Raw genomic sequence first — 144,179 nt, forward strand, 5'->3', positions numbered from 1 at the left:
GTTAATTTAGTAATGGCAAGCAATCTATGAGAAGATTGAAATATCTGAGTGGGTGCGATGCAGATTCAGCGGAACACTTTGTGGGTTGGTTTGGTTTACGCTCAGAAGAGGGTGTTGGATTCCCCCTAAATGCCACTTTTTTACACCAATCAACCTCCGATAGTTTACAAAGGACGACACGATAGCACCTGTGCGGCTTACTGTCGAGATACTGTGAATGCCTCTTGTAAATCGAGCTACCATAACCTTAAGCTTCTTGTATGTATCATGTACAGTAAATTCTTCATAGTATAGATTATTTCTTTCTCTTACATAGTTTTACCATTAATATCAGCACCTACGCATTGCTATGGAATATTTTCGACACTGTCGGTTTGACGTATCAAGATTTAAAGCACTACTGAATTAGCCGTTAGATGTGTGTTTGTCAGATGAATATGCCCAGGACTGTTCACCGTGTTGTTATATTTTTTATTATAGTCACTGTAAATGACGTAAAGCGAAGTTTATCGTGTGAAAACAATTTTGTAACAGGACATGTATTTGTGTTAGATTCATGACAGCAAAAAATATATCCACTTTTGCTAAAATCCAAAAATAGTTTAGAACAAATGACCAACATCGAATATGATTATGCCATAAAATGGAAAAAATTCAGACCGATTCCTTTTTTAGAGCCTTGCATAAAACTGATTAATAAATCCAAAGTGGAAAATTAAATGATATGCGGTAATCAAGGCGGGAACAACACAATCCCCATATAGTAGCATCTATGCAACAGGTTTGCATGGTTAAAAAACCTATGAAAGTAGTTCCAAAGGAACTTGAGTTAATGGCGCTAATACTTTATGACTGAAAAAGGTAAAAGAAAACATGCTGCCTCTATATATTTCTCATTTATCACGGATCTGTTTAGTCAGCTATTTGGAAATAATGAGACATAAAGGTTGTAAATTATTTATAGACCTCTAAACAAAGACCCACGGTGCGGGAAGTCGGGGATGTTGGGATTAAGTTTAATAATGTGATGTTCCGTGTTTCTGCAATATATTGTATCTGAACTTATTTTTCAAACAGCTCATCAAATTAATTAGCGCAATCACATCAGTGATAATAGTATTGGGTTTGTATTATATCAAGAGTATACGATAGGCACACTTGCGCCCTCTATGATAACGTAACGGTATGATATCAGTATTCATTTACCAGCTTGATCCCTTATCCACGCTTAATTTCTATGTACATTGTATATTCAGTACTCTCATCAATCATCAATGTTCCGAGATATTCAGACCAAGGCTCCGACAGGAACTCGCTTTTGATAAGTTTTACTTTTATAAAAAGGAACACATGGAGGAAAGTCGGGACTAAGATCACAAATCTTTATGTGACACTGTATTTTAGGAATTGAAAGTGGTAAATAAACAAACGTACATTTGCTCCAGTGTGACCGTTTTAATGTCACACGCAAAATATATGTCGTAAAATCTCAGAGGAAAACCCCAATCATAATTAGAATATTATCATATTTAGCTAGTTGTCTCAAGGTCGACTAATAAGAGAATGTCATTAAAATGTAGAGCGTTTTGCATGCTTAATTTCGATCTATGCGTTGTTCTATTGTAAAGTTGAAGCCAAGATTCAGACGAGTGTGACATATCGGTTTACGACATTATTCCGATTTACGATTAGTTCTATGAATGTGTCCCCAATACTTCAGGACGCATGTTAGCAATTTTCATTTCTACGAAATTGAATGAAAAATGAGCAGTATTGATTATTTATTATCTAAACAATATCTCAGTATGAGAAATGATAAATGCCTCGTTATTAGAGGACGAAATCTCTTTCTAGTGACATCAAAGACGCGCCATCCCATTGGGTTTCCTGTGGTTGGTAGAGAACAATATCACTGTAGCAAACAATGTGTCTGAATGCGCAGTAATAGAGCATTCATTATCCATAGACAAAATACCAAGGTGACATTCCGGTTCATCTAACGAAGCATTCTCGTGTAATCCCTACAAATACATTTGTTTCATATAACACTATATGACTGTCAGTATTTTGTCCTTGTACAGTTCTCATACAGCCCTTAACAGTCCTTATGCAGTCCAGTAGTCCTTATACAGTCTTCATGCATTCCTTACACAGTTTTACACCGTCAGCATACTTCAAGTCAAACCTCGATTGAAATATAGAGCTCGCCGCTAGTTTTCCACATAACAGCGCTGTGTATGATACGATATGATGTAGGGACGGAAGATTCATTTCAAGAGAAGGAACCATATCAAATCGTTCATCGATATGGAAGGAAACGTCAGCGAGTTCTTGGTTTGATTCCCCAGTGGGTCAATGGACATTGCGATATACTAAACAGAATGTGTTTTAATTTTCTGTCGCCCGCATACTTTTTCCTGTAGTCAATCTGTATAGACAAAATCCTCCTGCAGAATTGTAACTCTCGGGGAAAAACAAGTTGGGGGAGGGGAGGGGACTAGAAAGCTACACCTGCAACCATTATCATCAAAGCACGGTCTTTTCTGCACGCAACTCGGGTAGCAGAACATCTATGTCTAGTTATGTTTACTAAACAAAAACAAATATTCAATCTATGAAAAACCCTAACAATTAACGATCACTGGAGTGTTAAAATAAGTATCGGTATGAAAGGAAATTATAAATTCTCAATATGATGGAACCTAGCCCTTTTTGTATCGAAGTTCGTTCGTATTTTCTGGCACCATCCACGTCCATACATTTTTAATTTGTATTCAAAGCAGAAGGAAAACAGATATTGCTTTTTGATATCCCGCTAAACTTTTTGCATCGGGTGTTCATTTCCTTTAAGTGTCACAAATAATCTAATTACAGTTTAGTGTAAATTACCATCATTTAAAGAATGACAGATCGTGCATTTTTAAAAGTAGAATGAGCGATGCGGCAGGCAGTGTTTTTTGTGCATATTATGTGTTTTGTGTGCACATTATATATTTCACATAGAATGAAAAGTACACTACATTTTACTTTCAACATCTGTAGATATAACAGCATAAGCTCTACCAGAGAATTGAAAGTAAACTATACTTTGTAGATATAAGATTGTACTTTACAGAGAATTAAAAGTAGATATAAAATTATACTTTACAGAGAATTAAAAGTATACTATACTTTGTAGATATAAGATTATACTTTACAGAGAATTAAAAGTACACTGTACTTTGTAAATATAAGATTATACTTTACAGAGAATTAAAAGTACACTGTACTTTGTAAATATAAGATTATACTTTACAGAGAATTGAAAGTACAAGTACATTTTACTTCTCACCTCTGTAAACATAACATTGAAAGATGAACGAATATGTATGTTATGCTGGGTTTCTTTTAATCTTTTGAATTTTGGCATATACTAGTACTCGTCAATGTCCTGTAAATATTTTCCCTTTCAGTATGTACATGTTTATACATAGTGTTTATATATATATATATATATATATATATATATATATATATATATATATATGTAATGCTTGACTTTCCATGTGTTGTTGATTATCATGTAAATTTTTTCTCACTCTTAATCTTACACATGTTGCGACAAATTAGTCGTACAAAATTGCAACACATTGTTATATCCGTGTTGAATTGCAGTCCGCATAGCTTATTTATTCCTTGATAATCTTTTGAATTCTAGTCGTGGTCGTATTACATTTATCTATGTATATACATCCAACACATGATCCGGTACCCTACACAATGCTTTTGTGGGTAAGTTCTCTTTGGATGCCACCAGTCTGATGTATCATCTTTCTGCTTCATCTTTACAGTTTTACTTGCTGTTGTTGATGTACATTAATAGTTTCTTTTAGGGCATTAGAGAATTGATGTTTTAGTTATGTTATCTTTAGAGAATTGATGTTTTAGTTATGTTATCATTAGAGAATTGATGTTTTAGTTATGTTATCTTTAGAGAATTGATGTTTTAGTTATGTTATCTTTAGAGAATTGATGTTTTAGTTATGTTATCATTAGAGAATTGATGTTTTAGTTATGTTATCATTAGAGAATTGATGTTTTAGTTATGTTATCTTTAGAGAATTGATGTTTTAGTTATGTTATCTTTAGAGAATTGATGTTTTAGTTATGTTATCTTTAGAGAATTGATGTTTTAGTTATGTTATCTTTAGAGAATTGATGTTTTAGTTATGTTATCTTTAGAGAATTGATGTTTTAGTTATGTTATCTTTAGAGAATTGATGTTTTAGTTATGTTATCTTTCAATACAGTCTGTATCATGTATTTACGTTGCGTGTTCTTTCATTCATTTATGATAAATGACAATTTCATCTCAGAAAGTGTTCAGTTTTATGTTGTCATCTGATTAAGCAAAAACTAGCATCGGCAAGCTTGCGAAGCATTTTAAGACATAATGTCAGGCGACGAATATCATCATCTCATTATCATTTTGTGAATCTTTAAAAAAAAAAAAAATAATAATACATTCACTTTCGCTATATTAGAAGACCTGATACCTTGTCTTTAAAAATCGAATGCGTAACAAAACATTCTGAACGTATCATACCTAAATCTGAGTGTTTGCTGGCTGATTCTACTAAGGGGTGTGTGTACTACACCTGTACTCTGTATTTAGTACTATCTAAAGCTACTATTGTCATCACCTCACTGTCATTTGTGTTTGTACTGACATTGTAATATCATATATTCATTATTATTTTTCTATGCCATTCTTTCTGACAAAGGTTTATGAAAATTAAGTATATCTATATATACGTACATACATACATACACACACACACACACACACGACACACGCGTGTGTGTGTGTGTTGTGACAGAGTAAATATGTACAAAACGTTTTCATTACACTTTACATTAACTGTATAGCGTCATGGCTGATATCAACCACTGTACATCCAAACATAAAACTCAAAGCCTCAATGAATTTCGTCTGTTTGCTTAGCAATGTTATGTTTCCATTCGAACTCTGTTGATAACGTAAGTATATATAGAAACCTTTAAAATGGAAATCATGAGGATTCGAATTTGATTGCCAACCTAACATGGCTACTTAAACACTCGAAATCCATAGAAGCTGCGAGTTTTCAGTTCTAGTAGGGCTTTGATAAATGTTTGAAGGTATTTCTCTCCTCAAGAGATGTAGGAATATTCTTGGGAATACTTTGCTATTAAATTCTGTAGACGGTAATGTAAAACATCCGCAATATGCGCAGGGAAAGTTGCGCCGTAAATGACAGGTTTTTGTGGTGGTTGGTCTGTACCTGTCTGGTTGGTCACATTCTTTTCTCCATAGATCTAGATTTCTGTAGCTAGTTGTAGTCACTCCTTTACAATAAAGCATCTTTAGGCGACACAACTAAACCGCTTTACCATATTGATGTGATGACTGAAAGTGCCGACTACAGATTTGCTGATTCAGCAAAAGAGATCGCGATTATATAAGTATACCCTCTTTCCAAGAAGATTACTTACAAGGCAGAAGTAAATGAACACTCCCAAGAATCCAGTAAATGAGAGGAAAGACTAATGCTTTAGATGTCGATCGCCATTTTTGTCCTTCTTAATTCGTGAATGGGCGGATAATGACAGGGGAGAAGGAACATATCAAAAATATAGAGGACAAAATACTGCTGAAGATGAAATTGTTTAGATAACTTGCACTTGTCTTCATCTCTAATTAAATTACGTTCATACTTTTCTAGAACATGATTTTGGAAAAGTTAAAAAAAAAAAAATAATTCATTGGCAAGCAAATAGAAAAATCACTCAGAGAATTTAAAGTACGAGATACCGTGGAGGATTATCTCCAAACACCAACCATCTATTGCTTGTCAGGTTCTCACTAATAACTGAATGTATTCCTTCAGCGGGTACGTACAATCGGGGTGGGGGTGGATGTTACCCCTCCATCTCTTGAACAACGTTCGATTTTCGTTATATTTACATTCAAAGTGATTTATTTTCAAGTGTAAAGTAAGATATACAAAAAAAAAAAAATGTACATGTAATGGGTGACTGCCCTAACCCCCACCTTATTTTTATAATAGAATTGAATGGTAAGAAAGTAAAACTGAATTTATAAACTGAACCCATGTACTGAAGGACGACCCCCCGCCCCCATCCCCACCCCCACAATTTAATATTTTACAGTTTTTACTTGTCAAGAGTTTTAGACGATGCTATCTTATCTTCCGATTGTCCATCCCCCTCTTTTGAAAAACGATGCGACGTGCCTGTCCAAGGAATTTCAGCAGAGTGCTACACTGTATATCATACGTACGATTATAATCCGGACGTGGGATAAAAATATTAACCGTGTCAAATATTACAGCAATATAGGAGTGAATTCGCTTACCAACATTGTGGAAATAGCGTACAAACGGAATACATTATCTCATAGCGCCTTTAAAAGCGTTAGAACATCATTAACATTGCACGGTTACATCTATAGATCGAAAAATCTCAAACATTGATTAACCACTTCTGTTTTATACATGTATCATCAGAGACGGAAAACTCTTATTTCAGACCCAAGCATGAGAAGAATTAGAGAGAATACTCCATTAGACTTAGATGAATGTGAATGAGATATGCTAGAAGTTTCTGTAGACCCTCTGTAAATTCATTGTACTACATTGTCTGTAGGGACCCGCTGCCCGATACCACAGCGCTTAATAAGTGTCGGGTGTCATGAGAAATTGACGACCAGACGCGACATGATTTAGGTTGGGTTTCCTCGGCCAGGAAGGCACAGATCTATAGGTTATCCAGAATTATCGATCCGAAATCACTTTACCTACATGTACAACCTGCAGTGTTCTACCACCAGTGGTTACCCATTCAATAATACACACTCAAACGCCAACAGCTAGCCATTCCGTATACACTCCAACACCATCGCACATTACTAAACTTTTTATTTTTTATAAAGCAAAATTAATTCTTTGCATGCCAAAAATGACTTTAGATGTGTTTAAACTAAATACGTTGCGTAGTTTTCGAGTTTGAAAGCGACGAAATTCAAACCTTGCAATATGTATATTTACTTTCGATATTTTACGCGCCATTATCTGTGACGTCATATGCGATCTCGAGCAAGAAGGTTTAAAACAGCTGTTCGCCATTTTATAAACGGATACAATTTAATCGACAAACGTGAAGGGCTTGTAGATAACACTGCATAAAGGTGATTTGTGTTGCTTACGGGTGTACTAGCTGTCAGAAAAAGGGATGTGGATAGGGTTTATCAAGGAAGGTGTGGGGAAAAGACTTCGGTAATTTTTTGTCGGCACAAGGACTTTGCCACCAAAAACAGTCGCTATTCCAAAAAAGGAGTTGGACAGAGGCCCAGTTAAACTGCGAAAAATGGTTATATAAAGTATAAACATAGGTACAGCATAATAAGCTGTTCTGGTTTTCATCATTTCACAAATTACACGTTCGCACCTTGGGAAAAACTGACCTTTTAACAACATATACTTGCGCTCGCAGTTCCTTCGAACTTGTAGATTTAAAAGAAATTATTAAGATCGAAAATAATTGAACTTGCTTCTATAAATAATGAAATAATGTAATTCCTAACTTTAAATTGAATTATAATGCTTTCAAAATTTAAAACATAAACTCACAACATCAAGTACAACACCGTGCTCCCACTTGCTAACGACGCGTTAAAGGGGCATGGACACGATTTTGAGCTGCAAATTCTCAAATTTTATTTTTCCATTTTTAATATTTAGAATGCTTAACTACGGTATTTCTAATGGTCAGCAAAAATTCGAATGGCAATTGTCGAGGTACATGAGAGATACAAATCTCACAATTCTTTGTTATGTAAATAAGGGTCGTGCCATTTTTGTTGTTGTTAACATAGGTTAAATATACTAGTAAAAGTTTCGTTTAAAGCAGATTTTATTTTTAATTTACAAGTTTTTCTTAACATAAATCAATAGTTTCTAGTGTTTGGCACATCTCCTTCTGTTTTAAACATGTTATTTTCTATTAAGCAATCTATATATAACCAAAAACATGGCACAAACTTTGTTAACATAACAAAGAATTCTGAGTGATGTACATATGTATCTCACTTGTAACTCAACAACTGATACTCAAATTTCGGTTGACCATGAGAAATACTTTAGTTAAGCATTGTAAACAATAAAAATGGAAAAATAGAAACTGATTTTTTAAGCTCAAATTGTGTCCATGCCCCTTTAATCATAATATTAAAAAAGAAAAAATAATATTGCTTGCATTAAAATAAAGTATAGTTATTTCTACTTTCGATCTGATTATTTTTATTTGTATTTATTTCTAAATGCATTCGTGACAATAAGCCTAGTTGTCAACGATGGACCATATATCTTAAGTTTTCAAATCCAAAAATAAATTACAATAACCTTACCAAGTAGTGTTTTGACAGCGATGCATGTAAACATTTATTCGCAATCCATATTCACTTTCCGTGCTACATTCTTAGGTATTTAATCGCTATTTGTATGTATTGGTGTAAATCAAAACAAATACGGACTCGGGTCAACGAAATCTTAATGTTGTTCATGGTGAAGAAAAGTTGAGTTTGTAAAGATACCTAACACTACTTTCACAATCAACTGATCGAAGAAGGTCGCATGTGACGTCTCTGTACCACGTGACTAACTAATTAATTAACAAGATTTATTTACAACCGGGGCTTAGATTTAAATCCGTATTGTGACTAATTACAGCAATACTTCGGCGAACTGTTACATGTAGATATATTTTTGTGTACTTTGGAAACATGCGAAATGCCCTTTATATACACTCAAACACTCACAGTTAATTATTCTGGATACACTCAAACACTAACAGTTAACCATTCTATATCAATCAAACACTAATAGCTAACCATTTTGTATACACTCAAATATTAACAGTCAACCATTCTATACACACTAAAACACTAAAATCTACTCATTTTGTCCACACTCAGCCACTAATAGTTAACCATTCTGTACACACCCAAACACTAACAGTTAACCATTCTATACACACCCAAACACTAACAGTTAACCATTCTGTACACATCCAAACACTAATAGCTAGCCATTTTGTATACACTCAAATATCAACAGTCAACCATTCTATACACACTCAAACACTTAAATCTACTCATTTTGAACACACTCAAACACTAATAGTTAACTATTCTGTCCATACTCAAACACTAATAATTAACCATTGTGTACACACCCAAACACTAACAGTTAACCATTCTGAACACACCCAGATACTAATAGTTAACCATTCTGAACACACTCAAACAACAATTAACCATTTTGAACACCCATAAACACTAAAATCCACCCATTCTGTACACACCCAAACACGTATAGTTAACCATTCTGTATATACCCAAACACTAATAGTTAACCATTCTGAACACACTCAAACACTAATAGTAAACCATTCTGAACACACCCAAACACTAACAGTTAACCATTCTGAACACACCCAAGCACTAATAGTTAACCATTCTGTACACACTCAAACAACAATTGACCATTTTGTACACCCACAAACACTAAAACCCACCCATTCTGTACACACCCAAGCACAAATAGTTAACCATTCTGAACACACCCCAACACTAATAGTTAACCATTCTGAACACACCCAAACACTAATAGCTAACCATTCTGAACACACATGAACAACAATTAACCTTTTTGTACACATTTAATCACTGTCCATACATAAGTATTCTTTCCGGCCTAAACACTAACTGCACCATTCTTTATAGCCTCCACCGATAGCAAAAACGGGAAAGAGAGGGTAATATAAAATTATAGAGTATGCGTCAAATCTCAATTAGTTTTTTTAATAAAATATTTTCAAATCAAGCAAAAGCAATACCCACTCTTAAGGACACTTAATTGATACCCCCCCTCCTCCCCCCCCCCCCCAAAGATGTATGGGTTGATATATATTTTCTGTTTCTGTATAGTTTATTTGTAATAAGTACAAATATGAAATTCCTAAAAAAAAAAAAATACGGGGTAAATTTCTATCATGTTCAAAAGTTGAAATATACCACCCTCCCCTACACAACTCTATAAATTGTTCCCACTGTTTTTGGACTTTAGAATAGAGAAGTCATGGGAATGAATCACATCCCATACAGTAAATTGTATTCATGTTACTTATAAAAACATAATTTTAGTTTTCCAATTCATCAGTTTTGAAGAAAAAAAGTTTGTTTGCAGCAAGTGTCGTTAATTTCAGCTTTAAACATTAGTGTCCTTCACAATAGGAAGTCATGTTCCGTAAAACAGAAGGTATGCACACACAGAACGTGGGGACTGCTACACGCTGCATTTGAGGGTTTATAATTAGTACACGTATCGCTAGTGCTTAAGGTTTACAAGTTAATATATACAGAGTTTGCCTGTCCACGGGTAGCCTCACTAAATGAATGGATATCGATTAGTCAAATATTTGACCATTAAGTCAGTCAATCTATATTTACCTATTTTTTTTCCAGATGTGTTCAATACACGTGTAATAAATATAATTTGTTAATTAATATATATATATATATATATATATATATATATATATATATATATATATAAAAGAAAAATAGTTTTAAAACATCAGATTTATGATCAGTTAAAATTCTTACCTTGTCTCATGGTGCGTAATCCGTAAATTTATAACTCGGGGTGCACAGAAATAAGATTTCAAATGTCAGGGAATTTAGGGGTCCAAAAAAAATCTCACAACTAGTCTTATTAATAAAAGCTCATGCACTTTTCTCCTCGCTCGTCAAAACTGGAAAATTGACAGAGAATACCACAGACAGGATTCAGCTAATGGATGTAAAGTAATTCCCATCACCGACTGTCAGCCGTGACGACGAGCTTCACGGATCAATGATAGCACGCGCGGACAGGCCCCGCCAACTTCACATACAACAGCATAAATACACACACGATGTGTATACACCAGACACAATGCACAGCCACACAAGACACAAACGATCATTATATAAGCCTATCAATTCTACATATCGATTCTATCATACGTGTTAAATCAACACTGGGAAAATGGATAGTTATTTCAGGTTTGTGGATCCTTGGCAAATAACTCTAATTTGAAAAAAAAAAAAGTCCGACACACACTTTTCAATCTTGCAGACACAACTATCATTATTATAATATCATTCTGTCAAACCTTGGAATTCCATTAAATGGTAAAGCATTGGATGTTTCTGCATTAATCTTTTAAAATCATTCATTGATTGTCCCTGGTCTGGCTTGGTTAACCGAAATCCTCCGGAGCCAAGTCCGCACTTCCTAGATCCTTATACAACGGTAAAACTTCAACTAAAACTAAATTGACAGGAGCATTTCCGATCTAACTGCCTACTTTTTTCTTGTCGAATCATTCGAAAACTTTCCAAAAGATAAATCTAAAAATGATTAGAATGTATATCCAAAGCTCTTTTCTGATACATAGTTAAAAGTAATTTGCCAAATCAATGATTTTTACTGTTCTTGTAAAGAAAAAATGTTCCCAGTTATCACCGATGTTAGTATATTAAAAATAAACGTACCCTATATATACCTTAACTAGATCTAGAGCAACAAGAATTCTGTTCATGAAATAAAATGTCAGGATTCATTTCAAATGGGACGAATTAGAGTATTCTGGATTAAAAATATCAGCTGTAACGCTCCACAAGTCATGGAAAATTAAAAGAAAATATCCGAAACACATAATGATATCAAAACTCGCGTGGTATTATTGCAATGTCTTCGCAGTGTAAATAGTTCTTACAACAGATGTTTAAATTATCAAACTTATGTGTTTGTTGCATGTCTCTGTACTAGTTCCGCGTAAACTATCGAAGAGATCGCACAACAATCTGTTATTTCGCTTCTGTTATTCAGCGATTTTAGACGCACCGCAATAAATGTGTCAGATTAATCGGAACATGATTGTTCAAACTTTTACCGAAATTAGATTGATGTATAATTCTTGCTATTCTTACAAAGTTCTAATCACGCCTATGGGCCTTACGAAGAGATTTGCTTTTCAAAAGACGTACATTGTAATTATCACCTGATGAAAAGTTGAAATTACCAAATAAAAAGTAGTTCTTAAAACTTTGTATTCTTGAATATATTAAGATATGATGTCGAAATTGTTAAAGTGATATCTATTTAAGGATTGATATTAAATACAAATATGCTTACAAACTGCGCCGAAGCGTATTACATGGGTTATAGCAACTTTTGGTTTAAAAAATACAGGCAAAATATGCCCCCCCCCCACCACCAAGAAAATAGGACAAAAATAGGATTTTAAAGAAAAATTAAAATAGGACCTTGGTAGGACAAATCTATTAACAAAAGTTTTTAAAAATTGACAGACTCCACCTCCTCTCCATAATTTGACAGACAAAATATCAATAAGAAAGAAACATTACAGCACATCGATAGGCCCCAATACAAATGGGCCAAACATACAGTCATCTTCTTCTCAGACCAGACAATTCGACTACCATAACCAACATAAACAAATGCTCATCCCGCAATAGTACTCTTATGAGTTGTTTGAGAAGCCTGTTTTAGCTCTCTGCAGTTTACAATATCCTAACTGGTGGTCCCAAATCATTTTATTCTTTACTCCACTGACACGCTCGTCTGCTGCATGGCCACCATAAATTCCAGAATGAACCTTATTCGCAGTAATATCCTGACATATCAACTACGCAGACATAGAAATCGTATATCAAGCCATACCTTGAGTTTTGTAATTCAGTAAACACACATTGTACAGTTTTGCATATTTGGCCCATAGAATGATTCTAGAAGGGGATGGAGATTTCTAAAAAAAAAATTCTTAAAGGGACTGGTTCACGTTTTTTGAAAGAAATATTTTTCATTTGTGATGTTAAAAATTAAAAATATAGCTCATTTAATGTTGTCAACGAAAATTTGGACTGTCTGAATGTAAGGATAAGAGCAATATTTTAGCTTTGTAAACAAAGACTCGAGTCTTATTATGTAAACAAACAAACCAGTGAAACGTTAATTTTGTTATTCAAAGCATCTGTATTTTGTACAATTACAATTTTTAACTTTTAAATGACACATTTTACCTAAAGCATACTTGAGATGTGATATATATGATAAACTTGGATCAATATCCATTTATTTTGAAAACTCGTAAACAATAATACACCTCAATATTTGTTTTCAAAACAAATAATAAACTCTCTATAATGAGCTTCTGTCATGATGAATGATATTTTTTTGTGAAACCTTCTACAACATATTAGACTGTAGATTTTGATTGTTTAAAGTGAAATACAAAATTTGGAGGAAAATCGTGAATCAAAGTTTTTAAAGGTTGGAAGGGGGTGGGGTGGGGGTGGGGGGGGGGGGGGGGGGGAGTAAGCACAAAGTACATATCCGAAGTTGAGTAAATACCATATCATGTGCAATCAATTAGTTTCAGATCCATAAATTTCAGAACGGAGGTTTACAGTCTCACAGGTCAGATGTTTGGGGAAACACACTAAACGAGAAGTGGGGTCGCCGGCGTTGGATCCGCCTTTGGGCATAAATACATGTTTCAGTATTTTTTGCTCTAAAGATAAATCTATGTATACATATGGATATTGTGTATTTGTATGTGATATATCAAACGGTGGATTCTGAATATGTCCTCCCGTTCTCTTTGTAATTTCTGCTTCCCATGTTCATAAGCCTTTTGATTTTACAAAATGCTGACCTCCTCCTGATATCGTTGCATAAAAAATTCCGTTTTCCGTCCCGTTTTCAATTCCCCGTCTTAGCAACACCCCAAATGTATAGAGTTATCTTTAGACTCACTAGATATCAATAATAATTTTTATATAATACATGTACAGTGTATATATATTCTACCGAATCGCATTCATATAATATGGTATACTATTCAATTTTTTTCCATTATTGAAAGTACTCGCACCTCAGCAATTAGAGATAAAATAAGAGGCCAAGAGCTCTTCCTGCTTCCAACTTTCTCAGACACCATTTTCTTCAAACAACGTATCTATGCCCAAAAGCGGATCAAACGCCGGCGACCCCACCCCTTGTTTAGCGTGTTTCCCCAAACCTCTGAGACTGTAACCCTTCGTTCTGAAATTTATGGATCCGAAACTAATTGCACATGGTATTTAATCAACTTCGGATATGTACTTTGTGCTTACTCACTCCCTTCCAACCTTTAAAACTTTGTATCAGTCAAGCCGAAAGCCTACATCAAAGGGGAGGCGAATTTTATTGATATGTGGTAACTTTCACAGGGGCCTAAGATACCAGTTTTAGCTCTTCTGAGCCGAAGGCTCAAAGAGCTTATCATATGGCCATATGTCTAGCGTGCGGTGTACGTCAACGTTTTGGAAAAAGGGCTATATCTCAAGAACTCATTGGCCAATTTTTGTCAAATTCGTCACAGGGTATCCTTGGCGCAAGGGCTTTCATTTTTACTAAAACTAGGGTTGTGACCCTTTCAGAAGGGGAGATAATTAGGAAAATGCAAACAAAAGTAGTGGTTGCTAAAAAATCTTCTCAAGAACCACTGGGCAAATTATCACCAAACTTATGCATAAGGATGAGGATAGGTTGTAGATAAAAAAAATTGTTCAAGGCATCATCCTGGGGAAAGAGTGTGGTCTCAAGGTCACTTCAAAGTTGACCTTAAATTTTGTTTTGTTAAAACTTTGATATTTTCCTTAGTATAAGGACTAGGATCATCAAATTTTGTCAGTTGATGCATCTTAGGACCTAATATCACGTTGTCTCAAAAGTAGGTCATGGTGACATACTTTTTGAATTTCGCAGGTAATTATTATTAAATGGATTTTGATGCATATCTTGGACACTTTTGAGCCTATGATCATCAAGAGTTGTCAGTTGATGGATCATGGGACCTTAAAGTGCGTCATGTGAAAAGTATGTCACCATGACCTACTTTCTGAATTTTATGGCTAATCATTTATGAATACATTTTAGGTTGTTATTTCATATACCGAGAGGTTTAAAATCATCAAACCTTGTAAGTTGATGCGTCTAGAGGCCTCGAAACATATCTATATAAAAACGTAGGTCACAGTGACCTATTTTTTGAATTTTGCAGACATTCAAATTTCACATTTTCAATTTTAGATGCATATTTTGGACACTATGAAAGCTAGGATCATCAAACTGTCAGTTGATGCATCTTGAGTCTTCACAGTTTGTTGATCAAAAAGTAGGTCACTGTGACCTACTTTTGGAATTTGACGGCTATATTTTAATATTTCAGATACTATTTGACTTACAATTATCAAACTTTGTCAGTTGATCCATGTTGAGTCTTCAGAGTGTGTTGACTAAAAAGTAGGTCATCGTGACCTATTTTTGGATTTTGACGGCTATATTTGAATATTTTAGATACTATTTGACTTACAATCATCAAACTTTGTCAGTTGATGGGTCTTGAGTCTTCAGAGTATGTCGACCAAAAAGTAGGTCACTGTGACCTACGTTTGGAATTTGACATTTATATCTGAATATTTCAGATACTATTGTCAGTTGATGCATCTTGAGTCTTTGGAGTGTGTCGACCAAAAAGTAGGTCACTGTGGCCTTCTTTTGGAATTTGACGGCTATATTTGAATACTATTTGACTTGTCAGTTGATGCATCTTGTGTCTTCAGTGTGTTGACCAAAAGTAGGTCACCGTGATCTACTTTTGGACAGTTACATTTAAATTTTTAGGTACTATTTGACTTAACATCATCAAACTTTGTTAATTGATGGATCTTGGTTAGTGAGAATTTTTGCCTGTTCTACAATGTATCAGAAGAGCGATTCTAGGCTCATGGGCCTCTTGTTAATTATTATAATTAAAAGAGATCGGTTATACAATCTGTTTCGTTTTGGTAGATTTCGTTTCGTTTCGGTGGGGTTCGTTTCGTTTCGGTAGATTTCGTTTCGGTGGATTTCGTTTCGGTAGATTTCGTTTCGTTTCGCACTTTACAGGTATCCGGGGATCAATTTGCATGACAACCCTCTTCTTCTATCAGTATGGGCCTGCAACTTGTGTTTATGTAATCGAACTAACACTGTTAAGTTGAATACAATACACCTACAATACTCCGGTAGGCGCCGCGTCGGTCGATGTAAACTTCCGTTGCTTTCGATATTGTTCGTGTTTGCTCGACTATCTATTTTCTGCATCATAAATTGATTTTAGCGAAGTTAAACGTCGACGTCTGTATGAGAGTTTACAAAGCATTTTACAAGAATTTGGAAATGTCGGCATTGACAGATGTGTTAGTGAGCAGCGACACTTATGGGTAGAGAATGGAAAGAACACACGTACTTTATATGAACCCCCCCCCCCCCCGTGGCAAAACGTCATTAACTCACATTTACATGTAAATTTACACATAATACAGTGTAAATGTGTACCTACAACAGGGAGTGTGATATGTATATAACAACGACAATTCGTGATCTTATTAAGTCAGCAAGTTAAACATCTTGTGTTTGATATATTATTTTTTAAGTAACAGAGACTTTGTGATTGCAGCACTCCAATCCTAAATAGGGAGGACTTTTAACAATTTATTTTTTAAACTAAATACTTCATCTTGTGTCTTAACATTTAGATTAATAATGAGATGACCTTTTAATTCCACTCAAGCATAAATTGTCTGTTAGTCTTTTAGCTATTTCATATCTGTTAATTTCTCATACTATAGGGTTGTAAACGTCACCCTAGTTTTCATTGGTTCTGTTTCAATCTTTCTTTCCCGCTGTATCTCTTCGGGTTCAACACTAATCCGCAGGATGTCAGTAAATATACGAACTTTCATATAAACTCATCCCATATCCTTTATACACACCGGAATAATTCGCTTAAAAATATAAAATACTTATGCACTAGTATGAAGTATATGAAACGGTGGATTCTGTGGATGACTTCCTACTCTCTGTGTAATTTCTGCTTCCCTTGTTCATGATAAACCTTTTATTTTGCAACATCCTGACCTCCTCATAACATCATTGCATACAATATTTTTCCGTTCCGTTCCGTCTTCCGTTTCATTTTCCGTTCCGCGTTTTAGGAACACCCCTTAAAAACAGAGGTCCCGTGTTGCGACAGGCGTTGGTACGGCCAAAAAAACCCCAAAAAAAAAACCCAAAAAAAAAAACAAAAAAAAAAACCCAACAACAAAAACCACGGCTACGTCTCTGAGCGCTTAGCATACATTGTAGGTCTAAATGTGTGGTACTTCACCTACAGCTGGTGACGTCTCAATATGAGTGAAAAATTGTCGACGAGACGTGAAACAAACAAACGTATTATGAGATAGTGAACCGGTAACAGTCGACCACGTCGTCATAACAATTACTGAATGAGGAATTAACAATTACTGAATGAGGAATTAACAATTACTGAATGAGGAATTAACCATTACTGAATGAGGAATTAACAATTACTGAATAAGGAATTGTTGGACAATCCCGCATTTGAATTAATATCTTGTGTTTAATTGGCAATATCAAGCGCATTAGAGGTAGGGTCAACTTCTCTAGGCATCGAATGAGGTGCGTTTACATTGCCTGAGACGGGAAGGGGCAACACATTTTTGTTTTCATTCAGCACACAGACGTGGGACTCAACAGTGATCACAGACTTCAGATCAGTGATTCGGTCTTTACAGTTTAGGAAGATATTAGAACTTTCTAATGCTTTCTATTGAAGAATAATATCGAAATTACAAAGGCTTATAATCATCGACAAAACTCTGGTCATTGTAAACATTGAGGTTTTGAAAGTTGTCCTTACGAGATGACCTGTCATTACGACTTCATTACTAAATTAAAATCTGCAATTAAGCAAGTCTGTGTATTTTACGACATGAAAACTCATTCCAATAAATTACTAATAAGAAATGGAGTAATTACATGTAGTTGCTATTTCAAGATAACAGTTTTCATTATCAAACGACTATAATTATTTACGACCATGCCATTAAGGCTATATTGTTCGATGATTGCATTGTTTTGAGTGATATTAGAGGGCGCTCCCATGCCTGCCTTTTGATCAGACTGTTCCTTCTTTCGATCCTTCGGGGTTAAGGGTAAAGATGCGAAGGAGCAAAACAGCGGGAGATATATAGTGAAAATGTGCGGCGGTGGAGCGAAATAAATATCGCCCTTTTGCACCCTCGCATTTGCAAATTCGCACTATTGCTCCGTCACCCTCACACTTTCGCCATCGGAGGTTGTCGGTACGCATGCATTAAATCACAAAACATGCCGATGGGAATGTAGTAGAAAATTTATTACAACAATAAGCAATTCCGTGTATCTATGTATGTATCTGCATATCTCAATTTTCAAATGCAACTCTTCCTTGAAGCCATCACTGGTTCACCTAGGGCAGACTTTGGTCACGCACGTGTGGTCAGATGAAAAACAAAAACTATATTAACATCCACTGAACAATTATTTCTAGTACAACAAAACTACTACCAGTAAATAGTGGTGGTTTTTCGGTACTAGAAATAATTGTTCAGAGTTCGTTTTATGATAATACGGCCGGTATACAATGTGACATCAAAATATTTTCAAAGGTATCAAATATTGTTTAACATCTATTCACTCCGGATTAAGTCAACGGGAAAAAACCGCCACACAAATATGACTGTGTTCCATTTTACTTTTGTTCCGATTAACTTTTGAATGGTAATAAATACACGTACTAGCTGTAGATCTCTGGGAAAATATTGGGACAGATCAGAGAGCTACAGATCCACACCCTTATTTTAAAAGAAAACCAAACCTGTAATTTATGGCGCAGCAAAAATGCGCACGGTTGAGACTTTATATCACTGTATTCTCGCATCGCTGTCTCAAAAAATTCCTAACATATTTTCCCATTACACTTCGAGTCCAAACGTACCTTCAAACATTCATTAATTTAAGCGACCCAAAAATTCACAGCTTCAAATGATTTCGTTTGTTAACGTAGCTATGTTAAGTAGCAATGATTTCGTTTGTTGACGTAGCTAATGTTAAGTAGCCAGTCAAATTGATCCCGGTTCATTTCCATGCTCTTTTTGAAACAACAATGCCTCATAATGCCTACATGAACTACTGTAATATCCCCACAACTATTTCAGCTATATATTTCGGATGAAACCATCCCGTTTAATTTTAATTATATTTATTGAAATGAACCGTGATCGATTTGACTGGTTAAGAGGTGGAAATTAACTCTTTGGTCTGTCCCAGTAGTTCCCCAGATTGCTACAGATCTGCATGCGGCTATATATATACATGTACTTTTCATGGACTGAAATTCATGAATAGTTGTTGAATTCACCATCGCCAGTGCGCATTGTACTGGGTTTTGTTTTGTTTTTATAAAGCCGGTCTATATAAATAGAAACGATATCGCTACAATTTTTTTCCATTGCCAATTTCTTTGTTCTATTTGTTACTTTCTACATTTTTTACATTGTAATCAACATATTTCCTTATACAATATAGTAGGATCTACTGTCTACTTTTTCTTCTTTCCAGTGCTCAAAAGCTGCACCCCGGAAGTCCATAACAAAACAGAACTCAATGTAAGTCTTAATTAGAATTCAGCCACGACTTTATTGGGAAATTAAGCGAATTTGGAACTGTCTCGAGGATCTGACACTGCAACCAACAACATCTAACTACACAGAGCCAGGCAGTAAATGGGAGATTGTGTGGAAGTCTCAAACGAAATGACCAATGAACTCTACTGATACTGATCCTAAGACTGTTAAGACACTTTCTGATCGAGTCAACCAGCATTCCAGACAAGGAACCCACAAGGTCACCTGAGCATTACGTTGTTCAATTTGACAAAAATGTTAATCTTGCTTAATTAACTGCATAATGTATTTCATACAATGATAGCTTGACTTAACATCGCAAATATTGTAAGAATAAAATAATAAACCGAGAGATTTAGAGATTTGTTATACGGCTTTATACGGCATTTCTTGTTTAAGGACGACGGACGGGGACCGATTGCAATAGGTTACGTAATGACTCAAGCAAACAATCACTGAAAGGAATGATTGACATAGCAACTTTTGATTCGCACCAGCACTGGTCTACTGAATTTGGTATGTACCACGTGGACGGGACCGATAGAATGGTTTTGCTATTGTCGCCATATTGAATTTTTACATATCTATTATATTTGAATCAATCGGATCACCTCGCTCTTTTTCTTCGCACGCTAAAAAAGGCTCGGAAGGAAGTACATGATACTACATGTACATGACATCTTGGAGCTGCTTTTGACCTATCTGACTTGAATTTCCTCTGCATCATATAAGATAAAACTCGGAATATGTCACTTTCCTATACCGTGTTGGTAGTACAACGACTGTATCCTTACACGTACGTTTTAACGTGTGTATCAACTCGCGGATCGTGCTCAAACACGATTATCTCGTATTTCTGTTTTCATATTTCAACTACAAATGTAATTTGTTTGTTGATGTGAATATGAATGCAATTATCATTTAAAAGGCAGAAGTTTTGGGAAATATTTGATATTACTTCATCATTTTTATAATACAATGTATATAGAATAAATCGCAATACATCCCATTTCTATATGGATTTATATTATGTCTCTTTACTTCGAAATATTTTGCTAAAATGCTTAATTCAATTCAAGTATAGATGTTATAAAAAACCAACTATACAGTGATCTTAAAAATACCTTGGAATGGATGGATAAAAACAAACTTACAATCAATCTAAGAAAACACAGCGCATGACAATTAGTACAAAGCAAAGATTAAGAAATTCTAGAAAACTACCGATAAAAGTGGACAATATTGCTATTGAAAATGTATCATGTGCAAAACTACTTCGTGTTTACATTAACGGATGTCTCACATGGTCTGGACATTTTGAAATTTTATAGAAAAAAAAACCCTTGCAAACAAAATAGGTGCGTTATCTAGATTACGTTCATTCTTGTCAACCGAATTATTACTGAAAATTTTTAATACAATTGTCTTCCCTCATTTTAACTACTATTGTACTGTTTAGGGCAATATGAAAAACAAGGACGTGAAGATAGCGTATGTACATGTATGTAACATACCTTCACATGTTAATTTATTTTGTATCTGTATAATACTGCTGTCTGTATATGAAAGGTGAAGATAACGAATAGTGATCAATCTCATAATTCCTATAAGCAATACAAAACAGAGAGTTGGGTAAACACGGACCCCTGGACACACCAGAGGTGGGATCAGGTGCCTAGAATGAGTAAGCATCCCCTGTCGTCCGGTCACACCCGCCGTGAGCCCCATATCCTGATCAAGTAAACGGATTTATCCGTAGTCAAAATCAGTGTGCCAAGAACGGCCTAACAATCGGTATGAAACACGTCAGATAGCATTCGACCCAATGATAGGTTGTATTGACGAACTAGATCGTTATAACGACCATAGAATTTGCTAAATGCCGACTTCAATCGAGACTGTTGAACCCGTGTACCATCACCTTGTTTGTCAGTAGCTTGCCTCGATTTAAAAACTGACTATACGTAGAACAAGCTCTAGCGTATCGAATCAGTTGAGAAATATAAACACCATATGCAGGTGATAATGGAATATTGCTACATAAATATGGGAAGTTGACGATGGAGAAGCTGAAATCATCCCGTTTGTCATAAAATTGAGTTGTCAGTTTGCCATTAATGTCTACTTTCAATATAGATAGATAGATAGATAGGTAGATATATATATATATATATATATATATATATATATATATATATATTCAGTACCCCAATATATTTATAAACTAGATTTTAAATTAATTGTGCTATCCTGTATAAATAAAGGATATCATTATTATCCAAGCAGCATTCATACGCTTACTTCTGAGTCGTTTTTCTAGGGTGAGGTGATTGATTGAATTCTGGATATCAAACATAAGTTTCAGATTTACAATGATTCTGACAAAAAACATGTACATATCATACCCGTGTAAACGAGAGGCATGGGAAAGAGAAATAAATAACCATAGTCTTCCATTCTTTTTTCTTTCTGAATGTCGTTGACGTAAATAATTGACACAGTATTGGCCACAAACGATTCCAAGATTTCACCCTGTACGGGCACTAATCAATAAGTACAAAATTAACTTGATTTCATTTTAGAAATACATTTTATTTTTCAACGTACATGAGGTTATGCCCTGCGACGCTTCACGCCAGCATACTTCATGTACATGTAATTTACACTCTACTTTCATTTCTGGAATTCTGAACCTTTAGAATAGACGTACTAAACTTATCTATATTCATACGCGCCTTGTTTATATCTGCAACATGTTCATGAAGAAATTGCCCATCATTACAATTTGTAGAAAAACATTGAAAGATTGGAAAATTTCACGCTGTAAGGGAAGTAATCCAGACCTGTCAACTTCTCCATTTAAATAGATGGTCAGTGAGTTCCTCTACGATAGCTAGGGCCCGTAATGACCACGCTGGTTTTGTGATGGGTTCATATTGACCACTATGGCTATAATCTGAGAGAGTAATTGGTAAGGTAATACATTGTGATGATACAAGTGGGTCCTTAATCCCGGGCTAAGACGTAACATAATTGTGGGGGGCCATCAGTAATCGATGCCGACTTCTCTGTTGTTGATTTTGAAGAATTCAGCGCACACCGCGCCGTGTAAGTCTGCCCTAACCATTCATATGATTCCCTTCTGTATGGGGTAAAACTGATTGTCCTTGATTCTCGACCTTAGAAAATCCACATGTGAGGAATTCACATAGCCTCTAAACCTCAGTCCTTCATACAGTCTCAGGAACGATTTCAATACTGGTCATTGGCAAATTCAATTTGAAAAGATGACTGTTAATCAATTTCTTTGATGTGTCCATTAAAAGCATTAATGACAGAGAGCGAGATTGCCACGTGAACACAAAAGTTTGTGCTTTGGGGCGTTTTCTCTAAATGCCCTTGTTTGAAAGATGGAAGAAGTAATCCGAAATACCATTATGCGACTATCATTTTCACCTTTAACATTGGGTAGGGTGTACTCTGGTACCTGTTCAAAACTGTGCCAACGGCATTGATCACTACTCAAATACGCTTGCATAACGCACGTATTTTTGTATCTCTCCAAGAAAGCGGACTTCCATTGAATCTGCCTTAGTGAATCGCCGGTCTAAACTTTATTGAATAATTCTTGAGCAATGGAAAGATCCCTAGGATGATTTATTGAAAAATAAATAAATCGTGTCTGAATTGAAAATAATAAAATGTGTCAGAAAATTTATTAAAAACGATGAACTGAAAACTGTAATCCACGACGTAAGAAATAGGACATAACTTGAATAGTTATTGGAAGAAAACAAACAAGAGTTATTGGGAGAAAAAATAACAAACTAGTGGAAATTATTGAAGCCCAAAATGAGAAATAGAAAACTTGAAAATAAAAGTTGATGAAATATCGGCGGAAAATGACGCTCTGTGGAAATTGACATAGTCGGCTATGAGCAAGACGAATTTGAACAAACAGTGCTCACGGAAAAACATTACGGGCGACTTCGGTGCGTACTGGGAGTACGAACTCGGTCTACCAGAGTTGCAATAGAACGGAAAGAGTTTCAACTCTTATATGACGTATTGGGGCATGTGAACTCTTACCCAACTAACCATGCCTTCTCTTCTTCGAGGGCCAGTGTGTTAGAAATATGCCGGTCTTGTAATGGCATTGCGCATGTGTCAGTTTTCAAACAATGAATGTGATTGGTTAGAGAACCATTCAAGGGAGTAAGAAAGAACATTGGAGTATTTTATATACTAACTCAGGTACCCCCATTCTCCTAAACATACTTCATGTAAAATGTATGCAATGGTAGTTATCAAGAAGAAAAAAAAAGTTCAATTGTTAATCAATCTAATTAAAATTAGATCTTCCATCCGCTCCCCAGTTTTCGATACGTCGCGCGGTCCACGCGACGTATCGAAAACTGGGGAGCGGATGGAAGATCTAATTTTAATTAGATTGAATTGTTAATGTACGACGAACGACAGGCGACGACGGACGCTGACGAATTGCAATAGGTCACCTGCGTTTACTTTGGTGATTTAAAACTGTTCAACGACTAATAATTGATAATATGAGTTTGACCCATCCAGTTGATATTATTTTAAGTCACGAACTACCAGAGAGGAAAGGCTACTAGGGACCCATATTGATGAAGTTAAAGCAAATTAGGTGAAATCTCATATCGTAAAACATCGGCTGATTTGAAAAATAAATCGAGGAACGCTTCTCGATTCATACGCGACGGTTCCGACATTTTTCTAAAATATTTTTTCATCACCACGAATAGCAATTCAATTTTAGTGGCAGAAGGTGACTTCCAGAATTTTTTTTTTTTACTTTACTATGTTTGCCTAAACCTCTTTTGTCTGTATGGAAAGTGAGATTGTGCTTTGTCACTACATAACAATACATTTACTTGTCTCTTCTATAAACTATAATTTCTCTCATCCTTCCTTTCATGTTTTCTCTTGATTTTCTTTTCCAAACGAGACTTGGTTCCAGTGGGTATAATATATGGGATTTTATATACTTTTTATACGTCGGTCTTTTGACTGGCCGTATTATGGTATAAGTTCGTCCGGCCGTTCATCCATGTGTTAGCCTTTTCGTGTTCGGGTAACATTTTTCACACTATGAGACTCAGGACCATCAAAATTGGTCTGCATATACATCTTGAGTGGGTCATAAATAGGTCATATTTTCTCAAATCAACAACATCAAAACGTGTGACTTTTCAACACTTTAGACGACCATAAATTAAAGACTAGACTTTTAGACATCATCGAGAGGTGCTTATTTTAAAAAATAGACGAAGGAAATATTCATATCTAGTGATCAGTAATTAAAAAAAAAATCACTTTGTTAAACACCACTCTGATTATACTCACAAATACTCTGAAGTTGATATAAAAAATCTGCTAGGATTCCTCATTGACAATGCAATCGTAGTCTTTGGTGATCAGGTCTTCCAACAGTTTGCCATGGGCACGAATTGTGCCCCTTTGTTAGCTGACCTTGTTTTATATTCTTATGAGGTAGAATTTATTCAAAAGCTTCTACATGAGAAGAAAAATAGATATATCGACGACGTTTTCTCTATTCACAATAATCATTTGCATTTATATGTCGATTCGATATATCCCAGTGAACTCGAAATAAAAGACACTTCAAAGTTTTCCAAATCTGTTTCGTACTTATATATTTTATTGAGCATAGATGCTAACGACAAACTAACAACTCATTTTTATGACAAATGAGATGACTTCAGCTTCTCCATCGTCAACTTCCCATCTGCGTATGATCAGTTTTTAAATCGAGGCATGTTGCTGACAAACAAGGTGATGTTACAGGGGTTTCACCAGTTTCGTTTAAAGTCAGAATCTCGCGAATTCTATGGTCGTTATAACGATCTAGTTTGCCAATAGAACCTGTCATTGGGTCAAATGTTGTCTAACGCGTTTTATACCAATTGGTAGACCATTCTTTACATACTAATTTTGACTACGGATTACTCCATTTATCTGGCCATGATATGGGGCTCATGGCGGGTGTTATTGGTCGACCGGGGATGCTTACCCCTCCTAGGCACCCGATCCCACCTCTGGTACGAGTATCAAGGGATCAATGTATGCCAAACTCTTAATTTTGTATTGCTTATAGGAGTTATGAAATTGGTCATTGTTCGTTATTCTCACCTTTTTACTATAGCCTCCTTCTGGAATTTCATAGTTCTACATACTCTAATCGTGTCCGGATTATATCTGTTTACTCAGTGAAGCGTAGGATAATGCTACTTGGTCAGTGTATCTTGCGGAGAAGTGAATTGTTAATTAAAAGTATGTTACGGTGTCCTCTTTTTGGAATTTTTTAGCTGTAGATATACGAATCGTGTACGGATCATATCTTTCATATTGTGAAGCGTAGAACTATCAAACCTGACCAGCTAAAGGCAATTTGGGGGCAAGGTGTGCTATGACCCATATATGGTCACTGTGGTCTTCTTTTTGAATTTTATGGCTCTACATATTCAAATCGTGTCGTCTGGATCAGAATGTGAGCATTGTTAGACCATAGATCATCAACCTTAGCCAGTTGATCCATATTTAGGGGAGGTGTATTGAGATCAAAAGTAGGTCACTATCTCATGTTGGAATTGCAACTGACAGCATCACAGCTGTTGACTTCGAGCATGCAAACAGATGTGATAATGAACCTCTGGGGATTTCAATTTTATTTTAGCTCAATTTCGTCAAATTCAAGAGAATTGCTGTCCTTATAAACAATAATTTTGATTCCAATGTTCTTACTGGTAAGGTGATGTAGATAGAAACTGCTTATTACCTAAGTTATTTGTAGACAAAAACTCTGACCCTAGAATCCCATTGAACTACAGAGGTATTAGTTTGCAATGTGTAGCATCAAAGATTTTTAGCTCGATTTTAAACAACAGGCTCATGACATATTTAGAAGAAAATGAACGTTTAGTAGATGAACAAAATGGTTTTCGGCAGAATAGATCATGCTTGGATCATATATTTACTTTAAATAGCGTTATCCAGAATTACAACTCGACCTTTGTCACGTTCATTGACCTACAGAAAGCGTTTGATACCGTTGATAGAGAATTACTTCATTACTGTCTACTGAACAATGGAATTGATGGCAACTTCTACAACAATATTAAGTCAATTTACACAGATACAGTCATGTGTTCGGTTGAATGGCGGGTACACAGATTGGTTTCGATGTAACACTGGAGTTCGACAAGGTGATAATTTATCTCCTACATTGTTTGCCCTTTTTATTAACGATCTAGCAGTAAAACTGAAATCTTTAAACAAAGGAGTTCAGATCAACGATTATAACTTAAGTCTACTTCTATACGCTGACGACATTGCCTTAATCTCCCACTCTGATTAAATGATATGCAATACATGCTAAACGCCGTCAACGATTGGTGTAGGAAATGGCGACTACGAATCAACACGCAAAAATCCAAAGTAGTACACTTCAGGAAAAACAGATCAAAACGTAGCAACTTTAATTTTCATATCGGGGAAACTTTTCTTGAATATGAGACGTCATACAAATATCTAGGAGTAATCTTCGACGAAAAACGTGATTTTAAAAAGAATGCAGAAAACTTAGCTAAAACTTAGCTAAATCTGGAGGCCGGGCTCTCGGATTAGTCATCTCGAAAATTAAAATCTATTGAATTCTTAACGTTCGAAAAATTATTCAACAATTGTGTCGTTCCTGTCCTAGATTAAAGCAGCGGAGTTTGGGGATACAAGAAACATCACTGCATTGAGATGGTTCAAAACCGGGCACTAAGATACTTCCTCGGAGTTCATCGTTTTACCCCGTTGTTAGCAGTCCAAGGGAAATGTGGATGGAATATGTCATTCTGTCGTCACGAAATAAATATGTTACGCCTTTGGAATCGCCTAATATACATGGAAAATGAACGACTTACAAAACGTGTGTTTCTTTGGGATCGGATGCAAAACAATCAATTTAACTGGAATTTTCATATTAAAAACATTATGGACTCTCTACACTTTGAAAATATCTATCAAAACTCTACACCTTGTAATTTACAGCATGCAGAGGAGAAAATAGGTTTAAACATGGAAACCGATTGGTTGAATGACTTACAGCATGTTCCAAAACTCAGAACTTGCACCATATTGAAATCATGCTACAGCGTAGAAAAATACGTAACATTGGATATTCCAAAACCATTAAGATCTACTAGGACTATGTTCAGATGTGGAAATTTTGCAGCCCTTTACCGGCAATGGTGACGTCTCAATATGAGTGAAAAATTCTCGAAAGGGATGTTAAACAACATACAAACAATCAATCAATCTTGCACAATGTCTGTTATTACTGCAGATTCACCTGAAAGTTTATCTATAAGTGATATTTATCCAGGTGTGAAGATTAACTTCTTCTTAGAATATGCAAGTATCAATCATGCTATATGGACCTGGATTAAAAATTAGGCTAAATTTTTAAAAGGCTAGCAAATGAAAAAGGAAAGAATAACGAACAGTGATCAATATATTAAATGATCCTATAGAGAATGCAAAATTAGGAGTAGGTGAAACACGGATCTCTGGATCAGGTACCTAGGAAGAGTAAGCGTCCTCTATTGACCGGTTACACTCGCCATGTCAGAGCTCTCTATCTTCACCAGGTAAATCCAATCATTATACCACATAGATAAACAGTGTGTTGAGAGTTCTGAACAAAATCTCATCTGTGATAACATGTAAATTAAGGTGGAGTGAGCTCTTACTTACAGATAATAGGAATAGGATTGCTTGTACATGTATATTGTTTAACGTCCCTCTCAAGAATTTTTCACTCCACACGGAGACGTCGTCATTGCTTATGAAGGGCTGCAGAATTTAGGCCTATGTACGGCGCTTACTACCATTAAACAAGCAGACATCTTTATCGTGCCACACCTACTGTGACACGGGGCCTCAGTTTTTGCGGTCCAAAATACTCTTCATAACACAAAATTATAAACGCCATTGGTTTAAATCTGCATTTAAAATTAAGGTGGCGAAAGCCAAGAGTGTACCTTTTGTCACGAAGAGGAGGAAGCAATAGATCATATACAGGTACTGTGGGAATGTGATTGTGTTCAATCATTCCTAGATGAATCCAATCACGACTAGCAAAAAATAACAGACTTTCAAATAGTATAAAGCGAAACATTCATTATTTTGGGTAGCGGAACGCGCATGTCATTGCTGAGAATTGGCAATGAAGGATGGATTCTTACATTCCAGTTTCTAGATTATCAATATGTAGGGTTTAACTAGGTCAAATTCGCCCCATTTGGAATGATCTTCCTTTGCTCATACATCAACAATCCATCACCACTTTTTGATGTTATATACTTTGCAATGATGATTCTTTAATGATGATTGAATTTTATCATTCTGAAATTTCGCCGGTTGTGCCCTCCTATGATTAAAAACTCATATACAGGTCCAGGGTGTCTTTGTTCCATACGCTACATTTTTCAAATTCTACCTTCTCGAAGTATCGAAGGTGATTTATTTCTTAATAACAGGACATTCGGTTAGGTTTTTGGTCTGCCTGTCTGCAAAACTTTAATCCTGACAAGAACTTCTGAATGAAAGGTGAAGATAACGAACTGTGATCAATCTCATAACTCCTATAAGGAATACAAAATAAAGAGTTAGGCAAACTGAATGGTGATAGAACATTCATATCCACATGTATATTCCTTGTGACATGACCTTTCTTTTAATTCAAAAGTTTCTATCTTTTGACCTTGACCTTTGGGTTTGATTTAGTTTAAAAAAAAAAAACCTTGACCATATCGTTTGAATGGTTAGTGATAGGACTTTCATATCTTGACATACGCATTTCTGTATGTAGCAAAATGTATGACCTTATGACATTGGTGTTTGACCTACTCTTGATTTATTGTTTTACGTCCCGTCGAACTTTGTTTACTCATATTTAGACGTCACTAGCTGTAGGTGAAGTACCACAAATTTAGACCTAAGCTTAGCGCTCAGGATCGTAGCAGTGAGGGTTCTTTATCGTGCCAACGCCTGCCACGACACGGGATCTCCGTTTTTAAGGTCATACCCGAAAGACCCGTGATTCTCACTTTTAAATGCCGAACGTTTGGCGAAGGAGCACTCACTACAAATTTCAACGTCTTAGGTTTGACGCGACCATGACACGAGCGGAGCTCGATCTCACGACCTCCCGGTTACGAAGCGAACGCTCTACCACTGAGTTACCTACTTTTGAAAAACTATAATCTTGTTCATAACATTTGAACGGTTGATGCTAGGGTTTCATATTTCACATGTGATTTCCTTATAACAAGACCTTCCTTACGGGTTCTAAGGTTATTGATCTTGTGACCTTGTCCTTCTTTTGAAAAACTTTAACCTTGGCCGTTATTATCTTTGCTTACATACGGGGCCACCATTGCTTTACAACCATACGATTTTCCCGTTTCCACACTTGTTCTTACATTCTGACCACAGGCCCTCCAAATGACTGGAAACCTTTGCTATGTATTAATCTCTATTATACGTATCTAGGGTACCCAGATGTTCGAAGCACCTGCGATTCATTTTCTCAACTCAAAGTACAAACCCTAACCACAATCTCCTGCCGGAGATTTCTCGTTTAACTGGGGAATTTACATCGTACATCAAGTCGTATGTCTGTTATAAATCCAAATATCCGTTTCCTTGCCCTTTGATTAATCATTCAATCGGAACTGCACCTATGCTTAAAGCTATATGTGCCGTCTTAATTGGATATTATTATAGGGATAAATGCATGTGGTTTGTTTTACCAAACTATATAACTTTATGCAAATTATACAATTTAACGCAATCGGATTGACGAAGTAATCAAGGTAAAAGAAGGGAGACATATTGTTTTTGTACTTTCTGTCAGGCTGTCACTAAATCTTGTGAATGCTTCTCCTCCTGTATGGCTAATCGGATAGACTTGAAACTTTGTACAATCATTGCCATTTATAGATGTGTAAATTGTCGGGCCGTGACGATCCAGTTATTTTCCTAAAAGATGTATTCGATCTAAGATGGGTAGAGGATGTGAAATAACTTGTGAAAATTTTTCCTATATGGCTTATCGGATAGACTCGAAACTTTGTACAGTGCTTCATTCATGTCATTGCCATTTGCAGATGTGCGTATTGTCAGGACAGGAAGATCCAATGATTACTCCATAAGTTATAGTGGATCGAAGAGGGGTGGAGAGTGTAAAATAATTTGTGAACACTTCTCCTATATGGCTTATCGGATAGTCTTGAAATTTTGTACGATACTTCATTATCATTCAATTATGTTTACATGATGTACTGTAGAATCATTTAAATTCGTGGGGGCCAATTTTCGTGGATTGCTGAATTTTTATGGGTTCGTGGGGACGTAATTTCGTGGATTTATATATTTGTAAGAAAGATAACTCTGGAATGTTTGCTTTGTCTTTATTCGTTGAGGATGTAAATTCGTGGGTTAGGGATACCCACGAATTCCACGAAAATTGAGCCACCACGAATTCTAATGCATAACAACAGTAATTATTTTTGTATCATATACAACGACATTTGCCATTTTTTTGTTGAATCTTTTCTCCATCTTTTTCCTCAAAGCACTAAATGCAGTTCATAATGTCTATGTCCCTGCTCATGCTTTCTCCTCCTTACCATGCAGTACATTAAGGGGAGAGGGTTTGTAATGTGTAGCACTTTCAATTTGGGGAGCTGGGGAAACATTTTAGACGCCTTATTTAGAAATATCTATGATCAATTACCGTCGCAAGCTGAAGTTTGAAAGTAAACGGCGTGAAAGCATAGACCACCTGCAGGTTGTTGGCAGATCATGCGGATTCGAGAGATGGACGTGTAAAGGGGGAGTGAAATTTTATGTTTAACATAATATCATTTTTAATACGACTACACATTGTTAAGAAATTTTTAATCCTTTTCTAATACATGTACATGTAATACTTTTTCCATGGACTTGCGCGCATCCACTATAAACGTCAATCTTATATAAATATGCATTAAAAAAAATCTCCTTTTCCCCTTTGCATGGAATATACAAGAACTTGGTTAATACCAATTAATAAAGAATTGTCCAGAAAATTACCATTTTACATGTATATCGGTTAAGATACTGACTAAATGGTCTGGTTTCCAACATCGAAAAAAACCTGTTTAATACGGCATCTAAACATGCATCGTTGCTAACCACGCTTACTTACTTCGGGGGTACCTACAACTGAAGCTGTATGATAAGCGAAAACCTTGATTTTCATGAATATTCATGAAATGACACAATCATTTATTGACCAACCGCAGTCACGATATTTGATGGCTGCATCCCAAGATAAAATAGAATTGGGCAAACACGGACCCCTGAACACACCAGAGGTGTTAAATGAAATCAGCCTTAACAACAGGTGCTATGCTTGCAAATTCTCTATCAATTAACTAATTGTGTCAGTTTTTTCCAATTGGTAATCCTCGGATTATTCCGTTACGAGCCACACGATGATCTCCGAGTCTTTTCCCCATGCCTTGTGGGAGCTTCCCTAATGGTTGATACATCAACATAAAATGGTATTTTCTTCGACATACATTTTCTATCACGGCTACGACGTGGTGTGAACAGAGACCATACGCATGGTTTGCATATAGCTTTAAATAATGGCGACTTCATTTCGAGTCTTGTTGGAAATGCAGGTGGCCGAGATTTTAGAGAGTTCTAAACTCACCATTCTACACGCAAAAATATGTCTATAATGCATCATGTCCGACTCCATGCTTCTTTGAAATACACAACTTCTCAATTTGTATACTCAGTTTCTCTATTTATATACTCAATATGGACTCAGCATATACATTAGATACAGTAGTACACAAAAACTGAGTAATAAACAAATTTCGATCGTGTCATTCTAAATTGGATACACAAATCACGATGAATGTTTTAAAAAAAGCGAATAATTACACAAAATACACTTGATATTTTTCACACGTATGACTCTAATCTAGCTACTTTGATAATGTCTTGCAATTATTTCTTGTAAAGTGCTTCTTCTCTGCTAAAATTTGCTATTTCTCCACTAAAATCTGCATCTGCTTCTCCCCTAAAATCGGCTTCTCTGCCAAAATCTGCTTCTTCGCTAAAATCTGCTCCGCTTAAATATGCTTCTTTCCCGCTAGAATATGCTCATTCTCCGCTAAAATATGTTTATTCTCCGTTATCATCTTGGACTCAATGCAATGAGTGATCATTTCACGGTCCATGTGTCTAAATTGTTCCGTGGTCCAGTTAGGTACCGCTTGACTGCTGCAGGTTGCATGTTCACTACACCGTCAAGGCAATGGAAGGATTGCCATTATGTGTTGATTTAGGAGGATGAATGCGATTACGACCATACACTAGATCCGGTAAGATTTCCTTATATCGTTCTCGAGCTCGCACCTGACATTAAAAAAAGAAAAATTGTACTCCACCATGCCTCCGTCTTAGGATGAAGATCTGCTATAGCATATGAGGTACAGTATATGAAATCACCGTTGTTGAATGACTGCGAGAAATTTGGGAAACAATTCATATCGAGCTGACCCGTTCCTGATATCTTGTACATTACAGCTGCATAACTTCTTTTTATTCAAACTTAGCTTTGCCCTCAAATGCTGAACTGCTTAAATGTGGATTATACCATTGCATAAATTGTACGCTTTTGCAACCTTAACAGTCAAATGCCCACTTATTGAAAATCTAAGGACCGGGGAAGATCTTGGAATTATTCGATCAATATATTTCACGCGTGCGGATATTTTACCATATTAAATCTGACTGGTGATGTTTCCATGGCCCCCCTTTATCGGATCCGCCTATCTAATGATGATGCACTGTTAAAAGTGTCAGAAGAGTCTTACAATAATTAAAAAACAAATGACACAACGGGTCTGCAGAGTGGCAGCTAATCGATGTCACCATGTAGATGACATTATCAGCCCATTGTTTCATGTCCAAGATCAAATTCCTAATTAGAGAGACGTCTAGTCAGCTACACCGATCTGTGTATCATGTAAAATATTAAACTAATTAACAGTGATGTTGTAACAGTTCTTTACAAACCACAATGAAACAAGTGGAACCGTGCTGATTCTGTTAGACGTCTTTTGGCTTGCTATTGTATTCGATTGTGTGTTAAACTTGCAATTATATAGTCCGAACAACTTTCAATACTTTGTAATATATCATGTCCCCGTAACAAAGATCGGGGGTGGGGGTGCTACTTCCCTCTGTCTGTCCGCAACCTTGGTCATAACTGTAGAATTTTTGAGTGACATGGTTCTCATTTCCTGTAACCAAGACCTTTCTTTTGGTACTATTTTTTTTAACCTGTGATTAGTTGGCCTACTTTAAAAAAAAATAACTTTGACAATATTTCTTGAACTATTTCAGGTGAATCGTCGCAAACCACGGGCTATTGTTTCATTCCATTCTACCGTGGTTTGCGACGATATCGATGTTTCAGGTGGGGCTTTCATATTTTGTATATCGATTCATGATGACAAGACCTTGCATATCTTATCAAGATCCCCGACCTTGTGACCTCGAAGTTTGACCCAAATTACAAATCTTTAACCAAAAACTTCAACATTGTTCATAATGTTTGAATGGTGAATGATCGGATTTATTTAAAGATGAAATAATAAGCAACATCTGATTCTGACAATGAATAGCACAGAATGAGAAACGATTTTACTTTACATTTAAGCATTATGTCAAAGGTTTGAAAATGGTTAAAAGACCTTAATCAAGATTTAAAAAGTTGCATAACTTCAGTTAAATCAATTACACACATGTGCTTTGCACATATTCAGTGTCATAGCAACTTGTTCCCAGAAAGAGCAGTTTCACAGTTAACCTGATATTAATATTTGTCAAAATGCGTTTCTTTTAGTCAAATTAATTTGGGTTCCAGTGTAATGTTTTCAGAAAGAAGTCTAACACACTTTAATGCATATAGCTTTGTTTAGGATTTCATGATAGAATATTCTTTAAATTTAAACCGACTTTTTTAAAACAGTAAAATATAGGCTAAATGTTGAATAGTCAATGTTTAATAGATGCCTTTTCAATTATAAACAAATACACAAGCCTTTGGAATGGGAACCACTTGCATATTTGAGTTCCGTGAATTTCTTTGAACTGCCTAACATTATAACTGAAAATCAATGTTATGGAACATAATAACATTTATGTTTAAAGCGTATAGATGTGTCAATTACCCTATTGGGGACCTCGTAGTTTCCCCGTTGGGGGCCTCAAGTTTGTTAGCCAATCACTGGCTTAGTTAGGCACGCGATAGCTTGTGTTTTGCACGTGTTTGCCTTTCCATATACACATGGGATTTAGTGAACACAAATTGTAGAGTGGATTAAAGTTTTTTCATTTTGTTCAACCCTCCACCACCCCAACTTTCAGTCCTCAGAAGATTACTCCGGTGTTATGAAACTTTCTATATATGTGGGTTAGTGATACTATGTAATGTGTTTAGATGTTGAAATTACTGTGTTATATATATATATATATATATATATATATATATATATATATGGCCTTATTTGTTCGCCATCTTTTTGTTCTGGGTTTGTTTTGATGATTTTTTTAATTGTCATCTTAAAACGTAGCATTGTTTTCGTTATTTTGTCTTTGGGGGAAATCAGACTTTGAGTAATTTAGCTTTGCAGGTACTTTGATGTAGAATTTATTGGCTGATTTCCCCCAGAATCTTCTGTTGAAGATTTCTTTCGTCATTTGGTATTAGTAATAAATGACAATTTTCAATCTCAATCGCTCTTATGTTTTGTTCAGATATTAAATGACGGCAAAAACGAGCTACGGTGAGCAGAGAGTTTGGGTAATAGAAGCTGATAAACATAAAATATTTTATATCTGTTTATATGATTAATTGCCTTCACCAGCACTAAATGAAAGTTCAAGTGTAATGAAGCACCCGTAGGTTTTCCTTGGAACATTATAGTTTCATCTGTTAAATGAATCCTGTCACGTTGTGACAGACGACTGCAGTTATCTGATAAGCACGTGACAATAGGTATAGTTATAAAAGGTATATATAATTTAACATCAAATTATAAAAGGTATAATTCAACATAAAAAATGCTTGTAATTCTTTTCTTTTTTTAAACTTAGAACAGATCACACTACATGAAAACCAGACAAATGTAAGGTTTATTATAACCAGAGTTATACTTCTTTCATGTGCAGAAATCTATCACAATACACTCATTTGGTATTCGTTTTTGTAAAATAAGATGCACATCGCATCGAGATTGCTTTGATACTATCTTGTGGAATTTATATGACACATTTGATTATCTTAACTTTGGAACCTCAATCAAAAGCTAGATAGAGACTTTTTCTAGTAACATCAAATCTTGTGTCGTACAGAATGGAATGATATCTAATTATATCAATCCAGAAAGAGACTGAAGACAAGGGGGGGGGCTGTTCTATATCCCCATATCTTTTCCTGTTGTGCGTTGACATTTTAGCTATTTTAATCCGCAAAAATAAAGATATAAAAGGTATAATGATAGGTGGAGAAGAGTAAAAGATTTCACAGTATGCAGACGATAAAGCACTAATCTCTGATGGGTCGCCCGAATCTTAGAGAATTAAACTACTTAGCAAAATTATCAGGGGCCAGTCGCACAAAAGTCAGCTACGGTTAACGGACAGTTAACATCTTCACCGCTAGCACTAACAATTGGGGAGTCTAGAACTCTTTGGAAATGCTCAAACACTTCGACAATATACAAGTAGGGTGTTTGAGTATTTCCGAAGAGTTTGACTCCCCATTGCTAATTTGTCAATAACCATTGTCTTCCGTGCAATACTTTTGGCTATCTAGATTTATTTTGATTAAACATAATCAGCCTTTGAATACTTATCGACCTACTTTCTTCGCTTGGAATTCACATACCCCGCGCTACACCAATCACGGCCCCTGCATGTGGCATTGTACATGTACACAGTGGTCTTGTTAACACTATATAAATGTTCAAGTTAGTGGCAAGCTAACTGTCAGTTAAAGTTAACCAACGTTCGTGCAACTGGGTACTTTAAATAAATTTTCAAAAAAAAAAAAAAAAAAAGAAGATATGGACAGGTAAAAAAAATTCATATGATATACCAAGGGTGTAGCATAACTCTAGGTGGAAGTCTGAGTGGAATAACGCAACTTTCGATCTTTTTCGGTAGATCAATGTCAACTGCATTTGTATATATATAATACTAACTGTAATTTTAAAATACACTGATTATCCCTAAATTGAATAACTTGATACTTACTTTACCCAATCCACCATCAGAAATTATAAAAATATTCGAAGATGAAATTTATCTTTTTCTTTAGGTAGGTTAATGATTTTTTTCCATAGTAAGTCCAGGGACAGGTCCCAATAATTTACAAGAGGGTTCGACCTTTGCTGGTACTTTTTTCAGATCCAGGTAATATCAAAGAAAGTACTGAAAGTACTAAAAAGCGCTAAACTGACTTCATAAAGTTCTTCTGTAATGATAATGAGGAAGAACAGCAGGAGAAGAAGTTCATGCATTATTCTTTATTTTCACACAACTAAATAATTCATTTTCTGTAAGACAATAACAAATATGGATGGGAAAGAATGTCCTGAAACTATTACCATGTTGTATATGACGTTGATAACATAATAATCATTATAAGAATTTTGGCCACACCTGGGAACCAAAACTCTACCACTGGGATCAGTTGGTTGTATATTGTTTAACGTCCCGCTGGAGAATTTTTCACTCATATGGAGACATCACCATTGCCAATGCAGGGCTACAAAATTTAGGCCTATGTTCGGCGCTTACGGCCTTTGAGCAGGGAGAGATCTTTATTGTGTAACACCTGCTTTGATACGGGGCCTCGGTTTTTACGGTCTCATTTGATGGAACACCCCATGCATTTAGTCGGTTCTTACGACAAGACAGGGATACTGAGGACCTATTCTAACCCGGGTCCCCACGTGGCCCCTGGGATCATGAAATTTGACATTTTTGTACAGAGCTACCTGCTCCTTCTAAATATCTATTGTATTTCGTCTGAATTTAGTATCAATAGCATTAAAGATGTCTTTTTAAATGTTGTACAAATAAACACTGTATGTACCCAGTTTGGTCCCACCCTGGAGCCTCTACCCTGAGGATCATAAAATTTACAATTTTGGTAAAGGCCTTCATGCTCTATATGACTACATGTATGCAATAATTTTTTCTTTCAGATAAGAGGTTTTAGAGATAATCTTTTTTAAACTAATGAAGTTTTGGCAGTGTTTAAAAAATATTTACTTGTAATGGTAGTTATCGGGAGTTCAAAGTGTCCGCACGACGGACGCTGACCAAATCCTCATTATGCAATAGAAAAGAACGGGAACTTTCAAGCCGATCACTCACAATAACTACAAATCTAATAAATAACTTACTACTCTGTTGCATTAAACATTTTTAGAATACAACTAAAATGAAACTAATGCATAGAATGAAAGGTTAGGATAACGAACAGTGATCAATCTCATAACTCCTATAAGCAATACAAAATAGAGAGTTGGGCAAACACAGATCCCTGGATATACCAGAGGTGGGGTCAGGTGCCTAGGAGGAGTAAGCATCCTTTGTCGACCGGTCACACCCGCCATAAGCGTTATATCTTGATCAGGTAAACGGAGTTATCCGTAGTCAAAATTGGTGTGCCAAAAACGGCCTAACAATCGGTATGAAACAAGTCAGACAGCACCCGACCCAATGATAGGTTGTATTGGCAAACTAAATTGTTATAACGACCATAGAATTTGCAAAATGCTGACTTTAAACGAGACTGTTGAAACCCCTGCACCATCAATGTGTTTATCAGTAGCCTGTCTCGATTTAAAAACTGATCATACGCAGAACAAGCTCTTGTGTATCGAATCAGTTGAGAGATATAAACACCATATGCAGGTGATAATGGAATATTGATACATAAATATGGGAAGCTGAAATCATCCCGTTTTTCATAATGTTGAGTTGTTAGTTTGCCGTTAATATCTATTTGCAATAAAATATTTAAGTATGAAGCAGAGGTGGATGGTACATTTGTTAAACAAGAAAGAAAAGAACAAATAACTGAACAAAAGTAGAAAGTGCCACTATGCCAAAACACACCAGCGTAATAATGAGGGGCTATGAAACACTTTACACCTCTTCCCGGAAATCATTTAGAAGTACATAAATATGCATCTTTATGCCGAAGGCCCGTCCGCGAAGCAAGGCTCAAAAGGTAACACGTATGTAAAAGAAACAATACTGAAAATTTTGTGATCCATATTCCGGATTTTCATAATTCTCGCTTGTACCAGTTGTCGTTCGTGCGGGACGATTATTTAAATGCATGTGTTGAATATCATGGATAACAACGGTTAGCCGGTTAACCGATTACTCGGTTGAAAAAATGCTAACCGATTAGAAAATTTGTAACCGATTGGCCGGGTTATTTGTAGTAAAGAAATACTGTCGTGTTTGTATTACATGAGTTTTTAAAAAAAAGGGGGGGGGGGTGTCGTAATATTCAGAAGTCTAGGTGATGTTTAAATATTAACCTTTTTAATGACTGATCAGCTTTAATAATCTTCAAAGTAAAATTGCATGTAATACCGATAAATATAGTCCATTTTGTAGTAAAACCTGTTTGAAAGTTCCCAGTCAGGCTCTATAATGCTTGCGTAAAATAAACTACCAAGCAGTACTAGTATCACACTGATAAAGCTAAAGTCGACGCTGCCAGCATAATTTCCCCATGGATTTTATAATCAGTTCAATGATTCGTACCATAATAATATATGGTAATGAGGACAAGTAACATGCATGTACATTTCTGGTCAGAGAAAGATATATTATACAAAGTTGGAGGATGAAAATAGAAATGGAGGGGGGGGGGGGTTACGCCTAAAAATCATGGAGGTCAGACTAAATCATATTTCGGAGTTACTTCCCAATGTTTTACGCATAGTAATACTTAAACAAGAAAGAGATGAAATGTCAGCTGTGTTATGTAGAATGGACTCGCACGTCCTGAGTAACTTTAGTGCCGTGTGCCGTCAAAACAGATTTTTGTCACCTTAGCAATTCTTGTCAACAAACTTTGAAGACAATAGAACTATCTCTCTAACATAAACTTGAAGCCAAATATTGTAATGAAAATAATCATATGATGCACCACTCTGGCGTGGCGTTGCAAATAATGAACACTTTAAATTTTTACAAATATTCTTACTTTCATGCGGTTTTTGTTCACGGCTTTATTTATCGAAACACTTATACTGTTTTTTAGTGAATTAAAAAAACTGAAGCTAAGATAAAATAAAATAATACAGTAATTGAGAATAATAAGTTTTAACGATTAACTGGTTAATTACTTGTAATCGGTCAAAATAATTTATGACTAATTGGTTACCAAATTTTCACCCATTGTCATCCCTGCTAACTAAATATTACTGCTGTATTCACAAACAAGATCTTCAGTGCTTGCACCTCTGGTGTGTCCAGGGGTCCGTGTTTGCAAAACACTTACTTTTGTATTCTTTATAGAATCGATGGTTACTTTTACATACAGCTTACATTACAATGTTCAAGGGCGGGTGGGGGTGGGGGGTTAGGGGCTAGAGGAGAAGTCTGCATGGAGAATAAGTTGTGATTTTTATCATATTTTTACAGTTTATTTCATTTCATTTTTTGATATATATTACATTATTGTAGAATTTGACCTCCAATGCAATCTTTGAACATCGATATTTAATAAGACCTGAACTGAACGCAAAATAATCCTGCGCCGTAAATCGATAGTTATCATAAGGGGTGGATCTGATTTAGGAAATGCATTCGATTTCCTGGGCCAACCTGAATACAAATTCTTTAGAATCTTTAATGTCTGATGTGTTTATCTGTTAGAATGGAGCCGACCACCGAGTCCCGCAAATGAACAACATTGTGCAACTTTGAGTTTGTTGCTACTTTTAAATGACTTACTCCAGGAAATATTTGTATTTGCAATTTTTGGAAATATGTGATGTATTCAACGGCAGTGTTAGGAGATAATGGCTAAGTTTTAATGCATTAATAAGCTAATCCATACCATAAAATGTAAATGTTTGTATTTGGGTGTTTTGTATACCCTTTACCGGAAGTTCATATATACCGCCCCACACGAACGATAACTCCTACATGCAAACATTACGAAAAGAGGCACGGCGCCGACAATTTGTTTTGTTCATTAGTTGCTTCTACAGTTATTCGTGTTTTAATTTTGAATGCCAAAATACAATACTGACATGCAGTTTGTAATTAAACACCCAGTTTGTTAAAAATGAATACAATGTAGTATAATTATCAATGTTACAGTTTTTAGCCAATCATCAAATAAAAAACTGTAATTACGACTAAATAGATGAACGAGTTCATCAGTGTCTTTAAATAAAAATATATCATATATTTACTCTTACTGTTTTAGCACTTTGAATTTGTTGGTTAATGTGACTTCACAATGCATTGTTTACGCTGGCTAGCGTTATATTCCCGCGGTAAATAAATAGTTACCCTCATATATTCATGTTGCTTAGCGTTTAGCGCAAGGGTAATTTCATAAATAAAATGAATATTTTGATGTGAATTCTAATTTACATTACATTGAACGCCAATGATCATTTCATGCTTTGCTCGGTCCAACGGTCACACCGTATATATATTACTACAGAGTTAAGTGCATAATTACCGGTAGCAAACAAAACATGAAAGTAGAATCCATTTTTTGTAATCAATAATTAGAAGGGTTTTAATTCAGGTTGGAGAATGTGAATCTAAACAAACCAGAGTACAATTGAAAGGAAGTTATTAAAAAAAATGTCCATTATACATGTGCAAAATTGATAACTTTTAAGTAAATGCTGTTTATCAACAAGAGCGGAAAGAACTCATTTGTTAACATGAAAGTTGTACAGTTAATGTTACAATTGCAAAGGGATATAACAACAACATCCAAAAGCATATACATGTACTGTAAAATTCAACAAAAAAACGCATATGACACACAGGAACACAACTATTATTTACATACATCATCTTCTAAAGAGTTTCATAAAAACATGAATGATAAGACATATAGAACTTCTAAACTGACATGATAAAACAGACATATATGTACATGGCAGTGTAGTGATTGTGATATGTAAATGTTAAGAAAAACGCCACACTTTCTAAAAACAAAGTTGTAATATTATCTCATATAATGATTTAAGTCACATCAAACAAGGGTATCTTGTACAAGTACATGTTTTAATTTGTCACAATTTCTATATATCTTAAACTTATCACAACTTCTCATCAAGTTCAAATATTTTTCTCAAAATATGTTTCGCGTATCTACTTTGAATCTCACAATTATTGCAACACGTACATGTTCTCATATTTCAAGAAATTCTATAAATATTTTAAAACTCTCCTTAAAATACTGTGTAAATTTCAAACTTGCCTATGCTATTATTTCCACAACTTCCCACATTTCCTAAATACACCTAATGTGTCATAGATATGCTGAATATTTGATAAAGACTTCAAACAATTCAGTCAAGCAATATATGTCACATTTTCCTTCAAGTTTTCAATATCTTGGATTTTTTCTACAATATATAATCATTTTCCAAGCATGTCAGCAGATGATTAATTCATTATGACAAAATCTGAGAGATCACAAAGGCAGAGACATATCACAATACAGAATTGTTTCGCATAAATACCTGTATTACTAAATTGTATCCATGATAAACGAACTATATTTCCATACTACTGCTAAATATTAAACCCACGGAAATGGATGTACACCCCGCAAATACGCTTGACTGGTCCTCTAACAGTAGACAGAACCAGTCTAATGTTGCCCGGTAGACAAGTTAGCCGATAGGTGGCGGTTATCCGGTTTGGTTTTATACTGTTTAACGTCCCTCGCGATAATTTTTTTCCACTCATGAGACGTCAACATTGCTGGTGAAGGACTGCAAAATCTAGGCCTATGCTTGGCGCTTACAGCCTTTGAGCACGGAGGGATTTTTACCGTGCCACACCTACTGCGACATGGGTTCTCGGTTTTTGCGATCTCGTCCAAAGGACGGCCCCGTTTAGTCGCCTCTTAGGACAAGCAAGGGTACTGAGAACCTATTCTTACCCGGATCCTCACGGGACTTTGTTATCCGGAAACGCGTAAAACAAAAGTATAAATGTAGCGACAAAAAGTGCTCATCTATGCTTAACGCTTTAAAAATAGTGCAAATTGATATTTTTGTTGGAAAAAATTCTCAATCTAGGGGATGGTGTGATTACAGACTCTATAACCCCTCTTCTTTCAAACAAATAATTTAACATTGAAATGAAATGAAGATAGATCTTAATTCAATTTAAGTGAATGGAGTTTGAACTTCTTTTCAAAGTTACAGAAGAATCAAAACTTCAATGGTAACTGTTCCAAATTTTGCATAGAATAATTCCCACAAAATCCATATTTGTATAAACTTATGATTAAAAAATCCCCAGCATACAGTTTCTGCAATAATGAAATTGAATCAAATCAAATCAAACTTGTTGAATGGTATTAGACTATTAGGTATAAGAGATTTGGAATATTGAAGAGTGGGTTTTGTACAATTTTAAAATGCCTGTAACTTTTGACAGAACAACAATACTATTTGGTAAATATAAGAACAAGAATGCTTATAAAGTACATAATCTAATAACTCTGATAATTTAGAATCATATATTTTCAAGAAAGTATAAAAACCACCCAGTACTATAAATACAAGGAAATTAAGTAAGAAATTATTGTGAAAAGAATCATGAAGGAAAATTTTTATTATGAAAACAATGTACAGAAAAATTAGATAAACATTTGAAAAGATGTTATAACATAAGTGCATAAACTAATATACTGATACACAACATACATTTATAACGGTCAGAATGTAATGAATATTCAATAACTTCCAAACAAGAAATTAGACCACTTTACAAATAAAAACGAAACTCGATAAGATAAAGTTACAATTTGGATCTTTTGGATGTGGTGATGAAATGATGTACATGTTCAAGAGTATTTCTGTTAAATGACAAATTGTAATCAGAATATGAAGATTATGAAACGATGGATTCTGAGCATAACTTCCCGTTCTCTCTGTAAATTCTGCTTCCCTTATTCATAATGAGCCTTTTGATTATACATTTGTAATGAGTCTTAATTATACATTTGTAATGAGTCTTAATTATACATTTGTAATGAGTCTTTTAATTATACATTTGTAATGAGTCTTTTAATTATACATTTGTAATGAGTCTTTTGATTATACATTTGTAATGAGTCTTTTGATTATACATTTGTAATGAGTCTTTTGATTATACATTTGTAATGAGTCTTTTAATTATACATTCGTAATGAGTCTTTTGATTATACATTTGTACAAATTGCTGACCTCTTCATAATATCACTACATACAATATTTTTCGTTATCCGTTCTGCGTTTTAGCAACACCCCTCAAGAACGGCGGTTCCGGGTCGCGGCAAGCGTTGGCACTTTAAAGAACCATCACTGCTATGGGCCTGAGCGCTAAGCAAAGGTCTAAATTGTGGTACCTCGCCCACAGATGTTGATGTCTCAGTATAAGTTAAAAATTCTCGAAGGAACGTGAAACAAACAGCAAAGTGGAAAAACCTTGCACCGATGACGATACTGTGGTATATATTGATCTGGAATTTGGCTATTAAGTTTAATTGTTCGATTTCTACATGCATTTCGTATTTCAAGAATCACTCGCTACACTGAAAATATAAATTTTATTGCTCTACTAAAATGAGATAAGCACATGAATAATTTAACTCGGATCAATTGAACACAAGTTAGTCGTTAATGTTGCACTTGATTAGGATTCATTTCACGCAGTTGACTTCGGGGAAATCCCCCCCCCCCCCCCCCTATGGGAAGCGGAACCCATAAGTTCCTTGATGAATCGGGTCCCTGGGTAAGAGGATCACATCAGGTTTCTGGGGAAACGGTTCCCATCAGGTTTCTAGGGAAAGCGGGACCCAGTTCCTAATGAAGTGGGCGCAATTAAATATCTGAGTAAGAGGGCTCTATCAGGTTTCAAAAGGAACCTGGCCCCATCAAATATCTGAATAAGCGGGCTCCATCAAATATCTGATTAAGCGGGTCCCAGTGGCGGATTTAGAGGGGGGCGCAGCCGGCGCCCCCCATCCTCCCCCTAAAATTTTAAAATTTAAGGTAAATCGCGGTATCTTGATTCGGAAAATGTACTAAACGATAAAAGAAGCAATAATTTCTTCCACTCCCGGAAAAATAAATGACAAAATCTTTTGATTTCTTGAATTACTTTATTGGAAGAACTTAATTTTTTCAAAAAAACCCCCTTAAAATGTGGGTAATTTTATTAATTTCACCTTATTAAAATGATAGAAAATAGTACAAATGACTAAATAGGAGAAATATTTCAAGTCCCATAAAATCTGTAAAACCCAGGAACTTTCGGGGGCTTCGCCCCCTGGACCCCCACCAGGCCTTCACCCTGGAACCACTGCCTCATATAGTGGCGCCCCCCGTAACCGCAATTCCTGGATCCGCCCCTGGGTCCCGTCAGATTTCTGGGGGAAACGGATCCCATCAGATCTTCATCCTAGACTGGCCTTTCAAAATATTCTCCATATGTAAAATCTTAGAATTCTGAAATTGTTAGTGGACCTTGATTTACTTTAAATATTTCATGGTACAGCGTGTCATTAAGCTTGATCGAGCGTTCAGATTTCACTAACTGATCTGCCTCAATAGAATGCTGTAATAAAACAATCGTAAACTGTTTCATTCTGTTTAACTTTGCACGCTCAATCACGCGAAAATTAGAATGTTAGAAGATATACTGATCAATGACTTAGTTTCACATATATTACATGCATACTAATGAGATTAACCATTTTACTGCATGACACATTAAGTTCCTTGTCTATTTCTACCATTTTAATTTATTCATTGAATAAGCTTTGTTTTTTATTATAACTTTTGTGTGTAAACATTTTACTTTGAATACTTGTTTGTTTTCTACAAATATTTCTCATTTGAAAATGTCTGTGGGTTAAAAAAAATCATTAATGGATTTAATTTAATAGCATTTGATATATTGGGGTGTGCCATACTATGGATTTCGAAAAATAAATCGGTATCTTATTGTTTTTGTAAGATGCAGTGCTGTCTAATTTTCTATTGAATTGCGAATAGTGAACAACAGAATGTATAAAATGTAATTGCCAGTCGTGAATGTTTCTTCGTCAAGCGCCCGCCATTAGTGGGGAAAGTCACGGGTATTTCAGATATGTCCTTAAAAACGGAGGGCCCGAGTCCAAATAAGCGTTGGTGCAGTTAAAAAACAAAAAAGTTACTGCGACAATGAGACCTGTTACTACATCTAAACAAAAAATACAACGTCAAAATCATACGTTTATATCCCTGCATTAAAACAAAGGATATATTTTCGGAGTGGGTACATTCCAAACTTCAAATAAGAAAAATAAAGCTAATTTATAATAATAACGAGTATATGTGTATCGAAACCCATATATGGCATACTATAGAGAAAACTTCGATTCTGTGATTTACTTTAGTTACAACTGTTATACTACGATTTACTATAGTGAAAACTGTTATACTACGATTTACTACAGTGACAACTGTTATACTACGATTTACTACAGTGACAACTGTTATACTACGATTTACTATAGTGACAACTGTTATACTACGATTTACTATAGTGACAACTGTTATACTACGATTTACTATAGTGACAACTGTTATACTACGATTTACTACAGTGACAACTGTTATACTACGATTTACTACAGTGACAACTGTTATACTACGATTTACTACAGTGACAACTGTTATACTACGATTTACTATAGTGACAACTGTTATACTACGATTTACTACAGTGACAACTGTTATACTACGATTTACTACAGTGACAACTGTTATACTACGATTTACTACAGTGACAACTGTTATATTACGATTTACTACAGTGACAACTGTTATACTACGATTTACTACAGTAACAGCTGTTATACTACGATTTACTACAGTAACAGCTGTTATACTACGATTTACTATAGTGAAAACTGTTATACTACGATTTACTACAGTGACAACTGTTACACGATTTACTATAGTGACAACTGTTATACTACAGTTTACTATAGTGACAACTGTTACACGATTTACTATAGTGAAAACTGTTATATTACGATTTACTACAGTGACAACTGTTATACTACGATTTACTACAGTGACAACTGTTATATTACGATTTACTACAGTGACAACTGTTATACTACGATTTACTACAGTAACAGCTGTTATACTACGATTTACTATAGTGTCAACTGTTACACTATTTACTATAGTGAAAACTGTTATACTACGATTTACTACAGTGACAACTGTTATATTACGATTTACTACAGTGACAACTGTTATACTACGATTTACTACAGTGACAACTGTGATATTACGATTTACTACAGTGACAACTGTTATACTACGATTTACTACAGTAACAGCTGTTATACTACGATTTACTATAGTGACAACTGTTATATTACGATTTACTATAGTGAAAACTGTTATACTACAATTTACTACAGTGACAACTGTTATACTACGATTTACTACAGTAACAGCTGTTATACTACGATTTACTACAGTGACAACTGTTATATTACGATTTACTATAGTGAAAACTGTTATACTACGATTTACTATAGTGACAACTGTTACACTATTTACTACAGTGACAACTGTTATACTACGATTTACTACAGTGACAACTGTTATATTACGATTTACTACAGTGACAACTGTTATACTACGATTTACTACAGTAACAGCTGTTATACTACGATTTACTATAGTGACAACTGTTACACGATTTACTATAGTGAAAACTGTTATACTACGATTTACTACAGTGACAGCTGTTATACTACGGTTTACTTCAGTGGCAACTGTTATATTACGATTTACTACAGTGACAACTGTTATAACGATTTACTACAGTGACAACTGCTATACTACGATTTTAATCCCGTGGGGATCCGGGTTAGAATAAATCCTCAGTACCCTCTTGCTTGTCGTAAGAGGCAACTAAATTGGGCGGTCCTATGGATGATACCGTAAAAACTGAGGTCCCGTGTCACAGCAGGTGTGGTACCATAAAGATCTCTCCCTGCTCAAGGGCCGCAAGCGCCGAGCATATGCTTAAATTTTGCAGACCTTCACCGACAGTGCTGACGTCTACATATGAGTGAAAGATTCTCGAGAGGGACGTTAAACAATATTTAATCAATCAATCAATACTACGAATTACTGTAGTGACACTGTTATTCTACGATTTACTACATTGACAACTGTTATACTACGATTTACTATTGTGACAACTGTTATACTGTCGGTTTACTTTTATTGAGACCAGTCACGATATCAGATGAAAGTGAAAACTTTTATGGAGACCAGTCGCAATATCAGATGAAAGTGAAGTGCCAGAAATTTTGACCCTTGCATCAAGGCCGTAGCAGCTAAGGTTCTTTGTCGTGCGAGTGATTGCTAGGATATGGGACCTCAGTTTTTTTAAAAGGTCTAATCTGGAAGACCCGCAACTCTCAGGTCTAAGTGCTGATCGTTTGGCAAAGGAGCAGTCACTTTACTTATGCTTAGGTTTTAGACCAGACGCGGCCAAGTCACGAACGGTGCTCGAACACACGACCTCTCAGCCACAAAGCAAAAGCTGTACAATGGAACCAATTATAGACCAGTAATAACGTTGATATTACGAATTACCAATATCTGTTATAGTCAAACTTTGATACCGGTTCTTTGACTCGTAAAGAAATAAATTTCCTAATATATGATTTAATTGAGTAGAAACTTTTTTTTATTTCGAACATTTCACGAAAAGCCCGAGTCCTTCATTATACTTGAGTAAATACCACAATAAAATAAACATCAACAAGTTTTATTAGTAAGCGGACAGTTTGCTACATTTAATTAAAATGGTAAAAGGCAATTTTAATGTGTACCTTACTAGAGTAATAATCATAAAAAATGTAAACTTTAAAATAATAAAATATAGATCCCAAAGTCATGAAGAAATTAATAATAAATGCAGGATGCATGGCTATGATATCGATTATGGACCATTTTTCACCGTTCCAGTTATGGTTTTGTATAGTTTTATCACGTGGTCTTTCTTAAGGATAATAAACAGAATTTAAAACAAGTAAAAATCAATTTGGTATTAATTATGTATAAATCTGTTTATTAGATTTATGAATTGTTAATCTTTATCCGGGAGGTATCTGAGCAGTTGCTGTGCATCATCATGAGGAGTTACCTGTTATCGTCATCTGTTATACTACTTCTATGTTTATTCAGAAATGGATATTGTAAGTAGATTAAGTCATTCTACTCTACATTTCTTATCAAACTTATCATTAAGATTATTGCTGTTCCACATTAACTGCCGTTCGGGGGTATACTAATTAACATGGTAGTTTCTAATGCTAACTGACCACAGAGAAATGTTCTATTTTCAAAATAGCTCGATAATTTTTATGTAAACTATCATTTTGCGGACGACTTTATCACGTTTGTTTGGCCATACCTCTCCATGACATTATTTCATATCTCTTGATAATTCTTTTTTTTCCTGCGAGTCTTTTGGTACATAAATATGCTATTTAAATCAAGTACAGTGCCGGATCCAGGATTCGTAGTTAAGGGGCGCAGATAATATAAGGCGAGAGTGAATTTGAAAAGAAGACTTCAACTATCATACCTTCAGCTACCATATGTAGTTGACCGAGTCGCGAAGAGGGAGAGTGTAGAACGGAGCTTGCTAATAAAAAAGAGAGACATTTCCTGTAAAATAGTGGCAATTCCGGAAAGAAAATACTAGTGGTTACTTTGGAATCGAAACATTTAGCAAGATTATACAAAATCCAGGATCTTATGTTTCCCATCCTAATTTCTAACTGTTCCTGTACATTAATAGTTGACATCAAGAAACAAGAGTACAGCAAACGGTACGACATACGCCCGTTAGACCTTCACGGCAATATCTGTATTCATGAGGAGAAAAAATCCAGAAAAAATGTTTGACATACTGTTTGCACTAAAGTAGGTCACGGTGCACCAATCAAGTTGAAATGTGAACTGATTATGTATTTCACTGAGAGGGGGTTGTGACAAAATTTCAGGGCAATACCTGTATTCATAACTATAAAAAATCTCGAAAACGAAAACAAGGTTTTTTCTATTAAGTGATACTTCGACCTTGAGAAACAATAGGCATCCTCCACTTGGAAAAAAGTGTATGTGCAACAAGTTTGATGGTACTAGCCCCAACGGTTCAGTCTGTATCCTGCCTACAAGAGCTTTTTCTACTAAGTGATACTACGATCTTCACCTTTGATCTCTGACCTTGAAGAACAATAGGCGTCCTTATTTGGCGTGAGGAGTATGTGTACCAAAGTTGACGGTCATAGCCCCAATAGTTCTGTATTCTGCCTGTAAGGTTTTCCTATTAACTGATACTACGACCTAGACCTTTGACCATGAAGAACAATAGTAATTTTCCTCTCATCATGGTGATCAAAGGTGCCAAGGTGTAAGATCCTGGAACTCGCGGTGCATTTTGCCAACGAGGTCCGGGCAGACAGACGGACGACGCTATACCATAATACGTCCCGTCTTTGACGAGCGTATAAAACGCAAAACTACAAAGCATTTTCGATTTACACTGTACATATGCTAGTAATAAATAGTGTAAATACCACCAAGAAATACATGGCTATGTGCGAAAAACATGGCTATGTGTGTTATAACGCAAAAGTTACGCGTTTATTCGTGAATGTTACACGCTCTAATGCAAATGTTTCGCGTTATAACGCAAACAAATATTTTAGTTACGAAAATGAGCTAAATGACCTTTCCTACAAATTACGTGAATACACCAGAAAAGTTTTAAGATACCAATCATTCCCAAATAAATAAGAAAATTTGTAGTTCTACAGGGAGTTTCATTTTTTTTTTTTTTAAAGAAAAAGGTTATTCTTTACTTTGTAAATAATGATCAACTTCATTGTGCAAACTAAGAATCAGCAAGCTCGGCAATGGAGTAGTTAGCACTAATCATTGGGCCTAAAACACCCTGTTTTCCAAGTATGAATCTTTAATGCGTCTGCATTACAAATCTAAGGGCAAGTGAATAATTATACCCGCACTTTCTAAAGAAAGTCCGGGTATATTGTTTTTATCCCGGTCCGTCCGTCCGTCCCGGTTGTTGTCACTAAAACTGTGTCCACATTTACAGCGCAATCCAAATGATATTCTAGGAGCTGAATAGCAAAGTCCTGTAGATGTGCAATAAGGTTTCAGAATATTCATATTGGCCCTAGGGGGCAAATAAAGCCTGAAAAATGAGGTTTTCTAACATAAAGCTTGTCACTTAAACTCATCTACATCTGTAGGAGCAGTCACATGATATTCTAGGAGCTGAATAGCAATGTCCTGTAGATGTGCAATAAGGCTTTGGAATTTTCATATTGGCCCCAGGGGGCAAATAGGGGCCGAAAAATGACGTTTTCTATCATAAAGCTCCATCTACATCTTCAGGAGTAGTCACATGATATTCTAGGATTGTTGACCTCGAATGGCCTTGAAAGTGGGTAAAGGTCAAAGGTCAAGATAACTTTCTCCTCCACAAGGTCTTAGGTGGTTGGCCTTAAAAAATGGGATCAAGGTCAAAAGTCAAGGTCACTCTTCAGGATGTGGGTCTCCACAAGCGACGCAACATTGAGTATGTACGTCATTCCAAAGGAAGCCTATATCCCCTTCCTTAACGGGATTCAGCATGATAGCTGTCTACACTAAGTACTTGCGAGACACAGATAGATGACCGACACTCTACGCATAACTTGGAGAAACAGTCTCCGTGGGAAAGCTAGGTCAATATCAAGGAGGACTGCATGAACCAACTAAGTGCCAATTTACATATCTACCCAATGTTCAACATTAGGGCACTGGTACTGATATTTAAGCAATACACAAAATTGACACTCTACACAAACTGATAATACCCCCCCCCTCTCCACAAAAAATTAAAACAAATACACATACACAGAAAGAGTTAAACATGTACATTTCACCTTCTGTATTATTGTAAACCAATAAATGAATAAAAAGTAATTCAAAAAGAAAAAAAAGAAAAGAAAAGAAATGATAAATAAATTACAATAAATGAACAAGCTAGACTTGCCTGATCAGGAATGATGCAATATCCTTTGTTCAGATTCTATACTCAGGAAACATTTTCTTTGTGCCTTTGCTCAGCCTCTTAAATCCAAGTGATTTCACTGAAATGACATCCACGTCCACACATGTACATAAATCATCCAACGAGGAAATGCGCAGCTTCCCCTCCTGTCGTCCGTTGACTGCATCCACAAAAGTGAAAGTAGAAATCCCCACCAACCAACTCTCTCACATGTCACTGTTTCGGATCCTATAAAAAAGCCACTTTATCAATGTACAATGATCACCATCACGCATTCAAACACAAATAAACAACATTGATATTATTCAAACTCCATTATTTCTTCTCTTTGAATCATCTAGTATTTTAAACCCTGGTCACATTACCTTCGTAAATATTTTGCTCACTGAAACGTCATGCCAGGTCAAATGATCAATTTATCATAGATATATTTAGAGGGTGGAAAAGTATATGACCATGGCTGATCATCAACTTTTATCACATTTGTTTGAGCTTGTAATTCACTAAAAATTAAACTTGTCGTAAAAAATACACACTGAAGTAACTACGACGAGTTGCAGAAAACCTGGATACCAATTAGGGTATCATTCTATCTCTGTAATTTGAGCTTGTGAAGTAGATCTTACAGAAGCGAGCGGATGCAGGAATTTTTTAAGTGGGGGTGGGGTGGGGGGTCCAACACTTGATCTTTTAGATACTTTTCACAACGTCCATTCGCTATCTATGTTTGATATCGCAAAGAAATGAGAGAGAGAGAGAGAGAGAGAGAGAGAGAGAGAGAGAGAGAGAGAGAGAGAGAGAGGTACTCCTAGTAGGCTGGGGGCGGCCTAGGCCCCAAAAACTGTAGGGTAAATGGTGCAACTCCTGCATTCTGAACATTTCCTGGTACTTCCTTTTCACTTTCAAATTGTCTACTTCTTAAACAATTTTTTTTTATGTTACATATTCTTTTTAAGAATTCTTTTTTAAAAGCGATACTTGCATCTGGCGAAAATATCGTAAGTACATTATCAGTGTGTCGTCTTATTTATCCTAGAATTAAATGATAATTATACTGGTGTTGATGAATTTGAATGAAGCAATTAGTAGTACATATACATGTAAGTATCTACCTTTCATATCATTTGGACTGAAAGTCTCGTTAAAATTGAATAATTCTTAAACTTTTTGGTTCTCCAAAGGGGAGAGGGGTCCGGACGCCCTGGACCCCCCCCCCCCTCCCTTCTGGATCCGCCCATGTCTTATGTGTTGTTTCTGCTAGGAACTTTTATTTGAGATTACAGTCACTTGCCCTTTAAAACCATCCCAATGCGAAGTAATAAGTAATATGAGCCCCGTCGGTTTTATTGACAACGCAATTTCTTTCTTTTGAAATGGTAAAGAAGTTCGATTTATTGACACCCTCTCTCTCTCTCTCTCTCTCTCTCTTTCTCTCTCTCTCTCTCTTTCTCTCTCTCTCTTCTATGGTAGGCAGTCGAAACGGTATGTAGTGAAAATGTAAGTTTAAACGATGAATTCAGTCATGTTTTGAAGATTTGGTATATCGAGGTTTGACTTTAAGTACGTACTTTGTTTTAATAGCGTTAGGCCTAGTTGTCAAATTACTGAGTCAACTTCTTCATCCCCTTTGGGAACTGAGGATGCAATGACGTAGCCAAATCACACTGTGGCTTCTTTGCTAGTTAAACATTATATGATTCAACGATGTAAAAAGGAGGGTGTTCCAGAAATCCCCCCCCCAAATGAATCGATAGAAATAAATATACATGTATCATCCAGTGCTAGTTAATCTTTTATTTAACTTGTACATTAAAAATAATTGCCTACAAATATTAGCAGTATCATATTTTTTTTTAAAAAACACCAAAGATGTCCCACAGAAAGGGGTGTGTGTGTGAGCCAATCCCAGGATTTCTCTCTGGATCCGCCATTTGGACGGAGAGTATATTTAAAGGCAAACACTTACGTGTGGGTATTACTGTCTCATGACAGCATCTAGTTTCTTAATTTTATTTACTGGAGATTTTCACCTATTACAAATAACATTTGTTTAAAGTCATAATCCATTATCTTCCTATGGGCTTTACTTATTACACACCGGTCGCGGTAGCTCAGTGGTAGAGCGTTCGTTTTGTAAACGGGAGGTCGTGAGTTCGAGTTCAAGCCGTGGTAGCGTCAAACCTAAGACGTAAACATTGGTAATGATTGTTCTTCGCCAAACGCTCGGAATTTACAAGTGAGAGAGAAGCACTGATCTGTTCTGTATCGCGACAGGTGTTGGCATGTTAAAAGAACCCTCACTGCTACGATCGGAAGCGCTATACTAAGCTTAGATTTAATTTTGTGGTACTTCACCTACAGCTGTTGACGTCTCAATATGAGTAAAACATTCTCGATAGGACGTAAAACAAACAAACAACTAATCCTTATATAAAGTCTCGAATGTTTCTCCATCACTAAATCATGGCCAAGACAATTTCACTGGTAACCTTGACTTTGAGCAAATGACAGGCCATTACATACCACCTTCTCATAAACAATCTTTGTACTATAGTATGAAACTTTAATGGCTCTTCATTGTTATACCCCCCACAAACGAAGTTTGGGGGGTGTATACTGAAATCAATTGTCCGTCTGTCCGTCCGTCTGTCCGTCCGTTTGTCCGTAGACGCAATTTGTCTGAAGTTTATTTCTAATACCGCTGGACATATTTCATTCAAACTTTATGCACATCTTCTATATATTATGTAGTTGTGCATCTCCTATTTTCATTGAAATATTTTAACAGTTATAGAAGTTACGCACATTTTCTTTTCATTTTGGGGGTTGCGCACTTTGTCCAGAGTTTAATTCTAATACCGTTGAACAGATTTGATTAAAACTTTATTCTCATCTTATATATATAATGTAGTTGTGCATCTTCTATTTTCATTGAAATATTTTAACAGTTATGGAAGTTACGGACATTTTCTGGTTTGACATCCACATACTGTATCTGCAATCTTGTGACTTCTCGGTAAAACATAAAGTGGTTCATGTGTGTTGAATACTTGTTTGTCAGATAATATTTATAATCTCAACTATCCCTGGCAATGGGATTCATAGTAAACTGCCTTTATTGCAGCTACTTAGAGTTGTTATACCAGTGGAAAAGATTACAATAATACCAATACTTGAGCTAATGTCATTTATTTACTGACAAAATCAATGACAAAATAAAGTTGGCATAACATAATGATCTTTAACAAAGTGAATATGAATTAAAGACTAGAAGATTTGACCAGGGATTTGCAATCATACAGCCTAAAATGTGCCAAATAGTATTCATTGTTTATATTAAGCATATTTTTAATATTTCATGTACTGCTGCACTGTAGAATATACACTTCTGCATTCACATTGATTGCCCTGTAGATAATGTGAAAATATCCAGTGTGCTTGCATTAAATATTTCCCATCATCTTATATGCCCTGCGGGGGTATTAGTCCCATTAGGACAGTTCTAGTTTAGTTTTGGCTTAAAAATAATTCTAACGTCGCCTACTAATGACCTTTGCATTAGTCTAATGACCACTATACATCACCTTGACTTTAGTTATATGACCTTGTTTGCTGATCATGGCACTCAAAGTATGAGCCTCTAGTATTTTTTCATAACAAAGATCTGGGTAATGAAAGATTTTTTTGTTTTGATACTTATCAATGATGACCTTAATCTTGACCAAATGACATTTGACCTCTTGCCAGAGACAATCTTTGTGCTACAGTATGTAAGTACAAATAGAATTTTTTAATTTGTTTACTCTTTACCTTGGCCTACTGACCTTGGAAAGACGTCTCTGCACATGACTTGGTCATAGACATTCTGTGTACCAAGACTGAACCTCGAATGGCTCCTCATTGTAATTCATAAGTATTGTCATTCATAGAGATGCCATTCATATTTACAGGTTTCTGTAATTTAGGAAATCTTACAGGAGTGAACGCCTACTCGTCATCCGTGTACACTTATGTAAATCTTGATCCCCAAATACCTTTATATGCGAATCGATCATTGGATGGGAAATTCCGAGATCACCTGAAAGGCGATTGCGCAGCAACAGCTAATTTAGAAGAGTACGCTTGGTGGATGGTTATCCTGCCGTCTATTTCAAGAATTTACAAACTTAACCTCATCTTCAGGGAGAATGGTAAGTTCATGACCATTTTTTAATGATTAGTAATTGCGTATTTGTGTCTGTTTTTTTAAAAATTATTATTATTATTTTTAGAGCACACCGCCTTATATTACATGCATGTATCATCATTTGAATACCTAAAGGGCAGTCACGTTGAATTATTGAATGTAGGTCGTCTAAGAACATATCTCTTTGTATACGCTTATAATATTCTAATTTGCTTGTGAGATTTTAATTCGCTCCTGAGGTTCTTACATAATGCCGTCTTGCTGCCAATTTAAGCATATGCTCTCTAAAGAGATATACAGTTGTTTACACATCGCTTCTTCTTCGGTGTGCTGTAAATGACCTACATTTTTCATAACGCTGTGCGAGTTATTTCCCCCTGATTACAGAGGGCGCACAGAAAATTGCGAAATCTCTACCCAGAGTTGTCGTTCCTTGATCGATAACTCTGGGTAGAGATTGCAAATTGCGGTCCTTAGTTGACGGTGTCCTATAAGGATTTACAATTTTTGATCGCATTCAATTGCTAGTTAAGGAATTTTTCTAAGAATTGAGTGTAATGACTTTAAAATAGTATAGCTGAACATAATATTTTAGTCACTAATTACATTTATATGTGTGCCTTGTGTTGTTTTCTCGCAAGCAAAGTATGATCATGATGTAACAAAGTATGTAAATATTAACTAGTCCTCGATTTCTTTAGATCAGAATCACGATGTCCTTAGTATATCTGCAATTCTTCATTATTAATTTTTATCAATATTTTCGACAACCAAAACGCAAAAGAACATGCAATACGATATGCTTAAAAACATGTGTAAAACCAACGCATACATGTACATTATCAATTTATCATTTCACACTGAAAACTACTTGTTGCTAAATGCACATTACTGTAGGTGTCAATAAATAAAGCATGTTAATTATCTCGAATTGGTATCTCTAGTGTAATATTCTTGTTAAAATATTTTTTCGCGTGTGATTTGATTTTTTGAACGTTAGATTTTGTGTACATCGACTCACACCTCTTCTTGCACTTCACTTACTCAAATGAGCACAAAAACAATCACCAGGCTCCTAACAACAATGGGTCTGCCTCCTCTTACTATTACATACAAACTTGGTTATTTTTACATGCAGAGATAGATCTCTAGTCAGATAGCCTCCCCCCTTAAAAAAAACATTGTCGTGAATGGTAGTGGAAATGTAAAATTTAACCGATGAATGGAACTGAAAGATCAACCCTTGCCGCCTTCCTTCTCGAGCTTTGGATTATTTTTTTTGAAATTAACAGAAGACTATTGAAATATCCTCGGTATTAATTGTATAATTTGGACAGAAATAAACGTCAAATACACCTATAACACCCCCCTCCCCAACCCTACAATTTGACAAAGTGCATACTTTAAAAAGTTTTCTCCTTAAAATCCAAGAAATTAAACCTTGGTTTTTGTCATAAATATATTACAACCTGTTAAAACTTGGTATATTAAAGAATTTGGTAAAGTAAGCTTTACTATACACTATTTGTTAATAATATTTATGTGAAGCTTAGGACCTCAATCGTAAGCGCGCCCCCAACTTCCGTTGTAAGGGGAGTAACTGCTATTACGGGCGGTGTATACTATCATTCCATAAACAGCGTGTCACCTCGCTTGACCGAGCACATTAAAGTTTTAAATGGGGAATATTACTGATCGGTTGGTTGTTTGCCCGTATGGTTTCAATAAAAGTGAGTTTGGATGATTACATAATGTAATATTCTGTCGATGTGATTGTTCACTGAGAACAGAAGTACAACCCGTGTCACTGAAATCTGTGAGAAATCTCGTTCAAAAAATGTGTATACTCGATCAAGTGAAGTGACACGCTGATGTTTGAATGGTAGTAGAATTTCGTAGAACTGTAGATTTCGGCGATAGGAGAGCTGTTTGTTAAGTTTAGGGAGTTAGTACATGTACAAGTTAAATAGCCGTTCCTACACATAACTAGTCCTGGTCTCAAGCAGCAGACAACCATAGACAATCCCAGGTTCTCTGAGGGATAAAGTTTTGAATCGTTGAAAGGTTAGGTACTGCATGGAAGTGAGTGGGCCACGTCCAACTGTTACTCCATGACTGGGCCGCCATACTTATTGAAAGTTTAAACTGGAAAAATGTTGGAACCAGTCAGTAAAAGATAAGAAACAAGAAAAATTGGAACCTGTCAGCAAAAGATGTACATCACAAACAAATGGAACCAGATAGCAGAAGATATGCGACACAACAATGTGTTCGTCTAGAGTGTTCTATTTTGTATATCAATAGAATGTTTTGTCTGTGTTTATTGTTAAAATGAAGATGTTATGTTGAATGCAAGAATATTATTAAGGGATTCAATTTAAAATTCAAAAAGGCTATTAAAAAAAGACGTCATAAAGTAAATCACCATGCCCGTTGTTGGTTTTTTTTTTTTTTTTTTTTTTACATTTTTATATTTCCATTGCAAAATAGCCAAGCACGGTAAGATAAGAACACAATTTGTAATTGAATAATGTATATTTTTATTGATAGAACTGTTATTGTTATTAATACACACCATGTATTTATACCGAAGATCAAAATACAACATTTTCCTTTAAAATACTTCCGCAAATTTACATGATCTGTTCTTCCACATATGAATTCCATTAAACAAATCTTTATAACAAATAAAAGTCTGAATCATCTACTGAGTAGACATACAGTAAACTTAGTACTTTGATTCCACGCACATACAGTGATAAAAAATTTAACTGAATCGATCATGAATAGAGATCTAATAGCTTCCTTTGTATTTTTGTAGTCACCCGGCATACCGGATTTTATTTATTCATCAACAAACAAGAGAAGATGGTGGCGGATCTAGCTTCCTTACCTGCCGTGTACCATGAACAAGACCCCAAAGCCAGCTCCCAGAACGTAATCATGTTCCCGAGGGGTTACGAGGGGAAGCATATATACTTGTATTTAAACGAAACAGGAGAAGATATATTGGATCTGTGTGAAATAGAAATCATCGGTAAATATCCCTGATGTCGTTGAAATACACCAATTTGATCCTGTAAATGACATTCGAGTCTTGTAAGAGTAACACAGTTTATCTTTCCCTTATCTATTTTTTTTTTTAATTTTGTATATAACAAGAAGACGTATCAATGTCCACTTTTACCAGCCATTTGACTGAAATATCGCTGATTCGGCGTAAAACATATTTAATTCGCTCTCTTAGATCGCTACCCACGGTAGACTTAACGGCGCCGTCATTTCATCATAACCATTTTCTGCTGGTGGGATGATAATTTCAGCGGACGATGCTTTCGATGTGATATACAGAATAGAAATGGTCGAAATAAACATGATTTGTCAGTTGCTGAAAATAATGGGGTCAAAAGTTCCTCATCAAAGATCGTGTCGAATCTCTGTTCATCGCTGCACATTAAAAAAAAGTGAAGATAACGAATAGTGATCAATTCATAACTCCTACAAAGATACAAAATTAAGAGTTGGGCAAACACGGACCCCTGGACATACCAGAGGTGAGATCAGGTGCCTAGGAGTGGTAAGCATCCCCTGTCGACCGGTCACACCGGCCGTGAACCCTACATCTCGAGTTATCCGTAGTCAAAATCAGTGTGCCAAGAACGGCCTGACAATTGGTATGAAACACGTCAGACAGACACGTTTGTTATATTGGCAAACTAGTTGTATTGGTAAACTAGATCGTTATAAAGATCATATAATTTGCGAAATGTTGAACGAGACTGTTGAAACCCTTGTAATATCAACTTGTTTGATAGTAGCCTGTTTCATTTTAAAACCCGCAGGCATGCTATCGAAGCCATCTTGGGACTATAGCTTGTATATCTCTATACAATTTTAAAACAGTTTTAAGTCACTAATATTATTGTTCATTGGTCTGTAATGTTACATTTCTTAAGAATTATTCTAAGAATCTCTTAAGTCTATCCTAGTTAGGATAGTCTTATACAAGAGAGCTTCTATGTCCATCTTAAGATAGGTCTTAGGACCATCCTAAGAATCGTCCTAAAACATATCTTAAGTCATGTCATAGGACTATTCTAAGGAAACCTTCGATAGCATGCCTGTTGATCAGACACAGAACACGCTCTTGCGTTACGAATCAGTTGAGATACATAAACACCATACGCAGGTGATAATGAAATATTGCTACATAAATATCGGAAGCCGACGATGGAGAAGCTGAAGTCATCCCGTTTGTAACAAAGTTGAGTTGTTAGTTTGCTGTTAATATATATTGACAATGAAATATCCAAATACTAAGCACATATGGAACTTTTATTTTAAGTTCACTGAGACATAAACACAATGTGTTATGTTTCGAAGTATGTGTTGGGAGTGACACACGAATGTATATTATTTGGCATATATATTTCCTTGTGCAATAGTAATAAAATGAATAGAGCAAGTCTTATTAAAACCGGATTGGATTTCCGTTCATTACAACACAACACCTTATATATTAGTATTTACGCAATTCTAATTTTTTAGCTATCAAAGAGGGCGGATCTGCGAATCTAACTTTAACTGGAGTAATATTGCGTGTCTTTCTTTGATCTTCAATCACATTGTTCTAAAAACTTTCCATCTGAGTTTAAAGTTCAAAAAGAACAATTTTTGCTTTGTTCATAACTGCAATGATTTGAATTTCAGGTTGTACACTTCAAAATAGTAACTGCAGATGTCCCGTAACACCTCCTGAGGAATTACCAGTGGGTAAGTCGTTCTTTGTTTCATATTTGTTTTACAACCTTTAGGATTTTTTCACTCATTGAGACGTCATCAACTGAATGTCAAATGCCGCGAATTTAGACCAATACATGACGCCCAGGTCGGTGCCGGATAAGGTTCGTTATCGTGCCAACGCATACTGCGACACCGCACCTTGGTTTTTAAGGTCTCCTCTAGAAGACTGGGACTGTCACTTCTAACTGCCGAACGTCACTAATTTTGATCTATATAAGGTACTCGAGGCCTTGTCAGTGAGAGTTCTTTAAGGTACCAATGTATACCGAGACATGTTAGGTTGACTTTAGAGTTTCATACCAAAGACGTATAACTCATATCGATATATATTGTTGTTTACTATATCCTACAATGTCAATGTTTACTATATCTTACAATGTCAATGTTTAGTATATCTTACAATGTTGTTGTTTTCTATATCCTACAATGTCAATGTTTACTATATCTTACAATGTTGTTGTTTACTATATCATACAATGTTGTTGTTTACTATATCATACAATGTTGTTGTTTACTATATCCTACAATGTTGTTGTTTACTCTATCCTACAATGTCAATGTTTACTATATCTTACAATGTCGATGATTGCTATATCCTACAATGTTGATAGTTACTATATCCTACAATGTTGTTGTTTACTATATTCCAAAATGTTGTTGTTTACTCTATCCTACAATGTAAATTTTTACTATATCCGTCAATGTTTACTATATCCTACAATGTAAATATTTACTATATTCGTCAATGTCTACTATATCCCACAATGTCAATATTTACTATATCCTACAATGTCAATGTTTACTATATCCCACAATGTCAATGTTCAATATATCCTACAATATCTATGTTAACTATATCCTACAATGTTGTTGTTTACTATATCCTACAATGTTGTTGTTTATTATATCCTACAATGTTGATGTTTACTATATTCTACAATGTTGTTGTGTACTATATCCTACAATGTTGTTGTTTACTATATCCTACAATGTTGTTGTTCACTATATCCGACATTGATGTTTACTATATCCTACAATGTTGTTGTTTACTATATCCTACAATGTTGTTGTTTACTATATCCTACAATGTTGTTGTTTACTATATCCTTCAATGTTGTTGTTTACTATATCCTACAATATCAATGTTTACTCTATCCTACAATGTCGATGTTTACTATATCCTACAATGTCAATGTTTACTATATTCTACAATGTCTATGTTTGATGTTTACGCTATCCTACAATGTTGTTGTTTATTATATTCTACAATATCAATGTTTACTCTATCCTTGAATGTCGATGTTTACTCTATCCTACAATGTCGATGTTTACTATATCCCACAATGTTGATGTTTATTATATCCAACAATGTTGTTGTTGACTGTATTCTACAATGTTGTTGTTTACTATATCCTACAATGTTGTTGTTTACTATATTCTACAATATCAATGTTTACTCTATCCTACAATGTCGGTGTTTACTATATCCTACAATGTCGGTGTTTACTATATCCCACAATGTTGATGTTTACTATATCCTACAATGTTGTTGTTTACTATATCCTACAATGTTGTTGTTTACTATATCCTACAATGTTGTTGTTTACTATATCCTACAATGTCGGTGTTTACTATATCCTACAATGTTGTTGTTTACTATATCCTACAATGTTGTTTTTTACTATATCCTACAATGTTGTTGTTTACTATACCCCGGTATCCTACAATGTTGATGTTTACTATCTTCTACAATGTTGTTGTTTACTATATCCTACAATGTTGTTGTTTACTATATCCTACAATGTTGATGTTTACTATATCTTACAATGTTGATGTTTACTATATCCTACATTGTCTATGTTTACTATGAAAGGTGAATATAACGAACAGTCATAAATCTCAAATCACCTATAAGCAATAGAAAATAGGTTGATGGGCAGACACAGACTCCTTGATATACCAGAAGTGGGTCCAGGAGCTATATTCCACAATGTCGATGTTTTGATGTTTACTGGTTGTTTGACGTTTACTTCATCCTATGTTGTTGTTTTAGTGTTTACTATTGTTTATGATTTACTATTTTTATTTATACTAACCTATGGCAGGATGAAATGTTTTTTAAAGGAGATTAATATTGATATTGAGTTAAATTTTTCAGATTTTCTTGAGACTGAGGTTGCCTTTGGGGTGAATAATAATATAACCCTTCAGTGTCACTCTCACTACATACTTCTGCAAAACAGTTCGGGGTTGCTGGATGAATGTAATTTTCAAACGAAATGTAAAAAAGAATCGGACAGTATTCAGGTCAAAAGCGTGTCCTACAGATGCTTGGGTAAGTACAATTGTCTCTTCTCCACAGAATATGAAAAATGCGCCTTTCAGCTGACTCGTAATATTGTCGTGACTCATCATGTTATTGCTGTATTTCATTTGTGATATTGAAGGATTCGAAACAGCACATAGCCACAATTAGGAAATTATACCAACCAACTTTTCCAATTCCGGTGGAATTTTCCCTATAACCCGCTTTCAAAATCGAACTTTTAAAATACTTTATTTTCCCGATTTTTACGAGATAACGTAGCCAACCTCGATTATTCAGTGTCCAATTTAAGATGGCTGTTCAACGATTTATTACGATTTTCATTTTACCAATTTTCCGTATCTTACAATGCAAGGTGAAGATAACGAACAGTGATCAATCTCATAACTCCTAAAACAATACATCTTTCATCGGATAATGAAAGACAACTTCATAACACTGAAATCTGACGTGGTCCTTTTCAAAATGGGGCTGACAATTAACGATTATAGATTTCTTTACTTTTATCCATCGCTCTAAAATTAGATTTAACAGGAGCAATCTAATTATTTCTTATAATCGACGTTTTCGAACTGAGAAAAAAAAATTGTAAGAAAAATATTGTTCTGTGAAAGATGGAGATAACGGACAGTAATCAATCTCAAAAGTCTTATAAGGAATACAAAATACAGAGTTGGGCAAACACGGACTCCTGGATATAATAGAGATGGGATCAGGTGCCCAGGAGGAGTAAACATCCCCTGTCGACCGGTCACACCCGCCGTAAGCCCTATTTTGATCATGTAAACGGAGTTATCCGTAGTCAAAATCAGTATGCCGAGAACGGCCTAACAATTGGTACGAAACTCGTCAGATAGCATTTGCACCAATGATAAGTTGTATTGGCAAACTAGATCGTTATAACGACTATAAAATTTGCGAAATGCTGACTTTAAACGAGAGTGTTGGAACCCCTGCACCATCAACTTGTTTGTCAGTAGCCTGCTTCGATTTAAAAACTGACCACAAGCAGGACAAGTTCTTGCGCATCGAATCAGTTTTGAGATATAAACACCATATGCAGTTGATAATAGAATATTGCTACATAAATATGGGAAGTTGACGATGGAGAAGCTGAAATCATCCCGTTTATCATAAAGTTGAGTCGTTAATTTGCCATTAATATCTACTTTCAATAAAATATCTAAGTATGAAGCAGAAGCGGACAACTCTGTGGTCTCTTTTATTTCGAGTTTACAGGGATATATCGAATCGACATATGAATGAAAATATATAGCATCCATACGTTTGTATGGAGTATACACAAACTTTTGGATGATTGAGACTATTATAGTGAAAATAGACAGCATGCGAAAGAAAAAAGAACAATAACAAAATATGTCGAATAAAAGAGAAAAAATAAAGGGGGAATAAAAAATCAAGAGCACGGTGTACATGCTTCTGTGGACAGTTGTAAGTAATGAAAAAAGTTGAGGCCTTTCTTCGTAATTAGATGGAGATCGAGATTATAGAAATTAACGAGCTGCGAAATGAGAGCCTTTTTCTTCAATGAAATGAATAAAAGGGGTGTTATAGATAGATGGAATTTTGTTAGTTGGATTAATATTTGCACAATTATCAATAATATCAGTGTGTTGATATATTGACGGAGCTATGGTTAGAGGGATAGTTTCGACAATCCAGACATTTGTGTATAACCCCCCCCCCCCCCTCCAAGTCTGGACTCTTTGTTAGTAATTATTTTGAACTCAAAGCGAGGCTTATCGAAATCCTGATGAAGACGCTGATTGGTTAGTTCTCATAGGTAATAACTGCGCCCATAGAAACTACTTTGGATCGAACTCTAGAGATTTCAAGCAGAAATTTTCCACTGGAAGATAAAAATATTCAATGTTTAGACATGTTTCTTCTGGAAAAAAATCTGTTTGGAATCTTCTTTTTGTGACTATTATGTGAGTTGAATATGTGTTTACACCTTGGATAATCCTGATTTCAATGACAGTTTTATGCCCCCCTCCCCCCTCCTTCAAAGAAGAGGGGTATATTTCTTTGCACCTGTCGGTCGGTCAGTATGTATGTCGGTCGGTCGGTAGACCACATGTTGTCCGCTCAATATCTTAAGAACCATTTACTTGATGATAATGATATTTCATATGTAAATGGTTTATGCATAGAAAAGGACACCTATTGATTTTTATGTCAATAGATTAAGGATCAAGGGTCAATCTACTCTACACATAGGAAGATAGTGTCCGCCCATTATCTTGCGAACCCTTTCTTTGACAGACATCAAACTTGATACACTGGTACATCCTAAGGAGTACATGAGCCCTATTGATTTTGAGGTCACATGATTAAAGGTCAATGGACAAATTGGACATAGGAAGATGATGTCCACTCAATGTTTTGAAAACCCTTTGCTTGAAAGACATCAAACTTGGTACACTGGTACATCATATGAAGTAGATGACCCCTTTTAATTTTGGGTTCACATGGCCAAAGGTCAAAGTGGACATAGTAATATATTGTCTCCTATATTTTAAGAATCATTTGCTTGATTGACACCACACTTAATATACTCGTACATCTTAAGTAGTCGATGAACTCTATTGATTTTTAGGTCACATGGTCAAAAGCCAAGGGTCAATCCACTCGGGAGATAGAGAGATATTGTCCGCTCAATATCTTGAATTGTTTTGGCAGTACTATCAATTAAATCATTCATGTGTTTAACCCTTTTCATTTCGCAACACCGGGGGATATATGTTTTACAAACATTTCTTGTTTCATTTAATTCTAATAAAGTATCGTTTATTTGAGTTTATACAAGGATCGCATAAATCAATGCATTTTCTTTCAACGTCCTTAATAATTCATTTACTAGATCAGGCTCTTTTAGGGGTTGACTTGACATTATGGACTAACATGCTGTGTTTTACATCTGTAAGTGCATACAAACTGGGAAATATATTTATTTTCTACTTAGCATATAGGTGGTGGGTTTAGACCCTCCACCCCAATATATATGCATGCCTGACATAGTCTCTACCAATGGAATTAAGATATTTTGATTTAAAAAAAGCGGGAAAATCTTTAGTGTGCTGAAAATTGCTCAATACGAAAATGAAAAATCATTAAAAATATATGATGGCAAGTCAGCCATTATCCTGCAATTGATTTAATAATCCCCATGGAACAATGACGTATTTCTATTTAACACGGTTACTAAATATGTCAGCTTTTGCGTAGTACTAAATAAGTTTGTACATGTTTAACCCCCTTCCTTTTTTCGTTGATGTCATGAGACATTGAAATCCATTTACAAGATTAGAATTAATTAAGTTAATCACGACCATTTGATGTCAAATGTTTTCAAAAGCATGTATGATAATGAATATTTAAGTGGCAAGGTTGATTTTCATCATCATGTCCATGGATGCATGCTAAATTTACCCTTCAACTCTTAATTTAGATTCGCCACTGCTTCAGGTAAATTGTGACGTCAAAATGCAAGTCTACCGTTGCGTTACGCATCTATCGTCTTGCCACAGTATTACATTTTGTTATACATTAAGTCTAATGGGGTGTACTGCATTGTGTAGGGAATCCGACTATAAGACCAGGCTTCGAGCCCATAAATTGAGAATAAACTTAAGTCTAAATTTCAAATCCAGCTAACTTTTGAAATAATTTTCATAAACAAATAAGATTTTCAGTATGTGTTTGTAGTTGATGTTCTTGTAAAGCTGCAATTTTGCTAAACATCTGCGCTAAATAAATCTTAAGATATAAGTAATCATGTGTATATTTTGGGCAGATCCATTGAAATGACGAAGACAATCGAGCGAAACTTCTAAATATCTCTTCTCATTTGTCATATTACTTTTGAAATAGGGTTTGGTAATACCAATTGTTAAATCTAATAATCGTTAAAGAAATTCTCGACCTGGTAGAACCACAGTACAAAGAAATTAGGTAAACCAATGATAGAGTGCAACAGCTAAGGTGTTAAATTGTTATTCTGTAACGCTGACTATTTGTGAACACACTTAGGAATTGTAACTTGAGGAAGGCGTGCTTCCATTCCAACGGAGTACAGATCATAACCTAAATATGTAATGACCTCATTTGTTCCACATGTCTTATCCAGTGATGTAGAGATCCCAATATCTAACCACAGGTAGATAAAGGCTTTGATTTGCTGTAGACATTGTACTGGTGACGTAATGACAATAATGAAGTCATCCAAAACACGAGAAATACACGAAATACCGAGGTCGGTTTGTGCTATCCACTGCAATACTGTAGAAAACCGTTCAAATACCAGTTAATTGCAAGACGAACTAAGAACGAACTGTAAATCTGTTTCTACATAACATTGATGCCAAATGCTTAATCTGTGTCGTCCTGAAAGAAAGGGACACAATGCTCACAATGAAGAGAGAGCTGTTTCTATTGGCTTAAACTTGCCTCTGACAACTTCACGACCAAATACGGACCTCACGATAGCCGTCCAGGAAGAGCAGTAACTTGGGAAAATTTACAGGCGCATTCTTGGATCCGCCATTGCGCTGTCTTGATATAAACAATATACATGAATACATCCAAGCTTACAATCCTAAGAATTGCACAATCAATATCTAAAAATTATTTCTTATTCCGAAATATTGTATTTATTATTCATTTGGTGGTTACCGATGGTACTCAACTTGGAATATTCCTTTGTGATATACTATTCGTCCTTTTTTTTTTTTTTTTTTTTTTTTTTTTTTTTACTATTGATCGAAGTTTTTCATCATACTTATGCAACAAGCAAACATAGCAGCCAATCAGAAAACGTCAGATAAACACGCCCATTCACTGTGTAGTATTTCGTAAACACAATAATGAAAATCAAGAGAAGCATGGACGAATTACATGATACGTGTATGTGCTTCAACATTAGGATATCAATCTCTTTATAAAAATTGATAATTTAAAATAAGATACAAGTGCCCATTGACCTCTTCTTTGATGATTTTTTTTTATTTCAGAGGTTTGTAGAAACGATGCGTACAATGAGTCGACCACGGTCCTCGTCAATCTAAACAGTTCAAATGCCTACTACCTGAAAGAAGAGAATATCACTCTCCAGTGTAAATATCGTCACAAGCTGGTTATTGGTCAGCTGACGAGAACCTGTCTGGGCAACCTGACATGGACTGGAGACAAACCTGTGTGTCAAAGTAATGCCTTTCTTATTCGTTGAACCTGCCTGATATATAAGTTTATACATGTACACTTTTGGTAATAGTTAGCTTTTTAAGACATCTTCGGTTTACAATGAATGTCAATATGAATCATGCAGTATTTTCTTTTATTCAAGTATCTCTCAAAAACTAGAGTTTTAATTCAAGCCTAACATGGTCAAGAAACGCAAAAGTAAGTAGTTTGAAAATTGAGTTTGAGGTTTCATGTCTGGATGATATTGCTGTTGATTGATAAAATAGAGGTACAGAAATGTTTAGCTCCTTGAAGGTTTCGGTGACTAATCAAGATAGTCTTAAAAAGGGATATCAATGTTCTTTCAAAATGACGTAAAATTCTGACTACATAATTCATTTCACAAGATTGGGTTCATTTTTTATAACCTGTTCTTTATTTGGACCTACTGCTGAAAATCCAGATCAACCACTTGTCATACGCCTTTCTTTTGTAAGTTATTTGGTCACATCCACTATGCAGATAACCACTTGTCATACGCCTTTCTTTTGTAAGTTATTTGGTCACATCCACTATGCAGATAACCATTTATCATACGCCTTTCTTTTGTAAGTTATTTGGTCACATCCACTATGCAGATAACCACTTGTCATACGCCTTTCTTTTGTAAGTTATTTGGTCACATCCACTATACAGATAACTACTTGTCATACGCCTTTCTTTCGTAAGTTATTTGGTCATTTCCACCGTGCAGAAAACATTTTACTGTATATTTTTGTTCATAGCTTCTTAAACATTTTAAACTTTTTAGATACTACTGGGCCAATATTTGGTACACATATGTTTAGCATTTATGCGATAAGGGCAGAGGCGTTGATAATTGCATATTTAAGTAAACGCCCAATTCCTTGATGAATTGTCTTGGATTTTTATTTGAGAGCTACTTGATCAGAATTGCATGTATAAGCTAAGAATGATAAACAATAATTTTACAGATAATATATAAAATCAACAAATATAACATGAAAATTATGAATAAAACATAAAAATCAAATGAAATTCATATGGAAATATGCTGTCTGACGTGTTTCATACCAATACGCCGGTTTCGAGATACGTCCGAGTTATTTCCCTTTGGAGAACTCCCGTATATAGTAAGACCACAGGGGCTAAGCCCGTTTTGGGCCCGAACTCTGTGATACCATAAATATAGAAAGGGGTCTAACTCTGACACAGATAAAAAACTAACCACTCGCTTCAAATGCCTAAAAAATCTTAATAGGTAAGCTATGCGTAGTTTGTCGTTTTCCTTGCAGAGATTAATGTTTTAACTACTTGCATGCCAAATTTCAGTCACTGGTTCTTAAAATAACAAAGATATATGTCATCGTTCTCTCGATTTCACTTGTTTATTTTTACTAGGACATTTACCGGTCCAGGTCACGGAGTCGTTTCTCGCCTATGACAGCAGCGAAATTCAGACTAGTATGGAAGATTTCGGACCTATCAATTAAAATTTCACCTCCATTATACGCTACTTACTTCCTCATATTTTAATAATGTTCTTCGTGTAGACGTTACACGACTTATTTTTCCTCAGCACCATCAACTGTTGACAAGATCTGCCATTTTAATGTATACACTAAATACCCGAAATGTCTAAAACTTTAAAAAAGAGGAAAATGGGTAATAATAATCTAAATGAAATAGAATAAACAAAAACAAAAAATTAAAAAAGCCAAGAAATAATGTTCAATTTCCTTCTCTAAGTGCAATATCACAAGAATAATGTTTTGATCAGTTTTAAGGTATTTGAGATTTTAAGTCTATCGGGTATTTAGTGCGTTCCTTAAAACGGCAGCTCTTGTCGACAGTTGATGCTGCTGAGGAAAAATAAGTCGTGTAACGTCTACACGAAGAACATTATTAAAATATGATGAAGTAAGTAGCGTATAATTGAGGTGAAATTTTAATTGACAGGTCCGAAATCTTCCATACTAGTCTGAATTTCGCTGCTGTCATAGGCGAGAAACGACTCCGTGACCTGGACCGGTAAATGTCCTAGTAAAAATAAACAAGTGAAATCGAGAGAACGATGACGTATATCTTTGTTAATTTAAGAACCAGTGACTTGAAATTTGGCATGCAAGTAGTTAAAACATTAATCTATGCAAGGAAAACGACAAACTACGCATAGCTTAACTAGTTTAAGATTTTTTTTAGGCATTTGAAGCGAGTGGTAAGTTTTTTATCAGTGTCAGAGTTAGACTCCTTTCTATATTTATGGTATCACAGAGTTCGGGCCCAAAACGGGCTTAGCCCCTGTGAGTAAGACGCGAAACAATTTGTTTTCATACTGGAGTGGGACAAATATTCATCACTGCGTGAGAGAATGTACTCAGTAAGTTTCTAATACGCTGTTTCATCACCCGAATTTGACTGATACACAAACTAAATAAGTGATAATTATTTAGGGAGTAATTAAATACATGGAAATCTTATTATATCACATTCTTTCGTTGGTCGGGTACCATATCTAGGATATTGCAAATATGACATTGTTTTTATGTTTCCACTTTAGTAAAACATTTCTTTCGATATTATGTTGTATTTCCCACATTCCTAAATCCCTATGAAGGCGTACATTCTCAAAGTCCTATGAAGGCTTACATGATACTGTACATTTCTATGAAGGTTTACATTGTTTTAGTTATATGAAGGCCGACATTAATAAAATCCTATGGTTTACATGGTTACAGTCCAATGAAGGTTTACATGGTTACAGTCCAATGAAGGTTTACATGGTTACAGTCCAATGAAGGTTTACACGGTTACAGTCGAATGAAGGTTTACATGGTTACAATTATATGAAGGTTTACATGGTTACAGTCCTATGAAGGTTTACATAGTTACAATTATATGAAGGTTTACATGGTTACGGTCCTATGAAGGTTTACATGGTTACAGTCCAATGAAGGTTTACATGGTTAGAATTATATGAAGGTTTACATGGTTACAGTCCAATCAAGGTTTACATGGTTACAGTCCAATGAAGGTTTACAGTGTTACAGTCCTATGAAGGTTTACATGCCTACAGTCCAATGAAGGTTTACATGGATACAATTATATGAAGGTTTACATGGTTACAGTCCACTTAAGGTTTACATAGTTACAATTATATGAAGGCCTACATTATTAAAATCCTATGTAGGGTTACAATATTAAAGTAGTCATACAAATAACTAGAGATCCAGATCTATTTAAGCCTATACGACTACACTTCTAAAACGTCTTACACAATTACCATCCTGTGAAGGCCTACATGACTACATAATTTTGTCTACATGGTGTAGACAGTATTTACCTACCTTGGGATCGTAATTTTACACTGCTTATTCAAAAGTCATGAAAACGGTAACTTGTCTATCGTAGGATGCCAGTGTCCCTGCGAGCGACTTAAAACTCAGAATTTCATCACAGACCCGCAGGTGCTTGAGGAAAGAATAGAAGAGATTAAAGCAAAATTGGAGGTGGAGAAAGCCAAGCTATCGTCCACTATCCGGCAGAAGACATCGGCTTCAGACGAGCGGAAGTCTGTACAGGGAATAGGAATGGCTCTTGGAGTAGGGATTATAACTTTCATTTTCTCGATCATTATATGCAGTGATCTCCCTTTACTATACCGGCACATTAGATACGGAGCTTTGTAACAACCTTTTTTAAAGAGTTGTTTAAAAGTGCTTTGAAATTTGGGAGCTGTGTAACGTACTTTGCAAAACAGTGTGCAAAGTGAAACGAAAATTAGATGTAGCATATAACACTTCGGAAAATCATTTAAAAGGGCCCAGCTCCTGGTCGGATACCCACGGTTGATTACGCTTTGTTCCTCTCTAGGGATCAGCTGATAATTAAAATACATTTTCAAACACACAAAGTGCGTTTATAAGAAACATTGGACAAAGACTTTTGCTTCTGGAAATGTTGGACTGTAAATTAGTAACGAGCGATTGCCAACAAGACAGAAGTTTATGCTTAGGCATAATGCATATTTCAAATGCAATAAAACCGTCAACAATTGTATCATTACGTTTACTAGTATATGTAGTCCATGTGTGACGTTATTGTAATTAAAAGGCTGAATCTTCAAAAATCTAACACAATTGATACCGTCCATATTTAATGCTGTTTCAAGATAAGTTAATACACCTTAATTTTTTATGTGTATTTATTAGCAACCCTGTGTTGTAGCTGTTATTTTTGTGACTGTGTTTTAAAAATCCGGTATTTTCATGTATATTTATTATTTGGAATATTTGATATTCGTAATTTTAGTGTAACGTATAGTACTTTAGAGTACTACTCTTTAGAAAAGGCGATATATAGATGTATTTCATCATTTTAAAATATCACGGTCCTTCGGATGAGACCGCAAAAACAGAGGTCCCGTGTCACAGCAGGTATTATATGACACGATAAAGATCCCGCCCTGCTCAAAGGCTGTAAGTGCCGAGCATAGGCCTAAATTGTGTAGCCCTTCACCGGCAATGGTGTCGTCTCCATATGAGTAAAATATTCTCGAGCGGGACGTTAAACAAAATACAATAAATCAATCAAGCTGCACTGAATTTGGGCCCACTTGTTTATACATATTTTTCCGGGTTAGAATCGAATACATGCGCTGCTCATGGCGAAGCAGTATGTCGAAACCCTTACTGGCTTAGTCATGCTTTCATCTTCCCATTATGCTTATAGAGACAGATACATGTTTGTTAAATTTTTAAAGTCAATTTTTAACTGTCTCTGCAAAACTGTATATCATATTGTTCATCTCCTGCATCATTTTGATCTAGAATTGATATGGTTTGAAATGTATGTTACAAATTGATTGGTAGCCTAAATGAAATGGTAGAAAATACTAAAAAGACGTATTAGACTATTTCATTGGCAATACTCATGGGTGGTGCAAGTCATATGAATATTTTAGATAAGAGTTTCTAGCATTATTGTATCAAATGGTAAGAAATATATCCTTTTGGTTGTTTATATTGTTACGAATTTGACATTCCCCACTATGTTGATGAACACATGCCAGTGATTTTACGTGGATTACATGTCAATAAAATAATAAGTGTATGAATGATTGTGTGAATAATATATATTGATGTTTATTTTTATTTATTAAATTATTCTTATTGATAAAAGACAAGATATTAATAAGAAAATGTATATTGTACGCCTCATTCCGAATTTCCTCCACGCGACAAGGGGTTCACCATGTAGATAACACCGTTAGTCGTTCTATAAGTACATTTATATACATATGGATATGCTTACCTCTGGTAATATGGATAAATAATAATACCAGTCACTGATAATTTGTATAGAATGTTACACTTGCACTTCACTTTGCATACCAAGCGGTCGAAGTTATAAAGTACATTCGGAACACCTCGGATGAGTATAACAGATATACAGCACCCGAAGTTTTCCGGCTATTTGAAGTTATGGCGCCAAATTGTCATACATTGGATGTCATAGAGGGTCTAACTGGTATACATACAAGCCCTGCAGGCTCTGTCGACAGACGTCTGTAGTCTCAAACGCTGAACTGTTTAGCTATGACTTCACTAGGCCTAACAGAGCATGGTGGAGGAATTTAGATGGGTAATTATCATTAACCTAATCTAATACGGAATTTATTATTTTTTGTTACATTTCACGAGTTTTACTCAGACACAGGTAGTGATCTGAGCTGACTGTTGTTAGATTACTATTTACTTAGTCACAAGAAGTTGTAACGTATTTCCTTATACGCAAGAAGGCTATCAAAGTCCGTGCCTTGTCAATTCAAGGGTTCGAGGTGTAATTAGAATAGCAACTTTCATTGATAAAATAAAATTGGGAATGTTATTAGAAATTGGGCCTGCAGATGCAAGGTGAAGATAACGAACAGTGATCAATCTCATAACTCCTACAAGCAATACAAAATAGATAGTTGGGCAAACACGGACCCCTGGACACACCAGAGGTGGGATCAGGTGCCTAGGAGGAGTAAGCATCCCCTGTTGACCGGTCACACCCGCCGTGAGCCCCATATCCTGATCAGGTAAACGGAGTTATCCGCAGTCAAATCAGTGTGCCAAGAACGGCTTAACAATCGGTATGAAACACGTCAGACAGCATTTGACCCAATTCGGGGTTGTATTGACGAACTATATCGTTAAAACGACCATAGTATTTGCGAAATGCTGACTTCAATCGAGACTGTTGAAATCCCTGTACCATCAACTTGTTTGTCAGTAGCTTACCTCGATTTAAAAACTGACTATACCCAGAACAAGCTCTTGCATATCGAATCAGTTGAGATATATAAACACCATATGCAGGTGATAATGGAATATTGCTACATAAATGTGGGAAGTTGACGATGGAGAAGCTGAAATCATCCCGTTTGTCATACAGTTGAGTTGTCAGTTTGCCGTTAATGTCTACTGTCAATAAAATATCTAAATATGAAGCAGAAGTGGACGAGTCTGTGGTGTCCTTTATTTCGAGCTCATGGGGATATATGAAATCGACATATGAATGAAAGCTATAATTGTTAATAGACAAAACGTCATCGATTTATCTAAATATCGAATTGAAGGTCACAGCGAGAGATTTTTTCTTCTCAGGTAGAAGTTTTTGAATAAATTCTGCTTCATATGAATATAAAAACAGGTCAGCTAACAAAGGAGCACAATTTGTGCCCATGGAAATTCCAACAGACTGTTGGAAGACCTGATCACCAAAGACCACGAAGATATTGTCAATGAGGAACTCGAGCATATTTTTTATTTCAACTTCAGAGTACTTGTGCGTGGAATCAGAGTGGTGTTTAACAAAGTAAGTTTTTGAATGACTGATCACTAGATATGAATATTTCCGTTTTCCGTTTTTGTTGAAGAAGCAACTGTCTATGGTGTCAAAAAGTCTAGTCTTTAATTTATCGTGAGGAATGGTCGTGTATAGTGTTGAAAAGTCATAGGTTTTAATGCTATTGATTTGGGAAAAATTCTGTGATTTCAAGTTTACTAAAAGGTCTTTAGAATTTTTTAGAATCCACATTTGATTAACACCACTTCTGGCATATGTAGTCGCACAGTAAGTTTGAAGTTTCTCCTTCACAGCTGTTAACATTTTCGTGAGGAGCAAAGATAGGGGCTTGGTAGAGCACTTACTGGATCCAGCAATGTATCTTTGTTTGTAAGGGTTTTTATGTAGTTTAGGAATCCAGTATAGGTACGGTAACTCATATTCATTCGACCCATTGACTGGAATATTAAATGTGTCTAAAACTAAAGCATGGTTTTGAAGAATTTCGTCTTTTGAAAGGGCAGTTGGAGTATAAGTATGATTACCAAAAGTGGAATTAATGCCAAGTTCGTTTAAAATACAGTTGTAATAATGAGCCTTACAAACAAAGACTATGTTGTTACTAGCTTTGTCAGCTGGAACCAAAACATGTTCCTCATGTAACCTATCTAATTCTTTTATCACTTCTGGTTTACTAAACACAGAAGGATAGATGGTACGTACTTTTGTTTTCATGTGTCTAATACGGGATTTTAATATCCCTCTTATGCTTTTAACCCATTCTGACAATGTATCAAGTTCTTCTTTTTTATATTTAGCCCATCGTCTGGCATAATCTTCGACAGAACTCATAATAGAGATGAAGTTCTGTCGCCAATTAAAAGACCGAGGTTCTCTGTATTTAGGACCTTTAAGAATAAGTGATTTGAGGTCCTCATTTTCAACTATATCAACATCACCAGTAATGACATGTCAAGCTGGACTGTAGTTGAAAGAAGATGAAGAACAAGAACATGTTGGTGGATTACGTATAAGATGGTCTATATCTAAGCACTGCAAAGTTTGTATATAATTAAAAAGTTTGGATGCAATAGTAGAAGTATAGCTGTAGGAAATACAGGGTGTAGACTTGAACTTGAAATAAGGTGGAATACACGACTGAACCCTTTTATGACGAAGAATGTTGCTTATGTTGACGGCATCTATTCCTTTGTTTGTAAATTTGAGCTTAAGGAACTGACGGCATGATTTGGAAGGAATATCATCCATGGTCCGTGCTGGTTTATAGAGCCTGTGGTAGGCAACATCCATAATCATAGAGTTCAGTCTATATTCAGGTGTTGAAAAATCCAAGTATAGACTAGCCATAGCTTCTTCAAATAACGTATGTAAAACCCTCAATGGAATAGAGTAAAGTTTTGTACGAATATGATGTGGACCCAATTGTCTGTTGACGTGAGGCAAAAGTGAATCAAACGTGACATCATTTATGCTTGGTCTTTTATATGAACGGTGTCCGTGACTGCGTTTTCGTCTTTGGGTATTGGGAAAGAGTCCCATCACATTAACGTTATTTCCTTGTGGACTAGTCAAATTTCCCACATCATATACATTATCATTGCATCCATATGGAAATGCAGTGCCTAGGGTCCTGATCCAGTGATCTTCTCGTTGTCTACGAAAAGGGGTGCTTAATGTAGGATTGTTTGTGTGATGGTAATTTTTTTTCTTCTAAAATCCTTACGCTCATGGACAAGATGGAGTGGTCCGGTGCATTAAAATGCTTGTAAAGAAGTTGGTTACCACCATTATTAATTTGAAATATGTGCCCCGATATTCTTTTATTAAGAGAACCCTTGGTTTCTCCCACATAAATTAAGCCACATAGGTTACACCCAATGGCGTAGACAACGTTAGAAGATTTACAAGTCAGATTATCAAACGTTTTGGTACAGAAACTACGTCCAGTTAGATTACTATTAAATGAATTTTTAGTGATCAGTATATCACAAGTTTTGCAATTTTTTGCAGAACATTTTGAGGTTGAACACATGAGGTCTGAAAAGGAATTATCAAATATATCTCTTAAAGGAACATAACAGTCTTTAATTTGGGTATAAGAATTTTGGTTTCTGTACCAAAGCTGACAATCTGACGATTGTACATACGACAAATCTTTGATATCTCGAAGGATAATCCGAGGAACACCAACCGATCTGTAGGAGCCTGTGTCCCTTATAGACTCCACAGAGTGACACCTTTTTATACTGGGCGACGTGTCAGCCAGTATTGTTTCGTTATTGTGTATATTCATGAAGGAACATATATCGAACGACAAGTATCGTCGGGGACAGACTGTCCACCAGCAGAGATACAAACTCGATGGTTAAATGCAAGGTGAAGATAACGAACAGTGATCAATCTCATAACTTCTACAAGCAATACAAAATAGATAGTTGGGCAAACACGGACCCCTGGACACACCAGAGGTGGGATCAGGTGCCTAGGAGGAGCAAGCATCCCCTGTTGACCGGTCACACCCGCCGTGAGCCCCATATCCTGATCAGGTAAACGGAGTTATCCGCAGTCAAATCAGTGTACCAAGAGGGGCTTAACAATCGGTATGAAACACGTCAGACAGCATTTGACCCAATGCGAGGTTGTATTGACGAACTAGATCGTTATAACGACCATAGAATTTGCGAAATGCTGACTTCAATCGAGACTGTTGAAATCCCTGTACCATCAACTTGTTTCTCAGTAGCTTACCTACAAATATGGCCTAACCCTACCCAGGTTAATAATTACTATGAAATCAAGGAAAGTCAATCAACATACAAAGTTCAGGGGTTCACCAAATGATTTATAGTATCAAAACAATTTGACAATGGGTATCACCACCCTCAGCCAACGACTGGCTGACCTCGGACTAACGCTTGTACTGCAGCCTTATTCAGGACACACAGTACAAGTGACAGCCCTTTAACCGCTGCACACACTGTAGAGCCTTATTCAGGCAGACACTGTGAACAACAGCCTGGTCGTCAATCAAGTCCAGCACACAGGACAGACGAATTATGTGGCTAGCCTTTATCTGGTCGACCTCGACAGTGGCAGTCCTCTTACTACTAAGGTCAGCCTATTAAAAGGACAGTCTCAATGCTTCCACTCTAACACCGTTACAACGTACGAAATCAAACACTGGCTTTCTCAGTAAATCACTTTATTACTTGCAACTTACTGTTAATCTTGTCCACCACGTCTTCTCGCTCTGGGCTCAACATTCAGATTTAGGAGCCCCACTATGTTACGCTGCTAAACACAACAAGAGGCCCATGGGCCACATCGCTCACCTGAGTCACCTTGGCCCATATCTGAAGACTTTCCATATACATGTATATTTGCATGTAAAACCTTAGTCCCTATTATGGCCCCAACTACACCTGGAGGCCACGATTTTTGCAAACTTGAATCTACACTACGTTAGAGAACTTTCATGTAAATGTCAAATTCTTTGGCCAAATGGTTCTTGAGAAGAAGATTTTTAAAGATTTTTCCTATATATTTGTATGTAAAACTTTGACCCCCCCCCCCTTGTGGCCCCATCCTAACGCCGGGGGTCATGATTTGAACAAACTTGAATCTGCACTATGTCAGAAAGCTTTCATGTAAAAATCAGCTTTTCTGGCTCAGTGGTTCTTGAGAAGAAGATTTTTAAAGATTTTTTCCTATATATTTGTATGTAAAACTTTGATCCCCTATTGTGGCCCCATCCAACCCCCGGGGCTCATGATTTGAACAAATGTGAATCTGCATTATGTCGGGAAGCTTTCATGTAAATCTCAGCTTTTCTGGCTTAGTGGTTCTTGAGAAGAAGATTTTTTAAGTTTTTCTCTATATATTTGTATGTAAAACTTTGACCCCCCTTGTGGCCCCATCCTACCCCCGGGGGCCATGATTTGAACAAATTTGAATCTGCACTATGTCAGAAAGCTTTCATGTAAAAATCAGCTTTTCTGGCTCAGTGGTTCTTGAGAAGAAGATTTTTAAAGATTTTTTCCTATATATTTGTATGTAAAATTTGATCCCCCTTGTGGCCCCATCCTACCCCCGGGGGCCATGATTTGAAGAAACTTGAATCTGCACTTTGTCAGAAAGTTTTCATGTAAAAATCAGCTTTTCTGGCTTGGTGGTTCTTGAGAAGAAGATTTTTTAAGTTTTTCTCTATATATTTGTATGTAAAACTTTGACCCCCCCTTGTGGCCCCATCCTAACACCGGGGGCCATGATTTGAACAAATTTGAATCTGCACTATGTCAGAAAGTTTTCATGTAAAAATCAGCTTTTCTGGCTCAGTGGTTCTTGAGAAGATTTTTCCTATATATTTGTATGTAAAGCTTTGATCCCCTATTGTGGCCCCATTCAACCCCCAGGGCCCATGATTTGAATAAACTTGAATCTGCATTATGTCAGGAAGCTTTCATATAAATCTCAGCTTTTCTGGCTTAGTGGTTCTTGAAAAGAAGATTTTTAAAGTTTTTCCCTATATATTTGTATGTAAAACTTTGACCCCTTGTGGCCCCATCCTACCCTCGGGGACCATGATTCGAAAAAACTTAGATTTCAGGTAAATTTCAGCTCTTCTGGCCCAGTGGTTCTTGAGAAGATTTTTAAATGACCCCACCATATTTTTGCATTTTTGTGATTATCTCCCCTTTGAAAGGGACATGGCCCTTCATTTGAACAAACTTGAAAGCCCTTCACCCAAGGATGGTTTTGGTCAAGTTTGGTTGAAATTGGCCCAGTGGTTCTGGAGAAGAAGTCGAAAATGTGAAAAGTTTACAGACGGACAGACAGACGGACGACGGACAAAATGTGATCAGAAAAGCTCACTTGAACCTTCGGTTCAGGTGAGCTAAAAAGCTGTAAGTCGTAACAATATGGTGGGTTTAGAACATTTTAAGGCAAAGATGTACATCGAAGTTGGTTAAACAGAGGGAATACAAACAGAAAGTCGTATTTATCTTCAACAATAGTATGACGCTTAATACAATATCTTTCTTCCCCTGGAATAATTGATTGATGGTATCTACTAACCTTTATCTGAAATTTATGGGCGTTGATTTTTAATCTCAAATAGGAATGAAGCTTTTTGGAAAAGGAAATAACAAATATGATTGGATTTCCAGCTTCTTCAGATTTTGAGAACTTATTGTCAATTTCCAATAGAATGATAAATTCATATTCCCTTCGTCTTTGATGTTATCAGTGTCTCCGAAAACAAGGCAATTTTTCTAAAAATATCCAAAAACATCAGTTAGTATTGTTAATTCAGATTCTGCCAATATTTTTTTTGCATTTGTTCATCTTCTATAAATGCAATTTGTAGGAACAGGTTTGTGCTATCTTGTTTTTAGCCATCTTCTTTAGTCTATCATTGAATGGTGAAGATAACGAACAGTGATCAATCCAATAACTCCTATAATCAATACAAAACAGATATAGTTGGGCAAACACGGACCCCTGGACACACCAGAGGTGGGAGTAGGTGCCTAGGGGGAGTAAGCATCACCTGTCGACCGGTCACACCCGCCATAAGCCTTATATCTTGATCAGGTATACGGAGTTATCCATAGTCAAAATCAGTGTGCCAAAAACGACCTAATAGGTACGAAACCCGTCAGACAGCATTTAACCCATTGATAAGTTGAATTGACGAACTAGATCATTATAACGACCATAGAATTTGCGAAATGCTGACTTCAATCAAGATTGTTGAAACCCCTATACCATCAACTTGTTTGTCAGTAGCTTGCCTCGATTTAAAAACTGACCATACGCAGAACAAGCTCTTACGTATCGAATCAGTTGAGAGATATGAACACCATATGCAGGTGATAATGGAATATTGCTACATAAATATGGGAAGTTGACGATGGAGAAGCTGCAATCATCCCGTTTGTCATACAGTTGAGTTGTCAGTTTGCCGTTAATGTCTACTGTCAATAAAATATCTAAGTATGAAGCAGAAGTGGACGACTCTGTGGTGTCCTTTATTTCGAGCTCACAGGGATATATCAAATCGACATATGAATGAAAGTTATTATTGTTAATAGACAAAACATCGATATATCTCAATGTCGAATTGAAGGCCACAGCAAGAGATTTTTCGTCTCATGTAGAAGTTTTTGAATAAATTCTGCTTCATATGAATATAGAAACAGGTCAGCTAACAAAGGAGCACAATTTGTGCCCACTTGATTTCCTATATCTAATTCTTTTTCACTTCTGCTTTGATAAAAAGAAGAAGGATAGATGGTATGTACTTTAGTTATGATGTGTCTAATGTGGGATTTTGATAATCCTCTTACACTTTAATCCATTCTGACAAGTTATCAAGTTCTTCTTTTTCATATTTAGCCCATCGTCTGGCATAATCTTTGACAGAATTTATAATAGAGATGAAGTTCTGTCACCAATTGAAAGACCGAGGTTCTTTGTATTTAGGACCCTTTAGAATAGGTGATTTGAGGTCCTTATTTTCAACTATATCAACATCACCAGTAATGACATGTCAAGCTGGACTATAGTTGAAAGATGACGAAGAACAAGAGCACGTAGGTGGATGACGTATAAGATGGTCTATATCTAGGCACTGCAAAGTTTGTTTATAATTACATAATTTGGATGCAATAGTAGAAGTATATTTGTAGGAAATATAGGGTGTAGACTTGAACTTGAAATAAGTTGGAATACAAGACTGAAATTTCTAATACTAAAACAACTGTGTGTATTTAATATCCACTTATAAGTTTATAACACTCAAAAGTTGGTTAGAACAAAGCACTATCATAGCTAAGAATATTATTCAATTCATTTCTGTTTTGAAGATCGCATACGGTCGCTGAGAGTGAATACTATGTACTGTTTAGAATTCTCAGTATCTGACACTGTTCTTAGTATCTGTATACCTGGAGTGCTACCAGAGTAATAACAAAATAAGCATAAAAACTGTAATCTTAAAAAGAGATCCCGTCATGAAAAGATTAATAATGAATGCAAAATATATGGACGTTATCGATCATAGACAGTTTTGCATAGTTCCAGGTATGGTTGTGTTTAGTTTTATCACGTGACGTAATACACAAGTAAGATTCAATTTGGTATTAATTATGTATAAATCTGTTTATTAGATTTATGAATTGCTAATCTTTATCCGGGAGGTATCTGAGCAGTTGCTGTGCATCATCATGAGGAGTTACCCGTTATCGTCATCTGTTATACTACTTCTATGTTTATTCAGAAATGGATATTGTAAGTGAATTAAATCATTCTACTCTACATTTCTTATGAAACTTATCAAAATGATTATTGCTGTTCCCCATTAACTGCCGCTCGGGGGTTATACGAATTAACATGGTAGGTTCTAATGCTAACTGACCACAGAGAAATATTCTATTTTCAAAATATCTTGATACTTTTTATGTAATATATTATTTTGCGAACGACTTTTATCACTTAAATGACGATGAGTCAATGTTTCGGTTACTTTCTTGCATACACCAGTTTAGTTCCTCTTTCTAAATACCTATATTGATAAATTTAAAAAAAAGCAGGATTTCTTATTATGCTAACAATCTTCTGATACTACGAAGTAGACAGCAATTACTTTATTTTACAAGGGTTTGTTTTGCCATACCTCCCCATTACATTATTTCATATCTCTTGATAATTCGTTTTCCCCTGCGAATCCGGACAGTCTTTTGGTTCATGAAAAGGGGAGGGGACAGCTATCATACCTTCAGCTACCATATGTAGCAGACCGAGTCGCAAAGCGACGAAGAGGGAGAATGTAGAACGGAGCTTGCTAATAAAAAAGAAAGACATTTCCTGTAAAATGGTGGCAATTCCGGAAAGAAGATACTAGTAGTTTGAATAGAAACCGAAGGGGCCAGTAGGTTTCCAGTCCGTCTGTCTGTCCCTCTGTCCCAATTGATTTTTCGCACTTTTTCATCATGCTTTGATTTTGAAAACTGAAATTTAATATGTGGTCTACTACACGTACAGTATGTTTACAGATCAAGTTTAAGTTTCGTCACAGTTGAGTGATTTTTACGATACACGGAACTTTGTGCGAAATATAGTTTTCCAAACTTTTTTCCACCATACCTTAAATACGAAATCTGAAGTTTGACATGTGGTTACCTAATGAGTAGATCCGAACCAAGTTACTCTTTTGTTACGGTTGACTAATTCTAATCAAATTGGAAGACGAAGTTTCATGGTTGAATGATTTTTTTCAATGCTTGTTTTCCAGACTTTTTTCAATCCCTAAGCTGAACTTTGGTATGTGATTTACTGATATATGTTTAAAGATCAAGTTTATGTTTCATCACCTACCGTGAACTGATTTTTACGAAATTTATCGAACTTTCTGCCGAATAAGGTTTTCCCGGACTTTCTCTACAATGCTCTGAAATTTAATGTGTGGTTATCGAATGCTGTACATTTTAAAGGTGTCACTTTTGCTACAGCTAATGTAGCTAAAATACTGGTTGACTGAGTTAATTCTACTCTGTCTAGTACACAGTATGTTTTTATTGTGTGAGATCTATATAATTTAAGGCATACCAATTTATGATTGTGTTCGTCTAATAAATTAAAATAGCGAGCAAAGCTCGCATCGCCACGAGCTCGCTTCAATGATTACACATGTAAGTCACATGATTTGCTCTTCATCAACTGAAAAAATTATAAGGAGTAGCCATAATGCTACCAAAAAAAAAATTGCCGTCACTGTGGATCTATCGTGTTTTCTTCACCTAATATTCGTTTGAGGGACACCCCAATAATATTATGCAAGTTTCTTCTGCTTTGAAAAAAATATTGAATCACAGATAGCGCATTGACAGTATTACTTTTATAAGCTCTGATACCGATTACTTAGCACTTAGAAATATATGACGTCACAATACACCAATTTTTCGCCAAGTCATTCCCGAATACATACGAAGTTACCGGAGGCATCATAAAAATGAATTAAATTCTTAAGTGCATTGTTATAGCATGTAATTTCATGTGTGTATTCAAACTTCCGTTGATTTTTGATATCTAAATATAATTATTATTTTTTATTATCCGTCTCTTTCCATAACTGACAGAAATTTGCTCACAAACCAGTCTAGATGAGGCCTAGACGAGGAGTTTGAAAGTTGATATTGTCTGCTGTCAACAACTATCATTGTGTGTATGTTTAACTGTAGTTATGGAAGCCTGAAGGTAATACATGTAAGTACAGAGTGTAATACAAATCCGTTTATATCCGAACATACATGTATGGTATAGTGCAATGTGTGACGTCATTTAACGATGCATGTGTGTGCAGCAAATGCGTGTTATCACTAGGTCTAAGTTTGGCATGTGTGATTAAATTCGATAATAGGCACAAATTGGCGACGAGGATTATTTGGTGGAAATGGCTGTGTCAATATTGACGGATTTAGAAGGAATCCTAAAAATGTTACTGTCATTCAGACATGACAAACACAGGACCATGTTGTAAGAAATGGCGCAGAGCTTTCGATTTTTTTTATCATCGGTAAAGGAGTTACTGATACTGACCAGAAAAAAAGACTTGCTATTACATTGTGATGAAATGTCGGTGTAGGATATTTTTTGTACTTTAACCATACCGCAGCCGAATGCTGACAACGGGAAGGATGTGTATTCGGTAACCATGAAAGTGCTAGATCAGTGTTTCAGCCCAAAAGACAACACGCTGTACGAAAGACATGTTTTAGGGATGCAACAAATGACTTCAGAGACTATAGACTAGTTTGTTACGCGTCTTCGTCAAAAGGCTGACTCCTGTTATTTCCAGGTAAGCATCCGCGATCAAGTCATAGAAATGTTTCTAATCATTTGAGAATGAAATTACTAGAAAAGGTAAAGACTTGGCATTATCTAAACTACAAGAACTGGCAAGGGCATTCGAATCAAGTGAGATTCAGGCGACTGGAATGAAAGGGGGATCCGAAATGAGGTCAACATGTGAAAGCAAAGTAGTGGAGCAATTCAAATCGGGATCGAGATTATGATTAATCAAGTCTAGATTGAAAGTGTTACAGATGTGACAAAACAGATCACTTGCAAGCAAATTGTAGGTTTAAAAAACAAGAATGCTACAGTTCTCACAAGGTAGACATTTAGCGAGGTGTTGTAAAACAAAGACAACCAATGTAAAGCAAAATCCAAGAAAACTTGGAGGAAACAATTCTAAACAGAGAGTGAGATTGGTTAGCGAGGAAGAAGACTCTGAAGGGAATTCGAAACTTGCATATGCATTTACATGTAGCATTAATTTTGACAGTAGTTCAGTGAAAGTAAGTGTCACGGAAGGCAATGTCCGGAATATATCTATGATTATTGATTTCGGTGCAAGTTGCAATGTTTTCGACAAATACTTGTGGAAAAACCTGAAAAAGAAAAACATTGTGTGTCAGTCATTCAAATCCGAAAGCAAAATGTACCCGTATGGAAATGGGGAAACAATTTAAGTGATTGGAAAGTCCAATGTTGTGTTAACAGTCAATGGAATGCAAACCAAAGCAGATGTATTGGTGATCGATGGAGTAGGGCAAGCTCTACTTGGAAGGAAAAACATCTCTGGAACTCGAAGCACTGAAATCGGGACCCAGTATCAACAATGTCAGTGTTGTCCTGGAATCAGATCAAGGAGGTCTAGATCAGATATGTGAGAAGTACAGTAAGTGTTTTCAAGGGATAGGAAAACTTTAAACAATTGAATTGGAGATTCCTATTGACAAAATCGTGACCCCAATAGCACTGACGCTGAGAAGAATCAAATTTAATTTACGCAGCAAAATGGAGCAGAAATTGAAAGAACTCGAGAACATAGACGTAATTGAAAAATCAGAAGGGCCGAAACCATGGGTCTCACTAGTTGTTTTTGTAACCAAAAGCAGATGCGACATAAAACTTTGTGAAGATATGAGGCTTGATAATGTAGCAATAATTCGCGATTGACACCCTATTCCAACCGTGGATGATGTCCTATATGATCTTAATCAAAGTACAGACTTCCAACAAGCTGGATATCAAGTGGGATTTTCTCCAAATTGAACTTAGGAAGGATTCACGACCAATTACTACATTTGAGACCTACTTAGGACTCTACGGCTATACATGCTTGATTTCGGCATATATTGTGCCCCAGAGATGTATCAGCGTGTGACTCAGCTGACACCCCAGGGACTAGATGGGGGTGAGAAACACATTCGATGTCATCATTGTACATGGGGAATCAACTGAGGACTCGCAAAGTTGCTGGACCGAATACAGGAAATGGAACTAACTTTGAAAAAGGCGAAGTGTAACTTTAGATTGACTGAACTTGTTTTCATTGGACATTTGCTGTCATCCCGAGGGATTGGACCGGAAGAGGAGAAAGTCCGAGCAGTGAAAGAAACCCGACAAACAGAAAATGCAGCCGATGTTTGCAGTTTCCTAGGTCTAGGAAATTACAGCAGTCGATTTATTCCAGGCTTAGCTACTGTTGCAGAACCGTTGCGACAACTTACAAGTAAAGGCACTATATTCCAGTGGACAACTCCCCAGGAAAAGGCTTTTCAAGAACTGAAATTGAGATTTTAGAATATACAGACATTAGGATACTTTGATGGGAGTGCGAAGACCACATTGATTACAGACGCTAGCCCTGTGGAATTAGGAGCTATGTTGATCCAGAAGTCAAGGGAGAAAATCAAGTTACCTGTTATGTCAGTCGCAGCTTCACAGATACGGAACACCGGTACTCACAAACTGAAAAGGAAGCTTTGGGAATTGTGTGTACCCGTGAAAGACTGCATATATACTTGTATGTGACTGACTTCACACTTCTTACAGACCACAAACCACTTCAATGTATCTAATTTTTCTAAATCCAGAGAGACAGCAAGTGTTAGGATACAACGATGGGTGTTGCAACTTCAACCCCACAAATTTAGTGTAGTCCATATTCCAAGGAAACACAGCTTGTCTAGACTTCTGACATCTGATGGAAAGTCAAAGTTAGATATCAAGAGAGATGAGGTACAAGGATTTCAACTGTCTCGATTGAAGTCAGCATTTCGCAAATTCTATGGTCGTTATAACGATCTACTTCGTCAGTACAACCTCGCATTGGGTCAAATGCTGTCTGACGTGTTTCATACCGATTGTTAAGCCGTTCTTGGCACACTGATTTTGACTGCGGATAACTCCGTTTACCTGATCAAGATATAGGGCTCACGGCGGGTGTGACCGGTCAACAGGGGATGTTTACTCCTCCTAGGCACCTGATCCCACCTCTGGTGTGTCCAGGGGTCCGTGTTTGCCCAACTATCTATTTTGAATTGCTTGTAGGAGTTATGAGATTGATCACTGTTCGTTATCTTCACCTTGCATGAAGATGTATACATACGTTTCGTGGCATTAACAGCAACTCCAAATGTATGAGCAACTCAAGAAATGGAACGTGAATCAACAATAGATGAGGAGATAGCAGACATTCTGGAGGCAGTCAAAACAAACAGATTGAATAGAGTAACTTGTAAAACTATGCTACCCATTAAGGAGTTATGCTACACCAGATATGGATGAAAAGTGGAGGATATGTACAACAATATTTTGGAATTGAAAACTTTCAAATTTACTTAATTCAGTCAAAAATTGCATTTTTCGTAGAAAGCAATCTGGAAACAAATTAAAAACCCCTGCTGTTCTCAAACCCGCGATCTTTTCTGCAGTCGACGTGCAAACCTACTGAGCTACTCTGCTAGGCAATGATATTGGAAATGAATAGAGAAATATTGCTGATATTTAAATTTTCATCCAAATATTTAAAAGGAAGTCAGACATTATGACGATGTAGAGTACTTCCTTAAAGATGAACATCCATGCATTGGAATGTTAGTTCTACGAGGATCTCGTACTCTGGTTCCTAAAAGTCTGAGAGAGACTGTCCTTGAAGTAGCACATGAAGGACACCCAGGAACAGTAGTCAAGAAGATGAATCTAAGGATCAAAGTATTGTGGCCTGGAATTGACAGAAAAGTGGAGAAGTTCTGCAGGTCATGTCATTCATGTCAACTGCTAAGTTATCCAGGGAAACCAGAACCAATTAAACCAACAAATATACCATCATCTCTATGGGAACATATTTCTGCAGATCTGATGTGCCTACCTACAGGAGACAACCTATTTGTTGTTGTCGACTACTACAGTCGGTATTTTGAAGTTAACATTATGAGGAATACAAATACCGATAGACTTGTACAGAGTTTGAGGAAGATGTTTCTTACACACGGATTACCAGTAAGTATAATTACAGACAACGGACCTCAGTTTAGGAGTTCTGAGTTTAAGGATTACTTAGAAAGTGAGGGGATCATGCATAGAAAGACCACAATTCTTTGGCCCCAAGCAAATGGAAAAGTTGAGAGACAGAATCAGCACTTCTGAATCGAATCAGGATTGCATTTGTAGAAAAATGGAACTGGAGGGAGGAAGTCGACAAGTTCTTGTGGATGTACAGAACTACACCTCATAGTACTACAGGGGCTAGTCAGTCAGAGCTTATGTTCAAACGTAAAATCAGAACAAAGATTCCAGCTATTTCTGATACCAGTGTTGATGAGGATGTGGAAATCACAGATCATGACCGAGAACACAAATGGAAGAGTAAATTTTACGCAGATGCAAGACGTCAGGCCAAAGAATCAGACATAAGAATTGGAGACAGAGTTTTAGTGAAGGGGGACAGGCAGGATAAACTTACACGAAATTTTTATGACGAAACATACAAAGTTATTGGGAGATCTGGAAATGCTGCAACTGTGGCAGATGGGAAAAACAACGTGAAATACAAAAGAGACATTACCCATGGTAAAACAGTATAATGATCTTAATGCCGAGACAAATGAAGGTTCTACAAGTAAGACTCCAGAGGATTTTGTACCATATCAGTCAGACAATGCAGACCTGGAAGACGCTAACGATACACCTGTACCTTCTAACAAAAACTTGTAAAATTAGAGACAAACAGCTAAATGGAAAAAATGTACTTAGCGAAGTACCAGTGGCCTATAAAAAGAGTCTGATGTATCACCTGTTGCCAGAACTTTTAAAGAGAAAGAAAACGAGAATGACTTCATGTTTACTTCATGTGATTATATTGTCACGTGATTTCAAGTGTTGTCAGGTGTAAGTAAAGCTTGCGTAACGCGCCCTCTGGTGGAAGAATGACAGTTCTCACACCTTTGTAAGTTTTGTTGTTGGTTTGAAAGGAGGGGAAAAAACAAAGCAGTGAAGCTAAATATGACGCCACAATACAGTTTACGTCAAATGTGTTATATTTCCCGCGTTAAATGAATAGGCGGATCAAATGTCTAAAGTGTTGTAAGATATTTAGGGTCTTTGCTCGTCTCAACGGTCACACTCCGAAACATAACATTTCCTGGTATTGAAAAATAACTTCGGTCATGTCGTCTAATTATAAAATGGTCCGGATATAATGACATCCCTGAAATAAATAGGGGACGCCGGTAAGGAACATGTATTGCTTGTGAAAGACTCTCAGAATACTTATTTTATTGTATTTGACTGTGGTCGATCACAGTTGATGTCTTATGGGCTTCCGGGCAAATATGTTAATGTCCACGTGCATCATACCGCACTAGTCTATATATGTTTTAATGTGCTTTCAAAACTTATAAAACTATAAAAACTATAAAACTTCTTTTGAAAGCACATTAAAACATTACACGTTGTTGATTGTACGTTTGAGGTAATATTACATAGAGAGTATATGCTTTGCCTGTTAAACTCCTCCCACAGTTTTCATGTGAGAACCGTTTTATATTACACAGTGTTTGAACAAGTATTGAAGATGTGTATGTGGCAAGGATTTGATTTTCTTCAATTTTGTTTTTAAAAAAATTACGTTGTTGAACTTACTTAGTTTTGAGGAAATATTACATGGAGAGTTGTAGAAACCGCTAATGAAATAATTACGCTTAATGATACAAAATACATTAAGGGATGCAGTTGCAACGCTTAATGATACAAATCTTTATCACATTAACAGTCTACAGTATAATATATATACAAGTCCCCCTAATGATACAATTGAACTAAATTTCATCTGATTGTTTCACCGCTTTATATTCTTCGAAGTCGTGCTTCAAATCCGTAAATCGGTAAATCTGTTTGAATCAACATTGCTCTTTATATCTCGAAGTCTGAAAGGTAAGTCTGTTTTGCTTTATATGTTTGTTAAACATTCGGAGTTTGAACCTGAATATTCCATGTGCTGGTCTATCATGTCATTGATTTTAAAGCAAGCTGTGAGAATCTAGAGATTTTTGATTAGAAGGAAATGATAGATAATCGATATCATATTTTTGAAAGTTGTTATTTTGATTTTTTTAAAAACTCGGAGTGACTTAGATCCGTCAATGCGTGTCGACTACTTTACTCTCATTTTTGCTATTTCGGGTGAGTTTATCGAAAATAAAAGTAGATTTTTAATTAAATTCACAGTATTATTACTGATCAGGTAAAATTCAGCTGCAGCTCACTGACATCATCTCATAAGTGATGCAGTATCAAACATGGAAGCAATAACTCTGGTGCGAAGTCCCCGGAAACTCTTAGATTCTAGTCATTTTGTATTCGTGAATGTTACATGATATAACGCGAAAGTTTCGCTTTATATCACGAACAATTACTTTATTAGCGACGAAAATGAGCTTAATGGAGTTTCTTACAATTTACATGAATATACCAGAACTTTTAAAATATCAATCACCCCCCCCCCCCCCAATGGAAACTATGTAGTTTTACGATGAGTTTTAAGTTGTTGGGTTTTTTTAAAACTATTCTTTACTTTGCAAATAACGTTCAAATTCATTGTGCAAAGAATCAGCAAAGTTTGGCAATGGATCTAAAGGCATAGGGTCTATCTTTTATCTAAAAAATGACATCACAATATTTTGCAAGAAGAACTCCAAAAAAACAAATTTGTAGTATTCATTGTGAGTTATCTATAGCTGCAGCGCTTTGAAACTGAAGTCATGTTGACGTTTTAGCCCTTTATAAAATTTTTGTCTGGAGGACAATATATTAAACTGGTATCCCTCTGATTGGTGGCTACAGATGCGAAGTCAACAGGGTACCAGTTTAGGCAAATGAGAACAGGGAATTATTCCATAGGCGTAACTTGAGTTCGAATATTACCGAGGCAGGGAGTCTGTGGGGCGCATCCCCCCAGAAGCTATCGACATTTTAACAACGTAAAAGGTGTTGTTTTTTTTTTTTTTTTTTTTTACCGAGGCAGCTGCCTCGGTTGCCTCAATGGAAGCTACGCCACTGTATTCTCTAATTACTATCGTATGCAATGTGTTTGTAAACATTCTGAAGAACTTTTTGTGATTTTCTAATTATGATTTTAAATTTCGCCACCTTTTCGGAACATGCAAAATTTCACCAATATCGTAGACCCTATGCCTTTAAGGTTAGCACTAATCATTGGGCTGAAAGCACTATTTTCCAAGTACGAATCTTTAATGTTTCTGCACAACAAACCTATTGGTAAGACAATGATTTCTTAATTTTATTTACTGGAGATCTTCACCTATGTCAAATAACCTTTGTCTAAAGTCACAATCCATAATCTTGTTATGAGCTTTCCTTATACAAACCCGTCACGGTAGGTCAGTGGTAGAGCGTTCGCCTCGTAAAAGAGAGGTCTTGAGTTCGAGTCCCGCTTGTACCATGGCCGCGTCAAACTTAAAAAACGTAAACAAAGGTAGTGATTGCTCTTCGCCAAATGCTCAGAATTCAGAAGTGAGAATCACTGGTCTTTCAGATAGGACCTTAAAGACGGAGCTCCTGTGTTGCAGCAGGCGTTGGCATCTAAAAAGAACCATCACTGCTACGACCATAAGCGCTAAGGTCTAACTTTGTGGTACTTCACCTACAGCTGGTGACGTCTCAATATGAGTGAAAAATTCTCGACAGGACGTAAAACAAACAAACAATTCTTATGCAAAGGATAAGTCTCTAATGTTTATATGTCACTAAATCTTGGCCAATACAAACATTTTTAACTTATTTCAAAGGTAACCTTGACCTCGAGCAAATGACATTTCTTTAAAGCCATTACATACCACCTTCTCATAAACAATCGTTGTACTAAGTATGAGACTCTCTAATGGCTCTTCGTTGTTTAGTTTTGGCTTAAAAACAACTCTAACGTCGCCTACTAATGACCTTTGCATTAGTCTAATGACCACTACACATCACCTTGACCTTAGTTATATGACATTGTCTGCAGATTATGACACTCATCTGGCCATGAATATTCACTGAACAAAGTATGAACCTCTAGAGTTTTTCATAAGAAATATATGGGTAATGAAAATACTTTTTTGTTTTGATACTTTTTGATGATGACCTTAATCCTGACAAAATGACATTTGACCTCTTGCCAGACACAATCTTTGTGCTAAGTATGATTCTCCATTTCTTATTCATGGCCTGAAAAAGAAGTTTAATATTATTTACTCTTTACCTAGGTATAATGACCTTGGAACGATGTCCCTGCACATTACTTGGTCATAGACATTCTGTGTACCAAGACTGAACCTTGAATGTCTCCTCATTGTAATTCATAAGTATTGTCATTCAGAGAGATGCTATTCATATTTACAGGTTTCTGTAATTTAGGAAATCTTACAGGAGTGCACGCCAACTCGTCATCCGTGTACACTTTTACAAATCTTGATCCCAAAATATCTTTATATGCGAATCGATCATTGGATGGGAAATTCAGAAATTTCATTAAAGGCGATTGCGCATCAACAGATGTCAAAAAACAGCACAACAACGCTTGGTGGATGGTTATCCTGCCGTCTATTTCAAGAATTTACAAACTTAACCTCATCTTCAGGGATCATGGTAAGTTCATGGTTATTTTTTACTGATTAGTAATTGCGTGTTTTTGTCTGTTTTTTGGTTTTTTTGTTTTTGTTTTTTGTTTTAGGGCAAACCGCGTTAATATTATATGCATGTCTTATCGGTTTGAATAACCTAAAGGCCAGTCACGTTGAATTAATGAATGTAAGTCGCCTGAGAACATATCTTTGTATATATACGCTTATGATATCTTAATTTGCTTGTGAGGTTATAATTTGCTCATAAGGTTCTTATTTGCTTGTGAGATGATAATGCCGTTTTAATTTTTTATTCTTACTGCCATGTTCTTAAAGCTCGTTGAATGTCTCTAGGGGTAATCATTATTTCTCCGGAGAGATATTATACCGTTTTCTTCTTCGGTTTGCTGTTAATAACGGGCGGTATGTACTATCATTCCAAAAATATCGTGTCCCTTCGCTTGACCATGCAGACTCAAATTTCATATGACGATTACCATATTACTCGTCGGTTAGTTGTTTGACCGCATGGTTTCAATAAAGGTGAGTTTGCATGTCCACGAAATGTAATATTTAGGTCTTTCCACCTTTCTGTGGAAAGACCTATTGATATTCTTCTGTTTATTAGGTCTTTCCACCTTTCTGTGGAAAGACCTATTGATATTCTTCTGTTTATTAGGTCTTTCCACCTTTCTGTGGAAAGACCTATTGATATTCTTCTGTTTATTATTAGGGCTTTCCACCTTTCTGTGGAAAGTCCTATTGTTATTGTTCTGTTTATTATTTTCCTGCCGTCAAAAAATTTTTTCGTCTTAAGACTTATTGAAAAACTTTATAGTCCATCATATAGTACTTCTTGAGAAACGAATACAGTTCACCCTGCGTAATTGAACTTTGATCCCTTACGGAGTTATTGGACCTTTCGCAGAAATCATTGTTAGCGCTTCTACTTTGTAACCGTAAATGATAGGAGGATGAAACCTTTTCTAAAACATAGAGGGTAATTAGTAGAAGCGAAGAATTTAAAATGAAGGGATTCGGTGTCCCTTAAAGGGAGTTAATGCCTCTTTATGTTTTGCGATTTATTCGTAAAACATGTCGAGCTTGAGAACGGTTTGTCGTAGAGACATGGGACCAACTGGAATAGGATCGGTGACCTTTGACCTTGAAAATTAGGTCAAGGTCAAAGGTCAAGGTCATCAGAAAAGAGGAAAAAAATAGCACTTTTTATACTCTCTTTCCTGCTTAAGATAGCGTTGAAATATTATATGGGTAAGTATTGACTTCTTGATTGGTTTTGATAGTATGCATTACAACTTTGAACTTTGACCCTTCTGTGAATTTCGGAGACTCGCGTCGAAAACCTTGTTATCGCTACTCCTACTTAACGGAAAGTCATAGAGACACGAAACCTTCGCTAATGAATTCACAGTAAAACCCTCTTGCAAAGAAAAAATAATCAAAGGGATACGAAAACCCTTAAGCATAGTTATTGCCCCTGAAAGTCTCCAATATCATTATCTAAGCCTATAACTTTTATATTAATATAGATAGAGACATGGGGCCACTTGCTTTAAGATCGATGACCTTTGACCTTCAAAGGTCTTTCAAAGGATTTTTAGCATTGAGAAACTAACCGAAAGTAACCGAAAACCCCTAAACAAATTATTGCCCCTGAATGTCTTGATTAACGTTTTTAAGCTGATAGCTTTTACATTAATATAGATAGAGACATGGGATCATTTGCATTAAGAGCGATGACCTTTGACCTTCAAAATGAGGTCAAAGTCATCGTGAAAATTATTATTTAAATTTTCAAGGTCGTTTTGAGTTTCGTACATCATCTTAAATATTCTTAAATATCTTTTTTTAAATCATTGTAGGTGGAAAGCCCTCTAATTGTTCGCGAACAATTAGGATTACTAGTTATTATTATTAGGGCTTTCCACCTTTCTGTGGAAAGACCTTTTGTTATTGTTCTGTTTATTATTATTATTATTATTATTATTTGTCTTCTTTTCTTTCCGCCGCGAGAAGCTCTTGACGTTTTAAGACTTATCGAAAAACAATTTAGACCATCATAATTGAAATCTCGAAACATGCTCAGATCTCACCCTGCGTATTTGATCTTTGACCCCTAACGAACTTATGGGACTTTACGCAAAAAACCCTTGTTATCGGATCACCTCGAAAACCGTAAATGATAAGAGCATGAAACTTTCACTAAATTCTTTAGTCAATCAAGCTGAAGCGTTGTAGTGTTTACTTTTAAGTTTTTGGTGATCCCTAAAGGGAGTTAATGGCCCTGAAAGTTTACGATTTTTACGGAAAAATTCAAAACTCCTAAAATATAAGTCGTAGAAAGACGGAACCAACTGGAATGGAATACTTGACCTTTGACCTTGAAAATCAGGTCAAGGTCAAAGGTCAAGGTCATCCCCAAAGACCAGAAAATGGCACTTTTTATACTCTCTTTCCCGCTTCAGATAGCAGTGAAATACCATAGGGGTCAGCATGGAATTCTGGACGGGTCTCCGTATCATGAATGACAACTCTCAATTTGGACCCCTCTGCGAACCGTGGCGACGCGCGTTGAAAACCTTGTTATCGCTACTCCTCCAGAACCGAAAGTCATAGAGACACGAAACTTTCGCTGAGGAGTTCCCAGTGAAACTCCCTTGCAGTGAGAAGTCAACCGAAGGGAACCGGAACCCCTTGAGCAGAGTGATTGCCCCTGCAAATCTCCGATATCGTTATTTCAGCTTCTAACTTGGACAGGAATAGACCTAGAGACACGGGAGCACTTGCCAGAAGACCGATGACCTTGACCTTCAAAAGGAGGTCAAGGTCAAAGGTCAAGGTCACACACCTCCCGGTGCGCGTCCGTGGTGGTCCACAATACAACACAACAGGATTTGCGGTCTCTCGGCACGTCCTCCTAAAAGCACACTATATCCATGCACATTGACGCCTGTCCTACGTTCAAACACACATCAAAACAACAAGAAAACCCTTAAAATTCCTTTGTTTATGGTCTTTGGATGTTACGGCCTTTAAACAATGGCTTTCGTGGCCCTAAACACTTTATAAGTCACTTGGACTTCTTTGTCATTAAGCAAGTCAGTCTGGTGTAGTGGTAGAGAGTCTGTCGCCATGATGGAAGTTAAGCAACATTCATCGCGACGAGTAGTTGGATGGGTGACCGTCGGAAGTGGGTTTTTTTTTGTTTTGTTTTTTATTAAAAATAGGATTTAGGCGTTGTCCGGTTAGGCGATAAAAGTGAAGAAGTATTGAAGTTGAAAAGGATTTGAAAATTAATTTTCAAGAAAAAGCACTGAAAAGGTGGAAAGTCCTCTAATTGTTCGCGAACAATTAGGATTACTAGTTATTATTATTATTATTTTTCCTCCCCGTGATTTTGAGTTTCAAGATTTATCGATAGTCCATAAGAATGTACTCCTTAAAAGATTTTGGCAGTTCACCCTGCGTATATGAACTTTGACCCCTCAAGGAGTTATTGCCCCTTTTGCAATAAAAGCTTGTTATCGCTACTCCTCCGAAATCGTACACCGTAAAGATACCAAACCTTCACCAATGTCTTCGACTAGTGAAGGAGACTCTTCAATCTATTCATTGCGAAAAGATTCTTCGACACCTTTTATGAGTTATTGCCCCTGAAAGTTTTTGATTTTTACAAATAATTGAAAAAAATTAAAACCATTTATCCTAGAGATATGGTACTAATTGCATTAGAATCTTCATCCTTTGACCTTTTAATTTATGTCAAGGTCAAAGGTCAAGGTCATTCAAAATATGAGAAATTTAGCTCTTTTTATATCTCTTTTGCCTTTCAACATATACTACATATCATTGCATCTTTTTTAATTTATGTCAAGGTCAAAGGTCAAGGTCATTCAAAATATGAGAAATTTAGCTCTTTTTATATCTCTTTTGTCTTTCAACATATACTACATATCATTGCATCTTTAGTATGTCCTTTTAAATCTATTTTAAAGATTTAATTCATGTACCCTAAGATTGACCCCTTTAAAAGTTATTGCCCTTTACAGTATTAACCTTGTTATCGCTACTCCTTTGAAACCATAGACCGTAGAGACACCAAACCTTCACCAATGTCTTCAACTATTCAAGGAGACACTTCAATCTATTCATTGCGAAAATATTCTTCAACCCCTTTTATGAGTTATTGTCCCTGAAAATTTTTGATTTTTACAAATAATTAAAAAAATTTAAAACCATTTATCCTAGAGACATGGGACCAACTGCATTATAATCTCCATTCTTTGACCTTTTAATTTATGTCAAGGTCAAAGGTCAAGGTCATTCAAAATATGAGAAATTTAGCTCTTTTTAGATCTCTTTTGTCTGTCAACATATACTACATATAATTGAATCTTTAGTATGTCCTTTTAAATCCATTTTAAAGATTTGATACCTGTACCCTAAGACTGACCCCTTTAAAAGGTATTGCCCCTTACATTATTAACCTTGTTATCGCTACCCCTTTGAAACCATAGACCATAGAGACACCAAACCTTCACCAATGTCTTCGGTTTCTCAAAGCACAACTTCAACATATTCAGTGTGAAATGATCCGCTGACCCCTTATATGAGTTATAGCCCTTTTATGTGTTTGTGCCAATCGTTAACTTTTAAACGGATAATCATAGAAACATGGGACCAACTGCAATGTGATCATTGACCTTTGACCCTGAATATTAGGTAAAGGTCAAAGGTCAAAGTTACTTCAAATATTGAGAATTTAGCTCTTTTTATATCTCTTTTGTCTTTCAACATACATCATTTTTCATTGCATCATTAGTATGTTCTTTTAAAACCAATTAAAACATCTTTCTTGGCCCTTAAGCCGGGCTCCTTTAAAAATTATTGCCCATCTTACAAATAAAGCTTGTTATCACTAGTCCTTCGAAACCGTTAACCCTGGAAATACCAAACCTTAATCATTAATGTTTTGTAATGATTTAGTAGACTCTTCAATCTATTCAGTGCGAAAAGATTCACCAACCCCTTTAAATAGTTATGGCCCCTGAAAGTTTTCCAAGTTTACATTGACTTGAAACTTTTTTGGCCTCATTTGACCTACTGAAGAATGGATCCAGATTGAAGGTCAAGAAACAAATCCAGAAAAGGTGGAAAGACCTCTAATTGTTCGCGAACAATTAGGATTACTAGTTATTAGGTCTTTCCACCTTTCTGTGGAAAGACCTTTTGTTATTGTTCTGTTTTTTATTATTATTATTATTATTATTAGGTCTTTCCACCTTTCTGTGGAAAGACCTTTTGTTATTGTTCTGTTTATTATTATTATTATTATTATTATTTGTCTTCTTTTCTTTCCGCCGCGAGAAGCTCTTGACGTTTTAAGACTTATCGAAAAACAATTTAGACCATCATATTTGACATCTCGAAACATGCTCAGATCTCACCCTGCGTATTTGATCTTTGACCCCTAACGAACTTATGGGACTTTACGGAAAAAACCCTTGTTATCGGTTCACCTCGAAAACCGTAAATGATAAGAGCATGAAACTTTCACTAAATTCTTTAGTCCATCAAGCTAAAGCGTTGTAGTGTTTACTTTTAAGTTTTCGGTGATCCCTAAAGGGAGTTAATGGCCCTGAAAATTTACGATTTTTACGGAAAAATTCAAAACTCCTAAAATATAAGTTGTAGAAAGACGGAACCAACTGGAATGGAATACTTGACCTTTGACCTTGAAAATCAGGTCAAGGTCAAAGGTCAAGGTCATCTGGAAACTTTAAAAATAAGCACTTTTCATACAGTTAAAAGCATTGAAAGTACAGAAAAAGTGTTGTATCCACAAGTAGTCACAAACCAACTTATTCCAACGCATTGCATTACGACTCTGAACTTTGACCTTTCTTGAAGTTACCGCGACTTGCGTAAAAACCATTGTTATCACTACAGTATGGAAACCGTAAATGGTACGAACACGAAATGTTCACTAAACTTATTGCCTGATCAATTGTAAAAGATGACTTCCGGTTTTTGATGGTTTCTCGATCCGTAACGGGAATTAATGTCCTTGAAAGTTTTCGATTTCGCGTAGAAATTTACAACTCCTAAAGTATTTGTCGTAGGAAGACAGGACCAACTGAAGTGACATCCCTGACCTTTGACCTTGAAAATTAGGTCAAGGTCAAAGGTCAAGGTCATCTAGAAACTTTGAAAATAAGCGATTTTCATACAGTCTAATGCATATAAAGTACAGATAAGGTATACTATGCACAAGTAGTTAAGAACCAACTTAAGTCAACGCATATCAATACGACTCTGAACTTTGACCTTTGTTCGATTTACAGCGACTTGCGTAAAAACCATTGTTATCACTACAGTATGGAAACTGTAAATGGTACGAACACGAAATGTTCACTAAACTTATTGTCTGATCAATTGTAAAAGATGACTTCCGTTTTTGATGGTTTCTCGATCCGTAACGGGAATTAATGCCCTTGAAAGTTTACGATTTCGCGTAGAAATTTACAACTCCTAAAGTATTTGTCGTAGGAAGACAGGACCAACTGAAGTGACATCCCTGACCTTGAAAATTAGGTCAAGGTCAAAAGTCAAAGTCATCTAGAAACTTTGAAAATAAGCAATTTTCACACCGTCTAAAGCATATAAAGTGCAGATTACATGTAGATATAATATGTACAATATGTCAAGAACCAACTTAAATCAATGCAGTGCATTACGACTCTGAACATTGACCTTTCTTCGATCTACAGCGACTTGCGTAAAAACCATTGTTATCACTTCAGTATGGAAACCGTAAATGGGACGAACACGAAATATTCACTAAACTTATTGCCTGATCAATTGTAAAAGATGACTTCCTGTTTGTGATGATTCGTTGATCCCTAACGGGAATTAATTCCCTTAAAAATTTTTAATTTAGCGTAGAAATTTACAACTCCTAAAGTATTTGTTGTAGGAAGACAGGACCAACTGAAGTGACATCCCTGACCTTTGACCTTGAACATTAGGTTAAGGTCAAAGGTCAAGGTCATCTAGAAACTTTGAAAATAAGCAATTTTTATACCGTCTAAAGCATATAAAGTACACATTTTTTTGTATTCAGAGACATTGTTTGAATGTCTGAAAAGGTGGAAAGACCTCTAATTGTTCGCGAACAATTAGGATTACTAGTTATTATTATTTGTCTTCTTTTCTTTCCGCCGCGAGAAGCTTTTGACGTTTTAAGACTTATCGAAAAACAATGTAGACCATCATATTTGACATCTCGAAACATGCTCAGATCTCACCCTGCGTATTTGATCTTTGACCCCTAACGAACTTATGGGACTTTACGCAAAAAACCCTTGTTATCGGATCACCTCGAAAACCGTAAATGATAAGAGCATGAAACTTTCACTAAATTCTTTAGTCCATCAAGCTGAAGCGTTGTAGTGTTTACTTTTAAGTTTTCGGTGATCCCTAAAGGGATTTAATGGCCCTGAAAGTTTACGATTTTTACGGAAAAATTCAAAACTCCTAAAATATAAGTCGTAGAAAGACGGAACCAACTGAAATGGAATACTTGACCTTTGACCTTGAAAATCAGGTCAAGGTCAAAGGTCAAGGTCATCTGGAAACTTAAAAAATAAGCACTTTTCATACAGTTAAAAGCATTGAAAGTACAGAAAAAGTGTTGTATGCACAAGTAGTCACAAACCAACTTATTCCAACGCATTGCATTACGACTCTGAACTTTGACCTTTCTTCAATTTACAGCGACTTGCGTAAAAACCATTGTTATCACTACAGTATGGAAACCGTAAATGGTACGAACACGAAATGCTCACTAAACTTATTGCCTGATCAATTGTAAAAGATGACTTCCGGTTTTTGATGGTTTCTCGATCCGTAACGGGAATTAATGCCCTAGAAAGTTTTCGATTTCGCGTAGAAATTTACAACTCCTAAAGTATTTGTCGTAGGAAGACAGGACCAACTGAAGTGACATCCCTGACCTTTGACCTTGAAAATTAGGTCAAGGTCAAAGGTCAAGGTCATCTAGAAACTTTGAAAATAAGCAATTTTCATACCGTCTAAAGCATATAAAGTACAGATAAGGTATACTATGCACAAGTAGTCAAGAACCAACTTAAGTCAACGCATATCATTACCATTCTGAACTTTGACCTTTGTTCGATTTACAGCGACTTGCGTAAAAACCATTGTTATCACTACAGTATGGAAACCGTAAATGGTACGAACACGAAATGTTCACTAAACTTATTGCCTGACCAATTGTAAAAGATGACTTCCGTTTTTAATGGTTTCTCGATCCGTTACGGGAATTAATGCCCTTGAAAGTTTTCGATTTCGCGTAGAAATTTACAACTCCTAAAGTATTTGTCGTAGGAAGACAGGACCAACTGAAGTGACATCCCTGACCTTTGACCTTGAAAATTAGGTCAAGGTCAAAGGTCAAGGTCATCTACAAACTTTGAAAATAAGCAATTTTTATACCATCTAAAGCATATAAAGTACACATTTTTTTGTATTCAGAGACATTGTTTGAATGTCTGAAAAGGTGGAAAGAACTCTAATTGTTCGCGAACAATTAGGATTACTAGTTATTAGGTCTTTCCACCTTTCTGTGGAAAGACCTTTTGATATTGTTCTGTTTTTTATTATTATTATTATTTGTCTTCTTTTCTTTCCGCCGCGAGAAGCTTTTGACGTCTTAAGACTTATCGAAAATCAATGTAGACCATCCTTTTCGACATCTCGAAACATGCTCAGATTTGACCCTGCGTAACTGAACTTTGACCTTTAACGAACTTGGAGGACTTTACGCGAAAAACCCTTGTTATCGGTTCTTCTCGAAAACCGTGAATGATAGGAGCATCCGACCTTTTCCAGAACATAGAGGTGACTTGGTCCAATTGACATGGGAATTCAACCCAAGGATTCGAGGACCCTTTCAGGAAGTTAGTACCCCTCGTGTTTTACGGTTTCTGCGTAAGAAATTGTCGACTCCTAAAGTATTCGTCGTAGAGACACCGAACCCACTGGAACGGGTTGGGTGACCTTGACCTTGAAAATAGGTCAAGGTCATCCAGAAAGGCCAGAAAATGGCACTTTTTATACGCTCTTTCACGCTTCAGATAGCATCGAAATATCACATTGGTCAGCATGGAATTCTAGACTGGTCTCGGTATCGTGAATGTCAACTCTGAACTTTGACCACTCTGCGAATGGCGGCGACTTAAGGTCGAAAACCCCGTTATCGCTACTCCTGCTAGACCGCAAGTCGTGGAGACCCGAGACCTTGACCGACGAATTCCAGATGAAACACTCTCGCACAGAGAAGTTGACCGAGGGAAACCGAGAACCCCGAAGCACGGTTCTCGCCCCCGAAAGTCTCCGACGTTGTCGTTCGAGCCCACAACTTCTTCACGGATGTAGATAGAGACGCGGGACCACTTAAACGAAGCCCCGTGACCTCTCTGACCTTCAAAATCAGGTCAAGGTCAAAGGTCAAGGTCACACTTTCTCCCCATGGGTTTTTGAAGTTTGACCTTGAACGTGGGTCAAGGTCAAAGGTCAAGGTCACGCATCCAGGGGCCAGTCTCCACGAGTAAGGCCAACCCACCCATCACGCCTGTCGTCCCCAAGGAAGAAATCCCCCACCCTTCAAGTGATCTGTCTGATCAGCTGTTTCAATACACTATTTTGACCGGTCTCATGCCATGCAACAATTACAGGATTCTAGCTAATCTGACCGACACCTACACATCTGACCTACACCCATTTCTTCCATTTCTTGACTGTCTTGTCAATCAAACATGAATTGCATTTGCATTCAAGAAAAGACATCAATGTCTGCCACTGAGCTAGTGCATCAAAATAAAGACTAAGTTCAGTTGTTGGTTTTTTTTTTATGTTTGACCTTGAAAGTGGGTCAAGGTCAAAGGTCAAGGTCACGCATCCAGGGGCCAGTCTCCACGAGTAAGGCCAACTCACCCATCACGCCTGTCGTCCCCAAGGAAGAAATCCCCCACCCTTCAAGTGATCTGTCTGTGATCAGCTGTTTCAATACACTATTTTGACCGGTCTCATGCCATGCAACAATTACAGGATTCTAGCTAATCTGACCGACACCTACACATCTGACCTACACCCATTTCTTCCATTTCTTGACTGTCTTGTCAATCAAACATGAATTGCATTTGCATTCAAGAAAAGACATCAATGTCTGCCACTGAGCTAGTGCATCAAAATAAAGACTAAGTTCAGTTGTTGTTGTTTTTTTATGTTTGACCTTGAAAGTGGGTCAAGGTCAAAGGTCAAGGTCACGCATCCAGGGGCCAGTCTCCACGAGTAAGGCCAACCCACCCATCACGCCTGTCGTCCCCAAGGAAGAAATCCCCCACCCTTCAAGTGATCTGTCTGTGATCAGCTGTTTATACACTATTTTGACCGGTCTCATGCCATGCAAAAATTACAGGATTCTAGCTTATATCTGACCTACACCTACACATCTGACCTACACCCATTTCTTCCATTTCTTGACTGTCTTGTCAATCAAACATGAATTCCATTTACATTCATGAAAAGACATAGGCCAGATTCAATTGTCTGCCTGCATCAACATAAAGACTAAGTTTTTTTTTTTGATAATGATGATGCAACTTTACTTGACAGTTGAACTCATTGACATTCCATCCCGACTGTCATTGTAAACAAATAAACACTTACCTGTAGGATCAGATGGGATGCAGTACTCCTATTCTCCGTTCAGATATCCTACATGCACTCAGACACTTTCTAATTCACCGGCCGCCATTTTGGTTGTTTGTTGTCAAAGCCTATAAATCCGTATATGCATGCCTCCTTGGGTGAAATGACTGAAAGACATTGTCTCCGTGAATTAGAACACATAGGATGAGCAATTACAAACTGTATATTCAATTCCACAATCCACAACACACACGGTAAAATCCAGTGCATCTTCACAACATCTGACAACATGAGGCTTGTAGACTCCCAGCATGCACCAGCAGTTACTACAATCTAGGAAAATGTTACATCCGGTTTCTTTGCACCTCCAAATATCCTATCTAACAGGTCCAAAGTCACCCCAAACACCTGCACAAGTCCCATTACACTTTTACCTGATATGTGCCGGTTATGAAACACTCACACCCCTTTTTTTCAAATATTTGACCGGTACTATCGTGCGAAACCAAGGCCTTAATCTCCAACACTACAACACTCAAGGCGGCAAATTTGAATTTCTTTTCTAGCCATATCAATTTTTTTGGGGGGGGGGTGGGTGGGTGGTCATTTGACCTACTGAAGAATGGATCAAGATCAAAGGTCAAGAAACAAATCCAGAAAAGGTGGAAAGACCTCTAATTGTTCGCGAACAATTAGGATTACTAGTTATTATTATTTGTCTTCTTTTCTTTCCGCCGCGAGAAGCTCTTGACGTTTTAAGACTTATCGAAAAACAATGTAGACCATCATATTTGACATCTCGAAACATGCTCAGATCTCACCCTGCGTATTTGATCTTTGACCCCTAACGAACTTATGGGACTTTACGCAAAAAACCCTTGTTATCGGATCACCTCGAAAACCGTAAATGATAAGAGCATGAAACTTTACTAAATTCTTTAGTCCATCAAGCTGAAGCGTTGTAGTGTTTACTTTTAAGTTTTCGATGATCCCTAAAGGGAGTTAATGGCCCTGAAAGTTTACGATTTTTACGGAAAAATTCAAAACTCCTAAAATATAAGTCGTAGAAAGACGGAACCAACTGAAATGGAATACTTGACCTTTGACCTTGAAAATCAGGTCAAGGTCAAAGGTCAAGGTCATCTGGAAACTTAAAAAATAAGCACTTTTCATACAGTTAAAAGCATTGAAAGTACAGAAAAAGTGTTGTATGCACAAGTAGTCACAAACCAACTTATTCCAACGCATTGCATTACGACTCTGAACTTTGACCTTTCTTCAATTTACAGCGACTTGCGTAAAAACCATTGTTATCACTACAGTATGGAAACCGTAAATGGGACGAACACGAAATGTTCACTAAACTTATTGCCTGACCAATTGTACAAGATGACTTCCGTTTTTGATGGTTTTTCGATCCGTAACGGGAATTAATGCCCTTGACAGTTTTCGATTTCGCGTAGAAATTTACAACTCCTAAAGTATTTGTCGTAGGAAGACAGGACCAACTGAAGTGACATCCCTGACCTTTGACCTTGAAAATTAGGTCAAGGTCAAAGGTCAAGGTCATCTAGAAACTTTGAAAATAAACAATTTTCACACCGTCTAAAGCATATAAAGTACAGATTAGGTATAATATGCACAATAAGTCAAGAACCAACTTAAGTCAATGCATTGCATTACGACTCTGAACTTTGACCTTTCTTCGATTTACAGCGACTTGCGTAAAAACCATTGTTATCACTACAGTATGGAAACCGTAAATGGGACGAACACAAAATGTTCACTAAACTCATTGCCTGATCAATTGTAAAAGATGACTTCCGGTTTTTGATGATTCGTTGATCCCTAACGGGAATTAATGCCCTTAAAAAATTTAAATTTAGCGTAGAAATTTACAACTCCTAAAGTATTTGTTGTAGGAAGACAGGACCAACTGAAGTGACATCCTTGACCTTTGTACTTGAAAATTAGGTCAAGATCAAAGGTCAAGGTCATCTAGAAACTTTGAAAATAAGCAATTTTTATACCATCTAAAGCATATAAAGTACACATTTTTTTGTGTTCAGAGACATTGTTTGAATGTCTGAAAAGGTGGAAAGACCTCTAATTGTTTCCGAACAATTAGGATTACTAGTTATTATTATTTTTCCTCCCCGTGATTTTGAGTTTCAACATTTATCGAAAAGATTTATAGTCCATAAGAATGTACTCCTTAAAAGATTTTGGCAGTTCACCCTGCGTATATGAACTTTGACCCCTCAAGGAGTTATTGCCCCTTTTGCAATAAAAGCTTGTTATCGCTACTCCTCCGAAATCGTACACCGTAAAGATACCAAACTTTCACCAATGTCTTCGACTAGTGAAGGAGACTCTTCAATCTATTCATTGCGAAATGATTCTTCGACCCCTTTTATGAGTTATTGCCCCTGAAAGATTTTAATTTTTACAAATAATTGAAAAAATTTAAAACCATTTATCCTAGAGACATGGGACTAACTGCATTAGAATCTTCATCCTTTGACCTTTTGATTTATATCAAGGTCAAAGGTCAAGGTCATTCAAAATATGAGAAATTTAGCTCTTTTTATATCTCTTTTGTTTTTCAAGATATACTACATATCATTGCATCTTTAGTATGTCCTTTTAAATCTATTTTAAAGATTTGATTCCTGTACCTTAAGACTGACCCCTTTAAAAGTTATTGCCCCTTACAGTATTAACCTTGTTATCGCTACTCCTCTGAAACCATAGACCGTAGAGACACCAACCCTTCACTAATGTCTTCGACTGTTCAAGGAGATTCTTCAATCTCTTCATTGCGAAAAGATTCTTCGACCCCTTTTATGAGTTATTGCCCCTGAAAGTTTTTGATTTTTTTAATTAATTGAAAATCTTTAAAACCATTTATCCTAAAGACATGGGAGCAACTGCATTAGAATCTCCATCCTTTGACTTTTTAATTTATGTCAAGGTCAAAGGTCAAGGTCATTCAAAATATGAGAAATTTAGCTCTTTTTATATCTCTTTTGTCTTTCAACATATACTACATATCATTGCATCTTTAGTATGTCCTTTTAAATCTATTTTAAAGATTTGATTCCTGTACCTTAAGACTGACCCCTTTAAAAGTTATTGCCCCTTACAGTATTAACCTTGTTATCGCTACTCCTCTGAAACCATAGACCGTAGAGACACCAAACCTTCACTAATGTTTTCAACTATTCAAGGAGACTCTTCAATCTATTCATTGCGAAAAGATTCTTCGACCCCTTTTATGAGTTATTGCCCCTGAAAGTTTTTGATTATTACAATTAATTGAATTTTTTAAAAACCATTTGTCCTAAAGACATGGGACCAACTGTATTAAAATCTTCATCCTTTGACCTTTTAATTTATGTCAATGTCAAAGGTCAAGGTCATTCAAAATATGAGAAATTTAGCTCTTTTTAGATCTCTTTTGTCTTTCAACATATACTACATATCATTGCATCTTTAATATGTCTTTTTAAATCCATTTCAAAGATTTAATACCTGTACCCTAAGACTGACCCCTTTAAAAGTTAATGCCCCTTACAGTATTAACCTTGTTATCGCTACTCCTCTGAAACCATAGACAGTAGATACACCAAACCTTCACCAATCTCTTCGACTAGTCAAGGAGACTCTTCAATCTATTCATTGCGATAAGATTCATCGACCCCTTTTATGAGTTATTGCCCCTGAAAGTTTTTGATTTTTACAAATAATTAAAAAAAATTAAAACCATTTATCCTAGAGACATGGGACCAGCTGTATTAGAATCTTCATCCTTTGACCTTTTAATTGATGTCAAGGTCAAAGGTCAAGGTCATTCAAAATATGAGAAATGTAGCTTTTTTTATATCTCTTTTGTCTTTCAACATATACTACATATCATTGCATCTTTAATATGTCCTTTTAAATCCATTTTAAAGATGTAATACCTGTACCCTAAGACTGACCCCTTTAAAAGTTATTGCCCCTTACAGTATTAACCTTGTTATCGCTACTCCTTTGAAACCATAGACCGTAGAGACACCAACCCTTCACCAATGTCTTCGGTTTCTCAAAGCACAACTTCAACCTATTCAGTGTGAAAGGATCTGATGACCCCTTATATGAGTTATTGCCCTTTCATGTGTTTGTGCTAATTGTTAACTTTTAAACGGATAATCATAGAAACATGGGACCAACTGCAATGTGATCATTGACCTTTGACCTTGAATGTTAGGTAAAGGTCAAAGGTCAAGTTCACTTCAAATATTAAGAAGTTAGCTCTTTTTATATCTCTTTTGTCTTTTAACATACAAAATGTACATCATTTTTCATTGCATCATTAGTGTCCTTTTAAAACCAATTAAAACTTCTTTCTTGACCCTTAAGCCGGACTCCTTTAAAAATTATTGCCCATCTTAAAAATAAAGCTTGTTATCACTGCATAGTCCTCCGAAACCGTTAACCCTGGAGATACCAAACCTTCAATAATGTTTTGTACTGATTTAGTAGACTCTTCAATCTATTCAGTGCAAAAACATTCACCAACCCCTTTAAATAGTTATTGCCCCTGAAAGTTTTCCAAGTTTACATTGACTTGAAATTGTTTGGCCTCATTTGACCTACTGAAGAATGGATCAAGATCGAAGGTCAAGAAACAAATCCAGAAAAGGTGGAAAGACCTCTAATTGTTCGCGAACAATTAGGATTACTAGTTATTAGGTCTTTCCACCTTTCTGTGGAAAGACCTATTGATATTCTTCTGTTTATTAGGTCTTTCCACCTTTCTGTGGAAAGACCTTTTGATATTGTTCTGTTTTTAGGTCTTTCCACCTTTCTGTGGAAAGACCTTTTGTTATTGTTCTGTTTTTTATTATTAGGTCTTTCCACCTTTCTGTGGAAAGACCTTTTGTTATTGTTCTGTTTATTATTATTATTATTATTATTATTATTTGTCTTCTTTTCTTTCCGCCGCGAGAAGCTCTTGACGTTTTAAGACTTATCGAAAAACAATTTAGACCATCATATTTGACATCTCGAAACATGCTCAGATCTCACCCTGCGTATTTGATCTTTGACCCCTAACGAACTTATGGAACTTTACGCAAAAAACCCTTGTTATCGGTTCACCTCGAAAACCATAAATGATAAGAGCATGAAACTTTCACTAAATTCTTAAGTCGATCAAGCTGAAGCGTTGTAGTGTTTACTTTTAAGTTTTCAGTGATCCCTAAAGGGAGTTAATGGCCCTGAAAGTTTACGATTTTTACGGAAAAATTCAAAACTCCTAAAATATAAGTCGTAGAAAGACGGAACCAACTGGAATGGAATACTTGACCTTTGACCTTGAAAATCAGGTCAAGGTCAAAGGTCAAGGTCATCTAGAAACTTTGAAAATAAGCAATTTTCATACCGTCTAAAGCATATAAAGTACAGATAAGGTATACTATGCACAAGTAGTCAAGAACAAACTTAAGTCAACGCATATCATTACCATTCTGAACTTTGACCTTTGTTCGATTTACAGCGACTTGCGTTAAAACCATTGTTATCACTACAGTATGGAAACCGTAAATGGTACGAATACGAAATGTTCACTAAACTTATTGCCTGACCAATTGTAAAAGATGATTTCCTGTTTTTGATGATTCGTTGATCCCTAACGGGAATTAATGCCCTTGAAAGTTTTCGATTTCGCGTAGAAATTTACAACTCCTAAAGTATTTGTCGTAGGAAGACAGGACCAACTGAAGTGACATCCCTGACCTTTGACCTTGAAAATTAGGTCAAGGTCAAAGGTGAAGGTCATCTAGAAACTTTGAAAATAAGCAAGTTTTATACCGTCTAAAGCATATAAAGTACACATTTTTTTGTATTCAGAGACATTGTTTGAATGTCTGAAAAGGTGGAAAGACCTCTAATTGTTCGCGAACAATTAGGATTACTAGTTTATTATTATTATTTGTCTTCTTTTCTTTCCGCCGCGAGAAGCTCTTGACGTTTTAAGACTTATCGAAAAACAATGTAGATTATCATATTTGACTTCTCGAAACATGCTCAGATCTCACCCTGCGTATTTGATCTTTGACCCCTAACAAAGTTATTGGACTTTACGCAAAAAACCCTTGTTATCGGTTCACCTCGAAAACCGTAAATGATAAGAGCATGAAACTTTCACTAAATTCTTTAGTCGATCAAGCTGAAACGTTGTAGTGTTTATTTTTAAGTTTTCGGTGATCCCTAAAGGGAGTTAATGGCCCTGAAAGTTTACGATTTTTACGGAAAAATTCAAAACTCCTAAAATATAAGTCGTAGAAAGACGGAACCAACTGGAATGGAATACTTGACCTTTGACCTTGAAAATCATGTCAAGGTCAAAGGTCATCTGGAAACTGTGAAAATAAGCACTTTTTATACAGTCTAAAGCATAGAAAGTACAGATAAAGTGTTGTATGCACAAGTAGTCACAAATCAACTTATTCCAACGCATTGCATTACGACTCTGAACTTTGACCTATCTTCAATTTACAGCGACTTGCGTAAAAACCATTGTTATCACATCAGTATGGAAACCGCAAATTGTACGAACACGAAATGTTCACTAAACTTATTGCCTGATCAATTGTAAAAAAATGACTTCCTGTTTTTGATGGTTTCTCGATCCGTAACGGGAATTAATGCCCTTGAAAGTTTTCGATTTCGCGTAGAAATTTACAACTCCTAAAGTATTTGTCGTAGGAAGACAGGACCAACTGAAGTGACATCCCTGACCTTTGAGGTCAAGGTCAAAGGTCAATGTCATTTAAAAACTTTGAAAATAAGCAATTTTCATACCGTCTAAAGCATAGAAAGTACAGCTAAGGTATAATATGCACAAGTAGTCAAGAACCAACTTAAGTCAAAGCATTGCATTACGACTCTGAACTTTGACCTTTCTTCGATTTACAGCCACTTACGTAAAAACCATTGTTATCACTACAGTATGAAAACCGTATTTGGTACGAACACAAAATGTTCACTAAATTTATTGCCTGATCAATTGTAAAAGATGACTCCCTGTTTTTGATGGTTTCTCCATCCGTAACGGGAGTTAATGCTCTTGAAAGTTTTCGATTTCGCGTAGAAATTTACACTCCTAAAGTATTTGTCCTAGGAAGACAGGACCAACTGAAGTGACATTCCTGACCTTCGACTTTGAAAATTAAGTCAAGGTTCATAAGATATGTCCGATTTCCATTTTTCAAAAAATCATCTTGTCCGGGGGTAATCTCAAAAAACGATTAAAGAGGAACAAATGAAACTTTCAGGTATTATAGATCTCTCGATTGTATAGTGCATGCACATTAATTTGTTTTTCCTTATCACTTCCTGTCGTAACTGGAAGTGATTGAAAGAATCACTAATTTGAAACTTTTTCTTTGAAATTGAAACCTACACTAGTTTATTAAGTCTCTTTCAAAGTATTCAAAGAATGTTGACCCCGTCGGTAGTCAAAACAGCTGCTTCCGGTTTCTCGATAAAATACTCTTATACCTTTCATCTTTGCGCCCCCCATAAATCGCGTTTATATTTCAAGTGTTTGATATGATTTTCAAATGTCTTAAGAACAGTATCAACATCTAGAGTTTAGATCATTTTATTTTTCAAAATTCACTTCCGGTCGGTAGTAAGCCACTACTTTTTCTTTCTTTAGTCTGCTTCTTTATCTTGAGAACTCTTTCAAATAGAGACGTGAAACTTTCATTGAATATAGACAATAGAGAGTCGCTGTGGTTTATGGAAAAACACATCTGAATATTACTTCCGGCCGTCACCGGAAGTTACGAGAAATGGATGAAAACTTCATTAGCACACCTCTCATGTCTTGAAAAGGCACATTCTCTGATATATTTGAATGATTCTCGTAAGAACAGAAAGCTGTGTACCGGAAGTGTTCAAACGGAAGACCTACTCATTACTAGTAATGGGTGTCTAGTTATTATTATTATTATTATCATTATTTTCCCTTTCGTCTCCGAGACGGTTGGATGGATTTTCATGAAACTTTCACAGATTATGGAGAACGATGGTACCTCGAGGCAATATTATGCATGTAGATTTAAATCAGTTTAAGAATATTATCATTTAGTCTTTAAAAACCTCTATAATATGCCGTTAGCGGAAGGGTTATAAGAAAGAAATCAAACGCAATCTAGAGCATTTCAAATCATCCGTGAAGGCGACTAATTGTTTCAAAATAATCATTTGATATTCATTGCCCCTAGATGCTTGAAAACACGATGAATTGATCTCATTTAAAGTACATCTTTATGAAATGTTACATTTGTTAAATGTTGACTTTTAGTATGATAAATAATATCTACTCATAGATTCCAAGAAATGTTGGGTAAAAGACTAGAACCTCTGAATTCTTAATGAACACCAATAAAAATAAATGGACTCGTTTGAAGTACCTTAAAAAGTGGACAGGAATGAAACTGAAATGAAAAAAAATAATGTATTACCATTATATATTGATATTAATTAGTGTTTCCTCTCCTGGCAGTCCCACGATACCGCTAACGTAATTCCAGAAACCACGCAGATACAACACCTGCTCTCATTCTATGATCTATAAATTATGTCAGCTAAATATTTTTTTATTCACTGCAATTCGCTGTATGGAACCGGGAAAAAAACTGTCTACAATTACCACAGACAAATTCCTCTCTTGCATATTACATGTAAAAAAAAAAAATAGAATCCACCACTGCTACTTACTTGGTCATAAATTAAAGCCATTTTTATGTTCCCCAAACAAAGTTTGGGAACATATTGTTTTTACTCTCTTTCTTCTTCTTCTTCTTCTTATTATTAAGGTCTTCCGTTACCAACGGAAGACCTTCTAGTGATTGTACTGTTTATTAAGGTCTTCCGTTACCAACGGAAGACCTTCTAGTGATTCTATTGTTTATTATTAGGTCTTTCCACCTTTCTGTGGAAAGACCTTTTGTTATTGTTCTGTTTATTATTATTATTATTATTTGTCTTCTTTTCTTTCCGCCGCGAGAAGCTCTTGACGTTTTAAGACTTATCGAAAAACAATGTAGACCATCATATTTGACATCTCGAAACATGCTCAGATCTCACCCTGCGTATTTGATCTTTGACCCCTAACGAACTTATGGGACTTTACGCAAAAAACTCTTGTTATCGGTTCACCTCGAAAACTGTAAATGATAAGAGCATGAAACTTTCACTAAATTCTTAAGTCGATCAAGCTGAAGCGTTGTAGTGTTTAGTTTTAAGTTTCCGGTTATCCCTAAAGGGAGTTAATGGCCCCGAAAATTTACAATTTTTACGGAAAAATTCAAAACTCCTAAAATATAAGTCGTAGAAAGACGGAACCAACTGGAATGGAATACTTGACCTTTGACCTTGAAAATGATATCAAGGTCAAAGGTCAAAGTCATCTGGAAACTTTAAAAATAAGCACTTTTCATACAGTCTAAAGCATAGAAAGTACAGATAAAGTGTTGTATGCACAAGTAGTCACAATCCAACTTATTCCAACGCATTGCAATACGACTCTGAACTTTGACCTTTCTTCAATTTACAGAGACTTGCGTAAAAACCATTGTTATCACTACAGTATGGAAACCGTAAATTGTACGAACACGAAATGTTCACTAAACTTATTGCCTGATCAATTGTAAAAAATGACTTCCTGTTTTTGATGGTTTCTCGATCCGTAACGGGAATTAATGCCCTTGACAGTTTTCGATTTCGCGTAGAAATTTACAACTCCTAAAGTATTTGTCGTAGGAAGACAGGACCAACTGAAGTGACATCCCTGACCTTTGACCTTGAAAATTAGGTCAAGGTGAAGGTCATCTAGAAACTTTGAAAATAAGCAATTTTCATACCGTCTAAAGCATATAAAGTACAGGTAAGGTATACTATGCACAAGTAGTCAAGAACAAACTTAAGTCAACGCATATCATTACCATTCTGAACTTTGACCTTTGTTCGATTTACAGTGACTTGCGTAAAAACCATTGTTATCACTACAGTATGGAAACCGTAAATGGTACGAACACGAAATGTTCACTAAACTTATTGCCTGACCAATTGTAAAAGATGACTTCCGTTTTTGATGGTTTCTCGATCCGTAACGGGAATTAATGCCCTTGAAAGTTTTCGATTTCGCGTAGAAATTTACAACTCCTAAAGTATTTGTCGTAGGAAAACAGGACCAACTGAAGTGACATCCCTGACCTTTGACCTTGAAAATTAGGTCAAGGTTCAAGGTCAAAGGTCAAGGTCATCTAGAAACTTTGAAAATAAGCAATTTTCACACCGTCTAAAGCATATAAAGTGCAGATTAGGTATAATATGTACAATATGTCAAGAACCAACTTAAGTCAATGCATTGCATTACGACTCTGAACTTGGCCTTTCTTCGATTTACAGCGACTTGCGTAAAAACCATTGTTATCACTACAGTATGGAAACCGTAAATGGTACGAACACGAAATGTTCACTAAACTTATTGCCTGATCAATTGTAAAAGATGACTTCCTGTTTTTGAGGATTCGTTGATCCCTAACGGGAATTAATACCCTTAACAATTTTAAATTTAGCGTAGAAATTTACAACTCCTAAAGTATTTGTTGTAGGAAGACAGGACCAACTGAAGTGACATCGCTGATCTCTGACCTTGAAAATTAGGTCAAGGTCAAAGGTCAAGGTAATCTAGAAACTTTGAAAATAAGCAAGTTTTATACCGTCTAAAGCATATAAAGTACACATTTTTTTTGTATTCAGAGACATTGTTTGAATGTCTAAAAAGGTGGAAAGACCTCTAATTGTTCGCGAACAATTAGGATTACTAGTTATTATTAGGTCTTTCCACCTTTCTGTGGAAAGACCTATTGATATTCTTGTGTTTATTAGGTCTTTCCATCTTTCTGTGGAAAGACCTATTGATATTCTTCTGTTTATTAGGTCTTTCCACCTTTCTGTGGAAAGACCTTTTGTTATTGTTCTGTTTATTATTATTATTATTATTAGGTCTTTCCACCTTTCTGTGGAAAGACCTTTTGTTATTGTTCTGTTTTTTTATTATTATTATTATTATTATTATTTGTCTTCTTTTCTTTCCGCCGCGAGAAGCTCTTGACGTTTTAAGACTTATCGAAAAACAATGTAGACCATCATATTTAACATCTCGAAACATGCTCAGATCTCACCCTGCGTATTTGATCTTTGACCCCTAACGAACTTATGGGACTTTACACAAAAAACCCTTGTTATCGGATCACCTCGATAACCGCAAATGATAAGAGCATGAAACTTTCACTAAATTCTTTAGTCCATCAAGCTGAAGCGTTGTAGTGTTTACTTTTAAGTTTTCGGTGATCCCTAAAGGGAGTTAATGGCCCCGAAAGTTTACGATTTTTACGGAAAAATTCAAAACTCCTAAAATATAAGTCGTAGAAAGACGGAACCAACTGGAATGGAATACTTGACCTTTGACCTTGAAAATTAGGTCAAGGTCAAAGGTCAAGGTCATCTGGAAACTTTATAAATAAGGACTTTTCATACAGTCTAAAGCATAGATAGTACAGATAAAGTGTTGTATGCACAAGTAGTCACAAACCAACTTATTCCAACGCATTGCATTACGACTCTGAACTTTGACCTTTCTTGAATTTACAGCGACTTGCGTAAAAACCATTGTTATCACTACAGTATGGAAACCGTCAATTGTACGAACACGAAATGTTCACTAAACTTATTGCCTGATCAATTGTAAAAGATGACTTCCGGTTTTTGATGGTTTCTCGATCCGTAACGGGAATTAATGCCCTTGAAAGTTTTCGATTTCGCGTAGAAATTTACAACTCCTAAAGTATTTGTCGTAGGAAGACAGGACCAACTGAAGTGACATCCCTGACCTTTGACCTTGAAAATTAGGTCAAGGTCAAAGGTCAAGGTCATCTAGAAACTTTGAAAATAAGCAATTTTCACACCGTCTAAAGCATATAAAGTACAGATAAGGTATACTATGCACAAGTAGTCAAGAACCAACTTAAGTCAACGCATATCATTACCATTCTGAACTTTGACCTTTGTTCGATTTACAGCGACTTGCGTAAAAACCATTGTTATCACTACAGTATGGAAACCGTAAATGGTACGAACACGAAATGTTCACTAAACTTATTGCCTGACCAATTGTAAAAGATGACTTCCGTTTTTGATGGTTTCTCGATCCGTAACAGGAATTAATGCCCTTGAAAGTTTTCGATTTCGCGTAGAAATTTACAACTCCTAAAGTATTTGTCGTAAGAAGACAGGACCAACTGAAGTGACATCCCTGACCTTTGACCTTGAAAATTAGGTCAAGGTCAAGGTCATCTAGAAACTTTGAAAATAAGCAATTTTCACACTGTCTAAAGCATATAAAGTACAGATTAGGTATAATATGCACAATAAGTCAAGAACCAACTTCAGTCAATGCATTGCATTACGACTCTGAACTTTGACCTTTCTTCGATTTACAGCGACTTGCGTAAAAACCATTGTTATCACTACAGTATGGAAACCGTAAATGGGACGAACACGAAATGTTCACTAAACTCATTGCCTGATCAATTGTAAAAGATGACTTCCTGTTTTTGATGATTCGTTGATCCCTAACGGGAATTAATGCCCTTAAAAATTTTAAATTTAGCGTAGAAATTTACAACTCCTAAAGTATTTGTTGTAGGAAGACAGGACCAACTGAAGTGACATTCCTGACCTTTGACCTTGAAAATTAGGTCAAGGTCAAAGGTCAAGGTCATCTAGAAACTTTGAAAATAAGCAATTTTTATACCGTCTAAAGCATATAAAGTACACATTTTTTTGTATTCAGAGACATTGTTTGAATGTCTGAAAAGGTGGAAAGACCTCTAATTGTTCGCGAACAATTAGGATTACTAGTTATTATTATTATTATTATTATTATTATTATTATTTTTCCTCCCCGTGATTTTGAGTTTCAAGATTTATCGAAAAGATTTATAGTCCATAAGAATGTACTCCTTAAAAGATTTTGGCAGTTCACCCTGCGTATATGAACTTTGACCCCTCAAGGAGTTATTGCCCCTTTTGCAATAAAAGCTTGTTATCGCTACTCCTCCGAAACCGTACACCGTAAAGATACCAAACCTTCACCAATGTCTTCGACTAGTCAAGGAGACTCTTCAATCTATTCATTGCGAAATGATTCTTCGACCCCTTTTATGAGTTATTGCCCCTGAAAGTTTTTGATTTTTACAAATACTTGAAAAAATTTAAGACCATTTATCCTAGAGACATGGGACTAACTGCATTAGAATCTTCATCCTTTGACCTTTTGATTTACATCAAGGTCAAAGGTCAAGGTCATTCAAAATATGAGAAATTTAGCTCTTTTTATATCTCTTTTGTCTTTCAAGATATACTACATATCCTTGCATCTTTATTTTGTCCTTTTAAATCTATTTTAAAGATTTAATTCCTGTACCTTAAGACTGACCCTTTTAAAAGTTATTGCCCCTTAGAGTATTAACCTTGTTATCGCTACTCCTCCGAAACCGTACACCGTAAAGATACCAAACCTTCACCAATGTCTTCGACTAGTCAAGGAGACTCTTCAATCTATTCATTGCACAAAGATTCTTCGACCCCTTTTATGAGTTATTGCCCCTGAAAGTTTTTCATTTTTACAAATAATTGAAAAAAATTAAAATCATTTATCCTAGAGACATGGGACTAACTGCATTAGAATCTTCATCCTTTGACCTTTTAATTTATGTCAAGGTCAAAGGTCAAGGTCATTCAAAATATGAGAAATTTAGCTCTTTTTATATCTCTTTTGTCTTTCAACATATACTACATATCATTGCATCTTTAGTATGTCCTTTTAAATCTATTTTAAAGATTTAATTCCTGTACCCTAAGATTGACCCCTTTAAAAGTTATTGCCCTTTACAGTATTAACCTTGTTATCGCTACTCCTCTGAAACCATAGACCGTAGAGACACCAAACCTTCACCAATGTCTTCAACTATTCAAGGAGACTCTTCAATCTATTCATTGCGATAATATTCTTCGACCCCTGTAGGAGTTATTGCCCCTGAAAGTTTTTCATTTTTAGAAATAATTGAAAAAAATTAAAACCATTTATCCTAGAGACATGGGACCAACTGCATTAGAATCTTCATCCTTTGCCCTTTTAATTTATGTCAAGGTCAAAGGTCAAGGTCATTCAACATATGAGAAATTTAGCTCTTTTTATATCTCTTTTGTCTTTCAACATATACTACATATCATTGCATCTTTAGTATGTCCTTTTAAATCTATCTTAAAGATTTAATTCCTGTACCCTAAGATTGACCCCTTTTAAAAGTTATTGCCCTTTACAGTATTAACCTTGTTATCGCTACTCCTCTGAAACCATAGAGCGTAGAGACACCAAACCTTCACCAATGTCTTCAACTATTCAAGATGACTCGTCAATCTATTCATTGCGAAAAGATTCTTCGACCCCTTTTATGAGTTATTGCCCCTGAAAGTTTTTGATTTTTACAAATAATTAAAAAAAAATAAAACCATTTATCCTAGAGACATGGGACCAACTGCATTAGAATCTCCATTCTTTGACCTTTTAATTTATGTCAAGGTCAAAGGTCAAGGTCATTCAAAATATGAGAAATTTAGCTCTTTTTAGATCTCTTTTGTCTTTCAACATATACTACATATAATTGAATCTTTAGTATGTCCTTTTAAATCTATTTTAAAGATTTAATTCCTGTACCTTAAGACTGACCCCTTTAAAAGTTATTGCCCCTTAGAGTATTAACCTTGTTATCGCTACTCCTCCGAAACCGTACACCGTAAAGATACCAAACCTTCACCAATGTCTTCGACTAGTCAAGGAGACTCTTCAATCTATTCATTGCACAAAGATTCTTCGACCCCTTTTATGAGTTATTGCCCCTGAAAGTTTTTCATTTTTACAAATAATTGAAAAAAATTAAAATCATTTATCCTAGAGACATGGGACTAACTGCATTAGAATCTCCATTCTTTGACCTTTTAATTTATGTCAAGGTCAAAGGTCAAGGTCATTCAAAATATGAGAAATTTAGCTCTTTTTATATCTCTTTTGTCTTTCAACATATACTACATATAATTGAATCTTTAGTATATCCTTTTAAATCCATTTTAAAGATTTGATACCTGTACCCTAAGACTGATCCCTTTAAAAGTTATTTTCCCTTACATTATTAACCTTGTTATCGCTACCCCTTTGAAACCATAGATCATAGAGACACCAAACCTTCACCAATGTCTTCGGTTTCTCAAAGCACAACTTCAACATATTCAGTGTGAAAGGATCCGCTGACCCCTTATATGAGTTATTGCCCTTTTATGTGTTTGTGCTAATCATTAACTTTTAAACGTATAATCATAGAAACATGGGACCAACTGCAATGTGATCATTGACCTTTGACCCTGAATATTAGGTAAAGGTCAAAGGTCAAAGTTACTTCAAATATTGAGAATTTAGCTCTTTTTATATCTCTTTTGTCTTTCAACATACATCATTTTCCATTGCATCATTAGTATGTTCTTTTTAAACCAATTAAAACATCTTTCTTGGCCCTTAAGCCGGGCTCCTTTAAAAATTATTGCCCATCTTACAAATAAAGCTTGTTATCACTAGTCCTTCGAAACCGTTAACCCTGGAGATACCAAACCTTAATCATTAATGTTTTGTACTGATTTAGTAGACTCTTCAATCTATTCAGTGCGAAAAGATTCACCAACCCCTTTAAATAGTTATGGCCCCTGAAAGTTTTCCAAGTTTACATTGACTTGAAAGTTTTTTGGCCTCATTTGACCTACTGAAGAATGGATCAAGATTGAAGGTCAAGAAACAAATCCAGAAAAGGTGGAAAGACCTCTAATTGTTCGCGAACAATTAGGATTACTAGTTTTTCAATGTGATTGTTCACTGAGAACAAAAGTATAACCTGTTTCAATGAAATATGTGCGAAGTCTCGACCAAATATTTGTATGATTCATCAAGCGAAGTAACATGCTGTTATTGCAGTGATAGTAAAATTTCGTAAAACTAGATTTCTGCCATAGGAAAGTTTGGGTCAAGTACATAATAAGACGAAAATAGTCCCATCCACATAAGTGGTAGTAAATCGGTTTGGTTACAAATTAATATGTAAATGTACTTTATTTATGAAAAAACCTCAAATAAAAACTCATCAATATTCATAATATTAAAATCGAGGCACTAATTTCAAAGAAATTAGTAAAAAATAATTATTGCAAATTATGTATAATTTATGAATAATTCAGTTCATTTATTATTGATTCGTGTCTACACATTGCACGATCAGCGATGACTGGTCGACAAGTTGACAGGTCGATAGGATACAGCAACTTTGGATATAAAATCACTGTTCTAATAATCTTTTAACAATGCTTTGATCTCAAATAAGATGTTTCAATTATGAATTTTGATTCTTGTCTACAGTGAAAGATCAGCAGGTCGACAGGGTATCAATTATGTTTACTTGTCAGCGTGTCTATCAGTCAGCACTTTCGACCTGTCAACCTGTCTACCTTTCGACCTGTCAACTTGTCAACCTATCGACCTGTAGGTCTATCTCGAACATACCTGTCTATCTGTCGACCTGTCTACCTTTCAACCTGTCGACCTGTCTACCTGTAGGCCTATCTACCATTCAACCTTGTGTACCTGCCCTGTGACTATCAGTCAGCACTTTCGACCTGTCAACCTGTCTACCTGTCAACCTGTCGACCTGTCTACCTGTCTACCTATAGGTCTATCTCGAACATACCTGTCTACCTGTCGACCTGTCAACCTGTCGACCTTTCGACCTCTCAACCTGTCGACCTGTCTACCTGTAGGCCTATCTACCATTCAACCTAGTGTACCTGCCCTGTGACTTAATGAATATACATTATTTCATTTTTGAACCTTGTGTACCTACCCTGTGATTTAATGAATATACATGATTTCATTTTTAAAACATATAGGAGTAGTGGTTAATCATAAACTATCGACCAAAAAATTCGTCAAATAATCATATATATTTGAATATTAATTTAATCATCAATAGATAGAAAACAAATTATTTTTCAATGTTACTTAAAATATTCCTACACATTGAGCCGAAAGTTGTTTTTTTGAGTCTAGGGGGTTAGTACATGTACAAGTTAAATAGCAGTTCCTACAAAAAACTAGCCCTGGTCTCAAGCAGCAGACAACCATAGACAATCCCAGGTTCTCTGAGGGATAAAGTTTTGAATCGTTGAAAGGTTAGGTACTGCATGGAAGTGAGTGGGCCACGTCCAACTGTTACTCCATGACTGGGCCGCCGTACTTATTGAAAGTTTAAACTGGAAAAATGTTGGAACCAGTCAGTAAAAGATAAGCAACAAGAAAAATTGGAACCTGTCAGCAAAAGATGTACATCACAAACAAATGGAACCAGATAGCAGACGATATGCGACACAACAACGTGTTCGTATAGAGTGTTCTATTTTTAATATCAATACAATGTTTCGTCCGTTCTTGTTGTTAAACATGCAGATGTTGAACTCCAGAATATTGTTGTTATGAAGGGACTCAATTCAAATTCAAAGCAAAAAATAAAATGATAAAGATAAAAAAACAAACACCTGTATTAGAAACAATGTAAAACCAAGATATTTCATCCGTTTCTAATTTTTGCTGGTTTTGTGGTATGGAGTCAGAAAGTGAGTAACAACTAAGACAACATCTCACCTGTGTATCGTAGTCATAAACTCATGACCTTTTCTGTTGGTATTTTCTATTTCTTTTCCTTGACAAACCAAAGGACAAAGTTCACGTACAGCCGAACTTTGAAAAGAAGAAAAGATTTTCATCTAGAAAGTGCATCACGGATTATCATGTAACGCTTTATAGTTTTGTACATTTCATGCCGTCACCAAATAAGTCACCATGTCCATTTCCTCAAGTTTCCATAGCAAGATATCCCTCTAAATTTTGTACAGAGCATAATCTGTAAAACCATGCTTATTGATAGAACTGTTGATATTAATACATATCATCAATTCATTTTTAAATCGGAGGATGTGGTCATGTTGAAATATTTTACAATATAGATCTATGATACTTTCGCAAAAATGCAAGTCTTATTCTTCTACATATGAACTCCACTAAAAATCTTTATAGTGAAATAAAGTGTGAAGCAGATTAATAGATGCTTTAAATCATGAGTAGAGGTTTGATGGAAGCGGATATGATCAGATCCATTTTATGCATACAGTAAACCAAGTACTTTGATTCCACACACATACATTGATAATTGATCATGAATAGAGATCTAATAGCTTCCTTTTTATTTATGTAGTCACACGGCATGCCGGATTTTATTTATTCATCAACAAACAAGAGAAGATGGTGGCGGATCTAGCTTCCTTACCTGCCGTGTACCATGAACAAGACCCCAAAGCCAGCTCCCAGAACGTAATCATGTTCCCGAGGGGTTACGAGGGGAAGCAGATATATTTCTATTTAAATAAAACAGGAGAAGATAATATATTGGATCTCTGTGAAGTTGAAATCCTAGGTAAATATCCCTGATGTCGTTGAAATACCCTAATTAGATCCTGTAAACGACATCCAAGTCTTGTAGGAGTAACATACTGTTTATCTGTCCCTTTGATTCAACGTTACTTTTCTATGTTTTTGTAAATTTTGTCTATAACCAGACAACGTTTCATTGTCCACTTTTGCCAGCCATTTGATTGAAATATCGCTGATTCGGCGTAAAACATCTTTAATTCGCTCTCTTAGATCGCTACACAAGGTCGACTCACCGAAGCCGTCACTTCATAGACATTTTCAGATGATATTAGGCTCCCAAAGCATTTCTATGTATTTTACAAGTTGACGCTGTTGTAAGGAAATTTTAGCGGCCGATGCTTTCGAGGAGTAACGATATGATCGAAATAAACATTCATTGCTGAAAATAAAGAAGTCAAGAGTTCGTTCCTGGTCAAAGATCGAGTCTAATCTCTGTTCATCGCTGCACATTAAAAGGAAAGGTGAAGATAACGTAAACGAAAAATGATCAATCTTATTACTCCTATAAAGAATACAACATTAAGAGTTTGGCAAACACGGACCCCTGGATATACCAGAGGTGGGATCAGGTGCCTAGGAGGAGTAATCATCCCCTGTCGACCGGTCACACCCGCCGTGAGCCCTATATCTTGATCAGGTAAACGGAGTTATCTGTAGTCAAAATCAGTGTGTAAAGAATAGCCTAACAATTGGTATGAAACGCGCCAGACAGCACTTGACCCAATGACAGGTTGCATTGGCAAACTACATGTAGATCGTTATAACGATCGTAAAATTTACGAAATTTTGACTTTAAACGAGACTGTTGAAACCCCTGTAGCATCAAATTGTTTGTCAGTAACCTGCCTTGGTTTAAAAAATGATCATACGCAGAACAAGCTCCTACGTGACGAATCATTTGAGACATATAAACACCATATGCAGGTGATAATGGAATATTTCTTGATAAATATGGGAAGTTGACGATGGAGAAGCTGATGTAATCCCGTTTGTCATAAAGTTCAGTTGTTAGTTTGCCATTAACATCAACGCTCAATAAAATATCGAAGTACTAAGCAGATGTGAAAGACTCTTTGGTGTCTTTTATTTCGCGTTCACTAGAATATGAATAAACACAATGTTTAATGTTTCGAAGTGTGAGACCGAAGTGATACATGAATGTATGATATTATTTTTGAAATATATTTTCTTGTGTAATAATAATAAAATGAATAGAAAAAGTCCTATCAAAGCCGGAAATTTCCGCTCATTACAACACAGGACCCTAGAAATTCATGTTTACGAAATTCTAAATTGTGTAGCTATCAAAGAGGGTGGATCTGCGAATCTATCTTTAACTGAAGTAATATTGTGTATCTTTCTTTGATCATCAATCACATTGTTCCCATTTGAGTGTAAAGTTCTATACGAGCAATTCTTGCTTTGTTCATAACTGCAATGATTTGAACTTCAGGTTGTACAGGTTCTGATGAAAACTGCAAATGTCCAGTAACACTCCCTGAAGAATTACCAGTGGGTAAGTCGTTCTTGAAGTATTCGATCCATAACTCTCTCAAGTTGTTATGTTTGTTCTCCGACCTCTCAGGATTTTTCCACTCATTGAGACGTCATCAACTGTATGTTAAATGCCGCAACAGATTTATGTATGCCGCTCAGATCGGTACAGGTGAAGGCTCGTTATCGTGCTAACGCCCACTTCAACACCAGACCTTGGTTTTAAAGATTTTATCCGAAAGGCCGGGACTTTCACTTCTAACTGCCGAGGCGAGTAGTGTTTGGCGAAGGATCAGGCACTACTTAGTTTTGCGTCTTAAGTTTGACGTGAACAAGGTAATACTGGGAGTCAAAACTAAGACATTCCAGTCACAAATCAAACCCTCTAACTACCAAACCACTGCAACCTGTCCTTCAATACTTTATCTCCAATTCCTGGATTTATCATATGCAGAAACATCATTAATTTTGATCTATATATGGTACCCAAGGTCATACAAGTGAATTTGGGTATTTTTACATGTTTACTATGTCTTACAATATCCATGTTTATTATATTCTACAATGTTGTTGTTTACTATATCCGACACTGATGTTTACTATATCCTACAATGTCGATGTTTACTATATTCTACAATGTTGATGTTTACTATATCCTACAATGTTGTTGTTTACTATATCCGACATTGATGTTTACAATATTCTGCAATGTTGATGTTTACTATATCCTACAATGTTGTTATTTACTATATCCTACAATATCAATGTTTACTCTATCCTACAATGTCGATGTTTGATATGTCCTACAATGTCAATGTTTACTATATTCTACAATGTCTATGTTTGATGTTTACTATATCCTACAATGTTGTTGTTTACTATATCCTACAATGTTGATGTTTACTATATCCTACAATGTTGTTGTTTACTATATCCTACAATGTTGTTGTTTACTATATCCTACAATGTTGTTGTTTACTATATCCTACAATGTTGATGTTTACTATATCCTACAATGTTGTTGTTTACTATATCCTACAATGTTGTTGTTTACTATATCCCACAATGTTGTTGTTGACTATATCCTACAATGTTGTTTTTTACTATATGGTACAATGTCTATGTTTGATGTTTACTATATCCTACAATGTCTATGTTTGATGTTTACCATATCCTACAATGTTGTTGTTTACTATATCCTACGATGTCGATGTTTACTATATCCTACAATGTTGTTGTTTACTATATCCTACAATGTTGATGTTTGCTATATCTTACAATGTTGTTGTTTACTATATTCTAACATGTTGTTGTTTACTATATCCTACAATGTTGTTGTTTACTATATCCTACAATGTCTATGTTTACTATATCCTTCAATGTTGTTGTTTACTATATCCTACAATGTCTATGTTTACTATATCCTACAATGTCTATGTTTACTATATCCTACAATGTTGTTGTTTACTATATCCTAAAATGTTGATGTTTACTATATCCTTCAATGTTGATGTTTACTAATTCCTACAATGTTGTTATTTACTATATCCTACAATGTTGTTATTTACTATATCCTACAATGTCAATGTTTACTCTATCCTACAATGTCGACGTTTGATATGTCCTACAATGTCAATGTTTACTATATTCTACAATGTTGTTGTTTACTATATCCTACAATGTTGTTGTTTAATATATCCTACAATGTTGATGTTTACTATATCCTACAATGTTGCTGTTTACTATATCCTACAATGTTGTTGTTTACTATATCCTACAATGTTGTTGTTTACTATATCCTACAATGTTGTTGTTTACTATATCCTACAATGTTGATGTTTACTATATCCTACAATGTTGTTGTTTACTATATTCTACAATGTTGTTGTTTACTATATCCTACAATGTTGTTGTTTACTATATCCTAAAATTTTGATGTTTACTATATCCTTCAATGTTGATGTTTACTAATTCCTACAATTTTGTTATTTACTATATCCTACAATGTTGTTATTTACTATATCCTACAATATCAATGTTTACTCTATCCTACAATGTCGATGTTTGATATCTCCTACAATGTCAATGTTTACTATATTCTACAATGTTGTTGTTTACTATATCCTACAATGTTGTTGTTTAATATATCCTACAATGTTGATGTTTACTATATCCTACAATGTTGTTGTTTACTATATCCTACAATGTTGTTGTTTACTATATCCCACAATGTTGTTTACTATATCCTTCAATGCTGATGTTTACTAATTCCTACAATTTTGTTATTTACTATATCCTACAATGTTGTTATTTACTATATCCTACAATATCAATGTTTACTCTATCCTACAATGTCGATTTTTGATATCTCCTACAATGTCAATGTTTACTATATTCTACAATGTTGTTGTTTACTATATCCTACAATGTTGTTGTTTAATATATCCTACAATGTTGATGTTTACTATATCCTACAATGTTGTTGTTTACTATATCCTACAATGTTGTTGTTTACTATATCCCACAATGTTGTTTACTATATCCTACAATGTCGATGTTTACTCTATCCTGCAATGTCGGTGTTTACTATATCCCACAATGTTCATGTTTACTATATCCTACAATGTCGATGTTTACTCTATCCTACAATGTCTATGTTAACTATATCCCACAATGTTGATGTTTACTCTATCCTACAATGTCTATGTTAACTATATCCCACAATGTTGATGTTTACTATATCCCACAATGTTCATGTTTACTATATCCTACAATGTTGATGTTTACTATATCTTACAATGTTGATGTTTACTATATCCTACATTGTCTATGTTTACTATGAAAGGTGAATATAACGAACAGTCATAAATCTCAAATCACCTATAAGCAATAGAAAATAGGTTGATGGGCAGACACAGACTCCTTGATATACCAGAAGTGGGTTCAGGTGCCATATTCCACAATGTCGATGTTTTGATGTTTACTGGTTGTTTGACGTTTACTTCATCCTATGTTGTTGTTTTAGTGTTTACTATTGTTTATGATTTACTATTTTTATTTATACTTACCTATGGCAGGATGAAATGTTTTTTAAAGGAGATTAATATTGATATTGAGTTAATTTTTTCAGATTTTCTTGAGACTGAGGTTGCCTTTGGGGTGAATAATAATATAACCCTTCAGTGTCACTCTCACTACATACTTCTGCAAAACAGTTCGGGGTTGCTGGATGAATGTAATTTTCAAACGAAATGTAAAAAAGAATCGGACAGTATTCAGGTCAAAAGCGTGTCCTACAGATGCTTGGGTAAGTACAATTGTCTCTTCTCCACAGAATATGAAAAATGCGCCTTTCAGCTGACTCGTAATATTGTCGTGACTCATCATGTTATTGCTGTATTTCATTTGTGATATTGAAGGATTCGAAACAGCACATAGCCACAATTAGGAAATTATACCAGCCAACTTTTCCAATTCCGGTGGAATTTTCCCTATAACCCGCTTTCAAAATCGAACTTTTAAAATACTTTATTTTCCCGATTTTTACGAGATAACGTAGACAACCTCGATTATTCAGTGTCCAATTTAAGATGGCTGTTCAACGATTTATTACGATTTTCATTTTACCAATTTTCCGTATCTTACAATGCAAGGTGAAGATAACGAACAGTGATCAATCTCATAACTCCTAAAACAATACATCTTTCATCGGATAATGAAAGACAACTTCATAACACTGAAATCTGACGTGGTCCTTTTCAAAATGGGGCTGACAATTAACGATTATAGATTTCTTTACTTTTATCCATCGCTCTAAAATTAGATTTAACAGGAGCAATCTAATTATTTCTTATAATCGACGTTTTCGAACTGAGAAAAAAAAATTGTAAGAAAAATATTGTTCTATGAAAGATGGAGATAACGGACAGTAATCAATCTCAAAAGTCTTATAAGGAATACAAAATACAGAGTTGGGCAAACACGGACTCCTGGATATAATAGAGATGGGATCAGGTGCCCAGGAGGAGTAAGCATCCCCTGTCGACCGGTCACACCCGCCGTAAGCCCTATTTTGATCATGTAAACGGAGTTATCCGTAGTCAAAATTAGTATGCCGAGAACGGCCTAACAATTGGTATGAAACTCGTCAGATAGCATTTGCACCAATGATAAGTTGTATTGGCAAACTAGATCGTTATAACGACTATAAAATTTGCGAAATGCTGACTTTAAACGAGAGTGTTGGAACCCCTGCACCATCAACTTGTTTGTCAGTAGCCTGTTTCGATTTAAAAACTGACCACAAGCAGGACAAGCTCTTGCGCATCGAATCAGTTTTGAGATATAAACACCATATGCAGTTGATAATAGAATATTGCTACATAAATATGGGAAGTTGACGATGGAGAAGCTGAAATCATCCCGTTTATCATAGAGTTGAGTCGTTAATTTGCCATTAATATCTACTTTCAATAAAATATCTAAGTATGAAGCAGAAGCGGACAACTCTGTGGTCTCTTTTATTTCGAGTTTACAGGGATATATCGAATCGACATATGAATGAAAATATATAGCATCCATACGTTTGTATGGAGTATACACAAACTTTCGGATGATTGAGACTATTATAGTGAAAATAGACAGCATGCGAAAGAAAAAAGAACAATAACAAAATATGTCGAATAAAAGAGAAAAAATAAAGGGGGAATAAAAAATCAAGAGCACGGTGTACATGCTTTTGTGGACAGTTGTAAGTAATGAAAAAAGTTGAGGCCTTTCTTCGTAATTAGATGGAGATCGAGATTATAGAAATTAACGAGCTGCGAAATGAGAGCCTTTTTCTTCAATGAAATGAATAAAAGGGGTGTTATAGATAGATGGAATTTTGTTAGTTGGATTAATATTTGCACAATTATCAATAATATCAGTGTGTTGATATATTGACGGAGCTATGGTTAGAGGGATAGTTTCGACAATCCAGACATTTGTGTATAACCCCCCCCCCTCCAAGTCTGGACTCTTTGTTAGTAATTATTTTGAACTCAAAGCGAGGCTTATCGAAATCCTGATGAAGACGCTGATTGGTTAGTTCTCATAGGTAATAACTGCGCCCATAGAAACTACTTTGGATCGAACTCTAGAGATTTCAAGCAGAAATTTTCCACTGGAAGATAAAAATATTCAATGTTTAGACATGTTTCTTCTGGAAAAAAATCTGTTTGGAATCTTCTTTTTGTGACTATTATGTGAGTTGAATATGTGTTTACACCTTGGATAATCCTGATTTCAATGACAGTTTTATGCCCCCCTCCCCCCTCCTTCAAAGAAGAGGGGCATATTTCTTTGCACCTGTCGGTCGGTCAGTATGTATGTCGGTCGGTCGGTAGACCACATGTTGTCCGCTCAATATCTTAAGAACCATTTACTTGATGATAATGATATTTCATATGTAAATGGTTTATGCATAGAAAAGGACACCTATTGATTTTTATGTCAATAGATTAAGGATCAAGGGTCAATCTACTCTACACATAGGAAGATAGTGTCCGCCCATTATCTTGCGAACCCTTTCTTTGACAGACATCAAACTTGATACACTGGTACATCCTAAGGAGTACATGAGCCCTATTGATTTTGAGGTCACATGATTAAAGGTCAATGGACAAATTGGACATAGGAAGATGATGTCCACTCAATGTTTTGAAAACCCTTTGCTTGAAAGACATCAAACTTGGTACACTGGTACATCATATGAAGTAGATGACCCCTTTTAATTTTGGGTTCACATGGCCAAAGGTCAAAGTGGACATAGTAATATATTGTCTCCTATATTTTAAGAATCATTTGCTTGATTGACACCACACTTAATATACTCGTACATCTTAAGTAGTCGATGAACTCTATTGATTTTTAGGTCACATGGTCAAAAGCCAAGGGTCAATCCACTCGGGAGATAGAGAGATATTGTCCGCTCAATATCTTGAATTGTTTTGGCAGTACTATCAATTAAATCATTCATGTGTTTAACCCTTTTCATTTCGCAACACCGGGGGATATATGTTTTACAAACATTTCTTGTTTCATTTAATTCTAATAAAGTATCGTTTATTTGAGTTTATACAAGGATCGCATAAATCAATGCATTTTCTTTCAACGTCCTTAATAATTCATTTACTAGATCAGGCTCTTTTAGGGGTTGACTTGACATTATGGACTAACATGCTGTGTTTTACATCTGTAAGTGCATACAAACTGGGAAATATATTTATTTTCTACTTAGCATATAGGTGGTGGGTTTAGACCCTCCACCCCAATATATATGCATGCCTGACATAGTCTCTACCAATGGAATTAAGATATTTTGATTTTAAAAAAGCGGGAAAATCTTTAGTGTGCTGAAAATTGCTCAATACGAAAATGAAAAATCATTAAAAATATATGATGGCAAGTCAGCCATTATCCTGCAATTGATTTAATAATCCCCATGGAACAATGACGTATTTCTATTTAACACGGTTACTAAATATGTCAGCTTTTGCGTAGTACTAAATAAGTTTGTACATGTTTAACCCCCTTCCTTTTTTCGTTGATGTCATGAGACATTGAAATCCATTTACAAGATTAGAATTAAGTTAATCACGACCATTTGATGTCAAATGTTTTCAAAAGCATGTATGATAATGAATATTTAAGTGGCAAGGTTGATTTTCATCATCATGTCCATGGATGCATGCTAAATTTACCCTTCAACTCTTAATTTAGATTCGCCACTGCTTCAGGTAAATTGTGACGTCAAAATGCAAGTCTACCGTTGCGTTACGCATCTATCGTCTTGCCACAGTATTACATTTTGTTATACATTAAGTCTAATGGGGTGTACTGCATTGTGTAGGGAATCCGATTATAAGACCAGGCTTCGAGCCCATAAATTGAGAATAAACTTAAGTCTAAATTTCAAATCCAGCTAACTTTTGAAATAATTTTCATAAACAAATAAGATTTTCAGTATGTGTTTGTAGTTGATGTTCTTGTAAAGCTGCAATTTTGCTAAACATCTGCGCTAAATAAATCTTAAGATATAAGTAATCATGTGTATATTTTGGGCAGATCCATTGAAATGACGAAGACAATCGAGCGAAACTTCTAAATATCTCTTCTCATTTGTCATATTACTTTTGAAATAGGGTTTGGTAATACCAATTGTTAAATCTAATAATCGTTAAAGAAATTCTCGACCTGGTAGAACCACAGTACAAAGAAATTAGGTAAACCAATGATAGAGTGCAACAGCTAAGGTGTTAAATTGTTATTCTGTAACGCTGACTATTTGTGAACACACTTAGGAATTGTAACTTGAGGAAGGCGTGCTTCCATTCCAACGGAGTACAGATCATAACCTAAATATGTAATGACCTCATTTGTTCCACATGTCTTATCCAGTGATGTAGAGATCCCAATATCTAACCACAGGTAGATAAAGGCTTTGATTTGCTGTAGACATTGTACTGGTGACGTAATGACAATAATGAAGTCATCCAAAACACGAGAAATACACGAAATACCGAGGTCGGTTTGTGCTATCCACTGCAATACTGTAGAAAACCGTTCAAATACCAGTTAATTGCAAGACGAACTAAGAACGAACTGTAAATCTGTTTCTACATAACATTGATGCCAAATGCTTAATCTGTGTCGTCCTGAAAGAAAGGGACACAATGCTCACAATGAAGAGAGAGCTGTTTCTATTGGCTTAAACTTGCCTCTGACAACTTCACAACCAAATACGGACCTCACGATAGCCGTCCAGGAAGAGCAGTAACTTGGGAAAATTTACAGGCGCATTCTTGGATCCGCCATTGCGCTGTCTTGATATAAACAATATACATGAATACATCCAAGCTTACAATCCTAAGAATTGCACAATCAATATCTAAAAATTATTTCTTATTCCGAAATATTGTATTTATTATTCATTTGGTGGTTACCGATGGTATTCAACTTGGAATATTCCTTTGTGATATACTATTCGTCCTTTTTTTTTTTTTTTTTTTTTTTTTTTTTTTAACTATTGATCGAAGTTTTTCATCATACTTATGCAACAAGCAAACATAGCAGCCAATCAGAAAACGTCAGATAAACACGCCCATTCACTGTGTAGTATTTCGTAAACACAATAATGAAAATCAAGAGAAGCATGGACGAATTACATGATACGTGTATGTGCTTCAACATTAGGATATCAATCTCTTTATAAAAATTGATAATTTAAAATAAGATACAAGTGCCCATTGACCTCTTCTTTGATGATTTTTTTTTTTATTTCAGAGGTTTGTAGAAACGATGCGTACAATGAGTCGACCACGGTCCTCGTCGATCTAAACAGTTCAAATGCCTACTACCTGAAAGAAGAGAATATCACTCTCCAGTGTAAATATCGTCACAAGCTGATTATTGGTCAGCTGACGAGAACCTGTCTGGGCAACCTGACATGGACTGGAGACAAACCTGTGTGTCAAAGTAATGCCTTTCTTATTCGTTGAACCTGCCTGATATATAAGTTTATACATCTACACTTTTGTTAATAGTTAGCTTTTTAAGACATCTTCGGTTTACAATGTATGTCAATATGAAACGTGCAGTATTTTCTTTTATTCAAGTATCTCTCAAAAACTAGAGTTTTAATTCAAGCCTAACATGGTCAAGAAACGCAAAAGTAAGTAGTTTGAAAATTGAGTTTGAGGTTTCATGTCTGGATGATATTGCTGTTGATTGATAAAATAGAGGTACAGAAATGTTTAGCTCCTTGAAAGTTTCGATGACTAATCAAGATAGTCTTAAAAAGGGATATCAATGTTCTTTCAAAATGACGTAAAATTCTGACTACAAAATTCATTTCACAAGATTGGGTTCATTTTTTATAACCTGTTCTTTATTTGGACCTACTGCTGAAAATCCAGATCAACCACTTGTCATACGCCTTTCTTTTGTAAGTTATTTGGTCACATCCACTATGCAGATAACCACTTATCATACGCCTTTCTTTTGTAAGTTATTTGGTCACATCCACTATACAGATAACTACTTGTCATACGCCTTTCTTTCGTAAGTTATTTGGTCACATCCACTATACAGATAACTACTTGTCATACGCCTTTCTTTTGTAAGTTATTTGGTCACATCCACTATGCAGATAACCACTTATCATACGCCTTTCTTTTGTAAGTTATTTGGTCACATCCACTATGCAGATAACCACTTATCATACGCCTTTCTTTTGTAAGTTATTTGGTCACATCCACTATACAGATAACTACTTGTCATACGCCTTTCTTTCGTAAGTTATTTGGTCACATCCACTATACAGATAACTACTTGTCATACGCCTTTCTTTCGTAAGTTATTTGGTCACATCCACTATACAGATAACTGCTTGTCATACGCCTTTCTTTCGTAAGTTATTTGGTCATTTCCACCGTGCAGAAAACATTTTACTGTATATTTTTGTTCATAGCTACTTAAACATTTTAAACGTTTTAGATGCTACTGGGCCAATATTTGGTACAGATATGTCTAGCATTTATGAGATAAGGGCAGAGGCGTTGATAATTGCATAAGTAAACGCACAATTCCTTGATGAATTGTTTTGGATTTTTATTTGAGAGCTACTTGATCAGAATTGCAGGTATAAGCTAAGAATAATAAACAATAAATTTACAGATAATATATAAAATCAACAAATATAACATGAAAATTATGAATAAAACATAAAAATCAAATGAAATTCATATGGAAATATGCTGTCTGACGTGTTTCATACCAATACGCCGGTTTCGAGATACGACCGAGTTATTTCCCTATGGAGAACTCCCGTATATAGTAAGTAGCGAAACAATTTGTTTTCATACTGGAGTGGGACAAATATTCATCACTGCGTGAGAGAATGTACTCAGTAAGTTTCTAATACGCTGTTTCATCACCCGAATTTGACTGATACACAAACTAAATAAGTGATAATTATTTAGGGAGTAATTAAATACATGGAAATCTTATTATATCACATTCTTTCGTTGGTCGGGTACCATATCTAGGATATTGCAAATATGACATTATATTTATGTTTCCACTTTAGTAAAACATTTCTTTCGATATTATGTTGTATTTCCCACATTTACTTATTTAAAGAGAAGCTACTTTTAATACATTTTATCGTCTTCCTCACAGACTGTAGACCCACTCTGTCCCACTTAGGCATTTAAAATCCCACTAAATGCACCTCCTACACAGACGAGCTCGTATTTCGAAACTGGCGTATTGTTAGGCCTGGTTTTTGCATATTGAATTACTTCGCTTACCTTAAAAAGATATAGGACTCACTACAGGTGTGATAGATCAACAGGGTATGCTTACTCCAGTTTAGCACTTGATCACACCTCTGGTCTGTCCTGAATCCTTTTTTTTTCCTACACTCAATTTTGTATAGTTTGTTTTAGATTAATTACTGTTCATTACCTTCAATCTTTGAGCTTCTTCTCTTTCCAAAATCTTTCTTTAAGAATCTTTGTCCAAATATGCTAGGGATGGTCGCAGAGACGAGGCGGGTTTGCAGTACCCGGAGACACCAGATACATATATGTAGATAAATGTATTTTATTTTTCATTCTTTTAGCAATAACGTAATACTAGTAATTGCGATAAAATGAATTCTGAAAAAGAAATAATTATAATGAATTAAATTATCCTTTTGATTCAGTATTGAGTACTTGTTAAGCAGTGTATATTATTAACTTTTAAAAACATTATTTTTGAAAATTGTCAAAGGTCCATGATAAGTAGGAATAATTTCCCCATTTGTAATGATTTGGGAATAAGATTAGGACACACAAGTGCATAACACATTACACTTTTGGGCTAAACATTCCTAAATCCCTATGAAGGCGTACATTCTCAAAGTCCTATGAAGGCTTACATGATACTGTACATTTCTATGAAGGTTACATTGTTTTAGTTATATGAAGGCCGACATTAATAAAATCCTATGGTTTACATGGTTACAGTTCAATGAAGGTTTACATGGTTACAGTCCAATGAAGGTTTACACGGTTACAGTCCAATGAAGGTTTACATGGTTACAGTCCTATGAAGGTTTACATGGTTACAATTATATGAAGGTTTACATGGTTACAGTCCTATGAAGGTTTACATAGTTACAATTATATGAAGGTTTACATGGTTACGGTCCTATGAAGGTTTACATGGTTACAATTATATGAAGGTTTACATGGTTACGGTCCTATGAAGGTTTACATGGTTACAGTCATTTGAAGGTTTACATGGTTACAGTCCAATGAAGGTTTACATTGTTACAGTCCTATGGAGGTTGACATGGTTACAGTCCAATGAAGGTTTATATGGTTACAGTCCTATGAAGGTTTACATGGTTACGGTCCTATGAAGGTTTACATAGTTACAATTTTATAGAGGTTTACATGGTTACAGTCCTATGAAGGTTTACATGGTTACAGTCCAATGAAGGTTTACATGGTTACAATTATATGAAGGTTTACATTGTTACAGTCCTATGAAGGTTTACATGGCTACAGTCCAATGAAGGTTTACATTGTTACAGTCCTATGAAGGTTTACATGGTTACGGTCCTATGAAGGTTTACATAGTTACAATTTTATAAAGGTTTACATGGTTACAGTCCTATGAAGGTTTACATGGTTACAGTCCAATGAAGGTTTACATGGTTACAATTATATGAAGGTTTACATTGTTACAGTCCTATGAAGGTTTACATGGCTACAGTCCAATGAAGGTTTACATGGATACAATTATATAAAGGTTTACATGGTTACAGTCAACTTAAGGTTTATATAGTTACAATTATATGAAGGCCTACATTATTAAAACCCTATGTAGGGTTACAATATTAAAGTAGTCCTACAAATAACTAGAGATCCAGATCTATTTAAGTCTATACGACTACACTTCTAAAACGTCTTACACAATTACCATCCTGTGAAGGCCTACATGACTACATAATTTTGTCTACATGGTGTAGACAGTATTTACCTACCTTGGGATCGTAATTTTACACTGCTTATTCAAAAGTCATGAAAACGGTAACTTGTCTATCGTAGGATGCCAGTGTCCCTGCGAGCGACTTAAAACTCAGAATTTCATCACAGACCCCCAGGTGCTTGAGGAAAGAATAGAAGAGATTAAAGCAAAATTGGAGGTGGAGAAAGCCAAGCTATCGTCCACTATCCGGCAGAAGACATCGGCTTCAGACGAGCGGAAGTCTGTACAGGGAATAGGAATGGCTCTTGGAGTAGGGGTTATAACTTTCATATTCTCGATCATTATATGCAGTGATCTCCCTTTACTATACCGGCACATTAGATACGGAGCTTTGTAACAACCTTTTTTAGAGTTGTTTAAAAGTGCTTTGAAATTTGGGAGCTGTGTAACGTACTTTGCAAAACAGTGTGCAAAGTGAAACGAAAATTAGATGTAGCATATAACACTTCGGAAAATCATTTAAAAGGGCCCAGCTCCTGGTCGGATACCCACGGTTGATTACGCTTTGTTCCTCTATCGGGACCAGCTGATAATTAAAATACATTTTCAACCACACAAAGTGCGTTTATGAGAAACATTGGACAAAGACTTTTGCTTCTGGAAATGTTGGACTGTAAATTAGTAACGAGCGATTGCCAACAAGACAGAAGTTTATGTTTAGGCATAATGCATATTTCAAATGCAATAAAACCGTCAACAATTGTATCATTACGTTTACTAGTATATGTATTTCACGTGTGACGTTATTGTAATTAAAAGGCTGAATCTTCAAAAATCTAGAGCAATTGATACCGTCCATATTTAATGCTGCTTCAAGATAAGTTAATACCGTACACCTTAATTTTTTATGTGTATTTATTATCAACCCTGTGTTGTAGCTGTTATTTTTGTGACTGTGTTTTAAAAATCCGGTATTTTCATGTATATTTATTATTTGGAATATTTGATATTCGTAATTTTAGTGCAACGTAAAGCGCTTTAGAGTACTACTCTTTAGAAAAGGCGATAAATATATGTATTTCATCATTTTAAAATATCACGGTCCTTCGGATGAGACCGCAAAAACAGAGGTCCAGTGTCACAACAGGTACTCTATGACACGATAAAGATCTCGCCCTGCTCAAAGGCTGTAAGCGCCGAGCATAGGCATAAATTGTGTAGCCCTTCACCGGCAATGGTGTCGTCTCCATATGAGTAAAATATTCTCGAGCGGGACGTTAAACAAAATACAATAAATCAATCAAGCTGCACTGAATTTGGGCCCACTTGTTTACACATATTTTTCCGGGTTAAAATCGAATACATGCGCTGCTCATGTTGAAGCAGTATGTCGAAACCCTTACTGGCTTAGTCATGCTTTCATCTTCCCATTATGCTTATAGAGACAGATACATGTTTGTTAAATTTTTAAAGTCAATTTTTAACTGTCTCTGCAAAACTGTATATCATATTGTTCATCTCCTGCATCATTTTGATCTAGAATTGATATGGTTTGAAATGTATGTTACAAATTGATTGGTAGCCTAAATGAAATGGTAGAAAATACTAAAAAGACGTATTAGACTATTTCATTGGCAATACTCATGGGTGGTGCAAATCATATGAATATTTTAGATAAGAGTTTCTAGCATTATTGTATCAAATGGTAAGAAATATATCCTTTTGGTTGTTTATATTGTTACGAATTTGACATTCCCCACTATGTTGATGAACACATGCCAGTGATTTTACGTGGATTACATGTCAATAAAATAATAAGTGTATGAATGATTGTGTGAATAATATATATTGATGTTTATTTTTATTTATTAAATTATTCTTATTGATAAAAGACAAGATATTAATAAGAAAATGTATATTGTACGCCTCATTCCGAATTTCCTCCACGCGACAAGGGGTTCACCATGTAGATAACACCGTTAGTCGTTCTATAAGTACATTTATATACATATGGATATGCTTACCTCTGGTAATATGGATAAATAATAATACCAGTCACTGATAATTTGTATAGAATGTTACACTTGCACTTCACTTTGCATACCAAGCGGTCGAAGTTATAAAGTACATTCGGAACACCTCGGATGAGTATAACAGATATACAGCACCCGAAGTTTTCCGGCTATTTGAAGTTATGGCGCCAAATTGTCATACATTGCATGTCATAGAGGGTCTAACTGGTATACATACAAGCCCTGCAGGCTCTGTCGACAGACGTCTGCAGTCTCAAACGCTGAACTGTTTAGCTATGACTTCACTAGGCCTAACAGAGCATGGTGGAGGAATTTAGATGGGTAATTATCATTAACCTAATCTAATACGGAATTTATTATTTTTTGTTACATTTCACGAGTTTTACTCAGACACAGGTAGTGATCTGAGCTGACTGTTGTTAGATTACTATTTACTTAGTCACAAGAAGTTGTAACGTATTTCCTTATACGCAAGAAGGCTATCAAAGTCCGTGCCTTGTCAATTCAAGGGTTCGAGGTGTAATTAGAATAGCAACTTTCATTGATAAAATAAAATTGGGAATGTTATTAGAAATTGGGCCTGCAGATGCAAGGTGAAGATAACGAACAGTGATCAATCTCATAACTCCTACAAGCAATACAAAATAGATAGTTGGGCAAACACGGACCCCTGGACACACCAGAGGTGGGATCAGGTGCCTAGGAGGAGTAAGCATCCCCTGTTGACCGGTCACACCCGCCGTGAGCCCCATATCCTGATCAGGTAAACGGAGTTATCCGCAGTCAAATCAGTGTGCCAAGAACGGCTTAACAATCGGTATGAAACACGTCAGACAGCATTTGACCCAATGCGGGGTTGTATTGACGAACTATATCGTTAAAACGACCATAGAATTTGCGAAATGCTGACTTCAATCGAGACTGTTGAAATCCCTGTACCATCAACTTGTTTGTCAGTAGTTTACCTCGATTTAAAAACTGACTATACCCAGAACAAGCTCTTGCATATCGAATCAGTTGAGATATATAAACACCATATGCAGGTGATAATGGAATATTGCTACATAAATGTGGGAAGTTGACGATGGAGAAGCTGAAATCATCCCGTTTGTCATACAGTTGAGTTGTCAGTTTGCCGTTAATGTCTACTGTCAATAAAATATCTAAATATGAAGCAGAAGTGGACGAGTCTGTGGTGTCCTTTATTTCGAGCTCATGGGGATATATGAAATCGACATATGAATGAAAGCTATAATTGTTAATAGACAAAACGTCATCGATTTATCTAAATATCGAATTGAAGGTCACAGCGAGAGATTTTTTCTTCTCAGATAGAAGTTTTTGAATAAATTCTGCTTCATATGAATATAAAAACAGGTCAGCTAACAAAGGAGCACAATTTGTGCCCATGGAAATTCCAACAGACTGTTGGAAGACCTGATCACCAAAGACCACGAAGATATTGTCAATGAGGAACTCGAGCATATTTTTTATTTCAACTTCAGAGTACTTGTGCGTGGAATCAGAGTGGTGTTTAACAAAGTAAGTTTTTGAATGACTGATCACTAGATATGAATATTTCCGTTTTCCGTTTTTGTTGAAGAAGCAACTGTATATGGTGTCAAAAAGTCTAGTCTTTAATTTATCGTGAGGAATGGTCGTGTATAGTGTTGAAAAGTCATAGGTTTTAATGCTATTGATTTGGGAAAAATTCTGTGATTTCAAGTTTACTAAAAGTTCTTTAGAATATTTTAGAATCCACATTTGATTAACACCACTTCTGGCATATGTAGTCACACAGTAAGTTTGAAGTTTCTCCTTCACAGCTGTTAACATTTTCGTGAGGAGCAAAGATAGGGGCTTGGTAGAGCACTTACTGGATCCAGCAATGTATCTTTGTTTGTAAGGGTTTTTATGTAGTTTAGTAATCCAGTATAGGTACGGTAACTCATATTCATTCGACCCATTGACTGGAATATTAAATGTGTCTAAAACTAAAGCATGGTTTTGAAGAATTTCGTCTTTTGAAAGGGCAGTTGGAGTATAAGTATGATTACCAAAAGTGGAATTAATGCCAAGTTCGTTTAAAATACAGTTGTAATAATGAGCCTTACAAACAAAGACAATGTTGTTACTAGCTTTGTCAGCTGGAACCAAAACATATTCCTCATGTAACCTATCTAATTCTTTTATCACTTCTGGTTTACTAAACACAGAAGGATAGATGGTACGTACTTTTGTTTTCATGTGTCTAATACGGGATTTTAATATCCCTCTTATGCTTTTAACCCATTCTGACAATGTATCAAGTTCTTCTTTTTTATATTTAGCCCATCGTCTGGCATAATCTTCGACAGAACTCATAATAGAGATGAAGTTCTGTCGCCAATTAAAAGACCGAGGTTCTCTGTATTTAGGACCTTTAAGAATAAGTGATTTGAGGTCCTCATTTTCAACTATATCAACATCACCAGTAATGACATGTCAAGCTGGACTGTAGTTGAAAGAAGATGAAGAACAAGAAGATGTTGGTGGATTACGTATAAGATGGTCTATATCTAAGCACTGCAAAGTTTGTATATAATTAAAAAGTTTGGATGCAATAGTAGAAGTATAGCTGTAGGAAATACAGGGTGTAGACTTGAACTTGAAATAAGTTGGAATACACGACTGAACCCTTTTATGACGAAGAATGTTGCTTATGTTGACGGCATCTATTCCTTTGTTTGTAAATTTGAGCTTAAGGAACTGACGGCATGATTTGGAAGGAATATCATCCATGGTCCGTGCTGGTTTATAGAGCCTGTGGTAGGCAACATCCATAATCATAGAGTTCAGTCTATATTCAGGTGTTGAAAAATCCAAGTATAGACTAGCCATAGCTTCTTCAAATAACGTATGTAAAACCCTCAATGGAATAGAGTAAAGTTTTGTACGAATATGATGTGGACCCAATTGTCTGTTGACGTGAGGCAAAAGTGAATCAAACGTGACATCATTTATGCTTGGTCTTTTATATGAACGGTGTCCGTGACTGCGTTTTCGTCTTTGGGTATTGGGAAAGAGTCCCATCACATTAACGTTATTTCCTTGTGGACTAGTCAAATTTCCCACATCATATACATTATCATTGCATCCATATGGAAATGCAGTGCCTAGGGTCCTGATCCAGTGATCTTCTCGTTGTCTACGAAAAGGGGTGCTTAATGTAGGATTGTTTGTGTGATGGTAATTTTTTTTTTCTAAAATCCTTACGCTCATGGACAAGATGGAGTGGTCCGGTGCATTAAAATGCTTGTAAAGAAGTTGGTTACCACCATTATTAATTTGAAATATGTGCCCCGATATTCTTTTATTAAGAGAACCCTTGGTTTCTCCCACATAAATTAAGCCACATAGGTTACACCCAATGGCGTAGACAACGTTAGAAGATTTACAAGTCAGATTATCAAACGTTTTGGTACAGAAACTACGTCCAGTTAGATTACTATTAAATGAATTTTTAGTGATCAGTATATCACAAGTTTTGCAATTTTTTGCAGAACATTTTGAGGTTGAACACATGAGGTCTGAAAAGGAATTATCAAATATATCTCTTAAAGGAACATAGCAGTCTTTAATTTGGGTATAAGAATTTTGGTTTCTGTACCAAAGCTGACAATCTGACGATTGTACATACGACAAATCTTTGATATCTCGAAGGATAATCCGAGGGACACCAACCGATCTGTAGGAGCCTGTGTCCCTTATAGACTCCACAGAGTGACACCTTTTTATACTGGGCGACGTGTCAGCCAGTATTGTTTCGTTATTGTGTATATTCATGAAGGAACATATATCGAACGACAAGTATCGTCGGGGACAGACTGTCCACCAGCAGAGATACAAACTCGATGGTTAAATGCAAGGTGAAGATAACGAACAGTGATCAATCTCATAACTTCTACAAGCAATACAAAATAGATAGTTGGGCAAACACGGACCCCTGGACACACCAGAGGTGGGATCAGGTGCCTAGGAGGAGCAAGCATCCCCTGTTGACCGGTCACACCCGCCGTGAGCCCCATATCCTGATCAGGTAAACGGAGTTATCCGCAGTCAAATCAGTGTACCAAGAGGGGCTTAACAATCGGTATGAAACACGTCAGACAGCATTTGACCCAATGCGAGGTTGTATTGACGAACTAGATCGTTATAACGACCATAGAATTTGCGAAATGCTGACTTCAATCGAGACTGTTGAAATCCCTGTACCATCAACTTGTTTGTCAGTAGCTTACCTACAAATATGGCCTAACCCTACCCAGGTTAATAATTACTATGAAATCAAGGAAAGTCAATCAACATACAAAGTTCAGGGGTTCACCAAATGATTTATAGTATCAAAACAATTTGACAATGGGTATCACCACCCTCAGCCAACGACTGGCTGACCTCGGACTAACGCTTGTACTGCAGCCTTATTCAGGACACACAGTACAAGTGACAGCCCTTTAACCGCTGCACACACTGTAGAGCCTTATTCAGGCAGACACTGTGAACAACAGCCTGGTCGTCAATCAAGTCCAGCACACAGGACAGACGAATTATGTGGCTAGCCTTTATCTGGTCGACCTCGACAGTGGCAGTCCTCTTACTACTAAGGTCAGCCTATTAAAAGGACAGTCTCAATGCTTCCACTCTAACACCGTTACAACGTACGAAATCAAACACTGGCTTTCTCAGTAAATCACTTTATTACTTGCAACTTACTGTTAATCTTGTCCACCACGTCTTCTCGCTCTGGGCTCAACATTCAGATTTAGGAGCCCCACTATGTTACGCTGCTAAACACAACAAGAGGCCCATGGGCCACATCGCTCACCTGAGTCACCTTGGCCCATATCTGAAGACTTTCCATATACATGTATATTTGCATGTAAAACCTTAGTCCCTATTATGGCCCCAACTACACCTGGAGGCCACGATTTTTGCAAACTTGAATCTACACTACGTTAGAGAACTTTCATGTAAATGTCAAATTCTTTGGCCAAATGGTTCTTGAGAAGAAGATTTTTAAAGATTTTTCCTATATATTTGTATGTAAAACTTTGACCCCCCCCCTTGTGGCCCCATCCTAACGCCGGGGGTCATGATTTGAACAAACTTGAATCTGCACTAAGTCAGAAAGCTTTCATGTAAAAATCAGCTTTTCTGGCTCAGTGGTTCTTGAGAAGAAGATTTTTAAAGATTTTTTCCTATATATTTGTATGTAAAACTTTGATCCCCTATTGTGGCCCCATCCAACCCCCGGGGCTCATGATTTGAACAAACGTGAATCTGCATTATGTCGGGAAGCTTTCATGTAAATCTCAGCTTTTCTGGCTTAGTGGTTCTTGAGAAGAAGATTTTTTAAGTTTTTCTCTATATATTTGTATGTAAAACTTTGACCCCCCTTGTGGCCCCATCCTACCCCCGGGGGCCATGATTTGAACAAATTTGAATCTGCACTATGTCAGAAAG

At 35.9% G+C, this 144,179-nt stretch overlaps 3 protein-coding genes and 1 long non-coding RNA gene across 6 annotated transcripts in view; 2 read left to right on the forward strand and 2 right to left on the reverse strand.

The window, feature by feature from the left end:
• LOC125683546 (nostrin-like) overlaps positions 1–10,956 on the reverse strand; it is a 149,480-nt gene extending 138,524 nt beyond the window's left edge. The window contains exon 1 of one of the 2 annotated variants that reach the window (XM_056140062.1): positions 10,706–10,956. The gene's annotated coding sequence lies outside the window, so the exon portion shown is untranslated. The remainder of the gene's footprint in view (positions 1–10,705) is intronic. The other variant, XM_048924814.2, reaches the window with a different exon arrangement.
• A 38,337-nt stretch (positions 10,957–49,293) lies between these two features.
• On the forward strand, positions 49,294–73,975 carry LOC125683488 (uncharacterized). The gene is made up of 7 exons (XM_048924714.2): positions 49,294–49,409; positions 56,251–56,490; positions 59,308–59,523; positions 61,197–61,259; positions 63,448–63,624; positions 68,649–68,840; positions 72,250–73,975. The coding sequence occupies exons 1-7, from the start codon at positions 49,346–49,348 to the stop codon at positions 72,525–72,527; spliced, it is 1,230 nt and encodes a 409-aa protein (XP_048780671.2). The 5' UTR covers positions 49,294–49,345; the 3' UTR covers positions 72,528–73,975.
• On the reverse strand, positions 51,597–105,131 carry LOC130046856 (uncharacterized). 2 transcript variants are annotated; one of them, XR_008795890.1, is made up of 4 exons: positions 104,439–105,131; positions 80,770–80,966; positions 78,914–78,984; positions 51,597–52,528 (listed from the first exon to the last, which is right to left on the reverse strand). It is a non-coding gene; the product is annotated as an uncharacterized LOC130046856 (long non-coding RNA). The 2 variants fall into 2 exon arrangements; XR_008795889.1 differs by having other exon boundaries at positions 78,914–78,987.
• Positions 105,132–122,895: 17,764 nt separating this feature from the next.
• On the forward strand, positions 122,896–138,544 carry LOC130046855 (uncharacterized). Its single transcript, XM_056140064.1, has 5 exons — positions 122,896–123,109; positions 124,580–124,642; positions 127,751–127,927; positions 132,946–133,137; positions 136,764–138,544. The coding sequence occupies exons 1-5, from the start codon at positions 122,938–122,940 to the stop codon at positions 137,039–137,041; spliced, it is 882 nt and encodes a 293-aa protein (XP_055996039.1). The 5' UTR covers positions 122,896–122,937; the 3' UTR covers positions 137,042–138,544.
• Positions 138,545–144,179: the final 5,635 nt, after the last annotated feature.

This window comes from Ostrea edulis, chromosome 6 (genome assembly GCF_947568905.1).
Source record: "Ostrea edulis chromosome 6, xbOstEdul1.1, whole genome shotgun sequence".
Classification (NCBI taxonomy): Eukaryota; Metazoa; Mollusca; class Bivalvia; order Ostreida; family Ostreidae; genus Ostrea; species Ostrea edulis.

Bases quoted from the DNA above. Each gene is read 5' to 3' on its own strand.
- LOC125683488 (XM_048924714.2), top strand. From the start codon at position 49,346: ATGAGGAGTTACCTGTTATCGTCATCTGTTATACTACTTCTATGTTTA. The intron at 49,410-56,250 runs GTAAGTAGATTA...TCATATTTACAG, and splicing joins TTTATTCAGAAATGGATATT to GTTTCTGTAATTTAGGAAAT. The intron at 59,524-61,196 runs GTAAATATCCCT...TTTGAATTTCAG, and splicing joins GTGTGAAATAGAAATCATCG to GTTGTACACTTCAAAATAGT.
- LOC130046855 (XM_056140064.1), top strand. From the start codon at position 122,938: ATGGTGGCGGATCTAGCTTCCTTACCTGCCGTGTACCATGAACAAGAC. The intron at 124,643-127,750 runs GTAAGTCGTTCT...TAATTTTTTCAG, and splicing joins CCCTGAAGAATTACCAGTGG to ATTTTCTTGAGACTGAGGTT. The intron at 133,138-136,763 runs GTAATGCCTTTC...TGTCTATCGTAG, and splicing joins AGACAAACCTGTGTGTCAAA to GATGCCAGTGTCCCTGCGAG.